The following is a 141,757-nucleotide window of genomic DNA, read 5'->3' as shown; positions in this document are numbered from 1 at the left end:
CAGCTGAACATTCCCTGTAATGTCGGACTGGCTGGTTAATCTACACTGTGCAGCTGAACAAATAATTTCTCTGGAGGAGGGTTTAAGTTTTTAAAGGATCTTTAATAAATTTAGACTTGATTTAATTTAGTTGCATGCAGCCTAATTACTGCATCCCAAATGACCCCTTTAAACTGATTTAGCTCAGCAGAGATATAACCATGAGGCAAAGACTCAGACACTCAATTAGCAAATAATATCAAAGTTCATTGAACATAAGCAAAATAAAGCAACAATACATTTATCAATTAACTAAAGACTTATCAATTAACTTACTTAATGAACAAAAGCTTTTCATCTGATGAATGAAGAAAGGAATCGATCGGATTGTTGCTGTTTTTCCCCATGACTCACACATGGTTCATTGGTGAGATCAGCAAAGGTTTGTTTGGAGACTGACAAGCAGTTGGTGTCACCAATGAAACCTGGTCAGACACAGCTAAATACAACAGTTTGGCAGAGACATTGGTGTAAAAGGTTAATCATTATTAGATAAGTTTAGTAGTCGGGTCGGTGGGGGTGGAGGGAGGGGGTGTGTCGGGGGTGTAGTAGTCGGGTCGGTGGGGGGAAGGGGGGGATGGGGAGTGTGGGGGTTGTAGTAGTCCAGTCGGTGGGGGGAAGGGGAGGGGGAGTGTGGGGGGTGTAGTAGTCCAGTCGGTGGGGGGAAGGGGAGGGGGAGTGTGGGGGGTGTAGTAGTCGGGTCGGTGGGGGGAAGGGGAGGGGGAGTGTGGGGGGTGTAGTAGTCGGGTCGGTGGGGGGAAGGGGAGGGGGAGTGTGGGGGGTGTAGTAGTCGGGTCGGTGGTGGGTGGGGGGAGGGGGAGTGTGGGGGGTTTAGTAGTCCGGTCAGTGGGGGGAAGGGGAGGGGGAGTGTGGGGGGTGTAGTAGTCCAGTCGGTGGGGGGAAGGGGAGGGGGAGTGTGGGGGGTGTAGTAGTCGGGTCGGTGGTGGGTGGGGGGAGGGGGAGTGTGGGGGTTTAGTAGTCCGGTCAGTGGGGGGAAGGGGAGGGGGAGTGTGAGGGGTGTAGTAGTCGGGTTGGTGTGGGGAGGGGGAATGTGGGGGGGGTTTAGTAGTCCGGTCGGTGGGGGGAAGGGGAGGGGGAGTGTGGGGGTGTAGTAGTCAGGTCGGTGGTGGGTGGGGGAGGGGTAGTGTGGGGGGTGTAGTAGTCAGGTCGGTGGGGGGAGGGGGACGGGGAGCGTGGGGGGTGTAGTAGTCGGGTCGGTGGTGGGTGGGGGAGGGGGAGTGTGGGGGGTTTAGTGGTCCGGTCAGTGGGGGGAAGGGGAGGGGGAGTGTGGGGGGTGTAGTAGTCAGGTCGGTGGGGGGAGGGGGACGGGGAGCGTGGGGGGTGTAGTAGTCGGGTCGGTGGTGGGTGGGGGGAGGGGGAGTGTGGGGGGTTTAGTGGTCCCGTCAGTGGGGGGAAGGGGAGGGGGAGTGTGGGGGGTGTAGTAGTCAGGTCGGTGGGGGGAGGGGGACGGGGAGTGTGGGGGGTGTAGTAGTCGGGTCGGTGGTGGGTGGGGGGAGGGGGAGTGTGGGGGGTTTAGTGGTCCGGTCAGTGGGGGGAAGGGGAGGGGGAGTGTGGGGGGTGTAGTAGTCGGGTCGGTGGTGGGTGGGGGAGGGGGAGTGTGGGGGGTGTAGTAGTCAGGTCGGTGGGGGGAGGGGGACGGGGAGCGTGGGGGTGTAGTAGTCGGGTCGGTGGTGGGTGGGGGAGGGGGAGTGTGGGGGGTTTAGTGGTCCGGTCAGTGGGGGGAAGGGGAGGGGGAGTGTAGGGGGTGAAGTAGTCAGGTCGGTGGGGGGAGGGGGACGGGAAGCGTGGGGGGTGTAGTAGTCGGGTCGGTGGTGGGTGGGGGGAGGGGGAGTGTGGGGGGTTTAGTGGTCCGGTCAGTGGGGGGAAGGGGAGGGGGAGTGTGGGGGGTGTAGTAGTCGGGTTGTTGGGGGTTTGACCCGCTTCCCGGGAGTTGGGTGGGGGGTACTCGGGTGTTGTGGGGTGTTGGACACAATCATTATCCTGTTGGGGAATAAGCAGAACCAGGAGGTGTTAACGCTTGAGGTGCTGTCGTGCCCGTCTAAGAACATAACACAGTCACAGTGAATCTTCAAACCCATTCAGGGAGGCAGTATTACTGACACAGAGCAGCAGTGAGCAGGAAGAAGTGGGGACAACTTTGAGGAGATATCTGCCTCTCCCCCAAGGTGACATAAGCAGGAGGCCTCAGCTGAGGATTCCAAGACCCAGATCTCCGAGGCCTCGGCTGGTAAAGATCAAGGATTGATGAACATTGGTCTGACATGCAGGCAGTGGACACAGTCTCTTCACTCATGGTGCTGATGAGGGGACAATTGGAGGAGCCCAGAACCCACATGGAGAACACAGTGAGGGAGGCAGGACATGAAGTGAGGAAGCCCCTGGGCACTGACAGTCCAGGAGATCAATGTAGCTGCCAGTCAGACATTAGGAGGAGGCCAGAAGAGCTCTGGTCACTCCTGAAGTGGGAACAGTTACTGCTTCCATCAATGACATTCTGATAAAGTAGCCTTGACTGCTCAGAAACTGCAGTTTCATCATCATCGCCATAACATGTGGGAAATCTGTGCTCCAGAATCACCCCCTGTGAGCTCACATTGAACCATTTACCTCCCCACCCACCGCCCCATTCATTAGATTCTGGGAGGTTGACAGTCACAAAATGATCCAAGTTACAGAGGGTTCAGGGGAGGGAAATCATGGTGGAAATCCAGGTGGTCACTTCTGGTGTGGAGTGTTACTGAGGGACCCTGTCCCACTTCAGCTGCCAGAGCAGCAGCCAGAAGTGGCTGGTTTTCAGAACCAAAGTCCAGTTGGTTATTTTGCTGAATGGATGCTGTGTTAATCAGACCCGCCTGTTTGAAACTCCGCTTTTCACTCACCATTCTGATGCCCAGAGTTTGAACTTGCCGGGAGACACTAAAACTGACACCGGCAGCTTGAAGACTCCAGAACTGGTTTGAAGCAATTCTCCTGGAGCAGTGTATGTGGGCTCCGCACAGCCACTTCCACTGAAGGTGTGGAGTGTGCTGTCTGACACACAGTGACATGTTCAGGATCACTCAGGGACTGAGTGAGAGGGGGCCCAGGTTCTCCTCCCATCCCTCCTGCAGACACAGCAAGATGTCAATGACCAATCATTCCCTTTCTCCTGGTGACTCCTATAAGGTGTCCAATAAGGTGGAGGAACACTGCACTTACTCTTTATAGGTGAACTCCTCCGAGAATTTCCAGAATAATGCTGAGAGTGTTGGTGAAATCTTGACAAATTCTCTGAGTCTCCCGACGTGTTTCGAAATTCCTCTTCAAATCTCCAGCAGGAATTGAACAGTAAAAGGTGATTTCCCTTTAAATAACTCTCCAAATCCTCAGCAATGGTTTGTTTACTCCTGATCAGTGTTGGGAGAGGGAGTTAGTCCAAGTGTTAGCTCCCAAAATACTGCAGCCAGCAAGATGCTACTGAGTAAACATTTCCTTTCTCCTGGTGACTCCTATAAGGAGGGCTCGACCCAATTCACAATCTCACCCATTTCAGGCAAACGGTAAAATGCAGGAATGTCCGAGGAATTCACCTTCAAAACAGGATTGAAAAGAAAATGGGAATTAATCATCAAATAGTCTGTTTACAAGCTTCCCTGTGGTCACTGTGATGGAAAAATACTTTACCTCCTTCATGTGATGATGGGATCTTCGAAAAAGAAATGGACAAAGTCCTCACTCAGGAGTAAGAATTCTCCTGGTCACTGGCTGCAGAGTTAAAGGTGCCAATGACAGCTTCTCCTGTTGGCGATTTCCATTGCAATCACAGACATGGTTTAATCGAACAAGGAGAGTGTTTACCAACATATATCAGCAGTTTGTAACTGGATGGTGCTTACAGGAAAGGGAGATGGGAACAGCACAGGGACATGGGATTAGGATGACTGCTCATGTGGGGGATAAACACCAGGAATCGATCAGAGAATCCGGACAAACCAACCAGACTCAAAAAGAGAAACTTGTGTTGAATTTGTCAGCCTTGCTTTGTGGAATGTTTCAGTGTTTGGTGAGAATGTTGATGCAGTGAAATGTTTTCCCTGTGGGATGACAGTTGTTGAATAGATATTATAACATTTATTGTAACATGAAGGTACCGTTTGCACTGAGTGTAACAACATTTGCAGCATCCCATCATGTCAGAACTTTGTAAATATAATGGAAAGAAGCATCAAAGAGCTGAAAGACATTAGCAGAAGAAAGTGGATGTGAAAAACTAGGACACTGATGTGAGAGGATGAGATAACTGAAAGCAAAGTGGGCTGCTTTGTCCTGGATGGTGTCAAACTTCTGGAGTGTTGTTGGAGCGGCACTCACCCAGGCAATTGGAGAGTATTCCATCACACTCCTGACTTATACCTTGTAGGTAGTGGACAGACTTTGGGGAGTCAGGAGGTGAGTTACTCGGCACAGGATTTCTGGCCTCTGACCTGCTCTTGCAGCCACAGTATTGATATGGTAGACCAGTTCATTTTCTGGCCAATGGTAACCCTCAGGATGTTGATAGTGGGGGATTCAGCGATGGCAAACCCATTGAGTGTCAAGGGTTGATGGTTAGATTCTCTCTTGTTGTAGATGGGTCATTGCCTGGCACTTGTGTGGCACGAATGTTACTTGCCACTTGTCAGCCCAAGCCTGGATCTTGTCCAGATTTTGCTGCATTTGGACTTGGGCTGCTTCAGTATCCAAGGAGATACAAATAGTGCTGAACATTGTGCAATCATCAGCAAACATCCCCACTTCTAAAATTAAGACAGAAAATGCTGGAAAAGCTCAGCAAATCTAACAGCATCTGTGGAGAGAGAAACAGAGTTAACATTTTGCGTCCATATGAATCTTCTTCAAAGCTAAAGAGAAGTCGAAATTTGGAGGAAGAAGGTGTGGCTATGGGTACTCACATGGTCCCCAGTTATGCCTGTCTCTTTATGGGGTATGTGGAACATTCCTTGTTCCAGTCCTACTCAGGCCCCCTCCCACAACTCTTCTTCCAGTACATCGATGACTGTTTCAATGCCGCTTCATTCACTCGCCTGGGCCTGGAAAAATTTATCAATTTTGCTTCCAATTTCCACCCCTCCATCACTTTCACATGATCCATCTCCGACACTTCCCCTCCTTTCCTTGACCTCTCTGTCTCAATTTCTGGTGATAGACCGTCCACCAATATTTATTACAAGCCCACCGACTCCCACAGCTACCTCGACTACAGCTCCTCACACCCTGACTCCTGTAAGGACTCCTTAGAAAACAGGAGCAGGAGTAGGTCATTCGGCCCTTCAAGCCTGCTCCGTCATTCATTATGATCATGGCTGATCATCCAACTCAATAGCCTGCTCCCGCTTTCTCCCCATATCCTTTGATCGCTTTCACCCTAAGAGCCATATCTAATTCCTTCTTCAAAACTTACAATGTTTTGGCCTCAACTACTTTCTGTGGTAGCGAATTCCACAGACTCACCACTCTCTGGGTGAAGAAATTTCTCCTCACCTCAGTCCTAAATGGTCCACCCCGTATCCTCAGACTGTGACCCCTGGTTCCGGACTCCCCCACAATCGGGAACATCCTTCCTGCATGCGACCTGTCTAGACCTGTTAGAATTTTACAGGTTTCTATGAGGTCCCACCTCATTCTTCTGAACTCCAGCGAATATAATCCTAACCGACTCAATCTCTCCTCATATGTCAGTCCCGCCATCCCAGGAATCGGTCTGGTAAACCTTCGCTGCACTCCCTCTATAGCAAGAACATCCTTCCTCAGATAAGGAGACCAAAACTGCACACAATATTCCAGGTACGGTCTCACCGAGGCCCTGTATAATTGCAGCAAGACATCCCTGCTCCTTGTACTCAAATCCTCTCACTATGAAGGCCAACATACCATTTGCCTTCTTTACCGCCTGCTGCACCTGCATGCTTACCTTCAGCGACTAGTGTATGAGGACACCCAGGTCTCATTGCACATTCCCCTCTCTCAATTTGTAGCCATTCGGGTAATAATCTTCCTTCCTGTTTTTGCTACCAAAGTGGATAACCTCTCATTTATCCACATGATACTGCATCTACCATGCATCTGCCCACTCACTCAGCTTGTCCAAATCACACTGAAGCAACTCTGCATCCTCCTCACAGCTCACCCTCCCACCCAGCTTTGTGTCACCTGCAAATTTGGAGATATTACATTTAATTCCCTCATCTAAATCATTAATATATATAGTGAATAGCTGGGGTCCCAGCACCGATCCCTGCGGTATCCCACTAGTCACTGCCTGCCATTCGGAAAAAGACTCGTTTATTCTTACTCTTTGTTCCCTGTCTGCCAACCAGTTTTCTATCCACCTCAATACACTACCCCCAATCCCACGCGCTTTCATTTTTCATGCTAATCCCTTATGTGGGACTTTGTCGAAAGCCTTCTGAAAGCCCAAATAAACCACATCCACTGGCTTCCCCTCATCAGCTCTGCTAGTTACATCCTCGAAAAATTCCAGTAGATTTGTCAAGCATGATTTCCCTTTCGTAAATCCATGCTGACTCTGTCCGATTCTGCCACTGTTTTCCACGTGCTCAGCTATTAAATCTTTTATAATGGACTTTAGAATTTTCCCCACTACCGACGTCAGGCTGACTGTTCTATAATTCCCTGTTTTCTCTCTACCTCCCTTTTTAGATAGTGGGGTTACATTAACTACCCTCCAATCTGTAGGAACTGTTCCAGAGTCTATAGAATCTCGAAAGGTGAACACCAATGCATCCACTATTTCTAGGGCCACTTCCTTAAGTACTCTGGGATGTAGATTATCAGGCCCTGGGGATTTATCAGCCTTCAGTCCCATCAATTTCCCCAACACCATTTCCTTACTAATACTGATCCCATTCTCTCAGTTCCTTCACCTCCATCGCATCTGTTCTGATGATGCCACTTTCAAAAACAGTTCCTCTGACATGTCTTCCTTCTTCCTTAACCGAGGTTTTCCACCCACAGTGGTTGACAGGGCCCTCAACAGTGTCCGGCCCATCACCCGCGCATCTGCCCTCACACCTTCTCCTTTCTCCCAGAAACATGATAGGGTCCCCCTTGTCCTCACTTATCACCCCACCAGCCTCCGCATTCAAAGGATCATCGTCCGCCATTTCCGCCAACTCCAGCATGATGCCACCACCAAACACATCTTCCCTTCACCCCCCCTGGCGGCATTCCGTAGGAATCGTTCCCTCCGTGACACCCTGGTCCACTCCTCCATCACCCCCTACTCCTCAACCCCCTCCCAAGGTACTTTCCCATGCAATCGCAGAAGATGCAACACCTGCCCCTTCACTTACCCTCTCCTCACCGTCCAAGGGCCCAAACACTCTTTTCAAGTGAAGCAGCATTTCACTTGTACTTCCCTCAATTTAGTCTACTGCATTCGTTGCTCCCAATGCGGTTTCCTCTACATTAGAGAGACCAAACGCAGACTGGGTGATCGCTTTGCAGAACACCTTCGGTCTGTCCGCAAGCATTACCCAGACCTCCCTGTTGCTTGCCATTAACACTCCACCCTGCTCTCTTGCCCATATGTCCGTCCTTGGCTTGCTGCATTGTTCCAGTGAAGCTCAACGCAAACTGAAGGAACAGCACTTCATCTTCCGACTAGGCACTTTACAGCCTTCCGGACCGAATATTGAGTTCAACAATTTTAGAGCATGAACTCTCTCCTCCATCCCCACCCCCTTTCCGTTTTTTCCCCCTCCTTTTTGTTTCTTCCAATAATTTATATAGATTTTTCTATTCCTACCTATTTCCATTATTTTTAAATGTATTTCCATCCGTTGTTTTATCTCTACCTTTTAGCTTTTTAAAAAAAATTCCTGCTCCCACCCCACCCCTACTAGGGCTATCTGTACCTTGCCTGTCCTGCTTTCTACCCTTAATTAGCACATTCCTTTATATAATATCACCACCTTCAACACCTCTTTGTTCTTTTGTCTGTGACATCTTTTGGTTATCTCCACCTATACTGGCCCTCTACCTAGCTCTTCTTGTCCCAACCAACTCCTCCCCCCCTCCTTAAACCAGCTTATATTTCATCCCTTTTCTATTTTTACTTAGTTCTGTTGAAGGGTCATGAGGACTCAAAACGTCAACTGTGCTCTTCTCCACCGATGCTGCCAGACCTGCTGAGTTTTTCGAGGTATTTCTGTTTTTGTTTTCACTAACGACATGTTCATCTTCTCCCTTTTGGGTTCAGCAGCAGGCGCTCGCACTCAGGACCCTGAAGGGCCACCCCTGACCCCGGAATATCACTATGTTCACCACGCACCTGCCTCACACCCGCTCTGTCAAGCAGGCACCAGCGCAGATACCAGCAGCTCGGTGGGCATTAGATGGCCGTCCAGTATCTCAGTGCACATTGGTGAGGGAACTTCACACTCGTTTGAGGTGCAGGCGGAGGCAGAGAGTGCCCAGGGTGCTGGCAGTCGGAGGACTGCTGGAGACCAGGACGATGCTCAGTCGAAGGCTGATGATGAGCCTCTGGAGTCGTCCATTAGGAAGCAGATGCTGGACGTCCAGCGGGGTGTGCGGGAGGATCTAGCGGAGATCCATGAGGGTATGTGCGCCATGGTCTCCGTTATGGAGGAGTCCATGCGGAGCATGACCACTGAGCGCACTGCCTCAGCCAAGGAGAGAGTGGCGACTGTCAGGGAGAGGCTGCCCCAGGGACAGGATCAGGGGTCCCTGGGGATGCACTCGGACCTGCAAGCGCTCACACCGGCAATGACCTCAGGTGGTCAGTGTCCGTGTGTGAGATGGATGGGGTACCCAGTATACCAGCTAGGTGTCCGTCCATCAATGGTGAGCAGGGAGGTCCTGAGTGACCTCACGTTGGCGCACGAGCTGCCTGTTGTCTCTGCGGGCTCCTCTCAGGGCTCTACGGATGATGGCAGCAGCCCCTCTGCCCCTCTGCCAGTGACCGTGGCATCTGATGAGGCTGCGGCGACTGGGGAGATGGCAGCCATGGCACTGGCCGCTCCCTCCCAGGTGGGGACAGCACAGGCTCCACTGGCCAGAGGACGACCGCCAAGGTCACCCAGGCCAACAAGACAGCAGAGTCAGCAGGCTGCCTCCAATGCCAGTGCCAGCGAGGGCGCAGCACCTAGACATAGCACCCACAAATGTAAATTTAAAGCACCTTAAGCACAAGATGGTCTTGTCACGGGTGATGTTTTGTTCCCCCATTTTGCTTTGAGTTTTTTAATGGTGTGACAAACAACACCGGTTAATGTTCAGTTCAGGAATCTGTCACCTGCAACATTAAATGACATTTGATTTTGTGTTATTGGCCTGAGTTTGCTTCATTTGTTCTGCAGGTGCAGCGTAGGCCAATATTTAATGATGCACCGAAATATCGCGAGAGTGCGCGTTGACGTTGGGACGCTCGGCTGATGTCAACATGTTTCATTTCAGGCTCGAGCGAATCGGACACGCGCCCGCCCACCAAGCCAAAAATTCTGCCCATTGAGTTCAGTCTTTAGCCTATTTTGGGCAGTGAAAGAAGTTGTTTTGGACAATGGAGCCCCAAATCCTGGAAAACCGTTCATACAAAAGCACCATTCACTTGCAAATACACCTCTCCACCACTCTCTCTCTCTCTCTCTCACTCCACTGCAGCTTTTACCTCACAACATTTTAAACCAGTTCTCTGCTGCCGCTGCTGATACCGCTCTTAAAAGTACAGCAAGCTCCCAGCTCAAAGCTCATAGACTTTACACAGCTGCTGACAAGCATCTAAATTCACGATCACACAATGGTTACGGTGCATAAGCAGGCCAATCGGCCCATCGTGTCTGTACTGGCTCTCTGAATGAGCATCTCAATACCCAGTGCCATTCTCCTGCCCTCACCCAATAACCCTACAGATTGTTTCTTTTCAACTAATTATCTAATTCCCTCTTGAATGCTTTGATTGAACCACACTCTCAGTCAGTGCATTCCGGACCCTAGCCACTCACGGTGTGAAATCGGTTTCTCTTATGTCACTTCTGCTTCTTTGACCCGTTGCTTTAAATCTGTATCCCCTCATTTTCGATCATTTCACAAGTGGGGACAATTTCTCCCTATCTACTCTCTCCAGACCTCTCATGACTTTCAATACCTCTATCAACTCTCTTCTCAGCCTTCTTTTCTCTCAGGAAAACAGTCTCAACGTCTCCAATCTTACTCCGTAACTGATCTTCCACATCCCTCTTCGGCACTCTCTCCAATGCCTTCACATCCTCCCTAAAATGTGGTGCCCAGAACTGTACGCAGTACTCCAGCTGTGGTCTAACTCGTGTCTTATACAAGCCCCTATTAATAAAGCCTAGGATACTGAACGCTGTGTTAACTGCTCTCTCAACTTGTCCTGCCACCTTTAATGACTTATGCAAATACACACCCAGGTCCATCTGTGTCGACGCCCCCTTTATTTTGTGCTGTCTCTCTATGTTCTTCCTACCAAAATGCATCAGCTCATATTTCTCCACACTGAACTTCATCTGCCACATATCCGCCCATTCGACCAACTAGTCTGTGTCCTTTTCAAGTTCTCCACTGCCCTCTTCACGGTTCACAGTTGCTTCCAAGTTTTGTATCGTCTGCAAATTTTGAAAAATTTTCCTCTACTCTAAGGTCTAAACCATTCATATATATCAGGAAAAGCAAGGGTCCAATACTGACCCCTGGGGAACTCCACTACAAACCCGCCTCCAGCCCTAAAATCATCCATTAACTATTACTCTCTGTTTCTTGTCACTCAGTCAATTTTCTATCCACATTGCTACTGTCTGTTTTATTCCATGAGATATAACTTTTCTCACAAGTCTGTGTGGCACTGTATCAAATGCCTTTTGGAAGTCCATGTACACCACATCAACAGCATCACCTTCACCAACCCTCTCTGTTACCTCTTCAGAAAATTTCAGCAAGTTAGGGAAACGCCATTTTCCCTTAAGAAATCCATGCTGGCTCTTCTTAATTAACCCGCATTTGTCCCTGAATTTTCCGTGCCCGCTGGTGGTGGGCATGATAGGTGGCGCGATCGGTTTCACGATGGTGGGAAGGCAGGTTGTGATTGTCCGCTCAGCCCGCCAACGACAGGCCGCGTTTCCCACCATCGGTCATCGGGAACCTCATTGTAATACACCAGCATATCATTATCAGGCCATCCCGCCAGGCTCTTGCACCCCCGCTGGATCATCCGTCCACGTCAGCGGGAAAGCACGCTGACGTGTTTCACAACAGCACAGAGGTGACGTGCACTTGGCGGCTGCACTTTGGGTAAACTGGAGGTGAGTGAACAGCTCACTGGGGTTGCCTGTTGCTTTCCAGGCTTCAGGGGCACAGGGGGGGTCGGGGGTATGTGCTGCCCTGCCTCGGAGGCGACTTTTGTGGGTGAGGGGGAGTGGGGGGCAAGTGCAGCCTTGCCGTTGAGGTGACTGGTGGCTGAGGGTCATCGTTTGCTGTGCCCTTTACAACCTGGCGCTCCAACAGGGAGACGAGCTGGCTGAGGAGGAGCTGGAGGAGCTGCAGACCTCCTCCGATGAGGAGGACGCCGAAGGGGATGAGGCTGAGGAGGTCCTCGGAGGCGGCGATGACGGGGATGAGGACCTCGCACAGGCTAGACGAGGCAGGCACGCTCGGGAGGCCCTCATAGTTGCTAGATTTGTGGAGGATGATGATGACATGCAGTGAGGAGACACCATAGTCCCTCACATCACATTTGTGAACGTTTGGCTCCCGTCTGGCTTATGGCAGAATGTGAGAATGCTTCTGTCATGGAGACGCAGGGGAGGCCCTAATAGTCACTCAATTGCAGGAAGATGATGATGACCATGCACTGCGCACGCTCCATAAATCTTCACACAGCTTCTGAGAATGTTGCTCCAGCAACTGTGACATGAACGAATCCTTTGCAGCCCCTGCCCTGAGCTTTAGTGCGTCCCTCAGCACATATTCCTAGACCTTGGAATGTGCCAGTCTGCAACAATCCGTCGGGGACAACTCTTTGTGCTGGAAGACCAATAGGTTTCAGGCCAAAGAGCATCCTTCACCGAGTTGATGATCCTCCAGCTGCAGTTGATGTTTGTCTCAGTGTGTGTCCCTGGGAACAGCCCGTAGAGCACAGAGTCCTGTGTCACAGAACTGCTCGGCATGAGCCTCAACAGAAACCACTGCATCTCTCTCCAGACCTTCTTTGCAAAGGCACAATCCACAAGGAGGTGAACAACGGTCTCTTCCCCACCACAGCCACCTCGAGGGCAACGTGCAGAGGGGGTGAGAATGCAGGCGTTTGGGAAGGATGTGACTTGGGGGAGGTTGTGACAAAGCGGTATTGTCACTGGACTAGTTATCCAGCGACTCAGCATAGTGCTCTGGGGAGCCGGGATCAAATCCCATCACGGTAAATGGTGGAATTTGAATTCAATAAAAATCTGGAATTATAATTCTAATGATGACCATGAAACCATTGTTGATTGTTGTAAAAACCCACCTGGTTCACTAATGTCCTTCAGGGAATGAAACCCGCTCTCCTTAGTGCTCTGGCCTACATGTCACGCCAGATCCACAGCAATGTGACTCTTAAATACCCTCTGAAATGGCCCAGCAAGACACTCATTGTATCAAACCGCTAAAATGTCAAAACAGAATGAAACCGGACTGACCACCCGGCATGGACCTAGACACCGGAAATGACAATGGCAATCTCAGCGCTGTCGACCTGGCAAAGTTCCCCTTAGTAACCTGCGGGGGCTGGTGCCAAGATTGGGATAGCTGCCTCACAGACGAGTCAAGCAACAATCTGACATGGTCATACTCTGAATCATAGCTTACAGGTAATGTCCCAGACACCAGCATCACCATCCCTGGTTATGTCCTGTCCCACTGGCAGGATTATACCCAGTAGAGGCAGTAGCACAGTGGTATACAGTCAGGATGGAGTTGGTCTGGGAGTTCTCAACATTGACTCTGGACTCTGAAGTCTTATGGCATCAGGTCAAACATGGACAAGGAAACCTCCTGCTGATTAGCACCTACCACCCCTCTCAGCTGAAGAATCAGTGTTCACCAATGTTCAGCACCACTTGGAAGAAGCACTGAGGGTGGCAAGGGTGCAGAATGTACTCTGGGTAGGAGACGGCAATGTCCATTTCGCCAAGAGTGGCTCGGTAGCACCACTACTGACCGAGCTGGCCGAGTCCTAAAGGACATAGCTGCTAGACTGGGTCTGTGGCAGGTGGTGAGGGAACCAACAAGAGGGGAAAGCATACTTGACCTCATCCTCACCAACCTACCTGCTGCAGAAGCATCTGTCCATGACAGTATCAGTAGGAGTGAGCACCACACGGTCCTTGTTGAGACAAAGTCCCATCTTCACATTGAGGATACCCTCTATTGTGTTGTGTAGCACTACCACTGTGCTAAATGGGATGGATTTCAAACAGACCTAGCAACTCAAGACTGCATCCATGAGGCTCTGTGGGCCATCAGCAGCAGTAGAATTGTACTCGAAACAATCTCTAACCTCATAAACCGGCAAGTTCCCTGCTCTGCCATTACCATCAAGCCAGGGGTTCAACCCAGGTTCATTGAAGAGTGCAGGGGGGCATGTCAGGAGCAGCTCCAGGCATACCTAAAAATGAGGTGTCAACCTGGTGAAGCTACATCACAGGACGACTTGCGAGCCAAACAGCATAAGCAGCAAATGACAGACAGAGTCAAGTGACTGACCTTGATATCAAGACAGCATTTGACCAAGTGTGGAGCGGAGCACATCAGTGTAAAAGATAAGGCTGAAGCACTTGCAATAATCTTCAGCCAGAAATGCCGAGTGGATGATCCATCTCGACCTCCTTCTGAGGTCCTCAGCATCACAGATGCCAGTTTTCAGCCAAAGCGATTCACTCCACTTGATATCAAGAAATGGCTGAAGACACTGGATACTGCAAAGGCTATGGGCCCTGACAATATTGCGGTAATGGTACTGAAACTTGTGCTCCGGAACATGCCGTGCCCCTAGCCAAGCTGTTCTAGTACAGCTACCACACTGGCATCTACCCGTCAATGTGGAAAATTGCCCAGGTATGTCTTGTACAGACAAATCAGGGCAAACGCAACCCAGCCAGTTACCGCCCCATCACTCTACTCTCGTTCATCAGTAAAGTCATGGAAGGGGGTCATCAACTGCGCAATCAAGCGGCCATTGCTTAGCAATAACCTGCTCACTGACAGGTTTGGGTTTGGCCAGGGTCACTCAGCTCCTGGCCTCATTACAGCCTTGGTTCGAGCATGGACAAAAAAGCTGAACTCCTGAGGTGACGTGAGAGTGACTGACCTTGATATCAAGACAGCATTTGACCGAGTGTGGAATCAAGGAGCCCGATCAAATCTGGAGACGATGGGAAATGGGGGGAAGCTCTCCGCTGGTTGGAGTCATACCCAGCACTAGGGAAGATGGTTGTGGTTGTTGGAGGTCAATCATCTCAGTTCCAGGACAACAGTGCAGGAGTTCCTCAGGGTAGTATCCTCAGCTCAACCATCTTCAGCTGCTTCATCAATGACCTTCCGTCCATCAAAAGGTCAGAAGCGGGGACGTTCGCTGATGATTTCACAATGTTCAGGACCGTTCGTGTCTCCTCAGTTACTGAAGCAGCCCATGTCCAAATGCAGCAAGACCTGGACAATATCCAGGCTTGGGCTGACAAGTGGCTAGTAACATTTACGCCACATAAGTGCCAAGAAATTACCACCTCCAACAAGAGAGAATCTAACCATCACCCCTTGACATTCAATGGCATTGCCATCGCTGAATCACCCACTATCAATGTGCTGGGGGTTACCATTGACCAGAAAATGAACTGGACTACCATCTCAATACTGTGGCTGCAAGAGCAGGTCAGAGGCCAGAAATCCTGCGCCGAGTAACTCACCTTCTGACTCCCCAAAGTCTGTCCACTACCTACAAGGCATAAGTCAGGAGTGTGATGGAATACTCTCCAATTGCCTGGGTGAGTGCCGCTCCAACAACACTCCAGAAGTTTGACACCATCCAGGACAAAGCAGACCGCTTAATTGGCACCCCATCCACAAACATTCACTCCCAACACCACCAACGCACAGCGGCACCAGTGTGTACCTTCTGCTAGATGCACAGCAGGAACTCCCCAAAGTTTCTTAGGCAGCACCTTGCAAACCCACGACCACTACCATCTGAAGGACAAGGACAACGGACACATGGGAACACCCCCACCTACAGATTCCCCTCCAATCCACTCACCATCCTGGCTTGGAAATATGTCACCGTTCCTTCACTGTCGCTGGATCCAAATCCTGGAAGCGCTCCCTAACACAATGTGGGTGTATCCACAGCACATGGACTGCAGCGGTTCAAGAAGGCAGCTCAGCACCACCTTCTCAAGGGCAATTAGGAATGGGCAATAAATGCTGGTCTAGCCAGTGATACCCACGTCCTGTGTAAATGAATGAAAAAAGACTGGAAGAGCCTTTCTCACCACCGGCCAAGCCAAGTCTTGCTGGAAGCTGTGTAAAACCCCTCGGGCTGTATGTTTAACATGAAATGAATGCTGTAATGTAACCTGTAACTCTAAGTGTAGTGAGGCACCCTGTATGGAATGAAACTGATGTGTTAAATTTGAACTGTTCTGGAATGTAGCTTTACACATTTTATGAAACAAAATGTACTTTTTCACAAGCTTAGAGATCAACAGCAAATCAAGTACAGTGACTGTTGTTTACTGGGCTGAGGGGAGGAGTCAAGGTGTTGGGCTTCTCTCTGTCCCTGATATCTGATCGATTCAGCAGCCTGGAATGTTTATTCAAATTCAGTGTGAGGAAAAGACCAGACTAGGAGCAGTGAGCGAACAGTGTAGCGGCATTTTAATTTTCGCATGGATGTTACTGATACAAGCCTTGATTGAAACAATCAAAGGTGAGCAGCCACTGCTGAGGACAGAAATACCGAGTGTTGATCTATCACGGAGCACTCACAAGAATTGACCAGCCCAGTGCATTGCCAGGAGGAACCTGAAAACTGTGCTAAGCACAAGAGACCAAGACAAATTCAATTGAAAAGAGGAAAGCTGAGATCTGGGAGAATTGAGCAGCAAAGACACTCAGGTAAGCATGCTAGTTTGAAGATCAAGTTCAAAATGTTGTGCAAGATGTATTTACAGCGCAGATAATTTTCACTTTCCTAGAACAAGCCTTTTCCTTTCTGCAAGTTGCTCAATCTGCACGGTTGTTCTTTTCTGCTGCCCCTTCCCACTCACCTTGCCTGTCGCACAGGGGCTTCATGAAATGATGGGGAGATGATTAAAAGTAAAGTGAGAGGAAATTGGTGCAACCTGGCAGATATTGTTCTGTGCTCACAAGTGATTTTGTTCCCAAGTTTGCCTTGCATTCAAATGCAGGTTGAGGTTGAAAAATTCCTAAAATGTTGTAGAAAATAACCTTGGAGAAGGACGGATAAACATTGTAAAAATGGAATCTCAAGTGATTGTGAAGGAAATAATGGTGTGACGGCAAAAGTTGATAATTTGTCTCATTGTATTGCACGGCCTCAATTGGGCTGAGCTGTGTCATGTTGCAGCTTCTGTAATTTTGAGATTGTTTTCCGAATGTCCGGCAGTAAAGCTTTTTTTAATAGTTTACTGTCGGCCCCACATGAAGCGTCTGGGTCCTGATTTGCACATGTAAGGGAGCCATCCACTCCAACAGGTCTTGTCTCGCTTTAGCTGTTGCCCCCATCCCCCACCAGGTTCCACCTCATGGCTAGGGGAGGGGTGCTGCTGAGGTGGGATTCTTTTGAAGAACCGAAACGTTTTTTGTGAAAAATATACTTTATTCATAAAATATCTGGAAGAACATTCCAAAATATTTCAAATTCACCATCACAAAAAGTACAGTCAGATTCAACTTTTACACATGGATCACCAGGTGCATCAATACGATCAATGAATATTACAATCATTTCAATCTGGTCATTACAGACAGTCAGACAATGGGGTTGGAGTTATCAACATCCATCAAGTTGCTCTCTGAGGTGCTTCAATACAATTATAATACAATTAGCATTCAATGCATTCAATGCATTGTGAGCTGGACAGCCCGAGGGGCTCTGATTTAAAGCAACTGGCAGAAGAAGCAAAAACGATTTGAGAGAAAGCTTTTTCACACAGAGTGGCTAGGGTCCAGAACGCACTGACTGAGAGTGTGGTTCAATCAAAGCATTCAAGAGGGAATTAGATAATTAGTTGAAAAGAAACAATCTGTAGGGTTACTGGGAGAAGGTAGGAGAATGACACTCGGTATTGAGATGCTCATTCAGAGAGCCAGTACAGACACGATGGGCCGATTGGCCTGCTTATGCACCGTAACAATTGTGTGATCGTGAATTTAGACGCTTGTCAGCAGCTGTGTAAAGTCTATGAGCTTTGAGCTGGGAGCTTGCTGTACTTTTAAGAGCGGTATCAGCAGCGGCAGCAGAGAACTGGTTTAAAATGTTGTGAGGTAAAAGCTGCAGTGGAGTGAGGGAGAGAGAGAGAGAGAGAGAGTGTATTTGCAAGTGAATGGTGCTTTTGTTTGAACGGTTTTCCAGTATTTGGGGCTCCATTGTCCAAAACAACTTCTTTCACTGCCCAAATTAGGCTAAAGACTGAACTCAATGGGCAGAATTTTTCGCTTGGCGGGCGGGCGCGTGTCCCATTCACTCGAGCCTGAAATGACACATGTTGACATCAGCCGAGCGTCCCAACGTCAACGCGCACTCTCGCGATATTTCGGTGCATCATTAAACATTGGCCTACGCTGCACCTGCAGAACAAATGAAGCAAACTCAGGCCAATAACACAAAATCAAATGTCATTTAATGTTGCAGGTGACAGATCCCTGAACTGAACATTAATTACCGTTAATTAAATTGCACAATCAGAAAAGTAAAATCTAAAATAAACCAACGCAATCAGGCAGAATAATAGAAAGCAATCTTTTCTTTGTTTTCCATAAGCAGCGTTCCTTGAGCTATTTAATAGAGGCAGCACTGATGTTGATTCTATTGCTACCACTGAAAATACTGTAACTCCTTCCGCTGACTGGAAAGGCGTCAGCAACAGTTGCGCCTGCGCACTCGGGCCTCACTGTTGAATAGAAAAGTAGAGAGCTGATGCTTCAGTTATTCAGGGCATTGGTGTGACCCCATCTGGAGCACTGTGTACACTATTGGTCTCCTTATTTGAGGAAGAATGTCAATGCGTTGGAAGCCATTCAGATACGGTTTACCCAGCTAGTACCTGGATTGGGCGGATTGCCTTATGAGGAAGGATTGGACAGGCTAGGCCTGTATCTGCTGTAGTTCAGAAGAGTAAGGGGCGACTTGATTAAAACATACAAGAAGCTGAGGGGCCTTGAGAGGGTGGATGTGGAGAGGATGTTTCCTCTTGTGGGAGAATCTTGTATTTGGGGCCACTGTTTAAGACAGAGGTGAGGGGAAATTCTTTTCTCTCAGAGAGTCGTGAAACTTTGGAATTCTCTTCCTCAACAGGCGATGGAAGCAGAATCGTTGAATATTTTTAATTATTGAGAAGTAAGTGGGTGAAAGGTTATCGAGGGTAGGGGGTAATGTGGAAATGAGGTTACGATCAGATCAGCCGGGAGCTTATTGAGTGGCGAAGTGGGCTTGAAAGGCTGAGAGGCCGACTCCTGTTGCTAATTCATATGTTCATGTGTTTTTGTTAGTAACATGAAGAGGTTTTCACCCTCAAAGGTATTCAGAAGGCAAGAGAGAGAGGGAGAGGCTGGGGGAACGTTTCCCGTCTCCAGAAAAACCTGAACAAAAACAAAAATACCTGGAAAAACACAGCAGGTCTGACAGCATCTGCGGAGAGGGACACAGTTAATGTTTCGAGTCCGAATGACCCGTCAACAGAACTTCTCTGTTGAAGGGTCATTCGGACTTGAAACGTTAACTGTGTCCCTCTCCGCAGATGCTGCCAGAACTGCTGAGTTTTTCCGGTATTTTTGTTTTAGTTTTGGATATCCAGCGTCCGCAGTTTTTTGCTTTTATCCAGAAAAACCTGCTCCGGCTGCAGTCGATGGGGGTCGATATCAAGGAGGAACTCCAAGAGGTGAAGAGCCAGCAAGCCTCGCTCTTTGCCTCGGAGGCCTCTCAAGATGATCTTCCGGTCCAGAGTCCGCTCCGTGGAGCAGGATGAGACGTGCTCACGTTTCTTCTTCCAAAAGGTACACAGAGAGAGCTCTGTGATCAGCAGCCTGAAGGGAGAAGACAGCTCAGTAAAGTCATCGCAGTCCGACATTTTGAGGATCAGCAAATCCTTTTATGTCGGATTGTATGATGTGATGCCCACAGACAGTACGGAGTCCCAGTCCTTCCTGTCCACCATTACAAAGGGCTTTGATAACAGTACATGGGAGAGTCTGGACAAACATGGTGGATGTGCTCTCCAAAATGGGATTTGGGGAGGGAATCCGCAACACGCCTGGAGTCTCACCCCCTCTGCATGTTGCCCTCGAGGTGGCTGTGGTGGGGACAAGATCGTTGTTCACATCCTTGTGGATTGTGCCTTTGCAAAGAAGGTCTGGAGAGAGATTTTTTTTGCAAAAATATACTTTATTCATAAAATATCTTCAATCACATTCCAAACCATTTCAAAAACAGCATTACAAGGGTACAATCCAGGTTAAACTTTTACAAAATGTATCACCAGGTGCATCAGTACAAACAATATTACAATCATTTACAGCCTTTCATTTTGAGCTGTACAGCCCGAGGGGCTCTAAACAGTTCCCAGTCTCTCGGTGCGCTGTAGCACAAAAGGTCTTAGACAGCGACCCTTCCCCATTGTGCCTTTGCGGCGGCTGCCCCAAGCTTTAGTGCGTCCCTCAGCACGTAGTCCTGGACTTTGGAATGTGCCAGTCTGCAACACTCAGTCGGGGACAACTCTTTGCGCTGGAAGACCAACAAGTTTCGGGCAGACCAAAGCGCGTCTTTCACCGAGTTGATGATCCTCCAGCTGCAGTTGATGTTCCTCTCGGTGTGTGTCCCTGGGAACAGCCAGTAGAGCACAGAGTCCTGTGTCACAGAACTGATCGGGATGAACCTCGACAGAAACCACTGCATCTCTCTCCAGACCTTCTTTGCAAAGGCACAATCCATAAGGAGGTGAACAACGGTCTCGTGCCCAACACAGCCACCTCGAGGGCAACATGCAGAGGGGGTGAGACTCCTGGCGTGTAGGAAGGATCTGACCGGGAGGGCGTTTCTCACCACCAGCCAAGCTACGTCTTGGTGCTTGTTGGAAAGTTCTGGCGATGAGGCATTTTGCCAAATGACTTTCACAGTCTGCTGGGGAACCATCCGACAGGATTCTCCCTTTATTTTTCCCGCAGGGCCTCTAAGACGATATGTGCCGACCACTGCCTGATGGACTTGTGGTCAAAGGTGTTTCTCTGCATACATTTTTCCACCAGGGACGGGTGGTACGGCACGGGCCAACTACTTGGAGCGTTCCGCGGCAGCGTGGCCAGACCCATCCTTTGCAACACTGAGGACAAGTAGAACCTCAACACATAGTTACACTTGGTGTTTGCGTACCAAGGGTCTACGCACAGCGTGATGCAGCCGCACACAGTTTGAGGGCATGTTGGGAATGTATTCTCCCCCTTTATCCAGAGGCTTGTACATCGCGTTCCTGCTGACACGATCCATTTTCGACCTCCAGATAAAGCGGAAGATGGCTCGGGTGATCGCCATCGCGCAAGAGTCTGGAATGGGCCAGACGTGCGCCACGTACAGGAACAGCGAGAGTGCCTCACACCTGATGACCAGGTTCTTACCCGCAAATGAGAGGGAGCGTCGCTCCCACATGCCCACTTTTCTTTCCACTATTGATACTCGCTCTTTCAAGTTTCTAACACATGCCTCGGTCCCTCTGAACCATATCCCCAGCACCTTCAGGCCGACAGCCCTGACGGTGAAGGGGACAAAGGATCGGTCAGCCCAGTTCCCAAAGAACATGGCCTCGCTCTTCCCACGATTTACTTTGGCTCCCGAGGCCAGATCGAACAGGTCGCAGACCTGGATCAGTCTGCGCACCGACAGCGGATCCGAGCAGAAGACAGCGACATCGTCCATGTACAGGGCGGCGTTGACCTGAGTGCCTCCACTGCCTGGGATTGTCACTCCTCATATGCCCGGATCCTTCCTGATGGACACAGCAAAGGGTTCTATGCAACTCACAAACAGGACAGCGGAGAGAGGGAAGCCCTGCCTGACTCCTGATTTAATCGGAAAGCTATCTGATTCCCAGCCATTGATTGAGACTGCGCTGTTAGTGTACAGCAGTCGGATCCAATTGGGTTTTGAAACATGTACATGTTGGAAAGTAAAGAAAGCTTTGCTGTCCTTCACCGTCACCCGAACGGTGTTACGTACCCCATGATATGGGGCTCGACTGGTTATAGCCATTGCTTCACGACTACACTTGATCTTTGCCAAAAGGCCGAGAAGCGATTCCATTTGCCTTCCTTGTTACCTGCTGTACCTGCATACTAGCTTACAGCGATTCATGCGCGAGGACACCCAGATCCCTCTGTGCTGAAGCATTTCTGAAGTTTCTCTCCATTTAAATAATAAGTCACCTTTTTATTCTTCTGACCAAAATGGATAACCTCACACTTATCCACGTTAAACTCCATCTGCCAAATTTTGCCCCATTCACCTAACCTGTCCAAATCCATTTGTAAATTTCTTATTTCTTCATTGCAACTTACTTTCCCACCTATTTTGGTGTCATCTGCAAAGTTAGCTATAGTACCTTCTACCCCTGAATCCAAGTAAATAGTTGGGGCCAAAGGACCGAACCCTGTGGCACCCCACTAGTTACAGCTTGCCATCCACAAAAGACCCATTAATCCTGACTCTCTGCTTTCTGTTGGTTAGCCAATCCTCTAGCCAAGCTAATATATTACCCTTAGCTGCGTGTGATCTTATCTTGTGTATTAATCTTTTGTGCGGCACCTTATCAAATGCCTTCTGGAAGTCCAGACATGCTACATCTACAGGATCCCCATTATCCACTTTGCTTGTCACATCTTCAAAGAACTCCAGCAAATTAGTCAAACACGATTCACTCTTCGTAAAGCCATGCCGACTCTGACGGATTGCAATTTGACTTGCATTTTAGGAAGGTAGTGAAGGCATTGGAGAGAGTGCAGAAGAGGTTTACGAGTTTGGTTCCAGGGGCGAGGAAGTTGAGTTATGAAGTAAGATTGGGGAAGCTGGGAATGTATTCCTTGGGGAAAAGAAGTCCGAGAGGAGACTTGATAGAGGTATTGAAAATCATGAGGGGTCGGGAGAGAGTAGATAGGGAGAAACTGTTTGCACCGGGGAAAGGATCGAGAAGGAGAGGGCACAGGTTTAAAGTAACTGGCAAAAGAAGCAAAAGTGACAGGAGCAGCGAGTGGCCAGGGTCTGGAATGCACCGCCTGATAGCGCGGCGGAGGCAGGTTCAATTGAAGAGGGAATGAGATGATTATTTGAAAAGAAAGCATGTGCCGGGTTACGTGGAGAAGGCAGGAGAAAGGCACGAGGTGAAATGTTCATTGGGAGAACTGGTGCAGGCACGACGGGGGGAATGGGCTCCTTGTGCAATGTAAGGATTGTGTGAATGTGGATGTAGAGGTTTCGGAGTAGCTGTGTAAAGTGTGTGAGGTTTGAGGTGTGAGTTTTGATTGTTGCTGTATCAGCAGCAGCGGCAGCGGCAGCAGAGAGCTGGTTTAAAATGTTGTGAGGCGAAAGGTGCAGCTGAGAGAGTGTTTGAGAGGTGTATTTGCAAGTGAAAGATGTTTTTATATGAGTGAGGTAGAGTGTTTGTGAGATGAGAGTGCTGTCTGTGAGTGTTGGGTGAGCGTGCATGTTTTTTGTGTGTAGCTGCTGCGGGTGAGTGAGTGAGTGAGAGAGAGAGAGAGAGAGAAAGAAAGAAAGTTGGGTTTTGGAACATGTACATGTTGAAAAGTAAAGAAAGCAGATGTTTGTAAGAAAACTATTTTTAGCATTGAAAATCCCCTGGAAAGGGGAGGGTGCACCGTTCCCAGAGATACTGCAATACCGGGTCGATGCGTGGAGTGGACGGAGCAAGCCCCTATTCCATCTCCCTGCTCCAAAAATCAATTTAATATATGGTCCCCAGATAAGGGACGTATCAGATATTAAACTGATAAGAACAGATTTTTTTTTTTGTAAAAATATACTTTATTCATAAAATATCTTCAATCACATTCCAAACCATTTCAAAAACAACATTACAAGGGTACAATCCAGGTTAAACTTTTACAAAATGTATCAGCAGGTGCATCAGTACAAACAATATTACAATCATTTACAGCCTTTCATTTTGATCTGTACAGCCCGAGGGGCTCTAAACAGTTCCCAGTCTCTCGGTGCGCTGTGGTAGAAAGGTCTTAGACAGCGACCCTTCCCCATTGCGCCTTTGCGGCAGCTGCCCCAAGCTTTAGTGCGTCCCTCAGCACGTAGTCCTGGACTTTAGATTGTGCCAGTCCGCAACAATCGGTCGGGGACAACTCTTTGTGCTGGAAGACCAACAAGTTTCGGGCAGACCAAAGCGCCTCTTTCACCGAGTTGATGATCCTCCAGCTGCAGTCGATGTTTGTCTCGGTGTGTGTCCCTGGGAACAGCCCGTAGAGCACAGAGTCCTGTGTCACAGAACTGCTCGGGATGAACCTCGACAGCAACCATTGCATCTCTCTCCAGACTTTCTTTGCAAAGGCACAATCCACAAGGAGGTGGACAACGGTCTCTTCCCCACCACAGCCACCTCGAGGGCAACGTGCAGAGGGGGTGAGCTTCCTGGCGTGTAGGAAGGATCTGACGGGGAGGGCCTTTCTCACCACCAGCCAAGCTACGTCTTGGTGCTTGTTGGAAAGTTCTGGCGATGAGGCATTCTGCCAAATGACTTTGACAGTCTGCTCGGGGAAGCATCCCACAGGGTCCACCCTCTCCTTATCCCTCAGGGCCTCTAGGACGTTACGTGCTGACCACTGCCTGATGGACTTGTGGTCAAAGGTGTTTTTCTGCATAAATTTTTCCACCAGGGACAGGTGGTACGGCACGGTCCAACTACTTGGAGCGTTCCGCGGCAGCGTGGCCAGACCCATCCTTCGCAACACCGGGGACAGGTAGAACCTCAGCACGTAGTGACACTTGGTGTTTGCGTAGTGAGGGTCTACGCACCGCTTGATGCAGCCGCACACAAAGGTGGCCATCAGGATGAGGGCGATGTTGGGCACGTTTTTTCCCCCTTTATCTAGAGGCTTGTACATCGCGTCCCTGCGGACACGATCCATTTTCGACCTCCAGATAAAGCGGAAGATGGCTCGAGTGATCGCCGTCGCGCAGGAGTCTGGAATGGGCCAGACCTGCGCCACGTACAGCAACAGCGAGAGTACCTCACACCTGATGACCAGGTTCTTACCCGCAATGGAGAGGGAGCGTCGCTCCCACATGCCCAGTTTCCTCTTCACCATAGCCACTCGCTCCTTCCAGTTTCTAACGCATGCCCCGGTCCCTCCGAACCATATCCCCAGCACCTTCAGGCCGTCAGCCCTGACAGTGAAGGGGACAAAGGATCGGTCAGCCCAGTTCCCAAAGAACATGGCCTCGCTCTTCCCACGATTTACCTTGGCTCCCGAGGCCAGTTCGAACTGGTCGCAGATGTGCATCAGTCTGCGCACCGACAGCGGATCCGAGCAGAAGACGGCGACGTCGTCCATGTACAGGGAGGCTTTTACCTGAGTGCCTCCACTGCCTGGGATCGTCACTCCTCTTATGCCCGGATCCTTCCTGATGGACTCGGCAAAGGGTTCTATGCAACACACGAAAAGGACAGGCGAGAGAGGACAGCCCTGCCTGACTCCAGATTTGATCGGGAAGCTATCTGTTTCCCACCCGTTGATTGAGACTGCGCTACTGATGTTAGTGTAGAGCAGTTGGATCCAATTTCGAATTCCCTCCCCAAAGCCCATTTTGGAGAGCACATCCCCCATGTAGGTGTGCGATATTCTGTCAAAGGCCTTCTCCTGATCCAAGCTGATGAGGCAGGTATCCACACCCCTGTCCTGTACATAGGCAATCGTATCCCTGAGCAGCGCCAGGCTGTCAGAGATCTTCCTGCCTGGCACAGAGCAGGTCTGGTCAGGGTGAATCACCAATTCCAGAGCGGATTTGACCCGATTGGCGATGACCTTGGACAGAATCTTATAGTCCATATTCAACAGTGAAATGGGTCGCCAATTTCTAATTTCATCCCTTTCCCCCTTGTGCTTGTAGATGAGGGTGATGATGCCTTTCCTCATGGATTCTGACATACTACCGGCCAGGAGCATACTCTCGTACACCCCTAGCAGGTCTGGGCCGATCAAGTCCCACAGAGCCGAATACAACTCCGCCGGCAAGCCGTCGCTTCCGGGGGTTTTATTCTTCTCGAAGGACTCGAGGGCCTTAGTCAGTTCGTCAGGAGTTAGCGGTTTGTCCAGGCTCTCCCGCGTACTGTGGTCTAAGACCTCCGTGATAGAGGACAGGAAGGACTGGGAGGCCGTGCTGTCCGTGGGCTTCACGTCATACAATCCGGCATAAAAGGATTTGCTGATCCTCAGAATGTCGGACCGTGATGACTTTACTGAGCCGTCTTCTTCCTTCAGGCTGCTGATCACAGAGCGCTCTCTGTGTACCTTTTGGAAGAAGAAACGTGAGCACGTCTCATCCTGCTCCACGGAGCGGACCCTGGAACGGAAGATGATCTTGGAGGCCTCCGAGGCAAAGTGCGAGGCTTGCTGGCCCTTCACCTCTTGGAGTTCCTCCTTGACATCGACCCCCATCGACTGCAGCCGGAGCAGATTCTGCATCTTTTTCTGGAGTCGGGACATTTCCCTCTGTTCCTTTCTAGCTTTCTAGGTGCCTTTGCGGATGAAAAACCTCTTGATGCTTCCCTTGATCACTTCCCACCAGTGTGTCAGGGACTCAAAGAGGGGTTTCACGGTTCTCCAACCTTTGTAATCCCTCTTGAGCTCCTCAATGTTCTCTGGGGTCAGCAGTTGCACATTTAGCTTCCATGCCCCCCTGCCCACCCTCAGGTCCTTCTCCAAGTGGCAGTCCGCCAGTAGGAGGCAGTGGTCAGAGAAGAACACCGGCTTGACCTCGGTGGATCTGACTGTGAATGCACGGGACACAAACAGGAAGTCTATCCTGGAACGAATGGACCCGTCTGGCCGCGACCAGGTGTATCTACGCTGCGCTCCGTCTGCAGGGTTGCTGAAGACGTCGTGCAGCTTGGCATCCTTAACTGTTTCCATCAGGGATCTGGACGTAGCGTCCAATCTGCTTCCGGCCCTGCCGGCGAGTGTTGGGTGAGAGTGCGTGTTTTTTGTGTGTAGCTGCTGCGGGTGAGTGAGTGAGAGAGAGAGAGAGAGAGAGAGAGAAAGAAGGAAAGTTGGATTTTGGAACATGTACATGTTGAGAAGTAAAGAAAGCAGATGTTTGTAAGAAAACTATTTTTAGCATTGAAAATCCCCTGGAAAGGGGAGGGTGCACCGTTCCCAGAGATACTGCAATACCGGGTCGATGCGTGGAGTGGACGGAGCAAGCCCCTATTCCATCTCCCTGCTCCAAAAATCAATTTAATATATGGTCCCCAGATAAGGGACGTATCAGATATTAAACTGATAAGAACAGATTTTTTTTTTTTTGTAAAAATATACTTTATTCATAAAATATCTTCAATCACATTCCAAACCATTTCAAAAACAACATTACAAGGGTACAATCCAGGTTAAACTTTTACAAAATGTATCAGCAGGTGCATCAGTACAAACAATATTACAATCATTTACAGCCTTTCATTTTGATCTGTACAGCCCGAGGGGCTCTAAACAGTTCCCAGTCTCTCGGTGCGCTGTGGTAGAAAGGTCTTAGACAGCGACCCTTCCCCATTGCGCCTTTGCGGCAGCTGCCCCAAGCTTTAGTGCGTCCCTCAGCACGTAGTCCTGGACTTTGGATTGTGCCAGTCCGCAACAATCGGTCGGGGACAACTCTTTGTGCTGGAAGACCAACAAGTTTCGGGCAGACCAAAGCGCCTCTTTCACCGAGTTGATGATCCTCCAGCTGCAGTCGATGTTTGTCTCGGTGTGTGTCCCTGGGAACAGCCCGTAGAGCACAGAGTCCTGTGTCACAGAACTGCTCGGGATGAACCTCGACAGAAACCACTGCATCTCTCTCCAGACCTTCTTTGCAAAGACACAATCCACAAGGAGGTGAACAACGGTCTCTTCCCCACCACAGCCACCTCGAGGGCAACGTGCAGAGGGGGTGAGCTTCCTGGCGTGTAGGAAGGATCTGACGGGGACGGCCTTTCTTACCACCACCCATGCCACGTCTTGGTGCTTGTTGGAAAGTTCTGCCGATGAGGAATTCTGCCAAATGACTTTGACAGTCTGCTCGGGGAACCATCCCACAGGGTCCACCCTCTCCTTTTTCCTCAGGGCCTCTAGGACGTTACGTGCTGACCACTGCCTGATGGACTTGTGGTCAAAGGTGTTTTTCTGCATAAATCTTTCCACCAGGGACAGGTGGTACGGCACGGTCCAACTACTTGCAGCGTTCCGCGGCAGCGTGGCCAGACCCATCCTTCGCAACACCGGGGACAGGTAGAACCTCAGCACGTAGTGACACTTGGTGTTTGCGTACTGAGGGTCTACGCACCGCTTGATGCAGCCACACACAAAGGTGGCCATCAGTATGAGGGCGACGTTGGGCACGTTTTTTCCCCCTTTATCTAGAGGCTTGTACATCGCGTCCCTGCGGACACGATCCATTTTCGACCTCCAGATAAAGCGGAAGATGGCTCGAGTGATCGCCATCGCACAGGAGTCTGGAATGGGCCAGACCTGCGCCACGTACAGCAACAGCGAGAGTGCCTCGCACCTGATGACCAGGTTCTTACCCGCAAAGGAGAGGGAGCGTCGCTCCCACATGCCCAGTTTCCTTTTCACCATAGCCACTCGCTCCTTCCAGTTTCTAACGCATGCCCTGGTCCCTCCGAACCATATCCCCAGCACCTTCAGGCCGTCAGCCCTGACAGTGAAGGGGACAAAGGATCGGTCAGCCCAGTTCCCAAAGAACATGGCCTCGCTCTTCCCACGATTTACCTTGGCTCCCGAGGCCAGTTCGAACTGGTCGCAGATGTGGATCAGTCTGCGCACCGACAGCGGATCCGAACAGAAGACGGCGACGTCGTCCATGTACAGGGAGGCTTTTACCTGAGTGCCTCCACTGCCTGGGATCGTCACTCCTCTTATGCCCGGATCCTTCCTGATGGACTCGGCAAAGGGTTCTATGCAACACACGAAAAGAACAGGCGAGAGAGGACAGCCCTGCCTGACTCCAGATTTAATCGGAAAGCTATCTGTTTCCCACCCATTGATTGAGACTGCGCTACTGATGTTAGTGTAGAGCAGTTGGATCCAATTTCGAATTCCCTCCCCAAACCCCATTTTGGAGAGCACATCCCCCATGTAGGTGTGCGATATTCTGTCAAAGGCCTTCTCCTGATCCCAGCTGATGAGGCAGGTATCCACACCCCTGTCCTGTACATAGGCAATCGTATCCCTGAGCAGTGCCAGGCTGTCAGAGATCTTCCTGCCTGGCACAGAGCAGGTCTGGTCAGGGTGAATCACCAATTCCAGAGCGGATTTGACCCGATTGGCGATGACCTTGGACAGAATCTTATAGTCCACATTCAACAGTGAAATGGGTCGCCAATTTCTAATTTCCTCCCTTCCCCCCTTGTGCTTGTAGATGAGGGTGATGATGCCTTTCCTCATGGATTCTGACATACTACCGGCCAGTAGCATACTCTCGTACACTCCTAGCAGGTCTGGGCCGATCAAGTCCCACAGAGCCGAATACAACTCCGCCGGCAAGCCGTCGCTTCCGGGAGTTTTACTCTTCTCCATGGACTCAAGGGCCTTAGTCAGTTCATCAGGAGTTAGCGGTTTGTCCAGGCTCTCCCGCGTACTGTGGTCCAAGACCTCCGTGATAGAGGACAGGAAGGACTGGGAGGCCGTGCTGTCCGTGGGCTTCACGTCATACAATCCGGCATAAAAGGATTTGCTGATCCTCAAAATGTCCGACCGTGATGACTTTGCTGAGCCGTCTTCTTCCTTCAGGCTGCTGATCACAGAGCGCTCTCTGTGTACCTTTTGGAAGAAGAAACGTGAGCACGTCTCATCCTGCTCCACGGAGCGGACTCTGGAACGGAAGATGATCTTGGAGGCCTCCGAGGCAAAGTGCGAGGCTTGCTGGCCCTTCACCTCTTGGAGCTCCTCCTTGACATCGACCCCCATCGACTGCAGCCGGAGCAGATTCTGCATGTTTTTCTGTCACGTCATTTTCGCCCGACCATTTGTTTTGTCGCCACCAAATTACTCGCGCCATTTTTAACCCCACATTTGCCCACTCAAAAATCTCTCTCAAACCCCCATGTAACTCCCAACCCACCATCACAACAGTCCCCCGACTCCCAGCAGCGCCCTCCACCCCCTACCTCTCTGGACTTTTGTGTAAATACAAACTCATATCAGTCAGCTATTAACTCATATGCATTCACCATTTAAAACATGTAGCAGCGACCCCTCACTACTTCAAACATGAACAAGCAGCCTGTCCCCATGTTCATTCTAATTACCCCCCTCCGAAACGAACAGCAGCCTCCCTCCCCCTTGATCAGCCCCCTCTGTCACTCCTACCTTCTGAAACTCCTGCCCCCTCTCCCCATGTGTAAAGTCTTTCCCTGCCCCTTCTGCAGCTCACTTCCCCTGCTGTGGGTCCATCAATTCACCTGTGATTATTCCTTGAAGACTTAAATAGCGCAAAGCGAAGAAATAAACAGCAAGAAAACTGGAGAAAGGCAGATAGAAATCTAAACCCTCAGTAAAATGACCACCGGCAATCCCGTTTAACCGTCAGAATGATCGCACAGCCCAAAATACACGCATTATCCCTGAATTATAACAAGATTTTAGGCAGCTTCACATTAGGACTTTTCATTTCCTCTTGTGGGGCTCCTGTTCCTCACGCACCAGAGGCTAACATGTAAGTTTTAGATTGCAAGGCCGGGCTACTTTAACCCCAGGATTATCTTTTTGAAACTCCAGGCCTGCAGTCCAACAGGAACTGGTTAACCGGAGCCACCGAAAACCAGGGTCCCGGAGAGGAAATGAAATCTCAGGGTAAGAAACCGACACAAACTCACGTGGGCCCATGGGGCGCAGCCTTGGAGAAGGTCTCAGTCCGTCCCCTCTGGAGGAAGCTCCTGAAGAGGAAGAGTCCTTGTCCCGATCTGGATCTTCAGATTGCAAGTTTCAAAATAAAAATTCCTTGAGGGGTGGGGGAGAAAATTAATTTCATTAAAACAGAAAGCAAAGATCATTTTCAAACAAAATAGCACAAGAGCCAATGATTCACTCTCAGTTGCAACTCAGCAACATTCAAATACAAACAAGTCAAAAAGTTATAAAGCAGATTGAGACAGAGGGAACACACACACATTAAGCCAGAGTGGGGACTAGCTCCGCACTCTGGAGGCGGTCTTCGGATTGGGTTCCTAGCCAGGTATACCCTGAACGAGCAGTTTGCAGACTCCACCCCTGGCATGTTGGGAGGTCTTTCAATCTGCTCCCCAGGAGGCCTGTCCGTTGATATGTTCAGACAAGGCCATGTTCTTCGGGAACTGGGCTGACCGATCCTTTGTCCCCTTCACCGTCAGGGCTGATGGCCTGAAGGTGCTGGGGATAGGGTTCGGAGGGACCGGGACATGTGTTAGAAACTGGAAGGAGCGAGTGTCTATGGTGGAAAGAAAAGTGGGCATGTGGGAGCGATGCTCCCTCTCCATTGCGGGTAAGAACCTGGTCATCAGGTGTGAGGCACTCTCGCTGTTGCTGTACGTGGCGCACGTCTGGCCCATTCCAGACTCCTGCGCGATGGCGATCACTCGAACCATCTTCCGCTTTATCTGGAGGTCGAAAGTGGATCGTGTCCGCAGGGACGCGATGTACAAGCCTCTAGATAAAGGGGGGAAAAACATGCCCAACATCGCCCTCACACTGATGGCCACCTTTGTGTGCGGCTGCATCAAGCGGTGCGTAGACCCTCAGTACGCAAACATCAAGTGTCACTACGTGCTGAGGTTCTACCTGTCCCCGGTGTTGCGAAGGATGGGTCTGGCCACGCTGCCGCGGAACGCTCCAAGTAGTTGGACCGTGCCGTACCACCTGTCCCTGGTGGAAAAATTTATGCAGAGAAACACCTCTGACCACAAGTCCACCAGGCAGTGGTCGGCACGTAACGTCTTAGAGGCCCTGCGGGAAAAGGAGAGGGTGGATCCTGTGGGATGGTTCCCCCAGCAGACTGTCAAAGCCATTTGGCAGAATGCCTCATCGCCAGAACTTTCCAACAAGCACCAAAACGTAGCTTGGCTGGTGGTGAGAAAGGCCCTCCCCGTCAGATCCTTCCTACACGCCAGGAGTCTCACCCCCTCGGCACGTTGCCCTCGAGGTGGCTGTGGTAGGGACGAGACCGTTGTTCACCTCCTTGTAGATTGTGCCTTTGCAAAGAAAGTCCGGAGAGAGATGCAGTGGTTTCTGTCGAGGTTCGTCCCGAGCAGTTCTGTGACACAGGACTCTGTGCTCTACGGGCTGTTCCCAGGGACACACACCGAGACAAACATCGACTGCAGCTGGAGGATCATCAACTCGGTGAAAGAGGCGCTTTGGTCTGCCCGAAACTTGTTGGTCTTCCAGCACAAAGAGTTGTCCCCGACCGATTGTTGCGGACTGGCACAATCCAAAGTCCAGGACTACGTGCTGAGGGACGCACTAAAGCTTGGGGCAGCTGCCGCAAAGGCGCAATGGGGAAGGGTCGCTGTCTAAGACCTTTCTACCACAGCGCACCGAGAGACTGGGAACTGTTTAGAGCCCCTCGGGCTGTACAGATCAAAATGAAAGGCTGTAAATGATTGTAATATTGTTTGTACTGATGCACCTGGTGATACATTTTGTAAAAGTTTAACCTGGATTGTACCCTTGTAATGTTGTTTTTGAAATGGTGTGGAATGTGATTGAAGATATTTTATGAATAAAGTATATTTTATCAAAAAAAAAAAAAAAATCTGTTCTTATCAGTTTAATATCTGATACGTCCCTTATCTGGGGACCATATATTAAATTGATTTTTGGAGCAGGGAGATGGAATAGGGGCTTGCTCCGTCCACTCCACGCATCGACCCGGTATTGCAGTATCTCTGGGAACGGTGCACCCTCCCCTTTCCAGGGGATTTTCAATGCTAAAAATAGTTTTCTTACAAACATCTGCTTTCTTTACTTCTCAACATGTACATGTTCCAAAATCCAACTTTCTTTCTCTCTCTCTCTCTCTCTCTCTCTCTCTCTCTCTCTCACTCACTCACCCGCAGCAGCTACACACAAAAAACACGCACTCTCACCCAACACTCGCCGGCAGGGCCGGCAGCAGATCCCTGATGGAAACAGTTAAGGATGCCAAGCTGCACGACGTCTTCAGCAACCCTGCAGACGGAGCGCAGCGTAGATACACCTGGTCGCGGCCAGACGGGTCCATTCGTTCCAGGATAGACTTCCTGTTTGTGTCCCGTGCATTCACAGTCAGATCCACCGAGGTCAAGCCGGTGTTCTTCTCTGACCACTGCCTCCTACTGGCGGACTGCCACTTGGAGGAAGACCTGAGGGTGGGCAGGGGGGCATGGAAGCTAAATGTGCAACTGCTGACCCCAGAGAACATTGAGGAGCTCAAGAGGGATTACAAAGGTTGGAGAACCGTGAAACCCCTCTTTGAGTCCCTGACACACTGGTGGGAAGCGATCAAGGGAAGCATCAAGAGGTTTTTCATCCTCAAAGGCACCCAGAAAGCTAGAAAGGAACAGAGGGAAATGTCCCGACTCCAGAAAAAGATGCAGAATCTGCTGCGGCTGCAGTCGATGGGGGTCGATGTCAAGGAGGAGCTCCAAGAGGTGAAGGGCCAGCAAGCCTCGCACTTTGCCTCGGAGGCCTCCAAGATCATCTTCCGTTCCAGAGTCCGCTCCGTGGAGCAGGATGAGACGTGCTCACGTTTCTTCTTCCAAAAGGTACACAGAGAGCGCTCTGTGATCAGCAGCCTGAAGGAAGAAGACGGCTCAGTAAAGTCATCACGGTCCGACATTCTGAGGATCAGCAAATCCTTTTATGCCGGACTGTATGACGTGAAGCCCACGGACAGCACGGCCTCCCAGTCCTTCCTGTCCTCTATCACGGAGGTCTTAGACCACAGTACGCGAGAGAGCCTGGACAAACCGCTAACTCCTGACGAACTGACTAAGGCCCTCGAGTCCTTGGAGAAGAGTAAAACCCCCGGAAGCGACGGCTTGCCGGCGGAGTTGTATTGGGCTCTGTGGGACTTGATCGGGCCAGACCTGCTAGGAGTGTACGAGAGTATGCTCCTGGCCGGTAGTATGTCAGAATCCATGAGGAAAGGCATCATCACCCTCATCTACAAGCACAAGGGGGAAAGGGAGGAAATTAGAAATTGGCGACCCATTTCACTGTTGAATGCGGACTATAAGATTCTGTCCAAGGTCATCGCCAACCGGGTCAAATCCGCTCTGGAATTGGTGATTCACCCTGACCAGACCTGCTCTGTGCCAGGCAGGAAGATCTCTGACAGCCTGGCGCTGCTCAGGGATACGATTGCCTATGTACAGGACAGGGGTGTGGATACCTGCCTCATCAGCTTGGATCAGGAGAAGGCCTTTGACAGAATATCGCACACCTACATGGGGGATGTGCTCTCCAAAATGGGCTTTGGGGAGGGAATTCGATATTGGATCCAACTGCTCTACATTAACATCAGTAGCGCAGTGTCAATCATTGGGTGGGAAACAGATAGCTTTCCGATTAAATCTGGAGTCAGGCAGGGCTGTCCTCTCTCGCCTGTCCTTTTCGTGTGTTGCATAGAACCCTTTGCCGAGTCCATCAGGAAGGATCCGGGCATAAGAGGAGTGACGATCCCAGGCAGTGGAGGCACTCAGGTAAATGCCTCCCTGTACACGGACGACGTCGCCGTCTTCTGCTCGGATCCGCTGTCGGTGCGCAGACTGATGCACATCTGCGACCAGTTCGAACTGGCCTCGGGAGCCCAGGTAAATCGTGGGAAGAGCGAGGCCATGTTCTTTGGGAACTGGGCTGACCGATCCTTTGTCCCCTTCACTGTCAGGGCTGACGGCCTGAAGGTGCTGGGGATATGGTTCGGAGGGACCGGGGCATGCGTTAGAAACTGGAAGGAGCGAGTGGCTATGGTGAAGAGGAAACTGGGCATGTGGGAGCGACGCTCCCTCTCCATTGCGGGTAAGAACCTGGTCATCAGGTGTGAGGTACTCTCGCTGTTGCTGTACGTGGCGCAGGTCTGGCCCATTCCAGACTCCTGCGCGACGGCGATCACTCGAGCCATCTTCCGCTTTATCTGGAGGTCGAAAATGGATCGTGTCCGCAGGGACGCGATGTACAAGCCTCTAGATAAAGGGGGAAAAAACGTGCCCAACATCGCCCTCATCCTGATGGCCACCTTTGTGTGCGGCTGCATCAAGCGGTGCGTAGACCCTCAGTACGCAAACACCAAGTGTCACTACGTGCTGAGGTTCTACCTGTCCCCGGTGTTGCGAAGGATGGGTCTGGCCACGCTGCCGCGGAACGCTCCAAGTAGTTGGACCGTGCCGTACCACCTGTCCCTGGTGGAAAAATTGATGCAGAAAAACACCTTTGACCACAAGTCCATCAGGCAGTGGTCAGCACGTAACGTCCTAGAGGCCCTGAGGGATAAGGAGAGGGTGGACCCTGTGGGATGGTTCCCCGAGCAGACTGTCAAAGTCATTTAGCAGAATGCCTCATCGCCAGAACATTCCAACAAGCACCAAGACGTAGCTTGGCTGGTGGTGAGAAAGGCCCTCCCCGTCAGATCCTTCCTACACGCCAGGAAGCTCACCTCCTCTGCACGTTGCCCTCGAGGTGGCTGTGGTGGGGAAGAGACCGTTGTTCACCTCCTTGTGGATTGTGCCTTTGCAAAGAAAGTCTGGAGAGAGATGCAGTGGTTGCTGTCGAGGTTCATCCCGAGCAGCTCTGTGAGACAGGACTCTGTGCTCTACGGGCTGTTCCCAGGGACACACACCGAGACAAACATCAACTGCAGCTGGAGGATCATCAACTCAGTGAAAGAGGCGCTTTGGTCTGCCCGAAACTTGTTGGTCTTCCAGCACAAAGAGTTGTCCCCGACCGATTGTTGCGGACTGGCACAATCCAAAGTCCAGGACTACGTGCTGAGGGACGCACTAAAGCTTGGGGCAGCTGCCGCAAAGGCGCAATGGGGAAGGGTCGCTGTCTACGACCTTTCTACCACAGCGCACCGAGAGACTGGGAACTGTTTAGAGCCCCTCGGGCTGTACAGATCAAAATGAAAGGCTGTAAATGGTTGTAATATTGTTTGTACTGATGCACCTGGTGATACATTTTGTAAAAGTTTAACCTGGATTGTACCCTTGTAATGTTGTGTTTGAAATGGTTTTGAATGTGATTGAAGATATTTTATGAATAAAGTATATTTTTACAAAAAAAAAAAAATCTGTTCTTATCAGTTTAATATCTGATACGTCCCTTATCTGGGGACCATATATTAAATTGATTTTTGGAGCAGGGAGATGGAATAGGGGCTTGCTCCGTCCACTCCACGCATCGACCCGGTATTGCAGTATCTCTGGGAACGGTGCACCCTCCCCTTTCCAGGGGATTTTCAATGCTAAAAATAGTTTTCTTACAAACATCTGCTTTCTTTACTTCTCAACATGTACATGTTCCAAAATCCAACTTTCTTTCTTTCTCTCTCTCTCTCTCTCTCTCTCTCACTCACTCACCCGCAGCAGCTACACACAAAAAACACGCACTCTCACCCAACACTCGCCGGCAGGGCCGGCAGCAGATCCCTGATGGAAACAGTTAAGGATGCCAAGCTGCACGACGTCTTCAGCAACCCTGCAGACGGAGCGCAGCGTAGATACACCTGTTCGCGGCCAGACGGGTCCATTCGTTCCAGGATAGACTTCCTGTTTGTGTCCCGTGCATTCACAGTCAGATCCACCGACGTCAAGCCGGTGTTCTTCTCTGACCACTGCCTCCTACTGGCGGACTGCCACTTGGAGGAAGACCTGAGGGTGGGCAGGGGGGCATGGAAGCTAAATGTGCAACTGCTGACCCCAGATAACATTGAGGAGCTCAAGAGGGATTACAAAGGTTGGAGAACTGTGAAACCCCTCTTTGAGTCCCTGACACACTGGTGGGAAGCGATCAAGGGAAGCATCAAGAGGTTTTTCATCCTCAAAGGCACCCAGAAAGCTAGAAAGGAACAGAGGGAAATGTCCCGACTCCAGAAAAAGATGCAGAATCTGCTGCGGCTGCAGTCGATGGGGGTCGATGTCAAGGAGGAGCTCCAAGAGGTGAAGGGCCAGCAAGCCTCGCACTTTGCCTCGGAGGCCTCCAAGATCATCTTCCGTTCCAGAGTCCGCTCCGTGGAGCAGGATGAGACGTGCTCACGTTTCTTCTTCCAAAAGGTACACAGAGAGCGCTCTGTGATCAGCAGCCTGAAGGAAGAAGACGGCTCAGTAAAGTCATCACGGTCCGACATTCTGAGGATCAGCAAATCCTTTTATGCCGGACTGTATGACGTGAAGCCCACGGACAGCACGGCCTCCCAGTCCTTCCTGTCCTCTATCACGGAGGTCTTAGACCACAGTACGCGGGAGAGCCTGGACAAACCGCTAACTCCTGACGAACTGACTAAGGCCCTCGAGTCCTTGGAGAAGAGTAAAACCCCCGGAAGCGACGGCTTGCCGGCGGAGTTGTATTCGGCTCTGTGGGACTTGATCGGGCCAGACCTGCTAGGAGTGTACGAGAGTATGCTCCTGGCCGGTAGTATGTCAGAATCCATGAGGAAAGGCATCATCACCCTCATCTACAAGCACAAGGGGGAAAGGGAGGAAATTAGAAATTGGCGACCCATTTCACTGTTGAATGTGGACTATAAGATTCTGTCCAAGGTCATCGCCAACCGGGTCAAATCCGCTCTGGAATTGGTGATTCACCCTGACCAGACCTGCTCTGTGCCAGGCAGGAAGATCTCTGACAGCCTGGCGCTGCTCAGGGATACGATTGCCTATGTACAGGACAGGGGTGTGGATACCTGCCTCATCAGCTTGGATCAGGAGAAGGCCTTTGACAGAATATCGCACACCTACATGGGGGATGTGCTCTCCAAAATGGGCTTTGGGGAGGGAATTCGAAATTGGATCCAACTGCTCTACACTAACATCAGTAGCGCAGTCTCAATCAATGGGTGGGAAACAGATAGCTTTCCGATTAAATCTGGAGTCAGGCAGGGCTGTCCTCTCTCGCCTGTCCTTTTCGTGTGTTGCATAGAACCCTTTGCCGAGTCCATCAGGAAGGATCCGGGCATAAGAGGAGTGACGATCCCAGGCAGTGGAGGCACTCAGGTAAAAGCCTCCCTGTACATGGACGACGTCGCCGTCTTCTGCTCGGATCCGCTGTCGGTGCGCAGACTGATGCACATCTGCGACCAGTTCGAACTGGCCTCGGGAGCCAAGGTAAATCGTGGGAAGAGCGAGGCCATGTTCTTTGGGAACTGGGCTGACCGATCCTTTGTCCCCTTCACTGTCAGGGCTGACGGCCTGAAGGTGCTGGGGATATGGTTCGGAGGGACCGGGGCATGCGTTAGAAACTGGAAGGAGCGAGTGGCTATGGTGAAGAGGAAACTGGGCATGTGGGATCGACGCTCCCTCTCCATTGCGGGTAAGAACCTGGTCATCAGGTGTGAGGTACTCTCGCTGTTGCTGTACGTGGCGCAGGTCTGGCCCATTCCAGACTCCTGCGCGACGGCGATAACTCGAGCCATCTTCCGCTTTATCTGGAGGTCGAAAATGGATCGGGTCCGCAGGGACGCGATGTACAAGCCTCTAGATAAAGGGGGAAAAAACGTGCCCAACATCGCCCTCATACTGATGGCCACCTTTGTGTGCGGCTGCATCAAGCGGTGCGTAGACCCTCAGTACGCAAACACCAAGTGTCACTACGTGCTGAGGTTCTACCTGTCCCCGGTGTTGCGAAGGATGGGTCTGGCCACGCTGCCGCGGAACGCTCCAAGTAGTTGGACCGTGCCGTACCACCTGTCCCTGGTGGAAAAATTGATGCAGAAAAACACCTTTGACCACAAGTCCATCAGGCAGTGGTCAGCACGTAACGTCCTAGAGGCCCTGAGGGATAAGGAGAGGGTGGACCCTGTGGGATGGTTCCCCGAGCAGACTGTCAAAGTCATTTGGCAGAATGCCTCATCGCCAGAACTTTCCAACAAGCACCAAGACGTAGCTTGGCTGGTGGTGAGAAAGGCCCTCCCCGTCAGATCCTTCCTACACGCCAGGAAGCTCACCCCCTCTGCACGTTGCCCTCGAGGTGGCTGTGGTGGGGAAGAGACCGTTGTCCACCTCCTTGTGGATTGTGCCTTTGCAAAGAAAGTCTGGAGAGAGATGCAGTGGTTGCTGTCGAGGTTCATCCCGAGCAGTTCTGTGACACAGGACTCTGTGCTCTACGGGCTGTTCCCAGGGACACACACCGAGACAAACATCGACTGCAGCTGGAGGATCATCAACTCGGTGAACGAGGCGCTTTGGTCTGCCCGAAACTTGTTGGTCTTCCAGCACAAAGAGTTGTCCCCGACCGATTGTTGCGGACTGGCACAATCCAAAGTCCAGGACTACGTGCTGAGGGACGCACTAAAGCTTGGGGCAGCTGCCGCAAAGGCGCAATGGGGAAGGGTCGCTGTCTAAGACCTTTCTACCACAGCGCACCGAGAGACTGGGAACTGTTTAGAGCCCCTCGGGCTGTACAGATCAAAATGAAAGGCTGTAAATGACTGTAATATTGTTTGTACTGATGCACCTGGTGATACATTTTGTAAAAGTTTAACCTGGATTGTACCCTTGTAATGTTGTTTTTGAAATGGTTTGGAATGTGATTGAAGATATTTTATGAATAAAGTATATTTTTACAAAAAAAAAAAAAAAAAATCTGTTCTTATCAGTTTAATATCTGATACGTCCCTTATCTGGGGACCATATATTAAATTGATTTTTGGAGCAGGGAGATGGAATAGGGGCTTGCTCCGTCCACTCCACACATCGACCCGGTATTGCAGTATCTCTGGGAACGGTGCACCCTCCCCTTTCCAGGGGATTTTCAATGCTAAAAATAGTTTTCTTACAAACATCTGCTTTCTTTACTTCTCAACATGTACATGTTCCAAAATCCAACTTTCTTTCTTTCTCTCTCTCTCTCTCTCTCTCTCTCTCTCACTCACTCACCCGCAGCAGCTACACACAAAAAACACGCACTCTCACCCAACACTCGCCGGCAGGGCCGGCAGCAGATTGGACGCTACGTCCAGATCCCTGATGGAAACAGTTAAGGATGCCAAGCTGCACGACGTCTTCAGCAACCCTGCAGACGGAGCGCAGCGTAGATACACCTGGTCGCGGCCAGACGGGTCCATTCGTTCCAGGATAGACTTCCTGTTTGTGTCCCGTGCATTCACAGTCAGATCCACCGAGGTCAAGCCGGTGTTCTTCTCTGACCACTGCCTCCTACTGGCGGACTGCCACTTGGAGGAAGACCTGAGGGTGGGCAGGGGGGCATGGAAGCTAAATGTGCAACTGCTGACCCCAGAGAACATTGAGGAGCTCAAGAGGGATTACAAAGGTTGGAGAACCGTGAAACCCCTCTTTGAGTCCCTGACACACTGGTGGGAAGCGATCAAGGGAAGCATCAAGAGGTTTTTCATCCTCAAAGGCACCCAGAAAGCTAGAAAGGAACAGAGGGAAATGTCCCGACTCCAGAAAAAGATGCAGAATCTGCTGCGGCTGCAGTCGATGGGGGTCGATGTCAAGGAGGAGCTCCAAGAGGTGAAGGGCCAGCAAGCCTCGCACTTTGCCTCGGAGGCCTCCAAGATCATCTTCCGTTCCAGAGTCCGCTCCGTGGAGCAGGATGAGACGTGCTCACGTTTCTTCTTCCAAAAGGTACACAGAGAGCGCTCTGTGATCAGCAGCCTGAAGGAAGAAGACGGCTCAGTAAAGTCATCACGGTCCGACATTCTGAGGATCAGCAAATCCTTTTATGCCGGACTGTATGACGTGAAGCCCACGGACAGCACGGCCTCCCAGTCCTTCCTGTCCTCTATCACGGAGGTCTTAGACCACAGTACGCGAGAGAGCCTGGACAAACCGCTAACTCCTGACGAACTGACTAAGGCCCTCGAGTCCTTCGAGAAGAGTAAAACCCCCGGAAGCGACGGCTTGCCGGCGGAGTTGTATTGGGCTCTGCGGGACTTGATCGGGCCAGACCTGCTAGGAGTGTACGAGAGTATGCTCCTGGCCGGTAGTATGTCAGAATCCATGAGGAAAGGCATCATCACCCTCATCTACAAGCACAAGGGGGAAAGGGAGGAAATTAGAAATTGGCGACCCATTTCACTGTTGAATGCGGACTATAAGATTCTGTCCAAGGTCATCGCCAACCGGGTCAAATCCGCTCTGGAATTGGTGATTCACCCTGACCAGACCTGCTCTGTGCCAGGCGGGAAGATCTCTGACAGCCTGGCGCTGCTCAGGGATACGATTGCCTATGTACAGGACAGGGGTGTGGATACCTGCCTCATCAGCTTGGATCAGGAGAAGGCCTTTGACAGAATATCGCACACCTACATGGGGGATGTGCTCTCCAAAATGGGCTTTGGGGAGGGAATTCGATATTGGATCCAACTGCTCTACATTAACATCAGTAGCGCAGTGTCAATCATTGGGTGGGAAACAGATAGCTTTCCGATTAAATCTGGAGTCAGGCAGGGCTGTCCTCTCTCGCCTGTCCTTTTCGTGTGTTGCATAGAACCCTTTGCCGAGTCCATCAGGAAGGATCCGGGCATAAGAGGAGTGACGATCCCAGGCAGTGGAGGCACTCAGGTAAATGCCTCCCTGTACATGGACGACGTCGCCGTCTTCTGCTCGGATCCGCTGTCGGTGCGCAGACTGATGCACATCTGCGACCAGTTCGAACTGGCCTCGGGAGCCCAGGTAAATCGTGGGAAGAGCGAGGCCATGTTCTTTGGGAACTGGGCTGACCGATCCTTTGTCCCCTTCACTGTCAGGGCTGACGGCCTGAGGGTGCTGGGGATATGGTTCGGAGGGACCGGGGCATGCGTTAGAAACTGGAAGGAGCGAGTGGCTATGGTGAAGAGGAAACTGGGTATGTGGGAGCGACGCTCCCTCTCCATTGCGGGTAAGAACCTGGTCATCAGGTGTGAGGTACTCTCGCTGTTGCTGTACGTGGCGCAGGTCTGGCCCATTCCAGACTCCTGCGCGACGGCGATAACTCGAGCCATCTTCCGCTTTATCTGGAGGTCGAAAATGGATCGTGTCCGCAGGGACGCGATGTACAAGCCTCTAGATAAAGGGGGAAAAAACGTGCCCAACATCGCCCTCATACTGATGGCCACCTTTGTGTGCGGCTGCATCAAGCGGTGCGTAGACCCTCAGTACGCAAACACCAAGTGTCACTACGTGCTGAGGTTCTACCTGTCCCCGGTGTTGCGAAGGATGGGTCTGGCCACGCTGCCGCGGAACGCTCCAAGTAGTTGGACCGCGCCGTACCACCTGTCCCTGGTGGAAAAATTGATGCAGAAAAACACCTTTGACCACAAGTCCATCAGGCAGTGGTCAGCACGTAACGTCCTAGAGGCCCTGAGGGATAAGGAGAGGGTGGACCCTGTGGGATGGTTCCCCGAGCAGACTGTCAAAGTCATTTGGCAGAATGCCTCATCGCCAGAACTTTCCAACAAGCACCAAGACGTAGCTTGGCTGGTGGTGAGAAAGGCCCTCCCCGTCAGATCCTTCCTACACGCCAGGAAGCTCACCCCCTCTGCACGTTGCCCTCGAGGTGGCTGTGGTGGGGAAGAGACCGTTGTCCACCTCCTTGTGGATTGTGCCTTTGCAAAGAAAGTCTGGAGAGAGATGCAGTGGTTGCTGTCGAGGTTCATCCCGAGCAGTTCTGTGACACAGGACTCTGTGCTCTACGGGCTGTTCCCAGGGACACACACCGAGACAAACATCGACTGCAGCTGGAGGATCATCAACTCGGTGAAAGAGGCGCTTTGGTCTGCCCGAAACTTGTTGGTCTTCCAGCACAAAGAGTTGTCCCCGACCGATTGTTGCGGACTGGCACAATCCAAAGTCCAGGACTACGTGCTGAGGGACGCACTAAAGCTTGGGGCAGCTGCCGCAAAGGCGCAATGGGGAAGGGTCGCTGTCTAAGACCTTTCTACCACAGCGCACCGAGAGACTGGGAACTGTTTAGAGCCCCTCGGGCTGTACAGATCAAAATGAAAGGCTGTAAATGACTGTAATATTGTTTGTACTGATGCACCTGGTGATACATTTTGTAAAAGTTTAACCTGGATTGTACCCTTGTAATGTTGTTTTTGAAATGGTTTGGAATGTGATTGAAGATATTTTATGAATAAAGTATATTTTTACAAAAAAAAAAACAACCTGTTCTTATCAGTTTAATATCTGATACGTCCCTTATCTGGGGACCATATATTAAATTGATTTTTGGAGCAGGGAGATGGAATAGGGGCTTGCTCCGTCCACTCCACGCATCGACCCGGTATTGCAGTATCTCTGGGAACGGTGCACCCTCCCCTTTCCAGGGGATTTTCAATGCTAAAAATAGTTTTCTTACAAACATCTGCTTTCTTTACTTCTTAACATGTACATGTTCCAAAATCCAACTTTCTTTCTTTCTCTCTCTCTCTCTCTCTCTCTCTCTCACTCACTCACCCGCAGCAGCTACACACAAAAAACACGCACTCTCACCCAACACTCGCCGGCAGGGCCGGCAGCAGATTGGACGCTACGTCCAGATCCCTGATGGAAACAGTTAAGGATGCCAAGCTGCACGACGTCTTCAGCAACCCTGCAGACGGAGCGCAGCGTAGATACACCTGGTCGCGGCCAGACGGGTCCATTCGTTCCAGGATAGACTTCCTGTTTGTGTCCCGTGCATTCACAGTCAGATCCACCGAGGTCAAGCCGGTGTTCTTCTCTGACCACTGCCTCCTACTGGCGGACTGCCACTTGGAGAAGGACCTGAGGGTGGGCAGGGGGGCATGGAAGCTAAATGTGCAACTGCTGACCCCAGAGAACATTGAGGAGCTCAAGAGGGATTACAAAGGTTGGAGAACCGTGAAACCCCTCTTTGAGTCCCTGACACACTGGTGGGAAGCGATCAAGGGAAGCATCAAGAGGTTTTTCATCCTCAAAGGCACCCAGAAAGCTAGAAAGGAACAGAGGGAAATGTCCCGACTCCAGAAAAAGATGCAGAATCTGCTGCGGCTGCAGTCGATGGGGGTCGATGTCAAGGAGGAGCTCCAAGAGGTGAAGGGCCAGCAAGCCTCGCACTTTGCCTCGGAGGCCTCCAAGATCATCTTCCGTTCCAGAGTCCGCTCCGTGGAGCAGGATGAGACGTGCTCACGTTTCTTCTTCCAAAAGGTACACAGAGAGCGCTCTGTGATCAGCAGCCTGAAGGAAGAAGACGGCTCAGTAAAGTCATCACGGTCCGACATTCTGAGGATCAGCAAATCCTTTTATGCCTGACTGTATGACGTGAAGCCCACGGACAGCACGGCCTCCCAGTCCTTCCTGTCCTCTATCACGGAGGTCTTAGACCACAGTACGCGGGAGAGCCTGGACAAACCGCTAACTCCTGACGAACTGACTAAGGCCCTCGAGTCCTTGGAGAAGAGTAAAACCCCCGGAAGCGACGGCTTGCCGGCGGAGTTGTATTGGGCTCTGTGGGACTTGATCGGGCCAGACCTGCTAGGAGTGTACGAGAGTATGCTCCTGGCCGGTAGTATGTCAGAATCCATGAGGAAAGGCATCATCACCCTCATCTACAAGCACAAGGGGGAAAGGGAGGAAATTAGAAATTGGCGACCCATTTCACTGTTGAATGTGGACTATAAGATTCTGTCCAAGGTCATCGCCAACCGGGTCAAATCCGCTCTGGAATTGGTGATTCACCCTGACCAGACCTGCTCTGTGCCAGGCAGGAAGATCTCTGACAGCCTGGCGCTGCTCAGGGATACGATTGCCTATGTACAGGACAGGGGTGTGGATACCTGCCTCATCAGCTTGGATCAGGAGAAGGCCTTTGACAGAATATCGCACACCTACATGGGGGATGTGCTCTCCAAAATGGGCTTTGGGGAGGGAATTCGAAATTGGATCCAACTGCTCTACACTAACATCAGTAGCGCAGTCTCAATCAATGGGTGGGAAACAGATAGCTTTCCGATTAAATCTGGAGTCAGGCAGGGCTGTCCTCTCTCGCCTGTCCTTTTCGTGTGTTGCATAGAACCCTTTGCCGAGTCCATCAGGAACGACCCGGGCATAAGAGGAGTGACGATCCCAGGCAGTGGAGGCACTCAGGTAAAAGCCTCCCTGTACATGGACGACGTCGCCGTCTTCTGCTCGGATCCGCTGTCGGTGCACAGACTGATGCACATCTGCGACCAGTTCGAACTGGCCTCGGGAGCCAAGGTAAATCGTGGGAAGAGCGAGGCCATGTTCTTTGGGAACTGGGCTGACCGATCCTTTGTCCCCTTCACTGTCAGGGCTGACGGCCTGAAGGTGCTGGGGATATGGTTCGGAGGGACCGGGGCATGCGTTAGAAACTGGAAGGAGCGAGTGGCTATGGTGAAGAGGAAACTGGGCATGTGGGATCGACGCTCCCTCTCCATTGCGGGTAAGAACCTGGTCATCAGGTGTGAGGTACTCTCGCTGTTGCTGTACGTGGCGCAGGTCTGGCCCATTCCAGACTCCTGCGCGACGGCGATAACTCGAGCCATCTTCCGCTTTATCTGGAGGTCGAAAATGGATCGGGTCCGCAGGGACGCGATGTACAAGCCTCTAGATAAAGGGGGAAAAAACGTGCCCAACATCGCCCTCATACTGATGGCCACCTTTGTGTGCGGCTGCATCAAGCGGTGCGTAGACCCTCAGTACGCAAACACCAAGTGTCACTACGTGCTGAGGTTCTACCTGTCCCCGGTGTTGCGAAGGATGGGTCTGGCCACGCTGCCGCGGAACGCCCCAAGTAGTTGGACCGTGCCGTACCACCTGTCCCTGGTGGAAAAATTTATGCAGAAAAACACCTTTGACCACAAGTCCATCAGGCAGTGGTCAGCACGTAACGTCCTAGAGGCCCTGAGGGATAAGGAGAGGGTGGACCCTGTGGGATGGTTCCCCGAGCAGACTGTCAAAGTCATTTGGCAGAATGCCTCATCGCCAGAACTTTCCAACAAGCACCAAGACGTAGCTTGGCTGGTGGTGAGAAAGGCCCTCCCCGTCAGATCCTTCCTACACGCCAGGAAGCTCACCCCCTCTGCACGTTGCCCTCGAGGTGGCTGTGGTGGGGAAGAGACCGTTGTCCACCTCCTTGTGGATTGTGCCTTTGCAAAGAAAGTCTGGAGAGAGATGCAGTGGTTGCTGTCGAGGTTCATCCCGAGCAGTTCTGTGACACAGGACTCTGTGCTCTACGGGCTGTTCCCAGGGACACACACCGAGACAAACATCAACTGCAGCTGGAGGATCATCAACTCGGTGAACGAGGCGCTTTGGTCTGCCCGAAACTTGTTGGTCTTCCAGCACAAAGAGTTGTCCCCGACCGATTGTTGCGGACTGGCACAATCCAAAGTCCAGGACTACGTGCTGAGGGACGCACTAAAGCTTGGGGCAGCTGCCGCAAAGGCGCAATGGGGAAGGGTCGCTGTCTAAGACCTTTCTACCACAGCGCACCGAGAGACTGGGAACTGTTTAGAGCCCCTCGGGCTGTACAGATCAAAATGAAAGGCTGTAAATGATTGTAATATTGTTTGTACTGATGCACCTGGTGATACATTTTGTAAAAGTTTAACCTGGATTGTACCCTTGTAATGTTGTTTTTGAAATGGTTTGGAATGTGATTGAAGATATTTTATGAATAAAGTATATTTTTACAAAAAAAAAAAAAAATCTGTTCTTATCAGTTTAATATCTGATACGTCCCTTATCTGGGGACCATATATTAAATTGATTTTTGGAGCAGGGAGATGGAATAGGGGCTTGCTCCGTCCACTCCACGCATCGACCCGGTATTGCAGTATCTCTGGGAACGGTGCACCCTCCCCTTTCCAGGGGATTTTCAATGCTAAAAATAGTTTTCTTACAAACATCTGCTTTCTTTACTTCTCAACATGTACATGTTCCAAAATCCAACTTTCTTTCTTTCTCTCTCTCTCTCTCTCTCTCTCTCTCACTCACTCACCCGCAGCAGCTACACACAAAAAACACGCACTCTCACCCAACACTCGCCGGCAGGGCCGGCAGCAGATTGGACGCTACGTCCAGATCCCTGATGGAAACAGTTAAGGATGCCAAGCTGCACGACGTCTTCAGCAACCCTGCAGACGGAGCGCAGCGTAGATACACCTGGTCGCGGCCAGACGGGTCCATTCGTTCCAGGATAGACTTCCTGTTTGTGTCCCGTGCATTCACAGTCAGATCCACCGAGGTCAAGCCGGTGTTCTTCTCTGACCACTGCCTCCTACTGGCGGACTGCCACTTGGAGGAAGACCTGAGGGTGGGCAGGGGGGCATGGAAGCTAAATGTGCAACTGCTGACCCCAGAGAACATTGAGGAGCTCAAGAGGGATTACAAAGGTTGGAGAACCGTGAAACCCCTCTTTGAGTCCCTGACACACTGGTGGGAAGCGATCAAGGGAAGCATCAAGAGGTTTTTCATCCTCAAAGGCACCCAGAAAGCTAGAAAGGAACAGAGGGAAATGTCCCGACTCCAGAAAAAGATGCAGAATCTGCTGCGGCTGCAGTCGATGGGGGTCGATGTCAAGGAGGAGCTCCAAGAGGTGAAGGGCCAGCAAGCCTCGCACTTTGCCTCGGAGGCCTCCAAGATCATCTTCCGTTCCAGAGTCCGCTCCGTGGAGCAGGATGAGACGTGCTCACGTTTCTTCTTCCAAAAGGTACACAGAGAGCGCTCTGTGATCAGCAGCCTGAAGGAAGAAGACGGCTCAGTAAAGTCATCACGGTCCGACATTCTGAGGATCAGCAAATCCTTTTATGCCGGACTGTATGACGTGAAGCCCACGGACAGCACGGCCTCCCAGTCCTTCCTGTCCTCTATCACGGAGGTCTTAGACCACAGTACGCGAGAGAGCCTGGACAAACCGCTAACTCCTGACGAACTGACTAAGGCCCTCGAGTCCTTCGAGAAGAGTAAAACCCCCGGAAGCGACGGCTTGCCGGCGGAGTTGTATTGGGCTCTGCGGGACTTGATCGGGCCAGACCTGCTAGGAGTGTACGAGAGTATGCTCCTGGCCGGTAGTATGTCAGAATCCATGAGGAAAGGCATCATCACCCTCATCTACAAGCACAAGGGGGAAAGGGAGGAAATTAGAAATTGGCGACCCATTTCACTGTTGAATGCGGACTATAAGATTCTGTCCAAGGTCATCGCCAACCGGGTCAAATCCGCTCTGGAATTGGTGATTCACCCTGACCAGACCTGCTCTGTGCCAGGCAGGAAGATCTCTGACAGCCTGGCGCTGCTCAGGGATACGATTGCCTATGTACAGGACAGGGGTGTGGATACCTGCCTCATCAGCTTGGATCAGGAGAAGGCCTTTGACAGAATATCGCACACCTACATGGGGGATGTGCTCTCCAAAATGGGCTTTGGGGAGGGAATTCGATATTGGATCCAACTGCTCTACATTAACATCAGTAGCGCAGTGTCAATCATTGGGTGGGAAACAGATAGCTTTCCGATTAAATCTGGAGTCAGGCAGGGCTGTCCTCTCTCGCCTGTCCTTTTCGTGTGTTGCATAGAACCCTTTGCCGAGTCCATCAGGAAGGATCCGGGCATAAGAGGAGTGACGATCCCAGGCAGTGGAGGCACTCAGGTAAATGCCTCCCTGTACATGGACGACGTCGCCGTTTTCTGCTCGGATCCGCTGTCGGTGCGCAGACTGATGCACATCTGCGACCAGTTCGAACTGGCCTCGGGAGCCCAGGTAAATCGTGGGAAGAGCGAGGCCATGTTCTTTGGGAACTGGGCTGACCGATCCTTTGTCCCCTTCACTGTCAGGGCTGACGGCCTGAGGGTGCTGGGGATATGGTTCGGAGGGACCGGGGCATGCGTTAGAAACTGGAAGGAGCGAGTGGCTATGGTGAAGAGGAAACTGGGCATGTGGGATCGACGCTCCCTCTCCATTGCGGGTAAGAACCTGGTCATCAGGTGTGAGGTACTCTCGCTGTTGCTGTACGTGGCGCAGGTCTGGCCCATTCCAGACTCCTGCGCGACGGCGATCACTCGAGCCATCTTCCGCTTTATCTGGAGGTCGAAAATGGATCGTGTCCGCAGGGACGCGATGTACAAGCCTCTAGATAAAGGGGGAAAAAACGTGCCCAACATCGCCCTCATCCTGATGGCCACCTTTGTGTGCGGCTGCATCAAGCGGTGCGTAGACCCTCAGTACGCAAACACCAAGTGTCACTACGTGCTGAGGTTCTACCTGTCCCCGGTGTTGCGAAGGATGGGTCTGGCCACGCTGCCGCGGAACGCTCCAAGTAGTTGGACCGCGCCGTACCACCTGTCCCTGGTGGAAAAATTGATGCAGAAAAACACCTTTGACCACAAGTCCATCAGGCAGTGGTCAGCACGTAACGTCCTAGAGGCCCTGAGGGATAAGGAGAGGGTGGACCCTGTGGGATGGTTCCCCGAGCAGACTGTCAAAGTCATTTAGCAGAATGCCTCATCGCCAGAACTTTCCAACAAGCACCAAGACGTAGCTTGGCTGGTGGTGAGAAAGGCCCTCCCCGTCAGATCCTTCCTACACGCCAGGAAGCTCACCTCCTCTGCACGTTGCCCTCGAGGTGGCTGTGGTGGGGAAGAGACCGTTGTTCACCTCCTTGTGGATTGTGCCTTTGCAAAGAAAGTCTGGAGAGAGATGCAGTGGTTGCTGTCGAGGTTCATCCCGAGCAGCTCTGTGAGACAGGACTGTGTGCTCTACGGGCTGTTCCCAGGGACACACACCGAGACAAACATCAACTGCAGCTGGAGGATCATCAACTCAGTGAAAGAGGCGCTTTGGTCTGCCCGAAACTTGTTGGTCTTCCAGCACAAAGAGTTGTCCCCGACCGATTGTTGCGGACTGGCACAATCCAAAGTCCAGGACTACGTGCTGAGGGACGCACTAAAGCTTGGGGCAGCTGCCGCAAAGGCGCAATGGGGAAGGGTCGCTGTCTACGACCTTTCTACCACAGCGCACCGAGAGACTGGGAACTGTTTAGAGCCCCTCGGGCTGTACAGATCAAAATGAAAGGCTGTAAATGATTGTAATATTGTTTGTACTGATGCACCTGGTGATACATTTTGTAAAAGTTTAACCTGGATTGTACCCTTGTAATGTTGTTTTTGAAATGGTTTGGAATGTGATTGAAGATATTTTATGAATAAAGTATATTTTTACAAAAAAAAAAAAAAAAATCTGTTCTTATCAGTTTAATATCTGATACGTCCCTTATCTGGGGACCATATATTAAATTGATTTTTGGAGCAGGGAGATGGAATAGGGGCTTGCTCCGTCCACTCCACGCATCGACCCGGTATTGCAGTATCTCTGGGAACGGTGCACCCTCCCCTTTCCAGGGGATTTTCAATGCTAAAAATAGTTTTCTTACAAACATCTGCTTTCTTTACTTCTCAACATGTACATGTTCCAAAATCCAACTTTCTTTCTTTCTCTCTCTCTCTCTCTCTCTCTCTCTCTCTCACTCACTCACCCGCAGCAGCTACACACAAAAAACACGCACTCTCACCCAACACTCGCCGGCAGGGCCGGCAGCAGATTGGACGCTACGTCCAGATCCCTGATGGAAACAGTTAAGGATGCCAAGCTGCACGACGTCTTCAGCAACCCTGCAGACGGAGCGCAGCGTAGATACACCTGGTCGCGGCCAGACGGGTCCATTCGTTCCAGGATAGACTTCCTGTTTGTGTCCCGTGCATTCACAGTCAGATCCACCGAGGTCAAGCCGGTGTTCTTCTCTGACCACTGCCTCCTACTGGCGGACTGCCACTTGGAGGAAGACCTGAGGGTGGGCAGGGGGGCATGGAAGCTAAATGTGCAACTGCTGACCCCAGAGAACATTGAGGAGCTCAAGAGGGATTACAAAGGTTGGAGAACCGTGAAACCCCTCTTTGAGTCCCTGACACACTGGTGGGAAGCGATCAAGGGAAGCATCAAGAGGTTTTTCATCCTCAAAGGCACCCAGAAAGCTAGAAAGGAACAGAGGGAAATGTCCCGACTCCAGAAAAAGATGCAGAATCTGCTGCGGCTGCAGTCGATGGGGGTCGATGTCAAGGAGGAGCTCCAAGAGGTGAAGGGCCAGCAAGCCTCGCACTTTGCCTCGGAGGCCTCCAAGATCATCTTCCGTTCCAGAGTCCGCTCCGTGGAGCAGGATGAGACGTGCTCACGTTTCTTCTTCCAAAAGGTACACAGAGAGCGCTCTGTGATCAGCAGCCTGAAGGAAGAAGACGGCTCAGTAAAGTCATCACGGTCCGACATTCTGAGGATCAGCAAATCCTTTTATGCCGGATTGTATGACGTGAAGCCCACGGACAGCACGGCCTCCCGGTCCTTCCTGTCCTCTATCACGGAGGTCTTAGACCACAGTACGCGGGAGAGCCTGGACAAACCGCTAACTCCTGACGAACTGACTAAGGCCCTCGAGTCCTTCGAGAAGAGTAAAACCCCCGGAAGCGACGGCTTGCCGGCGGAGTTGTATTCGGCTCTGTGGGACTTGATCGGGCCAGACCTGCTAGGAGTGTACGAGAGTATGCTCCTGGCCGGTAGTATGTCAGAATCCATGAGGAAAGGCATCATCACCCTCATCTACAAGCACAAGGGGGAAAGGGAGGAAATTAGAAATTGGCGACCCATTTCACTGTTGAATGTGGACTATAAGATTCTGTCCAAGGTCATCGCCAACCGGGTCAAATCCGCTCTGGAATTGGTGATTCACCCTGACCAGACCTGCTCTGTGCCAGGCAGGAAGATCTCTGACAGCCTGGCGCTGCTCAGGGATACGATTGCCTATGTACAGGACAGGGGTGTGGATACCTGCCTCATCAGCTTGGATCAGGAGAAGGCCTTTGACAGAATATCGCACACCTACATGGGGGATGTGCTCTCCAAAATGGGCCTTGGGGAGGGAATTCGAAAGTGGATCCAACTGCTCTACACTAACATCAGTAGCGCAGTCTCAATCAATGGGTGGGAAACAGATAGCTTTCCGATTAAATCTGGAGTCAGGCAGGGCTGTCCTCTCTCGCCTGTCCTTTTCGTGTGTTGCATAGAACCCTTTGCCGAGTCCATCAGGAACGACCCGGGCATAAGAGGAGTGACGATCCCAGGCAGTGGAGGCACTCAGGTAAAAGCCTCCCTGTACATGGACGACGTCGCCGTCTTCTGCTCGGATCCGCTGTCGGTGCGCAGACTGATGCACATCTGCGACCAGTTCGAACTGGCCTCGGGAGCCAAGGTAAATCGTGGGAAGAGCGAGGCCATGTTCTTTGGGAACTGGGCTGACCGATCCTTTGTCCCCTTCACTGTCAGGGCTGACGGCCTGAAGGTGCTGGGGATATGGTTCGGAGGGACCGGGGCATGCGTTAGAAACTGGAAGGAGCGAGTGGCTATGGTGAAGAGGAAACTGGGCATGTGGGATCGAAGCTCCCTCTCCATTGCGGGTAAGAACCTGGTCATCAGGTGTGAGGTACTCTCGCTGTTGCTGTACGTGGCGCAGGTCTGGCCCATTCCAGACTCCTGCGCGACGGCGATAACTCGAGCCATCTTCCGCTTTATCTGGAGGTCGAAAATGGATCGGGTCCGCAGGGACGCGATGTACAAGCCTCTAGATAAAGGGGGAAAAAACGTGCCCAACATCGCCCTCATACTGATGGCCACCTTTGTGTGCGGCTGCATCAAGCGGTGCGTAGACCCTCAGTACGCAAACACCAAGTGTCACTACGTGCTGAGGTTCTACCTGTCCCCGGTGTTGCGAAGGATGGGTCTGGCCACGCTGCCGCGGAACGCTCCAAGTAGTTGGACCGTGCCGTACCACCTGTCCCTGGTGGAAAAATTGATGCAGAAAAACACCTTTGACCACAAGTCCATCAGGCAGTGGTCAGCACGTAACGTCCTAGAGGCCCTGAGGGATAAGGAGAGGGTGGACCCTGTGGGATGGTTCCCCGAGCAGACTGTCAAAGTCATTTGGCAGAATGCCTCATCGCCAGAACTTTCCAACAAGCACCAAGACGTAGCTTGGCTGGTGGTGAGAAAGGCCCTCCCCGTCAGATCCTTCCTACACGCCAGGAAGCTCACCCCCTCTGCACGTTGCCCTCGAGGTGGCTGTGGTGGGGAAGAGACCGTTGTCCACCTCCTTGTGGATTGTGCCTTTGCAAAGAAAGTCTGGAGAGAGATGCAGTGGTTGCTGTCGAGGTTCATCCCGAGCAGTTCTGTGACACAGGACTCTGTGCTCTACGGGCTGTTCCCAGGGACACACACCGAGACAAACATCAACTGCAGCTGGAGGATCATCAACTCGGTGAACGAGGCGCTTTGGTCTGCCCGAAACTTGTTGGTCTTCCAGCACAAAGAGTTGTCCCCGACCGATTGTTGCGGACTGGCACAATCCAAAGTCCAGGACTACGTGCTGAGGGACGCACTAAAGCTTGGGGCAGCTGCCGCAAAGGCGCAATGGGGAAGGGTCGCTGTCTAAGACCTTTCTACCACAGCGCACCGAGAGACTGGGAACTGTTTAGAGCCCCTCGGGCTGTACAGATCAAAATGAAAGGCTGTAAATGATTGTAATATTGTTTGTACTGATGCACCTGGTGATACATTTTGTAAAAGTTTAACCTGGATTGTACCCTTGTAATGTTGTTTTTGAAATGGTTTGGAATGTGATTGAAGATATTTTATGAATAAAGTATATTTTTACAAAAAAAAAAAAAAAAATCTGTTCTTATCAGTTTAATATCTGATACGTCCCTTATCTGGGGACCATATATTAAATTGATTTTTGGAGCAGGGAGATGGAATAGGGGCTTGCTCCGTCCACTCCACACATCGACCCGGTATTGCAGTATCTCTGGGAACGGTGCACCCTCCCCTTTCCAGGGGATTTTCAATGCTAAAAATAGTTTTCTTACAAACATCTGCTTTCTTTACTTCTCAACATGTACATGTTCCAAAATCCAACTTTCTTTCTTTCTCTCTCTCTCTCTCTCTCTCTCTCTCACTCACTCACCCGCAGCAGCTACACACAAAAAACACGCACTCTCACCCAACACTCGCCGGCAGGGCCGGCAGCAGATTGGACGCTACGTCCAGATCCCTGATGGAAACAGTTAAGGATGCCAAGCTGCACGACGTCTTCAGCAACCCTGCAGACGGAGCGCAGCGTAGATACACCTGGTCGCGGCCAGACGGGTCCATTCGTTCCAGGATAGACTTCCTGTTTGTGTCCCGTGCATTCACAGTCAGATCCACCGAGGTCAAGCCGGTGTTCTTCTCTGACCACTGCCTCCTACTGGCGGACTGCCACTTGGAGGAAGACCTGAGGGTGGGCAGGGGGGCATGGAAGCTAAATGTGCAACTGCTGACCCCAGAGAACATTGAGGAGCTCAAGAGGGATTACAAAGGTTGGAGAACCGTGAAACCCCTCTTTGAGTCCCTGACACACTGGTGGGAAGCGATCAAGGGAAGCATCAAGAGGTTTTTCATCCTCAAAGGCACCCAGAAAGCTAGAAAGGAACAGAGGGAAATGTCCCGACTCCAGAAAAAGATGCAGAATCTGCTGCGGCTGCAGTCGATGGGGGTCGATGTCAAGGAGGAGCTCCAAGAGGTGAAGGGCCAGCAAGCCTCGCACTTTGCCTCGGAGGCCTCCAAGATCATCTTCCGTTCCAGAGTCCGCTCCGTGGAGCAGGATGAGACGTGCTCACGTTTCTTCTTCCAAAAGGTACACAGAGAGCGCTCTGTGATCAGCAGCCTGAAGGAAGAAGACGGCTCAGTAAAGTCATCACGGTCCGACATTCTGAGGATCAGCAAATCCTTTTATGCCGGACTGTATGACGTGAAGCCCACGGACAGCACGGCCTCCCAGTCCTTCCTGTCCTCTATCACGGAGGTCTTAGACCACAGTACGCGAGAGAGCCTGGACAAACCGCTAACTCCTGACGAACTGACTAAGGCCCTCGAGTCCTTCGAGAAGAGTAAAACCCCCGGAAGCGACGGCTTGCCGGCGGAGTTGTATTGGGCTCTGCGGGACTTGATCGGGCCAGACCTGCTAGGAGTGTACGAGAGTATGCTCCTGGCCGGTAGTATGTCAGAATCCATGAGGAAAGGCATCATCACCCTCATCTACAAGCACAAGGGGGAAAGGGAGGAAATTAGAAATTGGCGACCCATTTCACTGTTGAATGCGGACTATAAGATTCTGTCCAAGGTCATCGCCAACCGGGTCAAATCCGCTCTGGAATTGGTGATTCACCCTGACCAGACCTGCTCTGTGCCAGGCAGGAAGATCTCTGACAGCCTGGCGCTGCTCAGGGATACGATTGCCTATGTACAGGACAGGGGTGTGGATACCTGCCTCATCAGCTTGGATCAGGAGAAGGCCTTTGACAGAATATCGCACACCTACATGGGGGATGTGCTCTCCAAAATGGGCTTTGGGGAGGGAATTCGATATTGGATCCAACTGCTCTACATTAACATCAGTAGCGCAGTGTCAATCATTGGGTGGGAAACAGATAGCTTTCCGATTAAATCTGGAGTCAGGCAGGGCTGTCCTCTCTCGCCTGTCCTTTTCGTGTGTTGCATAGAACCCTTTGCCGAGTCCATCAGGAAGGATCCGGGCATAAGAGGAGTGACGATCCCAGGCAGTGGAGGCACTCAGGTAAATGCCTCCCTGTACATGGACGACGTCGCCGTTTTCTGCTCGGATCCGCTGTCGGTGCGCAGACTGATGCACATCTGCGACCAGTTCGAACTGGCCTCGGGAGCCCAGGTAAATCGTGGGAAGAGCGAGGCCATGTTCTTTGGGAACTGGGCTGACCGATCCTTTGTCCCCTTCACTGTCAGGGCTGACGGCCTGAGGGTGCTGGGGATATGGTTCGGAGGGACCGGGGCATGCGTTAGAAACTGGAAGGAGCGAGTGGCTATGGTGAAGAGGAAACTGGGCATGTGGGATCGACGCTCCCTCTCCATTGCGGGTAAGAACCTGGTCATCAGGTGTGAGGTACTCTCGCTGTTGCTGTACGTGGCGCAGGTCTGGCCCATTCCAGACTCCTGCGCGACGGCGATCACTCGAGCCATCTTCCGCTTTATCTGGAGGTCGAAAATGGATCGTGTCCGCAGGGACGCGATGTACAAGCCTCTAGATAAAGGGGGAAAAAACGTGCCCAACATCGCCCTCATCCTGATGGCCACCTTTGTGTGCGGCTGCATCAAGCGGTGCGTAGACCCTCAGTACGCAAACACCAAGTGTCACTACGTGCTGAGGTTCTACCTGTCCCCGGTGTTGCGAAGGATGGGTCTGGCCACGCTGCCGCGGAACGCTCCAAGTAGTTGGACCGCGCCGTACCACCTGTCCCTGGTGGAAAAATTGATGCAGAAAAACACCTTTGACCACAAGTCCATCAGGCAGTGGTCAGCACGTAACGTCCTAGAGGCCCTGAGGGATAAGGAGAGGGTGGACCCTGTGGGATGGTTCCCCGAGCAGACTGTCAAAGTCATTTAGCAGAATGCCTCATCGCCAGAACTTTCCAACAAGCACCAAGACGTAGCTTGGCTGGTGGTGAGAAAGGCCCTCCCCGTCAGATCCTTCCTACACGCCAGGAAGTTCACCTCCTCTGCACGTTGCCCTCGAGGTGGCTGTGGTGGGGAAGAGACCGTTGTTCACCTCCTTGTGGATTGTGCCTTTGCAAAGAAAGTCTGGAGAGAGATGCAGTGGTTGCTGTCGAGGTTCATCCCGAGCAGCTCTGTGAGACAGGACTGTGTGCTCTACGGGCTGTTCCCAGGGACACACACCGAGACAAACATCAACTGCAGCTGGAGGATCATCAACTCAGTGAAAGAGGCGCTTTGGTCTGCCCGAAACTTGTTGGTCTTCCAGCACAAAGAGTTGTCCCCGACCGATTGTTGCGGACTGGCACAATCCAAAGTCCAGGACTACGTGCTGAGGGACGCACTAAAGCTTGGGGCAGCTGCCGCAAAGGCGCAATGGGGAAGGGTCGCTGTCTACGACCTTTCTACCACAGCGCACCGAGAGACTGGGAACTGTTTAGAGCCCCTCGGGCTGTACAGATCAAAATGAAAGGCTGTAAATGATTGTAATATTGTTTGTACTGATGCACCTGGTGATACATTTTGTAAAAGTTTAACCTGGATTGTACCCTTGTAATGTTGTTTTTGAAATGGTTTGGAATGTGATTGAAGATATTTTATGAATAAAGTATATTTTTACAAAAAAAAAAAAAAAATCTGTTCTTATCAGTTTAATATCTGATACGTCCCTTATCTGGGGACCATATATTAAATTGATTTTTGGAGCAAGGAGATGGAATAGGGGCTTGCTCCGTCCACTCCACGCATCGACCCGGTATTGCAGTATCTCTGGGAACGGTGCACCCTCCCCTTTCCAGGGGATTTTCAATGCTAAAAATAGTTTTCTTACAAACATCTGCTTTCTTTACTTCTCAACATGTACATGTTCCAAAATCCAACTTTCTTTCTTTCTCTCTTTCTCTCTCTCTCACTCACTCACTCACCCGCAGCAGCTACACACAAAAAACACACACGCTCACCCAACACTCACAGACAGCACTCTCATCTCACAAACACTCTACCTCACTTATACAAAAACAGCTTTCACTTGCAAATACACCTCTCAAACACTCTCTCAGCTGCACCTTTCGCCTCACAACATTTTAAACCAGCTCTCTGCTGCCGCTGCCGCTGCTGACACAGCAACAATCAAAACTCACACCTCAAAGCTCACACACTTTACACAGCTACTCCGAAACCTCTACATCCACATTCACACAATCCTTACATTGCACAAGGAGCCCATTCCGCCCGTCGTGCCTGCACCAGCTCTCCCGGTGAACATTTCACCTCGTGCCTTTCTCCTGCCTTCTCCACGTAACCCGGCACATGCTTTCTTTTCAAATAATCATCTCATTCCCTCTTCAATTGAACCTGCCTCCGCCGCGCTATCAGGTGGTGCATTCCAGACCCTGACCGCTCGCTGCTCCTATCGCTTTTGCTTCTTTTGCCAGTTACTTTAAACCTGTGCCCTCTCCTTCTCGATCCTTGCCCCGGTGCAAACAGTTTCTCCCTATCTACTCTCTCCAGACCCCTCATGATTTTCAATACCTCTATCAAGTCTCCTCTCAGACTTCTTTTCCCCAAGGAATACAGTCCCAACTTCTCCAATCTTACTTCATAACTCAACTTCCTCGCCCCTGGAACCAAACTCGTAAACCTCTTCTGCACTCTCTCCAATGCCTCCACTACCTTCCTAAAATGCAAGTCAAAATGCAATCCCTCAGAGTCGGCATGGCTTTACGAAGAGTAAATCGTGTTTGACTAATTTGCTAGAGTTCTTTGAAGATGTGACAAGCAAAGTGGATAACGGGGATCCTGTAGATGTAGTATGTCTGGACTTCCAGAAGGCATTTGATAAGGTGCCGCACAAAAGATTAATACACAAGATAAGATCACACGCAGCTAAGGGTAATATATTAGCTTGGATAGAGGATTGGCTAACCAACAGAAAGCAGAGAGTCAAGATAAATGGGTCTTTTGTGGATGGCAAGCTGTAACTAGTGGGGTGCCACAGGGTTCGGTCCTCGGGCCCCAACTATTTACTTGGATTCAGGAGTAGAAGGTACTATAGCTAAATTTGCAGATGACACCAAAATAGGTGGGAAAGTAAGTTGCAATGAAGAAATAAGAAATTTACAAATGGATATGGACAGGTTAGGTGAATGGGCCAAAATTTGGCAGATGGAGTTTAACTAAGTTAAATAAGTTTAATAAGTGTGCGGTTATCCATTTTGGTCAGAAGAATAAAAAGGCGACTTATTATTCAAATGGAGAGAAACTTCAGAAATGCTTCAGCACAGAGGGATCTGGGTGTCCTCGCGCACGAATCGCTGAAAGCTAGTATGCAGGTACAGCAGGTAACAAGGAAGGCGAATGGAATCGCTTCTCGGCCTTTTGGCTAAGATCAAGTGTTGCAGGGGCGACACCATGGTCCTACCAAGGCAAGGTCGGGATGGAAGGGCTATAACCAATCGCAATCGAAATCCATACCGTGGGTTACCTATCACCGTCCGAGTCACGGTGAACCACAGCGAAGGAGGATCACCTATGGATCGGGGCTTCTTCACCAGGAGGATCCTGTTGAAGGCGTGCGGCTTCCAAGCTACGGAGATCTTCACCCTGCACGACTCCCGCAAAGGCGGTTATTTTGACGTGACGTTCAAGCGGGTGGCAGACTGCGTCCGGCTCCTGAGGGTGTTCGAGGAGAAGAGAGACCTGCCGGAGATGAAAATCCTGACGGCGGAGCCGCACTTTTCTCTGCCGTTGCAACGGGAACGTGAGGTGATGGTGCATGTGTACAACCCCTTCGTCCCTGTCGCCGACGTGGTCACCTTCCTCACCAGGTACTTCGATAAGGTGGGGAGCGGCACCGAGATTCGAGACGACTTGGGGATCTGGACAGGCAAACGCCTGTTTAAGGTCACGCTAAAGACCGATGGTAAGGGAGCCATTTTCCACCCTCCTTCCAGTTTCGCTATCGGGGGAAACCGTGGCTACCTGGTCTACGCTGGGCAACCCAAGCATTGTCGCTCATGCGGCAAGGCTGGTCATGTGGCGGCCAACTGCAGCGCCTCCCTCTGCAAGATCTGCAAACAGGAAGGGCACCAGACAAAAGACTGCAAACAGGCCAAGTGCTGCAACCTGTGTGGCGAGGCAAGTCACCTCTACAGGACCTGCCCCAAACGCTGCCGTACTTACGCACAGGCAGCCAAAGCCGACCACGGGGAAGCAGAAGAAATGTTCCGTGTCACTCCAACCACCAAGGCCCCCAGGGAGCTCAACGGGACAAAGGAGGACACAGAGAGAGACAAGGTGGAGAAAGAGATTGAGGCAACAGAGAGCCAATCAACAGCACCACCCCCTGAACCTTCCAGTCCTCAGGACAGCGAATCAATGGAGGAGGAGGCAGCAGTGGAAAAGCAGCAGGGGGAGTGGCGGACGGTGAAGAACAAGAAAAGTAAGAGGGAGCGAAGAAGAAGCAAAGGCGTTTCCCAGAGAAGCGGCAAGAGGCGTCTCCCATCCGACACGGATGACAAGGGCAGCAGCTCTTCGGATGAGGAAGTGCCAGAGCGGCACCGACAGAAGAGGCGGCAAAGCTCCAGGGCGTTGGAGGACGAGACACCCGAGCTCCAGAAAATTGGAGACAACAAGGAGACCAGCGCACCCCAACTTGGCCTGCAACCTGAGGAGGCCAGTGCACCACAGCCCCTGGAATCTGGGAGCAGTGAGGCAATCATCGCACCCCAGCTCCAGGAAGCCGGGAACAGCAACCCCCCAGAGGGGGTGAGTTTTGGAGAAGCTTCTCCAGCAAAGGTCATCTCAAAATCCGCTCACTACGTGAACCTCCAGATGCCACTGGAGCAGAACACGGCCAAGGAGATCTACCTCAGCCCATCCAAAGTGAAGGAATTTGAGCTCACTACGGGTATGAAGGAGCAGACTAAAGGTCTGGGACTCTCAGAGACAGTGGGTTTGGTAGGAGAATAAATGCTTTAATATGGGTTTAAAGATTGTATCCATAAATGTGCGTAGCATTAAATCTACTACGCGATGTGTTGCGACCTTGGACTACCTAGCCAAGGTCAAAGCTGACCTGTTGTTTCTGCAGGAGTGTGCGATACCGCACCTCAGCTCCTACAGGCAATGGTCACGATGGTGGTCCCACGGGCCATCGATCTGGTCGGGCGGAAACGACTCTCGTTCCTCCGGCCTGGGTATTCTGCTGCGGGGAGGCAACTTCACCGTCTCCGAGGTCAAGGAGGTGGTGGGCGGGCGACTCCTGGTAGCAGACGTAATGTACAAGAACGCTCCACTCCGGTTAATTAACGTGTACGGCCCGGCACAAGGGGCTGAGCGGCTGGAGGTTTTTCAGCAGCTCCCACTGCTGCTGGCGACCTCCAGGCCGGTCATTCTGGGCGGGGACTTCAACTGCATCATCGATGCGGCTGGACGATCCGGCAGGGCCGGAAGCAGATTGGACGCTACGTCCAGATCCCTGATGGAAACAGTTAAGGATGCCAAGCTGCACGACGTCTTCAGCAACCCTGCAGACGGAGCGCAGCGTAGATACACCTGGTCGCGGCCAGACGGGTCCATTCGTTCCAGGATAGACTTCCTGTTTGTGTCCCGTGCATTCACAGTCAGATCCACCGAGGTCAAGCCGGTGTTCTTCTCTGACCACTGCCTCCTACTGGCGGACTGCCACTTGGAGGAAGACCTGAGGGTGGGCAGGGGGGCATGGAAGCTAAATGTGCAACTGCTGACCCCAGAGAACATTGAGGAGCTCAAGAGGGATTACAAAGGTTGGAGAACCGTGAAACCCCTCTTTGAGTCCCTGACACACTGGTGGGAAGTGATCAAGGGAAGCATCAAGAGGTTTTTCATCCTCAAAGGCACCCAGAAAGCTAGAAAGGAACAGAGGGAAATGTCCCGACTCCAGGAAAAGATGCAGAATCTGCTCCGGCTGCAGTCGATGGGGGTCGATGTCAAGGAGGAGCTCCAAGAGGTGAAGGGCCAGCAAGCCTCGCACTTTGCCTCGGAGGCCTCCAAGATCATCTTCCGTTCCAGAGTCCGCTCCGTGGAGCAGGATGAGACGTGCTCACGTTTCTTCTTCCAAAAGGTACACAGAGAGCGCTCTGTGATCAGCAGCCTGAAGGAAGAAGACGGCTCAGTAAAGTCATCACGGTCCGACATTCTGAGGATCAGCAAATCCTTTTATGCCGGACTGTATGACGTGAAGCCCACGGACAGCACGGCCTCCCAGTCCTTCCTGTCCTCTATCACGGAGGTCCTAGACCACAGTACGCGGGAGAGCCTAGACAAACCGCTAACTCCTGACGAACTGACTAAGGCCCTCGAGTCCTTCGAGAAGAGTAAAACCCCCGGAAGCGACGGCCTGCCGGCGGAGTTGTATTCGGCTCTGTGGGACTTGATCGGCCCAGACCTGCTAGAAGTGTACGAGGGTATGCTCCTGGCCGGCAGCATGTCAGAATCCATGAGGAAAGGCATCATCACCCTCATCTACAAGCACAAGGGGGAAAGGGAGGAAATTAGAAATTGGCGACCCATTTCACTGTTGAATATGGACTATAAGATTCTGTCCAAGGTCATCGCCAACCGGGTCAAATCCGCTCTGGAATTGGTGATTCACCCTGACCAGACCTGCTCTGTGCCAGGCAGGAAGATCTCTGACAGCCTGGCGCTGCTCAGGGATACGATTGCCTATGTACAGGACAGGGGTGTGGATACCTGCCTCATCAGCTTGGATCAGGAGAAGGCCTTTGACAGAATATCGCACACCTACATGGGGGATGTGCTCTCCAAAATGGGGTTTGGGGAGGGAATTCGAAATTGGATCCAACTGCTCTACACTAACATCAGTAGCGCAGTCTCAATCAATGGGTGGGAAACAGATAGCTTTCCGATTAAATCTGGAGTCAGGCAGGGCTGCCCTCTCTCGCCTGTCCTTTTTGTGTGCTGCATAGAACCCTTTGCCGAGTCCATCAGGAAGGATCCGGGCATAAGAGGAGTGACGATCCCAGGCAGTGGAGGCACTCAGGTAAAAGCCTCCCTGTACATGGACGACGTCGTCGTCTTCTGCTCGGATCCGCTGTCGGTGCGCAGACTGATGCACGTCTGCGACCAGTTCGAACTGGCCTCGGGAGCCAAGGTAAATCGTGGGAAGAGCGAGGCCATGTTCTTTGGGAAGTGGGCTGACCGATCCTTTGTCCCCTTCACTGTCAGGGCTGACGGCCTGAAGGTGCTGGGGATATGGTTCGGAGGGACCGGGGCATGCGTTAGAAACTGGAAGGAGCGAGTGGCTATGGTGAAAAGGAAACTGGGCATGTGGGAGCGACGCTCCCTCTCCATTGCGGGTAAGAACCTGGTCATCAGGTGTGAGGTACTCTCGCTGTTGCTGTACGTGGCGCAGGTCTGGCCCATTCCACACTCCTGCGCGACGGCGATCACTCGAGCCATCTTCCGCTTTATCTGGAGGTCGAAAATGGATCGTGTCTGCAGGGACGCGATGTACAAGCCTCTAGATAAAGGGGGAAAAAACGTGCCCAACATCGCCCTCATACTGATGGCCACCTTTGTGTGCGGCTGCATCAAGCGGTGCGTAGACCCTCAGTACGCAAACACCAAGTGTCACTACGTGCTGAGGTTCTACCTGTCCCCGGTGTTGCGAAGGATGGGTCTGGCCACGCTGCCGCGGAACGCTCCAAGTAGTTGGACCGTGCCGTACCACCTGTCCCTGGTGGAAAAATTTATGCAGAAAAACACCTTTGACCACAAGTCCATCAGGCAGTGGTCAGCACGTAACGTCCTAGAGGCCCTGAGGGATAAGGAGAGGGTGGACCCTGTGGGATGGTTCCCCGAGCAGACTGTCAAAGTCATTTGGCAGAATGCCTCATCGCCAGAACTTTCCAACAAGCACCAAGACGTAGCTTGGCTGGTGGTGAGAAAGGCCCTCCCCGTCAGATCCTTCCTACACGCCAGGAGTCTCACCCCCTCTGCACGATGCCCTCGAGGTGGCTGTGGTGGGGAAGAGACCGTTGTTCACCTCCTTGTGGATTGTGCCTTTGCAAAGAAAGTCTGGAGAGAGATGCAGTGGTTGCTGTCGAGGTTCATCCCGAGCAGTTCTGTGACACAGGACTCTGTGCTCTACGGGCTGTTCCCAGGGACACACACCGAGACAAACATCAACTGCAGCTGGAGGATCATCAACTCGGTGAAAGACGCGCTTTGGTCTGCCCGAAACTTGTTGGTCTTCCAGCACAAAGATTTGTCCCCGACCGATTGTTGCGGACTGGCACAATCCAAAGTCCAGGACTACGTGCTGAGGGACGCACTAAAGCTTGGGGCAGCTGCCGCAAAGGCGCAATGGGGAAGGGTCGCTGTCTAAGACCTTTCTACCACAGCGCACCGAGAGACTGGGAACTGTTTAGAGCCCCTCGGGCTGTACAGATCAAAATGAAAGGCTGTAAATGACTGTAATATTGTTTGTACTGATGCACCTGGTGATACATTTTGTAAAAGTTTAACCTGGATTGTACCCTTGTAATGTTGTTTTTGAAATGGTTTTGAATGTGATTGAAGATTTTTATGAATAAAGTATATTTTTACAAAAAAAAAAAAAAAAAAAAAAATCTGTTCTTATCAGTTTAATATCTGATACGTCCCTTATCTGGGGACCATATATTAAATTGATTTTTGGAGCAGGGAGATGGAATAGGGGCTTGCCAAGATCAAGTGTAGTGTTGCAGGGGCGACACCATGGTCCTGCCATGGCAAGGTCGGGATGGAAGGGCGAAAACCAATCGCAATCCCAATTCATACCGTGGGTTACCTATCACCGTCCGAGTCACGGTGAACCACAGCGACGAAGGAGGATCACCTATGGATCGGGGCTTCTTCACCAGGAGGATCCTGTTGAAGGCGTGCGGCTTCCAAGCTACGGAGATCTTCACCCTGCACGACTCCCGCAAAGGTGGTTATTTTGACGTCACGTTCAAGCAAGTGGCAGACTGCGTCCGGCTCCTGAGGGTGTTCGAGGAGAAGAGAGACCTGCCGGAGATGAAGATCCTGACGGCGGAGCCGCACTTCTCTCTGCCGTTGCAACGGGAACGTGAGGTGATGGTGCATGTGTACAACCCCTTCGTCCCTGTCGCCGACGTGGTCACCTTCCTCACCAGGTACTTCGATAAGGTGGGGAGCGGCACCGAGATTCGAGACGACTTGGGGATCTGGACAGGCAAACGCCTGTTTAAGGTCACGCTAAAGACCGATGGTAAGGGAGCCATTTTCCACCCTCCTTCCAGTTTCGCTATCGGGGGAAACCGTGGCTACCTGGTCTACGCTGGGCAACCCAAGCATTGTCGCTCATGCGGCAAGGCTGGTCATGTGGCGGCCAACTGCAGCGCCTCCCTCTGCAAGATCTGCAAACAGGAAGGGCACCAGACAAAAGACTGCAAACAGGCCAAGTGCTGCAACCTGTGTGGCGAGGCAAGTCACCTCTACAGGACCTGCCCCAAACGCTGCCGTACTTACGCACAGGCAGCCAAAGCCGACCACGGGGAAGCAGAAGAAATGTTCCGTGTCACTCCAACCACCAAGGCCCCCAGGGAGCTCAACGGGACAAAGGAGGACACAGAGAGAGACAAGGTGGAGAAAGAGATTGAGGCAACAGAGAGCCAATCAACAGCACCACCCCCTGAACCTTCCAGTCCTCAGGACAGCGAATCAATGGAGGAGGAGGCAGCAGTGGAAAAGCAGCAGGGGGAGTGGCGGACGGTGAAGAACAAGAAAAGTAAGAGGGAGCGAAGAAGAAGCAAAGGCGTTTCCCAGAGAAGCGGCAAGAGGCGTCTCCCATCCGACACGGATGACAAGGGCAGCAGCTCTTCGGATGAGGAAGTGCCAGAGCGGCACCGACAGAAGAGGCGGCAAAGCTCCAGGGCGTTGGAGGACGAGACACCCGAGCTCCAGAAAATTGGAGACAACAAGGAGACCAACGCACCCCAACTTTGCCTGCAACCTGAGGAGGCCAGTGCACCACAGCCCCTGGAATCTGGGAGCAGTGAGGCAATCATCGCACCCCAGCTCCAGGAAGCCGGGAACAGCAACCCCCCAGAGGGGGTGAGTTTTGGAGAAGCTTCTCCAGCAAAGGTCATCTCAAAATCCGCTCACTACGTGAACCTCCAGATGCCACCGGAGCAGAACACGGCCAAGGAGATCTACCTCAGCCCATCCAAAGTGAAGGAATTTGAGCTCACTACGGGTATGAAGGAGCAGACTAAAGGTCTGGGACTCTCAGAGACAGTGGGTTTGGTAGGAGAATAAATGCTTTAATATGGGTTTAAAGATTGTATCCATAAATGTGCGTAGCATTAAATCTACTACGCGATGTGTTGCGACCTTGGACTACCTAGCCAAGGTCAAAGCTGACCTGTTGTTTCTGCAGGAGTGTGCGATACCGCACCTCAGCTCCTACAGGCAATGGTCACGATGGTGGTCCCACGGGCCATCGATCTGGTCGGGCGGAAACGACTCTCGTTCCTCCGGCCTGGGTATTCTGCTGCGGGGAGGCAACTTCACCGTCTCCGAGGTCAAGGAGGTGGTGGGCGGGCGACTCCTGGTAGCAGACGTAATGTACAAGAACGCTCCACTCCGGTTAATTAACGTGTACGGCCCGGCACAAGGGGCTGAGCGGCTGGAGGTTTTTCAGCAGCTCCCACTGCTGCTGGCGACCTCCAGGCCGGTCATTCTGGGCGGGGACTTCAACTGCATCATCGATGCGGCTGGACGATCCGGCAGGGCCGGAAGCAGATTGGACGCTACGTCCAGATCCCTGATGGAAACAGTTAAGGATGCCAAGCTGCACGACGTCTTCAGCAACCCTGCAGACGGAGCGCAGCGTAGATACACCTGGTCGCGGCCAGACGGGTCCATTCGTTCCAGGATAGACTTCCTGTTTGTGTCCCGCGCATTCACAGTCAGATCCACCGAGGTCAAGCCGGTGTTCTTCTCTGACCACTGCCTCCTACTGGCGGACTGCCACTTGGAGGAAGACCTGAGGGTGGGCAGGGGGGCATGGAAGCTAAATGTGCAACTGCTGACCCCAGAGAACATTGAGGAGCTCAAGAGGGATTACAAAGGTTGGAGAACCGTGAAACCCCTCTTTGAGTCCCTGACACACTGGTGGGAAGCGATCAAGGGAAGCATCAAGAGGTTTTTCATCCTCAAAGGCACCCAGAAAGCTAGAAAGGAACAGAGGGAAATGTCCCGACTCCAGGAAAAGATGCAGAATCTGCTCCGGCTGCGGTCGATGGGGGTCGATGTCAAGGAGGAGCTCCAAGAGGTGAAGGGCCAGCAAGCCTCGCACTTTGCCTCGGAGGCCTCCAAGATCATCTTCCGTTCCAGAGTCCGCTCCGTGGAGCAGGATGAGACGTGCTCACGTTTCTTCTTCCAAAAGGTACACAGAGAGCGCTCTGTGATCAGCAGCCTGAAGGAAGAAGACGGCTCAGTAAAGTCATCACGGTCCGACATTCTGAGGATCAGCAAATCCTTTTATGCCGGACTGTATGACGTGAAGCCCACGGACAGCACGGCCTCCCAGTCCTTCCTGTCCTCTATCACGGAGGTCCTAGACCACAGTACGCGGCAGAGCCTAGACAAACCACTAACTCCTGACGAACTGACTAAGGCCCTCGAGTCCTTCGAGAAGAGTAAAACCCCCGGAAGCGACGGCCTGCCGGCGGAGTTGTATTCGGCTCTGTGGGACTTGATCGGCCCAGACCTGCTAGAAGTGTACGAGAGTATGCTCCTGGCCGGCAGCATGTCAGAATCCATGAGGAAAGGCATCATCACCCTCATCTACAAGCACAAGGGGGAAAGGGAGGAAATTAGAAATTGGCGACCCATTTCACTGTTGAATATGGACTATAAGATTCTGTCCAAGGTCATCGCCAACCGGGTCAAATCCGCTCTGGAATTGGTGATTCACCCTGACCAGACCTGCTCTGTGCCAGGCAGGAAGATCTCTGACAGCCTGGCGCTGCTCAGGGATACGATTGCCTATGTACAGGACAGGGGTGTGGATACCTGCCTCATCAGCTTGGATCAGGAGAAGGCCTTTGACAGAATATCGCACACCTACATGGGGGATGTGCTCTCCAAAATGGGCTTTGGGGAGGGAATTCGAAATTGGATCCAACTGCTCTACACTAACATCAGTAGCGCAGTCTCAATCAATGGGTGGGAAACAGATAGCTTTCCGATTAAATCTGGAGTCAGGCAGGGCTGCCCTCTCTCGCCTGTCCTTTTTGTGTGCTGCATAGAACCCTTTGCCGAGTCCATCAGGAAGGATCCGGGCATAAGAGGAGTGACGATCCCAGGCAGTGGAGGCACTCAGGTAAAAGCCTCCCTGTACATGGACGACGTCGCCGTCTTCTGCTCGGATCCGCTGTCGGTGCGCAGACTGATGCACGTCTGCGACCAGTTCGAACTGGCCTCGGGAGCCAAGGTAAATCGTGGGAAGAGCGAGGCCATGTTCTTTGGGAAGTGGGCTGACCGATCCTTTGTCCCCTTCACTGTCAGGGCTGACGGCCTGAAGGTGCTGGGGATATGGTTCGGAGGGACCGGGGCATGCGTTAGAAACTGGAAGGAGCGAGTGGCTATGGTGAAAAGGAAACTGGGCATGTGGGAGCGACGCTCCCTCTCCATTGCGGGTAAGAACCTGGTCATCAGGTGTGAGGTACTCTCGCTGTTGCTGTACGTGGCGCAGGTCTGGCCCATTCCACACTCCTGCGCGATGGCGATCACTCGAGCCATCTTCCGCTTTATCTGGAGGTCGAAAATGGATCGTGTCTGCAGGGACGCGATGTACAAGCCTCTAGATAAAGGGGGAAAAAACGTGCCCAACATCGCCCTCATACTGATGGCCACCTTTGTGTGCGGCTGCATCAAGCGGTGCGTAGACCCTCAGTACGCAAACACCAAGTGTCACTACGTGCTGAGGTTCTACCTGTCCCCGGTGTTGCGAAGGATGGGTCTGGCCACGCTGCCGCGGAACGCTCCAAGTAGTTGGACCGTGCCGTACCACCTGTCCCTGGTGGAAAAATTTATGCAGAAAAACACCTTTGACCACAAGTCCATCAGGCAGTGGTCAGCACGTAACGTCCTAGAGGCCCTGAGGGATAAGGAGAGGGTGGACCCTGTGGGATGGTTCCCCGAGCAGACTGTCAAAGTCATTTGGCAGAATGCCTCATCGCCAGAACTTTCCAACAAGCACCAAGACGTAGCTTGGCTGGTGGTGAGAAAGGCCCTCCCCGTCAGATCCTTCCTACACGCCAGGAGTCTCACCCCCTCTGCACGATGCCCTCGAGGTGGCTGTGGTGGGGAAGAGACCGTTGTTCACCTCCTGGTGGATTGTGCCTTTGCAAAGAAAGTCTGGAGAGAGATGCAGTGGTTGCTGTCGAGGTTCATCCCGAGCAGTTCTGTGACACAGGACTCTGTGCTCTACGGGCTGTTCCCAGGGACACACACCGAGACAAACATCAACTGCAGCTGGAGGATCATCAACTCGGTGAAAGAGGCGCTTTGGTCTGCCCGAAACTTGTTGGTCTTCCAGCACAAAGAGTTGTCCCCGACCGATTGTTGCGGACTGGCACAATCCAAAGTCCAGGACTACGTGCTGAGGGACGCACTAAAGCTTGGGGCAGCTGCCGCAAAGGCGCAATGGGGAAGGGTCGCTGTCTAAGACCTTTCTACCACAGCGCACCGAGAGACTGGGAACTGTTTAGAGCCCCTCGGGCTGTACAGATCAAAATGAAAGGCTGTAAATGACTGTAATATTGTTTGTACTGATGCACCTGGTGATACATTTTGTAAAAGTTTAACCTGGATTGTACCCTTGTAATGTTGTTTTTGAAATGGTTTTGAATGTGATTGAAGATTTTTATGAATAAAGTATATTTTTACAAAAAAAAAAAAAAAAAAAAAATCTGTTCTTATCAGTTTAATATCTGATACGTCCCTTATCTGGGGACCATATATTAAATTGATTTTTGGAGCAGGGAGATGGAATAGGGGCTTGCTCCGTCCACTCCACGCATCGACCCGGTATTGCAGTATCTCTGGGAACGGTGCACCCTCCCCTTTCCAGGGGATTTTCAATGCTAAAAATAGTTTTCTTACAAACATCTGCTTTCTTTACTTCTCAACATGTACATGTTCCAAAATCCAACTTTCTTTGGAAAAACTCAGCAAGTCTGGCAGCATCGGCGGAGAAGAAATCAGTCAACGTTTCGAGCCCTCATGGCCCTTCAGCAGAACTGAAGCATAGTTTCAACAAGGGAGAAATATAAATTGGTTTAAGGTGGGTGGGGGGGAAGAGACACATTGAGGGTGTGGTGTGAGCAGATAATCAAAAGATGTCAGAGACAAAAGGGTCAAAGAGGTGTTGAAGGTGGTGGTCTTTGTCTGAGAAAAGTGCTAATTAAGAATGCAAGACAGGATATTCAAAGTACAGCTCTAGTGGGGGTGGGGTGGAAAGACTAAAGGTCTTTAGTCATTCTTAATTAGCACTTTTCTCAGACAAAGACCACCACCTTCAACACCTCTTTGACCCTTTTGTCTCTGACATCTTTTGATTATCTGCTCACACTACACCCTCAATGTGTCTCTTCCCCCCCCACCCACCTTAAACCAATTTATATTTCTCCCTTGTTGAAACTATGCTTCAGTTCTGCTGAAGGGCCATGAGGGCTCGAAACGTTGACTGGTTTCTTCTCCGCCGATGCTGCCAGACTTGCTGAGTTTTTCCAGGTAATTCTGTTTTTATTTTGTTTTGGATTTCCAGCATCCGCAGTAGCTTTTAGCTTTTTGTTTTTATCCAACTTTCTTTCTTTCTCTCTCTCTCTCTCTCTCTCTCTCTCACTCACTCACCCGCAGCAGCTACACACAAAAAACACGCACGCTCACCCAACACTCACAGACAGCACTCTCATCTCACAAACACTCTACCTCACTTATACAAAAACAGCTTTCACTTGCAAATACACCTCTCAAACACTCTCTCAGCTGCACCTTTCGCCTCACAACATTTTAAACCAGCTCTCTGCTGCCGCTGCCGCTGCTGACACAGCAACAATCAAAACTCACACCTCAAAGCTCACACACTTTACACAGCTACTCCGAAACCTCTACATCCACATTCACACAATCCTTACATTGCACAAGGAGCCCATTCCGCCCGTCGTGCCTGCACCAGCTCTCCCGGTGAACATTTCACCTCGTGCCTTTCTCCTGCCTTCTCCACGTAACCCGGCACATGCTTTCTTTTCAAATAATCATCTCATTCCCTCTTCAATTGAACCTGCCTCCGCCGCGCTATCAGGTGGTGCATTCCAGACCCTGACCGCTCGCTGCTCCTATCGCTTTTGCTTCTTTTGCCAGTTACTTTAAACCTGTGCCCTCTCCTTCTCGATCCTTGCCCCGGTGCAAACAGTTTCTCCCTATCTACTCTCTCCAGACCCCTCATGATTTTCAATACCTCTATCAAGTCTCCTCTCAGACTTCTTTTCCCCAAGGAATACAGTCCCAACTTCTCCAATCTTACTTCATAACTCAACTTCCTCGCCCCTGGAACCAAACTCGTAAACCTCTTCTGCACTCTCTCCAATGCCTCCACTACCTTCCTAAAATGCAAGTCAAAATGCAATCCCTCAGAGTCGGCATGGCTTTACGAAGAGTAAATCGTGTTTGACTAATTTGCTAGAGTTCTTTGAAGATGTGACAAGCAAAGTGGATAACGGGGATCCTGTAGATGTAGTATGTCTGGACTTCCAGAAGGCATTTGATAAGGTGCCGCACAAAAGATTAATACACAAGATAAGATCACACGCAGCTAAGGGTAATATATTAGCTTGGATAGAGGATTGGCTAACCAACAGAAAGCAGAGAGTCAAGATAAATGGGTCTTTTGTGGATGCCAAGCTGTAACTAGTGGGGTGCCACAGGGTTCGGTCCTCGGGCCCCAACTATTTACTTGGATTCAGGAGTAGAAGGTACTATAGCTAAATTTGCAGATGACACCAAAATAGGTGGGAAAGTAAGTTGCAATGAAGAAATAAGAAATTTACAAATGGATATGGACAGGTTAGGTGAATGGGCCAAAATTTGGCAGATGGAGTTTAACTAAGTTAAATAAGTTTAATAAGTGTGCGGTTATCCATTTTGGTCAGAAGAATAAAAAGGCGACTTATTATTCAAATGGAGAGAAACTTCAGAAATGCTTCAGCACAGAGGGATCTGGGTGTCCTCGCGCACGAATCGCTGAAAGCTAGTATGCAGGTACAGCAGGTAACAAGGAAGGCGAATGGAATCGCTTCTCGGCCTTTTGGCTAAGATCAAGTGTTGCAGGGGCGACACCATGGTCCTACCAAGGCAAGGTCGGGATGGAAGGGCTATAACCAATCGCAATCGAAATCCATACCGTGGGTTACCTATCACCGTCCGAGTCACGGTGAACCACAGCGAAGGAGGATCACCTATGGATCGGGGCTTCTTCACCAGGAGGATCCTGTTGAAGGCGTGCGGCTTCCAAGCTACGGAGATCTTCACCCTGCACGACTCCCGCAAAGGCGGTTATTTTGACGTGACGTTCAAGCGGGTGGCAGACTGCGTCCGGCTCCTGAGGGTGTTCGAGGAGAAGAGAGACCTGCCGGAGATGAAAATCCTGACGGCGGAGCCGCACTTTTCTCTGCCGTTGCAACGGGAACGTGAGGTGATGGTGCATGTGTACAACCCCTTCGTCCCTGTCGCCGACGTGGTCACCTTCCTCACCAGGTACTTCGATAAGGTGGGGAGCGGCACCGAGATTCGAGACGACTTGGGGATCTGGACAGGCAAACGCCTGTTTAAGGTCACGCTAAAGACCGATGGTAAGGGAGCCATTTTCCACCCTCCTTCCAGTTTCGCTATCGGGGGAAACCGTGGCTACCTGGTCTACGCTGGGCAACCCAAGCATTGTCGCTCATGCGGCAAGGCTGGTCATGTGGCGGCCAACTGCAGCGCCTCCCTCTGCAAGATCTGCAAACAGGAAGGGCACCAGACAAAAGACTGCAAACAGGCCAAGTGCTGCAACCTGTGTGGCGAGGCAAGTCACCTCTACAGGACCTGCCCCAAACGCTGCCGTACTTACGCACAGGCAGCCAAAGCCGACCACGGGGAAGCAGAAGAAATGTTCCGTGTCACTCCAACCACCAAGGCCCCCAGGGAGCTCAACGGGACAAAGGAGGACACAGAGAGAGACAAGGTGGAGAAAGAGATTGAGGCAACAGAGAGCCAATCAACAGCACTACCCCCTGAACCTTCCAGTCCTCAGGACAGCGAATCAATGGAGGAGGAGGCAGCAGTGGAAAAGCAGCAGGGGGAGTGGCGGACGGTGAAGAACAAGAAAAGTAAGAGGGAGCGAAGAAGAAGCAAAGGCGTTTCCCAGAGAAGCGGCAAGAGGCGTCTCCCATCCGACACGGATGACAAGGGCAGCAGCTCTTCGGATGAGGAAGTGCCAGAGCGGCACCGACAGAAGAGGCGGCAAAGCTCCAGGGCGTTGGAGGACGAGACACCCGAGCTCCAGAAAATTGGAGACAACAAGGAGACCAGCGCACCCCAACTTGGCCTGCAACCTGAGGAGGCCAGTGCACCACAGCCCCTGGAATCTGGGAGCAGTGAGGCAATCATCGCACCCCAGCTCCAGGAAGCCGGGAACAGCAACCCCCCAGAGGGGGTGAGTTTTGGAGAAGCTTCTCCAGCAAAGGTCATCTCAAAATCCGCTCACTACGTGAACCTCCAGATGCCACCGGAGCAGAACACGGCCAAGGAGATCTACCTCAGCCCATCCAAAGTGAAGGAATTTGAGCTCACTACGGGTATGAAGGAGCAGACTAAAGGTCTGGGACTCTCAGAGACAGTGGGTTTGGTAGGAGAATAAATGCTTTAATATGGGTTTAAAGATTGTATCCATAAATGTGCGTAGCATTAAATCTACTACGCGATGTGTTGCGACCTTGGACTACCTAGCCAAGGTCAAAGCTGACCTGTTGTTTCTGCAGGAGTGTGCGATACCGCACCTCAGCTCCTACAGGCAATGGTCACGATGGTGGTCCCACGGGCCATCGATCTGGTCGGGCGGAAACGACTCTCGTTCCTCCGGCCTGGGTATTCTGCTGCGGGGAGGCAACTTCACCGTCTCCGAGGTCAAGGAGGTGGTGGGCGGGCGACTCCTGGTAGCAGACGTAATGTACAAGAACGCTCCACTCCGGTTAATTAACGTGTACGGCCCGGCACAAGGGGCTGAGCGGCTGGAGGTTTTTCAGCAGCTCCCACTGCTGCTGGCGACCTCCAGGCCGGTCATTCTGGGCGGGGACTTCAACTGCATCATCGATGCGGCTGGACGATCCGGCAGGGCCGGAAGCAGATTGGACGCTACGTCCAGATCCCTGATGGAAACAGTTAAGGATGCCAAGCTGCACGACGTCTTCAGCAACCCTGCAGACGGAGCGCAGCGTAGATACACCTGGTCGCGGCCAGACGGGTCCATTCGTTCCAGGATAGACTTCCTCTTTGTGTCCCGTGCATTCACAGTCAGATCCACCGAGGTCAAGCCGGTGTTCTTCTCTGACCACTGCATCCTACTGGCGGACTGCCACTTGGAGAAGGACCTGAGGGTGGGCAGGGGGGCATGGAAGCTATTCGTGCAACTGCTGACCCCAGAGAACATTGAGGAGCTCAAGAGGGCTTATGAAGGTTGGAGAACCATGAAACCCCTCTTTGAGTCTGACACACTGGTGGGAAGCGATCAAGGGAAACACCAAGAGGTTTTTCATCCTCAAAAGCATCCAGAAAGCTAGAAAGGAAGAGAGGGAAATGTCCCGACTCCAGAAAAACATGCAGAATCTGCTCCGGCTGCAGTCGGTGGGGGTCGATGTCAAGGAAGAACTCCAAGAGGTGAAGAGCCAGCAAGCCTCGCACTTTGCCTCCAAGAACATCTTCCGTTCCAGAGTCCGCTCCGTGGAGCAGGATGAGACGTGCTCACGTTTCTTCTTCCAAAAGGAACAGAGAGAGAGCTCTGTGTTCAGCAGCCTGAATGAAGAAGACAGATCAGTAAAGTCAGCGCAGTCCGACATTTTGAGGATCAGCAAATCCTTTTATGCCGGATTTTATGACGTGAAGCCGACGGACAGCACGGCCTCCCAGTCCTCCTTGTCCTCTATCACGGAGGTCTTAGGCGACAGTACACGGGAGAGGCTGGACAAACCGCGAACTCCTGACGAACTGACTTAGGCCCTTGAGTCCTTCGAGAAGAGTAAATCTCCCCAGAAGCGACGGCTTGCCGGCGGAGTTGTATTGGGCTCTGTGGGACTGGATGGGCCCAGACCTGCTAGGGGTGTACGAGAGTATGCTCCTGGCCGGCAGTATGTCAGAATCCATGAGGAAAGGCATCATCACCCTCATGTACAAGCACAAGGAAGAAAGGGAGGAAATTAGAAATTGGCGACCCATTTCACTGTTGAATGTGGACTATAAGATTCTGTCCAAGGTCATCGCCAATCGGGTCAAATCCGCTCTGGAATTGGTGATACACCCTGACCAGACCTGCACTGTGCCGGGCAGGAAGATCTCTGACAGCCTGGCGCTGCTCAGGGATACGATTGCCTATGTGCAGGACAGGGGTGTGGACACCTGCCTCATCAGCCTGGATTAGGAGAAAGCCTTTGACAGAATATCGCACACCTACATGGTGGATGTGCTCTCAAAATGGGGTTTGGGGAGGGAATTCGCAATTGGATCCAGTTGGATCCTACTCTACACTAACATCAGTAGCGCAGTCTCAATCAATGGGTGGGAATCAGATAGCTTTCCAATTAAATCTGGAGTCAGGCAGGGCTGTCCTCTCTCGCCTGTTCTTTGCTGAGTCCATCAGGAAGGATCCGGGCATTAGAGGAGTGACGATCCCAGGCAGTGGAGGCACTCAGGTAAAAGCCTCCCTGTACATGGACGACGTCGCCGTCTTCTGCTCGGATCCGCTGTCGGTGCGCAGACTGATGCACATCTGCGACCAGTTTGAACTGGCCTCGGGAGCCAAGGTAAATCGTGGGAAGAGCGAGGCCATGTTCTTTGGGAACTGGGCTGACCGATCCTTTGTCCCCTTCACTGTCAGGGCTGACGGCCTGAAGGTGCTGGGGATATGGTTCGGAGGGACCGGGGCATGCGTTAGAAACTGGAAGGAGCGAGTGGCTATGGTGAAGAGGAAACTGGGCATGTGGGAGCGACGCTCCCTCTCCATTGCGGGTAAGAACCTGGTCATCAGGTGTGAGGTACTCTCGCTGTTGCTGTACGTGGCGCAGGTCTGGCCCATTCCAGACTCCTGCGCGACGGCGATCACTCGAGCCATCTTCCGCTTTATCTGGAGGTCGAAAATGGATCGTGTCCGCAGGGACGCGATCTACAAGCCTCTAGATAAAGGGGGAAAAAAGGTGCCCAACATCGCCCTCATACTGATGGCCACCTTTGTGTGCGGCTGCATCAAGCGGTGCGTAGACCCTCAGTACGCAAACACCAAGTGTCACTACGTGCTGAGGTTCTACCTGTCCCCGGTGTTGCGAAGGATGGGTCTGGCCACGCTGCCGCGGAACGCTCCAAGTAGTTGGACCGTGCCGTACCACCTGTCCCTGGTGGAAAAATTGATGCAGAAAAACACCTTTGACCACAAGTCCATCAGGCAGTGGTCAGCACGTAACGTCCTAGAGGCCCTGAGGGATAAGGAGAGGGTGGACCCTGTGGGATGGTTCCCCGAGCAGACTGTCAAAGTCATTTGGCAGAATGCCTCATCGCCAGAACTTTCCAACAAGCACCAAGACGTAGCTTGGCTGGTGGTGAGAAAGGCCCTCCCCGTCAGATCCTTCCTACACGCCAGGAAGCTCACCCCCTCTGCACGTTGCCCTCGAGGTGGCTGTGGTGGGGAAGAGACCGTTGTCCACCTCCTTGTGGATTGTGCCTTTGCAAAGAAAGTCTGGAGAGAGATGCAGTGGTTGCTGTCGAGGTTCATCCCGAGCAGTTCTGTGACACAGGACTCTGTGCTCTACGGGCTGTTCCCAGGGACACACACCGAGACAAACATCGACTGCAGCTGGAGGATCATCAACTCGGTGAAAGAGGCGCTTTGGTCTGCCCGAAACTTGTTGGTCTTCCAGCACAAAGAGTTGTCCCCGACCGATTGTTGCGGACTGGCACAATCCAAAGTCCAGGACTACGTGCTGAGGGACGCACTAAAGCTTGGGGCAGCTGCCGCAAAGGCGCAATGGGGAAGGGTCGCTGTCTAAGACCTTTCTACCACAGCGCACCGAGAGACTGGGAACTGTTTAGAGCCCCTCGGGCTGTACAGATCAAAATGAAAGGCTGTAAATGATTGTAATATTGTTTGTACTAATGCACCTGGTGATACATTTTGTAAAAGTTTAACCCTGGATTGTACCCTTGTAAGGTTGTTTTTGAAATGGTTTGGAATGTGATTGAAGATATTTTATGAATAAAGTATATTTTTACAAAAAAAAAAAAAAAAAAAAATCTGTTCTTATCAGTTTAATATCTGATACGTCCCTTATCTGGGGACCATATATTAAATTGATTTTTGGAGCAGGGAGATGGAATAGGGGCTTGCTCCGTCCACTCCACGCATCGACCCGGTATTGCAGTATCTCTGGGAACGGTGCACCCTCCCCTTTCCAGGGGATTTTCAATGCTAAAAATAGTTTTCTTACAAACATCTGCTTTCTTTACTTCTCAACATGTACATGTTCCAAAATCCAACTTTCTTTCTTTCTCTCTCTCTCTCTCTCTCTCTCTCTCACTCACTCACTCACCCGCAGCAGCTACACACAAAAAACACGCACTCTCACCCAACACTCGCTGGCAGGGCCGGCAGCAGATTGGACGCTACGTCCAGATCCCTGATGGAAACAGTTAAGGATGCCAAGCTGCACGACGTCTTCAGCAACCCTGCAGACGGAGCGCAGCGTAGATACACCTGGTCGCGGCCAGACGGGTCCATTCGTTCCAGGATAGACTTCCTGTTTGTGTCCCGTGCATTCACAGTCAGATCCACCGAGGTCAAGCCGGTGTTCTTCTCTGACCACTGCCTCCTACTGGCGGACTGCCACTTGGAGAAGGACCTGAGGGTGGGCAGGGGGGCATGGAAGCTAAATGTGCAACTGCTGACCCCAGAGAACATTGAGGAGCTCAAGAGGGATTACAAAGGTTGGAGAACCGTGAAACCCCTCTTTGAGTCCCTGACACACTGGTGGGAAGCGATCAAGGGAAACATCAAGAGGTTTTTCATCCTCAAAGGCACCCAGAAAGCTAGAAAGGAACCGAGGGAAATGTCCCGACTCCAGGAAAAGATGCAGAATCTGCTCCGGCTGCAGTCGATGGGGGTCGATGTCAAGGAGGAGCTCCAAGAGGTGAAGGGCCAGCAAGCCTCGCACTTTGCCTCGGAGGCCTCCAAGATCATCTTCCGTTCCAGAGTCCGCTCCGTGGAGCAGGATGAGACGTGCTCACGTTTCTTCTTCCAAAAGGTACACAGAGAGCGCTCTGTGATCAGCAGCCTGAAGGAAGAAGACGGCTCAGTAAAGTCATCACGGTCCGACATTCTGAGGATCAGCAAATCCTTTTATGCCGGATTGTATGACGTGAAGCCCACGGACAGCACGGCCTCCCAGTCCTTCCTGTCCTCTATCACGGAGGTCTTAGACCACAGTACGCGGGAGAGCCTGGACAAACCGCTAACTCCTGATGAACTGACTAAGGCCCTCGAGTCCTTGGAGAAGAGTAAAACCCCCGGAAGCGACGGCTTGCCGACGGAGTTGTATTCGGCTCTGTGGGACTTGATCGGGCCAGACCTGCTAGGAGTGTACGAGAGTATGCTCCTGGCCGGTAGTATGTCAGAATCCATGAGGAAAGGCATCATCACCCTCATCTACAAGCACAAGGGGGAAAGGGAGGAAATTAGAAATTGGCGACCCATTTCACTGTTGAATGTGGACTATAAGATTCTGTCCAAGGTCATCACCAACCGGGTCAAATCCGCTCTGGAATTGGTGATTCACCCTGACCAGACCTGCACTGTGCCGGGCAGGAAGATCTCTGACAGCCTGGCGCTGCTCAGGGATACGATTGCCTATGTGCAGGACAGGGGTGTGGACACCTGCCTCATCAGCCTGGATTAGGAGAAAGCCTTTGACAGAATATCGCACACCTACATGGTGGATGTGCTCTCAAAATGGGGTTTGGGGAGGGAATTCGCAATTGGATCCAGTTGGATCCTACTCTACACTAACATCAGTAGCGCAGTCTCAATCAATGGGTGGGAATCAGATAGCTTTCCAATTAAATCTGGAGTCAGGCAGGGCTGTCCTCTCTCGCCTGTTCTTTGCTGAGTCCATCAGGAAGGATCCGGGCATTAGAGGAGTGACGATCCCAGGCAGTGGAGGCACTCAGGTAAAAGCCTCCCTGTACATGGACGACGTCGCCGTCTTCTGCTCGGATCCGCTGTCGGTGCGCAGACTGATGCACATCTGCGACCAGTTTGAACTGGCCTCGGGAGCCAAGGTAAATCGTGGGAAGAGCGAGGCCATGTTCTTTGGGAACTGGGCTGACCGATCCTTTGTCCCCTTCACTGTCAGGGCTGACGGCCTGAAGGTGCTGGGGATATGGTTCGGAGGGACCGGGGCATGCGTTAGAAACTGGAAGGAGCGAGTGGCTATGGTGAAGAGGAAACTGGGCATGTGGGAGCGACGCTCCCTCTCCATTGCGGGTAAGAACCTGGTCATCAGGTGTGAGGTACTCTCGCTGTTGCTGTACGTGGCGCAGGTCTGGCCCATTCCAGACTCCTGCGCGACGGCGATCACTCGAGCCATCTTCCGCTTTATCTGGAGGTCGAAAATGGATCGTGTCCGCAGGGACGCGATCTACAAGCCTCTAGATAAAGGGGGAAAAAAGGTGCCCAACATCGCCCTCATACTGATGGCCACCTTTGTGTGCGGCTGCATCAAGCGGTGCGTAGACCCTCAGTACGCAAACACCAAGTGTCACTACGTGCTGAGGTTCTACCTGTCCCCGGTGTTGCGAAGGATGGGTCTGGCCACGCTGCCGCGGAACGCTCCAAGTAGTTGGACCGTGCCGTACCACCTGTCCCTGGTGGAAAAATTGATGCAGAAAAACACCTTTGACCACAAGTCCATCAGGCAGTGGTCAGCACGTAACGTCCTAGAGGCCCTGAGGGATAAGGAGAGGGTGGACCCTGTGGGATGGTTCCCCGAGCAGACTGTCAAAGTCATTTGGCAGAATGCCTCATCGCCAGAACTTTCCAACAAGCACCAAGACGTAGCTTGGCTGGTGGTGAGAAAGGCCCTCCCCGTCAGATCCTTCCTACACGCCAGGAAGCTCACCCCCTCTGCACGTTGCCCTCGAGGTGGCTGTGGTGGGGAAGAGACCGTTGTCCACCTCCTTGTGGATTGTGCCTTTGCAAAGAAAGTCTGGAGAGAGATGCAGTGGTTGCTGTCGAGGTTCATCCCGAGCAGTTCTGTGACACAGGACTCTGTGCTCTACGGGCTGTTCCCAGGGACACACACCGAGACAAACATCGACTGCAGCTGGAGGATCATCAACTCGGTGAAAGAGGCGCTTTGGTCTGCCCGAAACTTGTTGGTCTTCCAGCACAAAGAGTTGTCCCCGACCGATTGTTGCGGACTGGCACAATCCAAAGTCCAGGACTACGTGCTGAGGGACGCACTAAAGCTTGGGGCAGCTGCCGCAAAGGCGCAATGGGGAAGGGTCGCTGTCTAAGACCTTTCTACCACAGCGCACCGAGAGACTGGGAACTGTTTAGAGCCCCTCGGGCTGTACAGATCAAAATGAAAGGCTGTAAATGATTGTAATATTGTTTGTACTAATGCACCTGGTGATACATTTTGTAAAAGTTTAACCCTGGATTGTACCCTTGTAAGGTTGTTTTTGAAATGGTTTGGAATGTGATTGAAGATATTTTATGAATAAAGTATATTTTTACAAAAAAAAAAAAAAAAAAAAATCTGTTCTTATCAGTTTAATATCTGATACGTCCCTTATCTGGGGACCATATATTAAATTGATTTTTGGAGCAGGGAGATGGAATAGGGGCTTGCTCCGTCCACTCCACGCATCGACCCGGTATTGCAGTATCTCTGGGAACGGTGCACCCTCCCCTTTCCAGGGGATTTTCAATGCTAAAAATAGTTTTCTTACAAACATCTGCTTTCTTTACTTCTCAACATGTACATGTTCCAAAATCCAACTTTCTTTCTTTCTCTCTCTCTCTCTCTCTCTCTCTCTCACTCACTCACTCACCCGCAGCAGCTACACACAAAAAACACGCACTCTCACCCAACACTCGCTGGCAGGGCCGGCAGCAGATTGGACGCTACGTCCAGATCCCTGATGGAAACAGTTAAGGATGCCAAGCTGCACGACGTCTTCAGCAACCCTGCAGACGGAGCGCAGCGTAGATACACCTGGTCGCGGCCAGACGGGTCCATTCGTTCCAGGATAGACTTCCTGTTTGTGTCCCGTGCATTCACAGTCAGATCCACCGAGGTCAAGCCGGTGTTCTTCTCTGACCACTGCCTCCTACTGGCGGACTGCCACTTGGAGAAGGACCTGAGGGTGGGCAGGGGGGCATGGAAGCTAAATGTGCAACTGCTGACCCCAGAGAACATTGAGGAGCTCAAGAGGGATTACAAAGGTTGGAGAACCGTGAAACCCCTCTTTGAGTCCCTGACACACTGGTGGGAAGCGATCAAGGGAAACATCAAGAGGTTTTTCATCCTCAAAGGCACCCAGAAAGCTAGAAAGGAACCGAGGGAAATGTCCCGACTCCAGGAAAAGATGCAGAATCTGCTCCGGCTGCAGTCGATGGGGGTCGATGTCAAGGAGGAGCTCCAAGAGGTGAAGGGCCAGCAAGCCTCGCACTTTGCCTCGGAGGCCTCCAAGATCATCTTCCGTTCCAGAGTCCGCTCCGTGGAGCAGGATGAGACGTGCTCACGTTTCTTCTTCCAAAAGGTACACAGAGAGCGCTCTGTGATCAGCAGCCTGAAGGAAGAAGACGGCTCAGTAAAGTCATCACGGTCCGACATTCTGAGGATCAGCAAATCCTTTTATGCCGGATTGTATGACGTGAAGCCCACGGACAGCACGGCCTCCCAGTCCTTCCTGTCCTCTATCACGGAGGTCTTAGACCACAGTACGCGGGAGAGCCTGGACAAACCGCTAACTCCTGATGAACTGACTAAGGCCCTCGAGTCCTTGGAGAAGAGTAAAACCCCCGGAAGCGACGGCTTGCCGACGGAGTTGTATTCGGCTCTGTGGGACTTGATCGGGCCAGACCTGCTAGGAGTGTACGAGAGTATGCTCCTGGCCGGTAGTATGTCAGAATCCATGAGGAAAGGCATCATCACCCTCATCTACAAGCACAAGGGGGAAAGGGAGGAAATTAGAAATTGGCGACCCATTTCACTGTTGAATGTGGACTATAAGATTCTGTCCAAGGTCATCACCAACCGGGTCAAATCCGCTCTGGAATTGGTGATTCACCCTGACCAGACCTGCTCTGTGCCAGGCAGGAAGATCTCTGACAGCCTGGCGCTGCTCAGGGATACGATTGCCTATGTACAGGACAGGGGGGTGGATACCTGCCTCATCAGCTTGGATCAGGAGAAAGCCTTTGACAGAATATCGCACACCTACATGGTAGATGTGCGCTCCAAAATGGGGTTTGGGGAGGGAATTCGAAATTGGATCCAACTGCTCTACACTAACATCAGTAGCGCAGTCTCAATCAACGGGTGGGAAACAGATAGCTTTCCGATTAAATCTGGAGTCAGGCAGGGCTGCCCTCTCTCGCCTGTTCTTTTCGTGTGTTGCATAGAACCCTTTGCCGAGTCCATCAGGAAGGATCCGGGCATAAGAGGAGTGACGATCCCAGGCAGTGGAGGCATTCAGGTAAAAGCCTCCCTGTACATGGACGACGTCGCCGTCTTCTGGTCGGATCCGCTGTCGGTGCGCAGACTGATCCACATCTGCGACAAGATAGGATATAAAGCAGTGTAAAGTAAGTTAATAACAAATTGAGAAAGTAAATATGGAACACAAAATATTTTAAAACGAGGGCACAGGTTAAAAACATGATCCTAATTTCTGTTGAACTGAATGAGGCGAGTCATTACAGTGCGTGACCGATTTGTTTAAGTGTGCGGGCCCATTAAATTTTTTGCACAGCCGCGCAAATTTAAAGGGGCTTATGTGGCGGTGTGTCTGTGAGGAAACGTTGACTGTGACCTCTCCTCATATCTTGTATCCCACTGTGAAACCATCTTCAGCTCCCAAATTGCACTCAGACAATGTGCTATATTTGCATATTGTGCAGGAGTCGGGGGAGGGGTCATGGGGCTGCCCCTTGTCTCTGTACTTGAAAACTGTCTCTAATGGCAGCCAGGCAGCAACTGTTGTGCTTACTCAAAGCCAACCTGAAGAAAAGGCAAGACATGTTGGGTGCTGAGAGGGAGAAGCATTGCCACTTTAGGTTCTACTTGGATTTTACTGAGGTAAAAGGTGATTGAAAAAGTCAAGCATTTCTCCCCTAGCAGTTACCACTGAGGACAAATAATAGCGAGCGCTGATCTGTCACTGAGCACTGAGGCCGGCCAAGGGGAGGCATCTGAAAGCTGCAGAGAAAGCAAGAAGCCAGGATGGACGACTGAGAATACAGAAAAATACTGGCTGAGGTAGACAGCAAAAACTGTGACACAAGCTCAGGTAAGCGTGGTGTTTTGCAGTTCAAGTGCATCACTTTGTGACAGTATAGATATTTTTCACTTTCCTAGGATAAGGCTGTTCCCTTTCTAGAAGTTAGAAGCAGCCGTGCAGATGTATTTTCTGCGCTCCTTTGCTTGCCTGCTGAATAGGACTGATTGGAGGTGAAAAGGTGATTAAAAGAGAGCCGACATCATTGCAGGCTGGCAGATACTGTGCTGTGCTGTGCACGCAGGTGGTTTTGTTGTTTGGCTTGTATGTGACTTCTGGTTGAAGCTGAAAGATTTCTAAAATTTTGAAGGAAATAATCTTTGAGAAGGGGAGAAACATTTTCAACATTTTAACAGGATCTAAGGCTGTTCACTGTGTCGTACCTGTACTTATCCTTGCTGCCACCTGTCTTCTCACTGCTGATCATCATCTTGTGTTATTATAATGATATAATGCATTGGACCTATTTACTGTGACTTCATAACATGACACATTTCCCTTCTGGTGATGTCATGCTGACATCCCGTAAAGGAAATAGACCAACAGTCAGCCCAAAAGAAGGCCCAATGCCAAGCAAAGGAAGCCCATAACGAGGATGCTAGACAGCTCGTACAAAAGAAAGCAGGGCATCAGGAAACAACTCAACAGCAGCTGACGTAGTACTCTCCAGGTTCAGTGCAGGAGAAGTACTGGAATCAGTAAAAACTAATGCCCCTACATGTACGAACATACAACTTAGGAGCAGGAGTAGGCCACTGGGCCCCAAGAGCCTGCTCCACTATTCAGAAGATCATGGCTGATCTGATTGCAACCTCAACCCCACATTCCTGCCTACCACCGATAACCTTCCACCCCGCCTTGTTAATCTATCCAGCTCTGTCTTGAAAATATTCAAAGACCCTGTTTCCACCACCTTTTGAGGAAGAGAGTTCCAAAGACTCACTACGCTCTGAGAGAAACGCTCCTGACTTTGCCTTCCCTGTAGATGTGGAAGGAGTTTAGCTGCATGCCAGGTCAGCCGGCAAGCTCCACAGACTGATCGGCGCAGGCTTGGAGGGCCGAAATACATGTTCCTGTGCTGTACGTTTTTTTTGTTCTTTGTTCTTTGACTGCCCAAACTGAAAGCAAAGACAAAAATACAGCAGGCCTCGATCGAAGAACTCCTCTGCGCTGTGAGCTAGTTGCTCACACGGAAACTCAGCTACAAAGACTCGTGGATTGTCTCTCATGCCTGTCACGTGTTCTCCCTTGTGACTGACCGTTTCTCGAAATTTCCCATTACCTGCCAGTTACACGACACATCTAGCGCAACCATTGCAGGAAGGAACATTGCAGACATTTCAAAATGGTCATAACAGACAGTCAGACAGTGCAATGGTATTTAAGTTGCCTACATAGATCATGTTTCACTCTGAGGTGCTTCAAGGCAAAAGTGATACATGTAGTATTCACTGGAAACATTCACCGTGTGTCTTACAGCCCGAGGAGCCTATGCAAATCCCAGCCCCTTGGTGCACTATGGCTGAAAGGTCGTAGACAGCCACCTTTCCCCATTGCGCCTCTGCCCCAAACTTTAGTGCGTCCCTCAGCACGTAGTCCTGGACCTTGGAATGTGCCAACTCTTTGCAATGGAAGACCAAGAAGTTTCAGGCAGCCAAAGAGCGTCTTTCACCGAGTTGATCCTCCGGCTGCAGTTGATGCTTGTCTCGGCGTGTGTCCCTGGGAACAGCCCGTAGAGCACAGTGTCCGGACCTGTGTCACGGAACTGCTCGGGATGAACCTCGACAAGAACCACGGCCACTCTCTTCAGACCTTTTCTGCAAAGGCAGATTCCACAAGGAGGTGGGCAACGGTCTCTTCCCCACCACAGCCACCTCGAGGGCAACGTGCAGAGGGGGTGAGGCTCCTGGCGTGTAGGAAGGACCTGACGGCAAGGTCCTTTCTCACCACCAGCCAAGCTACGTCTTTGTGCTTGTTGGAAGGTTCTGGTGATGAGGCGTTCTGCCAAATGACCCTGACAGTCTGTTCGGCGAACCATCCGACGGGATCCACCATCTCCTTTTCCCGCAGGGCCTCTAGGGTGATACGTGCTAACCACTGCCTGATGGACTTGCGGTTCCTCTGCATAATTTTTCCACACGGGACAGGTGATATGGCACTTGGAGCTTTCCGTGGCAGCGTGACCAGACCCATCCTTCGCAACACCAGGGACAGGTAGAACCTCAGCACGTAGTGACGCTTGGTGTTTGGGTCTACACACAGCTTGATACAGCCATACACAAAGGTGGCCATCAGGATGAGGGTGATGTTGGGCATGTTTTCTCCCCCTTCATCCAGAGGTTTTTTACATCATGTCCCTGCAAACATGGTCCACTTTTGACCTCCAGACAAAGCGGAAGTTGGCTCGCGTGATCGCCACAGCGCAGGAGTGAGGAATGGGCCAGACCTGCGCCATGTACAACACTGAGAGTGCCTCACGCCTGATGAGCAGGTTCTTACCCGCAATGGAGAGGGAGCTTTGCTCCCACAAGCCCAGTTCTTTTCTCACCATGGCTACTCGCTCCTTCCAGTTTCTAACGCATTCCCTGGTCCCTCCGAACCATATCCCCAGCAGCTTCAGGCAGTCTGACCTGCTGGTGAAAGGGACAAAGCTTAGTTCAGTTCCCAAAGGGCACGGCCTCGCTCTTGCCACGGTTTACCCTTGGCACCCGAGGCCGGTTCGAAGTGGTCGCAGGTGTTGATCGGTCTGCGCACCGATGTGTGAAAAGTGGGGAGTTGACCGTACTACCGCATCACCACACTGCCCCAGGTCCAATAGCATGGCGGAATGTATATACTGTAAAGTGCTTACTTATGAAATGTCAGCAAAGTAAACAAGGCTTGTGACGGCCTGTCACAATGCTACACCTTAGAGCGACAGCGCTCAGTGCAACCACTCCTTCACCAGCAGAATTACAGTGCGAACAACCCTTCCCAGTCATCATTGGACAAAAGGTATGACTACAACACCCAACCGATGGAACATGAAATCCGGCAGAAATCAGCAGCATCTGTCCAGAACCATGATCAGATCAAGTACGAGCACCCATTGTGAAGAAACCGATGGCGAATCAGGGAAGTACCAGAACAAGAAACACCAAGTAACCCCATCGCAAGCAGAACGCGATCTAAGACACGATCCCAGCGCAAGACTCCTACAGACAACCAGAATTGTGAGAACGTACGGCAATCTCAAACCAACTTCACAGTATCAACGAACCACCATTCCGTCCCAGGGACTCATAAGGTGATCACTTTGTACAATTGTAGGTTCAAACACAGAAGAGCAATTTGTTGTAATGTAAATAGTTCTTATTATTTAAGGGTACAGCTTGGAGTTGTTGTGGTATACCTTTAAAGAGCGTATCTAAAATTGCTGTGCATCGCCAGGCAGGGTGTGACGTGTATATACTCATGTATAATTCTCGGGCCGATGATAGGAGCTGTCCTAGAGACCTAGATATTGTTGTATATATTTCATCTCTTCAAATCAAAGAATTGAGTTAGCGATCCTCTTTGTGTCGTCGGTGTGTTTGCGTAAGGTGGAAAACACAACATGGAGGACCCCCATTTAAAGTGAATGGCAAAAGAACTAAGGCGACATGAGGAGAAACCTTCTTGCGCAGCGAGTGGTTAGAATCTGCAATGCACTGCCTGAGAGTGTGCTGGGGGCACTTTCAAGAGTGGCTTTCAAAAGAGAATCGGATAATTATCTGAAGAGAAAATATTTGCAGGGCTATGGGGAAAAGGCAGGTGAGTGGCACTAGGGGAGTTGCTCTTGCAAAGAGCTAGCACAGACACGACAGGCCGAATGGCCTCCTTTTCTGCTCTAACCAATCTAGGACTCTATGTGTGCAGCTCTGCACACTTGCTTGCTGCATTGTCACTCACGCCCTGCAAGACACGCAACTGCTTTCAAAAGCTTCTTCCACAGCAGCCTCTGACACTGACGTCCATGTGGATAGGCACAACCCTCTCCCATCTGATTGGTGGAATACTGCCGATCTACATAACTCTGATGCAGTCTCACTGAAAGAGAGAGAACAAAGGCAACTTTTCCAATTAGAAATCCCGGGACAAATATGCCAACAGTGAAACCGTCAGTGCTTAGATATATATATACATAAGTCTTTGAACGCTGTCAGTCTGCTTTAAAGGAGGGAAGGCAGATGGCACTCGGGGAAGTCAAGGGCGGCGCCGGCATCGCTTCTCGGCCTTTTGGCTAAGATCAAGTGTAGTATCTGTTCTTATCACCTGTCCCTGGTGGAAAAATTTATGCAGAAAAACACCTTTGACCACAAGTCCATCAGGCAGTGGTCAGCACGTAACGTCCTAGAGGCCCTGAGGGATAAGGAGAGGGTGGACCCTGTGGGATGGTTCCCCGAGCAGACTGTCAAAGTCATTTGGCAGAATGCCTCATCGCCAGAACTTTCCAACAAGCACCAAGACGTAGCTTGGCTGGTGGTGAGAAAGGCCCTCCCCGTCAGATCCTTCCTACACGCCAGGAGTCTCACCCCCTCTGCACGATGCCCTCGAGGTGGCTGTGGTGGGGAAGAGACCGTTGTTCACCTCCTTGTGGATTGTGCCTTTGCAAAGAAAGTCTGGAGAGAGATGCAGTGGTTGCTGTCGAGGTTCATCCCGAGCAGTTCTGTGACACAGGACTCTGTGCTCTACGGGCTGTTCCCAGGGACACACACCGAGACAAACATCAACTGCAGCTGGAGGATCATCAACTCGGTGAAAGACGCGCTTTGGTCTGCCCGAAACTTGTTGGTCTTCCAGCACAAAGATTTGTCCCCGACCGATTGTTGCGGACTGGCACAATCCAAAGTCCAGGACTACGTGCTGAGGGACGCACTAAAGCTTGGGGCAGCTGCCGCAAAGGCGCAATGGGGAAGGGTCGCTGTCTAAGACCTTTCTACCACAGCGCACCGAGAGACTGGGAACTGTTTAGAGCCCCTCGGGCTGTACAGATCAAAATGAAAGGCTGTAAATGACTGTAATATTGTTTGTACTGATGCACCTGGTGATACATTTTGTGAAAGTTTAACCTGGATTGTACCCTTGTAATGTTGTTTTTGAAATGGTTTTGAATGTGATTGAAGATTTTTATGAATAAAGTATATTTTTACAATAAAAAAAAAAAAATCTGTTCTTATCAGTTTAATATCTGATACGTCCCTTATCTGGGGACCATATATTAAATTGATTTTTGGAGCAGGGAGATGGAATAGGGGCTTGCTCCGTCCACTCCACGCATCGACCCGGTATTGCAGTATCTCTGGGAACGGTGCACCCTCCCCTTTCCAGGGGATTTTCAATGCTAAAAATAGTTTTCTTACAAACATCTGCTTTCTTTACTTCTCAACATGTACATGTTCCAAAATCCAACTTTCTTTGGAAAAACTCAGCAAGTCTGGCAGCATCGGCGGAGAAGAAATCAGTCAACGTTTCGAGCCCTCATGGCCCTTCAGCAGAACTGAAGCATAGTTTCAACAAGGGAGAAATATAAATTGGTTTAAGGTGGGTGGGGGGGAAGAGACACATTGAGGGTGTGGTGTGAGCAGATAATCAAAAGATGTCAGAGACAAAAGGGTCAAAGAGGTGTTGAAGGTGGTGGTCTTTGTCTGAGAAAAGTGCTAATTAAGAATGCAAGACAGGATATTCAAAGTACAGCTCTAGTGGGGGTGGGGTGGAAAGACTAAAGGTCTTTAGTCATTCTTAATTAGCACTTTTCTCAGACAAAGACCACCACCTTCAACACCTCTTTGACCCTTTTGTCTCTGACATCTTTTGATTATCTGCTCACACTACACCCTCAATGTGTCTCTTCCCCCCCCACCCACCTTAAACCAATTTATATTTCTCCCTTGTTGAAACTATGCTTCAGTTCTGCTGAAGGGCCATGAGGGCTCGAAACGTTGACTGGTTTCTTCTCCGCCGATGCTGCCAGACTTGCTGAGTTTTTCCAGGTAATTCTGTTTTTATTTTGTTTTGGATTTCCAGCATCCGCAGTAGCTTTTAGCTTTTTGTTTTTATCCAACTTTCTTTCTTTCTCTCTCTCTCTCTCTCTCTCTCTCTCACTCACTCACCCGCAGCAGCTACACACAAAAAACACGCACGCTCACCCAACACTCACAGACAGCACTCTCATCTCACAAACACTCTACCTCACTTATACAAAAACAGCTTTCACTTGCAAATACACCTCTCAAACACTCTCTCAGCTGCACCTTTCGCCTCACAACATTTTAAACCAGCTCTCTGCTGCCGCTGCCGCTGCTGACACAGCAACAATCAAAACTCACACCTCAAAGCTCACACACTTTACACAGCTACTCCGAAACCTCTACATCCACATTCACACAATCCTTACATTGCACAAGGAGCCCATTCCGCCCGTCGTGCCTGCACCAGCTCTCCCGGTGAACATTTCACCTCGTGCCTTTCTCCTGCCTTCTCCACGTAACCCGGCACATGCTTTCTTTTCAAATAATCATCTCATTCCCTCTTCAATTGAACCTGCCTCCGCCGCGCTATCAGGTGGTGCATTCCAGACCCTGACCGCTCGCTGCTCCTATCGCTTTTGCTTCTTTTGCCAGTTACTTTAAACCTGTGCCCTCTCCTTCTCGATCCTTGCCCCGGTGCAAACAGTTTCTCCCTATCTACTCTCTCCAGACCCCTCATGATTTTCAATACCTCTATCAAGTCTCCTCTCAGACTTCTTTTCCCCAAGGAATACAGTCCCAACTTCTCCAATCTTACTTCATAACTCAACTTCCTCGCCCCTGGAACCAAACTCGTAAACCTCTTCTGCACTCTCTCCAATGCCTCCACTACCTTCCTAAAATGCAAGTCAAAATGCAATCCCTCAGAGTCGGCATGGCTTTACGAAGAGTAAATCGTGTTTGACTAATTTGCTAGAGTTCTTTGAAGATGTGACAAGCAAAGTGGATAACGGGGATCCTGTAGATGTAGTATGTCTGGACTTCCAGAAGGCATTTGATAAGGTGCCGCACAAAAGATTAATACACAAGATAAGATCACACGCAGCTAAGGGTAATATATTAGCTTGGATAGAGGATTGGCTAACCAACAGAAAGCAGAGAGTCAAGATAAATGGGTCTTTTGTGGATGCCAAGCTGTAACTAGTGGGGTGCCACAGGGTTCGGTCCTCGGGCCCCAACTATTTACTTGGATTCAGGAGTAGAAGGTACTATAGCTAAATTTGCAGATGACACCAAAATAGGTGGGAAAGTAAGTTGCAATGAAGAAATAAGAAATTTACAAATGGATATGGACAGGTTAGGTGAATGGGCCAAAATTTGGCAGATGGAGTTTAACTAAGTTAAATAAGTTTAATAAGTGTGCGGTTATCCATTTTGGTCAGAAGAATAAAAAGGCGACTTATTATTCAAATGGAGAGAAACTTCAGAAATGCTTCAGCACAGAGGGATCTGGGTGTCCTCGCGCACGAATCGCTGAAAGCTAGTATGCAGGTACAGCAGGTAACAAGGAAGGCGAATGGAATCGCTTCTCGGCCTTTTGGCTAAGATCAAGTGTTGCAGGGGCGACACCATGGTCCTACCAAGGCAAGGTCGGGATGGAAGGGCTATAACCAATCGCAATCGAAATCCATACCGTGGGTTACCTATCACCGTCCGAGTCACGGTGAACCACAGCGAAGGAGGATCACCTATGGATCGGGGCTTCTTCACCAGGAGGATCCTGTTGAAGGCGTGCGGCTTCCAAGCTACGGAGATCTTCACCCTGCACGACTCCCGCAAAGGCGGTTATTTTGACGTGACGTTCAAGCGGGTGGCAGACTGCGTCCGGCTCCTGAGGGTGTTCGAGGAGAAGAGAGACCTGCCGGAGATGAAAATCCTGACGGCGGAGCCGCACTTTTCTCTGCCGTTGCAACGGGAACGTGAGGTGATGGTGCATGTGTACAACCCCTTCGTCCCTGTCGCCGACGTGGTCACCTTCCTCACCAGGTACTTCGATAAGGTGGGGAGCGGCACCGAGATTCGAGACGACTTGGGGATCTGGACAGGCAAACGCCTGTTTAAGGTCACGCTAAAGACCGATGGTAAGGGAGCCATTTTCCACCCTCCTTCCAGTTTCGCTATCGGGGGAAACCGTGGCTACCTGGTCTACGCTGGGCAACCCAAGCATTGTCGCTCATGCGGCAAGGCTGGTCATGTGGCGGCCAACTGCAGCGCCTCCCTCTGCAAGATCTGCAAACAGGAAGGGCACCAGACAAAAGACTGCAAACAGGCCAAGTGCTGCAACCTGTGTGGCGAGGCAAGTCACCTCTACAGGACCTGCCCCAAACGCTGCCGTACTTACGCACAGGCAGCCAAAGCCGACCACGGGGAAGCAGAAGAAATGTTCCGTGTCACTCCAACCACCAAGGCCCCCAGGGAGCTCAACGGGACAAAGGAGGACACAGAGAGAGACAAGGTGGAGAAAGAGATTGAGGCAACAGAGAGCCAATCAACAGCACTACCCCCTGAACCTTCCAGTCCTCAGGACAGCGAATCAATGGAGGAGGAGGCAGCAGTGGAAAAGCAGCAGGGGGAGTGGCGGACGGTGAAGAACAAGAAAAGTAAGAGGGAGCGAAGAAGAAGCAAAGGCGTTTCCCAGAGAAGCGGCAAGAGGCGTCTCCCATCCGACACGGATGACAAGGGCAGCAGCTCTTCGGATGAGGAAGTGCCAGAGCGGCACCGACAGAAGAGGCGGCAAAGCTCCAGGGCGTTGGAGGACGAGACACCCGAGCTCCAGAAAATTGGAGACAACAAGGAGACCAGCGCACCCCAACTTGGCCTGCAACCTGAGGAGGCCAGTGCACCACAGCCCCTGGAATCTGGGAGCAGTGAGGCAGTCATCGCACCCCAGCTCCAGGAAGCCGGGAACAGCAACCCCCCAGAGGGGGTGAGTTTTGGAGAAGCTTCTCCAGCAAAGGTCATCTCAAAATCCGCTCACTACGTGAACCTCCAGATGCCACCGGAGCAGAACACGGCCAAGGAGATCTACCTCAGCCCATCCAAAGTGAAGGAATTTGAGCTCACTACGGGTATGAAGGAGCAGACTAAAGGTCTGGGACTCTCAGAGACAGTGGGTTTGGTAGGAGAATAAATGCTTTAATATGGGTTTAAAGATTGTATCCATAAATGTGCGTAGCATTAAATCTACTACGCGATGTGTTGCGACCTTGGACTACCTAGCCAAGGTCAAAGCTGACCTGTTGTTTCTGCAGGAGTGTGCGATACCGCACCTCAGCTCCTACAGGCAATGGTCACGATGGTGGTCCCACGGGCCATCGATCTGGTCGGGCGGAAACGACTCTCGTTCCTCCGGCCTGGGTATTCTGCTGCGGGGAGGCAACTTCACCGTCTCCGAGGTCAAGGAGGTGGTGGGCGGGCGACTCCTGGTAGCAGACGTAATGTACAAGAACGCTCCACTCCGGTTAATTAACGTGTACGGCCCGGCACAAGGGGCTGAGCGGCTGGAGGTTTTTCAGCAGCTCCCACTGCTGCTGGCGACCTCCAGGCCGGTCATTCTGGGCGGGGACTTCAACTGCATCATCGATGCGGCTGGACGATCCGGCAGGGCCGGAAGCAGATTGGACGCTACGTCCAGATCCCTGATGGAAACAGTTAAGGATGCCAAGCTGCACGACGTCTTCAGCAACCCTGCAGACGGAGCGCAGCGTAGATACACCTGGTCGCGGCCAGACGGGTCCATTCGTTCCAGGATAGACTTCCTCTTTGTGTCCCGTGCATTCACAGTCAGATCCACCGAGGTCAAGCCGGTGTTCTTCTCTGACCACTGCATCCTACTGGCGGACTGCCACTTGGAGAAGGACCTGAGGGTGGGCAGGGGGGCATGGAAGCTATTCGTGCAACTGCTGACCCCAGAGAACATTGAGGAGCTCAAGAGGGCTTATGAAGGTTGGAGAACCATGAAACCCCTCTTTGAGTCTGACACACTGGTGGGAAGCGATCAAGGGAAACACCAAGAGGTTTTTCATCCTCAAAAGCATCCAGAAAGCTAGAAAGGAAGAGAGGGAAATGTCCCGACTCCAGAAAAACATGCAGAATCTGCTCCGGCTGCAGTCGGTGGGGGTCGATGTCAAGGAAGAACTCCAAGAGGTGAAGAGCCAGCAAGCCTCGCACTTTGCCTCCAAGAACATCTTCCGTTCCAGAGTCCGCTCCGTGGAGCAGGATGAGACGCGCTCACGTTTCTTCTTCCAAAAGGAACAGAGAGAGAGCTCTGTGTTCAGCAGCCTGAATGAAGAAGACAGATCAGTAAAGTCAGCGCAGTCCGACATTTTGAGGATCAGCAAATCCTTTTATGCCGGATTTTATGACGTGAAGCCGACGGACAGCACGGCCTCCCAGTCCTCCTTGTCCTCTATCACGGAGGTCTTAGGCGACAGTACACGGGAGAGGCTGGACAAACCGCGAACTCCTGACGAACTGACTTAGGCCCTTGAGTCCTTCGAGAAGAGTAAATCTCCCCAGAAGCGACGGCTTGCCGGCGGAGTTGTATTGGGCTCTGTGGGACTGGATGGGCCCAGACCTGCTAGGGGTGTACGAGAGTATGCTCCTGGCCGGCAGTATGTCAGAATCCATGAGGAAAGGCATCATCACCCTCATGTACAAGCACAAGGAAGAAAGGGAGGAAATTAGAAATTGGCGACCCATTTCACTGTTGAATGTGGACTATAAGATTCTGTCCAAGGTCATCGCCAATCGGGTCAAATCCGCTCTGGAATTGGTGATACACCCTGACCAGACCTGCACTGTGCCGGGCAGGAAGATCTCTGACAGCCTGGCGCTGCTCAGGGATACGATTGCCTATGTGCAGGACAGGGGTGTGGACACCTGCCTCATCAGCCTGGATTAGGAGAAAGCCTTTGACAGAATATCGCACACCTACATGGTGGATGTGCTCTCAAAATGGGGTTTGGGGAGGGAATTCGCAATTGGATCCAGTTGGATCCTACTCTACACTAACATCAGTAGCGCAGTCTCAATCAATGGGTGGGAATCAGATAGCTTTCCAATTAAATCTGGAGTCAGGCAGGGCTGTCCTCTCTCGCCTGTTCTTTGCTGAGTCCATCAGGAAGGATCCGGGCATTAGAGGAGTTACGATCCCAGGCAGTGGAGGCACTCAGATCAAAGCCTCCCTGTACATGGACGATGTCGCCGTCTTCTGTTCTGATCCGCTGTCGGTGTGCAGACTGATCCACATCTGCGACCAGTTCGAACTGGACTCGGGAGCCAAGGTAAATCGTGGGAAGAGCGAGGCCGTGTTCTTTGGGAACTGGGCTGACCGATCCTTTGTCCCCTTCACCGTCAGTGCTGACGGCCTGAAGGTGCTGGGGATATGGTTCAGAGGGACCGGGGTATGCGTTAGAAACTGGAAGGAGCGAGTGGCTATGGTGAAAAGGAAACTGGGCATGTGGGAGCGACGCTCCCTCTCCATTGCGGGTAAGAACCTGGTCATCAGGTGTGAGGTACTCTCGCTGTTGCTGTACGTGGCGCAGGTCTGGCCCATTCCACACTCCTGCGCGATGGCGATCACTCGAGCCATCTTCCGCTTTATCTGGAGGTCGAAAATGGATCGTGTCTGCAGGGACGCGATGTACAAGCCTCTAGATAAAGGGGGAAAAAACGTGCCCAACATCGCCCTCATACTGATGGCCACCTTTGTGTGTGGCTGCATCAAGCGGTGCGTAGACCCTCAGTACGCAAACACCAAGTGTCACTACGTGCTGAGGTTCTACCTGTCCCCGGTGTTGCGAAGGATGGGTCTGGCCACGCTGCCGCGGAACGCTCCAAGTAGTTGGACCGTGCCGTACCACCTGTCCCTGGTGGAAAAATTGATGCAGAAAAACACCTTTGACCACAAGTCCATCAGGCAGTGGTCAGCACGTAACGTCCTAGAGGCCCTGAGGGATAAGGAGAGGGTGGACCCTGTGGGATGGTTCCCCGAGCAGACTGTCAAAGTCATTTGGCAGAATGCCTCATCGCCAGAACTTTCCAACAAGCACCAAGACGTAGCTTGGCTGGTGGTGAGAAAGGCCCTCCCCGTCAGATCCTTCCTACACGCCAGGAGTCTCACCCCCTCTGCACGATGCCCTCGAGGTGGCTGTGGTGGGGAAGAGACCGTTGTTCACCTCCTTGTGGATTGTGCCTTTGCAAAGAAAGTCTGGAGAGAGATGCAGTGGTTGCTGTCGAGGTTCATCCCGAGCAGTTCTGTGACACAGGACTCTGTGCTCTACGGGCTGTTCCCAGGGACACACACCGAGACAAACATCAACTGCAGCTGGAGGATCATCAACTCGGTGAAAGAGGCGCTTTGGTCTGCCCGAAACTTGTTGGTCTTCCAGCACAAAGAGTTGTCCCCGACCGATTGTTGCGGACTGGCACAATCCAAAGTCCAGGACTACGTGCTGAGGGACGCACTAAAGCTTGGGGCAGCTGCCGCAAAGGCGCAATGGGGAAGGGTCGCTGTCTAAGACCTTTCTACCACAGCGCACCGAGAGACTGGGAACTGTTTAGAGCCCCTCGGGCTGTACAGATCAAAATGAAAGGCTGTAAATGACTGTAATATTGTTTGTACTGATGCACCTGGTGATACATTTTGTAAAAGTTTAACCTGGATTGTACCCTTGTAATGTTGTTTTTGAAATGGTTTTGAATGTGATTGAAGATTTTTATGAATAAAGTATATTTTTACAAAAAAAAAAAAAAAAAAAATCTGTTCTTATCAGTTTAATATCTGATACGTCCCTTATCTGGGGACCATATATTAAATTGATTTTTGGAACAGGGAGATGGAATAGGGGCTTGCTCCGTCCACTCCACGCATCGACCCGGTATTGCAGTATCTCTGGGAACGGTGCACCCTCCCCTTTCCAGGGGATTTTCAATGCTAAAAATAGTTTTCTTACAAACATCTGCTTTCTTTACTTCTCAACATGTACATGTTCCAAAATCCAACTTTCTTTCTTTCTCTCTCTCTCTCTCTCTCTCTCTCACTCACTCACTCACCCGCAGCAGCTACACACAAAAAACACGCACTCTCACCCAACACTCGCCGGCAGGGCCGGCAGCAGATTGGACGCTACGTCCAGATCCCTGATGGAAACAGTTAAGGATGCCAAGCTGCACGACGTCTTCAGCAACCCTGCAGACGGAGCGCAGCGTAGATACACCTGGTCGCGGCCAGACGGGTCCATTCGTTCCAGGATAGACTTCCTGTTTGTGTCCCGTGCATTCACAGTCAGATCCACCGAGGTCAAGCCGGTGTTCTTCTCTGACCACTGCCTCCTACTGGCGGACTGCCACTTGGAGGAAGACCTGAGGGTGGGCAGGGGGGCATGGAAGCTAAATGTGCAACTGCTGACCCCAGAGAACATTGAGGAGCTCAAGAGGGATTACAAAGGTTGGAGAACCGTGAAACCCCTCTTTGAGTCCCTGACACACTGGTGGGAAGTGATCAAGGGAAGCATCAAGAGGTTCTTCATCCTCAAAGGCACCCAGAAAGCTAGAAAGGAACAGAGGGAAATGTCCCGACTCCAGGAAAAGATGCAGAATCTGCTCCGGCTGCAGTCGATGGGGGTCGATGTCAAGGAGGAGCTCCAAGAGGTGAAGGGCCAGCAAGCCTCGCACTTTGCCTCGGAGGCCTCCAAGATCATCTTCCGTTCCAGAGTCCGCTCCGTGGAGCAGGATGAGACGTGCTCACGTTTCTTCTTCCAAAAGGTACACAGAGAGCGCTCTGTGATCAGCAGCCTGAAGGAAGAAGACGGCTCAGTAAAGTCATCACGGTCCGACATTCTGAGGATCAGCAAATCCTTTTATGCCGGACTGTATGACGTGAAGCCCACGGACAGCACGGCCTCCCAGTCCTTCCTGTCCTCTATCACGGAGGTCTTAGACCACAGTACGCGGGAGAGCCTGGACAAACCGCTAACTCCTGAGGAACTGACTAAGGCCCTCGAGTCCTTCGAGAAGAGTAAAACCCCCGGAAGCGACGGCTTGCCGGCGGAGTTGTATTCGGCTCTGTGGGACTTGATCGGCCCAGACCTGCTACGAGTGTACGAGAGTATGCTCCTGACCGGTAGTATGTCAGAATCCATGAGGAAAGGCATCATCACCCTCATCTACAAGCACAAGGGGGAAAGGGAGGAAATTAGAAATTGGCGACCCATTTCACTGTTGAATGTGGACTATAAGATTCTGTCCAAGGTCATCGCCAACCGGGTCAAATCCGCTCTGGAATTGGTGATTCACCCTGACCAGACCTGCTCTGTGCCAGGCAGGAAGATCTCTGACAGCCTGGCGCTGCTCAGGGATACGATTGCCTATGTACAGGACAGGGGTGTGGATACCTGCCTCATCAGCTTGGATCAGGAGAAGGCCTTTGACAGAATATCGCACACCTACATGGGGGATGTGCTCTCCAAAATGGGCTTTGGGGAGGGAATTCGAAATTGGATCCAACTGCTCTACACTAACATCAGTAGCGCAGTCTCAATCAATGGGTGGGAAACGGATAGCTTTCCGATTAAATCTGGAGTCAGGCAGGGCTGTCCTCTCTCGCCTGTCCTTTTCGTGTGTTGCATAGAACCCTTTGCCGAGTCCATCAGGAAGGATCCGGGCATAAGAGGAGTGACGATCCCAGGCAGTGGAGGCACTCAGGTAAAAGCCTCCCTGTACATGGACGACGTCGCCGTCTTCTGCTCGGATCCGCTGTCGGTGCGCAGACTGATGCACATCTGCGACCAGTTCGAACTGGCCTCGGGAGCCAAGGTAAATCGTGGGAAGAGCGAGGCCATGTTCTTTGGGAACTGGGCTGACCGATCCTTTGTCCCCTTCACTGTCAGGGCTGACGGCCTGAAGGTGCTGGGGATATGGTTCGGAGGGACCGGGGCATGCGTTAGAAACTGGAAGGAGCGAGTGGCTATGGTGAAGAGGAAACTGGGCATGTGGGAGCGACGCTCCCTCTCCATTGCGGGTAAGAACCTGGTCATCAGGTGTGAGGTACTCTCGCTGTTGCTGTACGTGGCGCAGGTCTGGCCCATTCCAGACTCCTGCGCGACGGCGATCACTCGAGCCATCTTCCGCTTTATCTGGAGGTCGAAAATGGATCGTGTCCGCAGGGACGCGATCTACAAGCCTCTAGATAAAGGGGGAAAAAACGTGCCCAACATCGCCCTCATACTGATGGCCACCTTTGTGTGCGGCTGCATCAAGCGGTGCGTAGACCCTCAGTACGCAAACACCAAGTGTCACTACGTGCTGAGGTTCTACCTGTCCCCGGTGTTGCGAAGGATGGGTCTGGCCACGCTGCCGCGGAACGCTCCAAGTAGTTGGACCGTGCCGTACCACCTGTCCCTGGTGGAAAAATTGATGCAGAAAAACACCTTTGACCACAAGTCCATCAGGCAGTGGTCAGCACGTAACGTCCTAGAGGCCCTGAGGGATAAGGAGAGGGTGGACCCTGTGGGATGGTTCCCCGAGCAGACTGTCAAAGTCATTTGGCAGAATGCCTCATCGCCAGAACTTTCCAACAAGCACCAAGACGTAGCTTGGCTGGTGGTGAGAAAGGCCCTCCCCGTCAGATCCTTCCTACACGCCAGGAAGCTCACCCCCTCTGCACGTTGCCCTCGAGGTGGCTGTGGTGGGGAAGAGACCGTTGTCCACCTCCTTGTGGATTGTGCCTTTGCAAAGAAAGTCTGGAGAGAGATGCAGTGGTTGCTGTCGAGGTTCATCCCGAGCAGTTCTGTGACACAGGACTCTGTGCTCTACGGGCTGTTCCCAGGGACACACACCGAGACAAACATCGACTGCAGCTGGAGGATCATCAACTCGGTGAAAGAGGCGCTTTGGTCTGCCCGAAACTTGTTGGTCTTCCAGCACAAAGAGTTGTCCCCGACCGATTGTTGCGGACTGGCACAATCCAAAGTCCAGGACTACGTGCTGAGGGACGCACTAAAGCTTGGGGCAGCTGCCGCAAAGGCGCAATGGGGAAGGGTCGCTGTCTAAGACCTTTCTACCACAGCGCACCGAGAGACTGGGAACTGTTTAGAGCCCCTCGGGCTGTACAGATCAAAATGAAAGGCTGTAAATGATTGTAATATTGTTTGTACTAATGCACCTGGTGATACATTTTGTAAAAGTTTAACCCTGGATTGTACCCTTGTAAGGTTGTTTTTGAAATGGTTTGGAATGTGATTGAAGATATTTTATGAATAAAGTATATTTTTACAAAAAAAAAAAAAAAAAAAAATCTGTTCTTATCAGTTTAATATCTGATACGTCCCTTATCTGGGGACCATATATTAAATTGATTTTTGGAGCAGGGAGATGGAATAGGGGCTTGCTCCGTCCACTCCACACATCGACCCGGTATTGCAGTATCTCTGGGAACGGTGCACCCTCCCCTTTCCAGGGGATTTTCAATGCTAAAAATAGTTTTCTTACAAACATCTGCTTTCTTTACTTCTCAACATGTACATGTTCCAAAATCCAACTTTCTTTCTTTCTCTCTCTCTCTCTCTCTCTCTCTCTCACTCACTCACTCACCCGCAGCAGCTACACACAAAAAACACGCACTCTCACCCAACACTCGCTGGCAGGGCCGGCAGCAGATTGGACGCTACGTCCAGATCCCTGATGGAAACAGTTAAGGATGCCAAGCTGCACGACGTCTTCAGCAACCCTGCAGACGGAGCGCAGCGTAGATACACCTGGTCGCGGCCAGACGGGTCCATTCGTTCCAGGATAGACTTCCTGTTTGTGTCCCGTGCATTCACAGTCAGATCCACCGAGGTCAAGCCGGTGTTCTTCTCTGACCACTGCCTCCTACTGGCGGACTGCCACTTGGAGAAGGACCTGAGGGTGGGCAGGGGGGCATGGAAGCTAAATGTGCAACTGCTGACCCCAGAGAACATTGAGGAGCTCAAGAGGGATTACAAAGGTTGGAGAACCGTGAAACCCCTCTTTGAGTCCCTGACACACTGGTGGGAAGCGATCAAGGGAAACATCAAGAGGTTTTTCATCCTCAAAGGCACCCAGAAAGCTAGAAAGGAACCGAGGGAAATGTCCCGACTCCAGAAAAAGATGCAGAATCTGCTCCGGCTGCAGTCGATGGGGGTCGATGTCAAGGAGGAGCTCCAAGAGGTGAAGGGCCAGCAAGCCTCGCACTTTGCCTCGGAGGCCTCCAAGATCATCTTCCGTTCCAGAGTCCGCTCCATGGAGCAGGATGAGACGTGCTCACGTTTCTTCTTCCAAAAGGTACACAGAGAGCGCTCTGTGATCAGCAGCCTGAAGGAAGAAGACGGCTCAGTAAAGTCATCACGGTCCGACATTCTGAGGATCAGCAAATCCTTTTATGCCGGATTGTATGACGTGAAGCCCACGGACAGCACGGCCTCCCAGTCCTTCCTGTCCTCTATCACGGAGGTCTTAGACCACAGTACGCGGGAGAGCCTGGACAAACCGCTAACTCCTGATGAACTGACTAAGGCCCTCGAGTCCTTGGAGAAGAGTAAAACCCCCGGAAGCGACGGCTTGCCGACGGAGTTGTATTCGGCTCTGTGGGACTTGATCGGGCCAGACCTGCTAGGAGTGTACGAGAGTATGCTCCTGGCCGGTAGTATGTCAGAATCCATGAGGAAAGGCATCATCACCCTCATCTACAAGCACAAGGGGGAAAGGGAGGAAATTAGAAATTGGCGACCCATTTCACTGTTGAATGTGGACTATAAGATTCTGTCCAAGGTCATCACCAACCGGGTCAAATCCGCTCTGGAATTGGTGATTCACCCTGACCAGACCTGCTCTGTGCCAGGCAGGAAGATCTCTGACAGCCTGGCGCTGCTCAGGGATACGATTGCCTATGTACAGGACAGGGGTGTGGATACCTGCCTCATCAGCTTGGATCAGGAGAAGGCCTTTGACAGAATATCGCACACCTACATGGTAGATGTGCGCTCCAAAATGGGGTTTGGGGAGGGAATTCGAAATTGGATCCAACTGCTCTACACTAACATCAGTAGCGCAGTCTCAATCAACGGGTGGGAAACAGATAGCTTTCCGATTAAATCTGGAGTCAGGCAGGGCTGTCCTCTCTCGCCTGTTCTTTTCGTGTGTTGCATAGAACCCTTTGCCGAGTCCATCAGGAAGGATCCGGGCATAAGAGGAGTGACGATCCCAGGCAGTGGAGGCATTCAGGTAAAAGCCTCCCTGTACATGGACGACGTCGCCGTCTTCTGGTCGGATCCGCTGTCGGTGCGCAGACTGATCCACATCTGCGACAAGATAGGATATAAAGCAGTGTAAAGTAAGTTAATAACAAATTGAGAAAGTAAATATGGAACACAAAATATTTTAAAACGAGGGCACAGGTTAAAAACATGATCCTAATTTCTGTTGAACTGAATGAGGCGAGTCATTACAGTGCGTGACCGATTTGTTTAAGTGTGCGGGCCCATTAAATTTTTTGCACAGCCGCGCAAATTTAAAGGGGCTTATGTGGCGGTGTGTCTGTGAGGAAACGTTGACTGTGACCTCTCCTCATATCTTGTATCCCACTGTGAAACCATCTTCAGCTCCCAAATTGCACTCAGACAATGTGCTATATTTGCATATTGTGCAGGAGTCGGGGGAGGGGTCATGGGGCTGCCCCTTGTCTCTGTACTTGAAAACTGTCTCTAATGGCAGCCAGGCAGCAACTGTTGTGCTTACTCAAAGCCAACCTGAAGAAAAGGCAAGACATGTTGGGTGCTGAGAGGGAGAAGCATTGCCACTTTAGGTTCTACTTGGATTTTACTGAGGTAAAAGGTGATTGAAAAAGTCAAGCATTTCTCCCCTAGCAGTTACCACTGAGGACAAATAATAGCGAGCGCTGATCTGTCACTGAGCACTGAGGCCGGCCAAGGGGAGGCATCTGAAAGCTGCAGAGAAAGCAAGAAGCCAGGATGGACGACTGAGAATACAGAAAAATACTGGCTGAGGTAGACAGCAAAAACTGTGACACAAGCTCAGGTAAGCGTGGTGTTTTGCAGTTCAAGTGCATCACTTTGTGACAGTATAGATATTTTTCACTTTCCTAGGATAAGGCTGTTCCCTTTCTAGAAGTTAGAAGCAGCCGTGCAGATGTATTTTCTGCGCTCCTTTGCTTGCCTGCTGAATAGGACTGATTGGAGGTGAAAAGGTGATTAAAAGAGAGCCGACATCATTGCAGGCTGGCAGATACTGTGCTGTGCTGTGCACGCAGGTGGTTTTGTTGTTTGGCTTGTATGTGACTTCTGGTTGAAGCTGAAAGATTTCTAAAATTTTGAAGGAAATAATCTTTGAGAAGGGGAGAAACATTTTCAACATTTTAACAGGATCTAAGGCTGTTCACTGTGTCGTACCTGTACTTATCCTTGCTGCCACCTGTCTTCTCACTGCTGATCATCATCTTGTGTTATTATAATGATATAATGCATTGGACCTATTTACTGTGACTTCATAACATGACACATTTCCCTTCTGGTGATGTCATGCTGACATCCCGTAAAGGAAATAGACCAACAGTCAGCCCAAAAGAAGGCCCAATGCCAAGCAAAGGAAGCCCATAACGAGGATGCTAGACAGCTCGTACAAAAGAAAGCAGGGCATCAGGAAACAACTCAACAGCAGCTGACGTAGTACTCTCCAGGTTCAGTGCAGGAGAAGTACTGGAATCAGTAAAAACTAATGCCCCTACATGTACGAACATACAACTTAGGAGCAGGAGTAGGCCACTGGGCCCCAAGAGCCTGCTCCACTATTCAGAAGATCATGGCTGATCTGATTGCAACCTCAACCCCACATTCCTGCCTACCACCGATAACCTTCCACCCCGCCTTGTTAATCTATCCAGCTCTGTCTTGAAAATATTCAAAGACCCTGTTTCCACCACCTTTTGAGGAAGAGAGTTCCAAAGACTCACTACGCTCTGAGAGAAACGCTCCTGACTTTGCCTTCCCTGTAGATGTGGAAGGAGTTTAGCTGCATGCCAGGTCAGCCGGCAAGCTCCACAGACTGATCGGCGCAGGCTTGGAGGGCCGAAATACATGTTCCTGTGCTGTACGTTTTTTTTGTTCTTTGTTCTTTGACTGCCCAAACTGAAAGCAAAGACAAAAATACAGCAGGCCTCGATCGAAGAACTCCTCTGCGCTGTGAGCTAGTTGCTCACACGGAAACTCAGCTACAAAGACTCGTGGATTGTCTCTCATGCCTGTCACGTGTTCTCCCTTGTGACTGACCGTTTCTCGAAATTTCCCATTACCTGCCAGTTACACGACACATCTAGCGCAACCATTGCAGGAAGGAACATTGCAGACATTTCAAAATGGTCATAACAGACAGTCAGACAGTGCAATGGTATTTAAGTTGCCTACATAGATCATGTTTCACTCTGAGGTGCTTCAAGGCAAAAGTGATACATGTAGTATTCACTGGAAACATTCACCGTGTGTCTTACAGCCCGAGGAGCCTATGCAAATCCCAGCCCCTTGGTGCACTATGGCTGAAAGGTCGTAGACAGCCACCTTTCCCCATTGCGCCTCTGCCCCAAACTTTAGTGCGTCCCTCAGCACGTAGTCCTGGACCTTGGAATGTGCCAACTCTTTGCAATGGAAGACCAAGAAGTTTCAGGCAGCCAAAGAGCGTCTTTCACCGAGTTGATCCTCCGGCTGCAGTTGATGCTTGTCTCGGCGTGTGTCCCTGGGAACAGCCCGTAGAGCACAGTGTCCGGACCTGTGTCACGGAACTGCTCGGGATGAACCTCGACAAGAACCACGGCCACTCTCTTCAGACCTTTTCTGCAAAGGCAGATTCCACAAGGAGGTGGGCAACGGTCTCTTCCCCACCACAGCCACCTCGAGGGCAACGTGCAGAGGGGGTGAGGCTCCTGGCGTGTAGGAAGGACCTGACGGCAAGGTCCTTTCTCACCACCAGCCAAGCTACGTCTTTGTGCTTGTTGGAAGGTTCTGGTGATGAGGCGTTCTGCCAAATGACCCTGACAGTCTGTTCGGCGAACCATCCGACGGGATCCACCATCTCCTTTTCCCGCAGGGCCTCTAGGGTGATACGTGCTAACCACTGCCTGATGGACTTGCGGTTCCTCTGCATAATTTTTCCACACGGGACAGGTGATATGGCACTTGGAGCTTTCCGTGGCAGCGTGACCAGACCCATCCTTCGCAACACCAGGGACAGGTAGAACCTCAGCACGTAGTGACGCTTGGTGTTTGGGTCTACACACAGCTTGATACAGCCATACACAAAGGTGGCCATCAGGATGAGGGTGATGTTGGGCATGTTTTCTCCCCCTTCATCCAGAGGTTTTTTACATCATGTCCCTGCAAACATGGTCCACTTTTGACCTCCAGACAAAGCGGAAGTTGGCTCGCGTGATCGCCACAGCGCAGGAGTGAGGAATGGGCCAGACCTGCGCCATGTACAACACTGAGAGTGCCTCACGCCTGATGAGCAGGTTCTTACCCGCAATGGAGAGGGAGCTTTGCTCCCACAAGCCCAGTTCTTTTCTCACCATGGCTACTCGCTCCTTCCAGTTTCTAACGCATTCCCTGGTCCCTCCGAACCATATCCCCAGCAGCTTCAGGCAGTCTGACCTGCTGGTGAAAGGGACAAAGCTTAGTTCAGTTCCCAAAGGGCACGGCCTCGCTCTTGCCACGGTTTACCCTTGGCACCCGAGGCCGGTTCGAAGTGGTCGCAGGTGTTGATCGGTCTGCGCACCGATGTGTGAAAAGTGGGGAGTTGACCGTACTACCGCATCACCACACTGCCCCAGGTCCAATAGCATGGCGGAATGTATATACTGTAAAGTGCTTACTTATGAAATGTCAGCAAAGTAAACAAGGCTTGTGACGGCCTGTCACAATGCTACACCTTAGAGCGACAGCGCTCAGTGCAACCACTCCTTCACCAGCAGAATTACAGTGCGAACAACCCTTCCCAGTCATCATTGGACAAAAGGTATGACTACAACACCCAACCGATGGAACATGAAATCCGGCAGAAATCAGCAGCATCTGTCCAGAACCATGATCAGATCAAGTACGAGCACCCATTGTGAAGAAACCGATGGCGAATCAGGGAAGTACCAGAACAAGAAACACCAAGTAACCCCATCGCAAGCAGAACGCGATCTAAGACACGATCCCAGCGCAAGACTCCTACAGACAACCAGAATTGTGAGAACGTACGGCAATCTCAAACCAACTTCACAGTATCAACGAACCACCATTCCGTCCCAGGGACTCATAAGGTGATCACTTTGTACAATTGTAGGTTCAAACACAGAAGAGCAATTTGTTGTAATGTAAATAGTTCTTATTATTTAAGGGTACAGCTTGGAGTTGTTGTGGTATACCTTTAAAGAGCGTATCTAAAATTGCTGTGCATCGCCAGGCAGGGTGTGACGTGTATATACTCATGTATAATTCTCGGGCCGATGATAGGAGCTGTCCTAGAGACCTAGATATTGTTGTATATATTTCATCTCTTCAAATCAAAGAATTGAGTTAGCGATCCTCTTTGTGTCGTCGGTGTGTTTGCGTAAGGTGGAAAACACAACATGGAGGACCCCCATTTAAAGTGAATGGCAAAAGAACTAAGGCGACATGAGGAGAAACCTTCTTGCGCAGCGAGTGGTTAGAATCTGCAATGCACTGCCTGAGAGTGTGCTGGGGGCACTTTCAAGAGTGGCTTTCAAAAGAGAATCGGATAATTATCTGAAGAGAAAATATTTGCAGGGCTATGGGGAAAAGGCAGGTGAGTGGCACTAGGGGAGTTGCTCTTGCAAAGAGCTAGCACAGACACGACAGGCCGAATGGCCTCCTTTTCTGCTCTAACCAATCTAGGACTCTATGTGTGCAGCTCTGCACACTTGCTTGCTGCATTGTCACTCACGCCCTGCAAGACACGCAACTGCTTTCAAAAGCTTCTTCCACAGCAGCCTCTGACACTGACGTCCATGTGGATAGGCACAACCCTCTCCCATCTGATTGGTGGAATACTGCCGATCTACATAACTCTGATGCAGTCTCACTGAAAGAGAGAGAACAAAGGCAACTTTTCCAATTAGAAATCCCGGGACAAATATGCCAACAGTGAAACCGTCAGTGCTTAGATATATATATACATAAGTCTTTGAACGCTGTCAGTCTGCTTTAAAGGAGGGAAGGCAGATGGCACTCGGGGAAGTCAAGGGCGGCGCCGGCATCGCTTCTCGGCCTTTTGGCTAAGATCAAGTGTAGTATCTGTTCTTATCACCTGTCGGGAACAGCAACCCCCCAGAGGGGGTGAGTTTTGGAGAAGCTTCTCCAGCAAAGGTCATCTCAAAATCCGCTCACTACGTGAACCTCCAGATGCCACTGGAGCAGAACACGGCCAAGGAGATCTACCTCAGCCCATCCAAAGTGAAGGAATTTGAGCTCACTACGGGTATGAAGGAGCAGACTAAAGGTCTGGGACTCTCAGAGACAGTGGTTTTGGTAGGAGAATAAATGCTTTAATATGGGTTTAAAGATTGTATCCATAAATGTGCGTAGCATTAAATCTACTACGCGATGTGTTGCGACCTTGGACTACCTTGCCAAGGTCAAAGCTGACCTGTTGTTTCTGCAGGAGTGTGCGATACCGCACCTCAGCTCCTACAGGCAATGGTCACGATGGTGGTCCCACGGGCCATCGATCTGGTCGGGCGGAAACGACTCTCGTTCCTCCGGCCTGGGTATTCTGCTGCGGGGAGGCAACTTCACCGTCTCCGAGGTCAAGGAGGTGGTGGGCGGGCGACTCCTGGTAGCAGACGTAATGTACAAGAACGCTCCACTCCGGTTAATTAACGTGTACGGCCCGGCACAAGGGGCTGAGCGGCTGGAGGTTTTTCAGCAGCTCCCACTGCTGCTGGCGACCTCCAGGCCGGTCATTCTGGGCGGGGACTTCAACTGCATCATCGATGCGGCTGGACGATCCGGCAGGGCCGGAAGCAGATTGGACGCTACGTCCAGATCCCTGATGGAAACAGTTAAGGATGCCAAGCTGCACGACGTCTTCAGCAACCCTGCAGACGGAGCGCAGCGTAGATACACCTGGTCGCGGCCAGACGGGTCCATTCGTTCCAGGATAGACTTCCTGTTTGTGTCCCGTGCATTCACAGTCAGATCCACCGAGGTCAAGCCGGTGTTCTTCTCTGACCACTGCCTCCTACTGGCGGACTGCCACTTGGAGGAAGACCTGAGGGTGGGCAGGGGGGCATGGAAGCTAAATGTGCAACTGCTGACCCCAGAGAACATTGAGGAGCTCAAGAGGGATTACAAAGGTTGGAGAACCGTGAAACCCCTCTTTGAGTCCCTGACACACTGGTGGGAAGTGATCAAGGGAAGCATCAAGAGGTTTTTCATCCTCAAAGGCACCCAGAAAGCTAGAAAGGAACAGAGGGAAATGTCCCGACTCCAGGAAAAGATGCAGAATCTGCTCCGGCTGCGGTCGATGGGGGTCGATGTCAAGGAGGAGCTCCAAGAGGTGAAGGGCCAGCAAGCCTCGCACTTTGCCTCGGAGGCCTCCAAGATCATCTTCCGTTCCAGAGTCCGCTCCGTGGAGCAGGATGAGACGTGCTCACGTTTCTTCTTCCAAAAGGTACACAGAGAGCGCTCTGTGATCAGCAGCCTGAAGGAAGAAGACGGCTCAGTAAAGTCATCACGGTCCGACATTCTGAGGATCAGCAAATCCTTTTATGCCGGACTGTATGACGTGAAGCCCACGGACAGCACGGCCTCCCAGTCCTTCCTGTCCTCTATCACGGAGGTCCTAGACCACAGTACTCGGGAGAGCCTAGACAAACCGCTAACCCCTGACGAACTGACTAAGGCCCTCGAGTCCTTCGAGAAGAGTAAAACCCCCGGAAGCGACGGCCTGCCGGCGGAGTTGTATTCGGCTCTGTGGGACTTGATCGGCCCAGACCTGCTAGAAGTGTACGAGAGTATGCTCCTGGCCGGCAGCATGTCAGAATCCATGAGGAAAGGCATCATCACCCTCATCTACAAGCACAAGGGGGAAAGGGAGGAAATTAGAAATTGGCGACCCATTTCACTGTTGAATATGGACTATAAGATTCTGTCCAAGGTCATCGCCAACCGGGTCAAATCCGCTCTGGAATTGGTGATTCACCCTGACCAGACCTGCTCTGTGCCAGGCAGGAAGATCTCTGACAGCCTGGCGCTGCTCAGGGATACGATTGCCTACGTACAGGACAGGGGTGTGGATACCTGCCTCATCAGCTTGGATCAGGAGAAGGCCTTTGACAGAATATCGCACACCTACATGGGGGATGTGCTCTCCAAAATGGGCTTTGGGGAGGGAATTCGAAATTGGATCCAACTGCTCTACACTAACATCAGTAGCGCAGTCTCAATCAATGGGTGGGAAACAGATAGCTTTCCGATTAAATCTGGAGTCAGGCAGGGCTGCCCTCTCTCGCCTGTCCTTTTTGTGTGCTGCATAGAACCCTTTGCCGAGTCCATCAGGAAGGATCCGGGCATAAGAGGAGTGACGATCCCAGGCAGTGGAGGCACTCAGGTAAAAGCCTCCCTGTACATGGACGACGTCGCCGTCTTCTGCTCGGATCCGCTGTCGGTGCGCAGACTGATGCACGTCTGCGACCAGTTCGAACTGGCCTCGGGAGCCAAGGTAAATCGTGGGAAGAGCGAGGCCATGTTCTTTGGGAAGTGGGCTGACCGATCCTTTGTCCCCTTCACTGTCAGGGCTGACGGCCTGAAGGTGCTGGGGATATGGTTCGGAGGGACCGGGGCATGCGTTAGAAACTGGAAGGAGCGAGTGGCTATGGTGAAAAGGAAACTGGGCATGTGGGAGCGACGCTCCCTCTCCATTGCGGGTAAGAACCTGGTCATCAGGTGTGAGGTACTCTCGCTGTTGCTGTACGTGGCGCAGGTCTGGCCCATTCCACACTCCTGCGCGATGGCGATCACTCGAGCCATCTTCCGCTTTATCTGGAGGTCGAAAATGGATCGTGTCTGCAGGGACGCGATGTACAAGCCTCTAGATAAAGGGGGAAAAAACGTGCCCAACATCGCCCTCATACTGATGGCCACCTTTGTGTGCGGCTGCATCAAGCGGTGCGTAGACCCTCAGTACGCAAACACCAAGTGTCACTACGTGCTGAGGTTCTACCTGTCCCCGGTGTTGCGAAGGATGGGTCTGGCCACGCTGCCGCGGAACGCTCCAAGTAGTTGGACCGTGCCGTACCACCTGTCCCTGGTGGAAAAATTTATGCAGAAAAACACCTTTGACCACAAGTCCATCAGGCAGTGGTCGGCACGTAACGTCCTAGAGGCCCTGAGGGATAAGGAGAGGGTGGACCCTGTGGGATGGTTCCCCGAGCAGACTGTCAAAGTCATTTGGCAGAATGCCTCATCGCCAGAACTTTCCAACAAGCACCAAGACGTAGCTTGGCTGGTGGTGAGAAAGGCCCTCCCCGTCAGATCCTTCCTACACGCCAGGAGTCTCACCCCCTCTGCACGATGCCCTCGAGGTGGCTGTGGTGGGGAAGAGACCGTTGTTCACCTCCTTGTGGATTGTGCCTTTGCAAAGAAAGTCTGGAGAGAGATGCAGTGGTTGCTGTCGAGGTTCATCCCGAGCAGTTCTGTGACACAGGACTCTGTGCTCTACGGGCTGTTCCCAGGGACACACACCGAGACAAACATCAACTGCAGCTGGAGGATCATCAACTCGGTGAAAGACGCGCTTTGGTCTGCCCGAAACTTGTTGGTCTTCCAGCACAAAGAGTTGTCCCCGACCGATTGTTGCGGACTGGCACAATCCAAAGTCCAGGACTACGTGCTGAGGGACGCACTAAAGCTTGGGGCAGCTGCCGCAAAGGCGCAATGGGGAAGGGTCGCTGTCTAAGACCTTTCTACCACAGCGCACCGAGAGACTGGGAACTGTTTAGAGCCCCTCGGGCTGTACAGATCAAAATGAAAGGCTGTAAATGACTGTAATATTGTTTGTACTGATGCACCTGGTGATACATTTTGTAAAAGTTTAACCTGGATTGTACCCTTGTAATGTTGTTTTTGAAATGGTTTTGAATGTGATTGAAGATTTTTATGAATAAAGTATATTTTTACAAAAAAAAAAAAAAAAAAAAAATCTGTTCTTATCACCTGTCCCTGGTGGAAAAATTTATGCAGAAAAACACCTTTGACCACAAGTCCATCAGGCAGTGGTCAGCACGTAACGTCCTAGAGGCCCTGAGGGATAAGGAGAGGGTGGACCCTGTGGGATGGTTCCCCGAGCAGACTGTCAAAGTCATTTGGCAGAATGCCTCATCGCCAGAACTTTCCAACAAGCACCAAGACGTAGCTTGGCTGGTGGTGAGAAAGGCCCTCCCCGTCAGATCCTTCCTACACGCCAGGAGTCTCACCCCCTCTGCACGATGCCCTCGAGGTGGCTGTGGTGGGGAAGAGACCGTTGTTCACCTCCTTGTGGATTGTGCCTTTGCAAAGAAAGTCTGGAGAGAGATGCAGTGGTTGCTGTCGAGGTTCATCCCGAGCAGTTCTGTGACACAGGACTCTGTGCTCTACGGGCTGTTCCCAGGGACACACACCGAGACAAACATCAACTGCAGCTGGAGGATCATCAACTCGGTGAAAGACGCGCTTTGGTCTGCCCGAAACTTGTTGGTCTTCCAGCACAAAGATTTGTCCCCGACCGATTGTTGCGGACTGGCACAATCCAAAGTCCAGGACTACGTGCTGAGGGACGCACTAAAGCTTGGGGCAGCTGCCGCAAAGGCGCAATGGGGAAGGGTCGCTGTCTAAGACCTTTCTACCACAGCGCACCGAGAGACTGGGAACTGTTTAGAGCCCCTCGGGCTGTACAGATCAAAATGAAAGGCTGTAAATGACTGTAATATTGTTTGTACTGATGCACCTGGTGATACATTTTGTGAAAGTTTAACCTGGATTGTACCCTTGTAATGTTGTTTTTGAAATGGTTTTGAATGTGATTGAAGATTTTTATGAATAAAGTATATTTTTACAATAAAAAAAAAAAAATCTGTTCTTATCAGTTTAATATCTGATACGTCCCTTATCTGGGGACCATATATTAAATTGATTTTTGGAGCAGGGAGATGGAATAGGGGCTTGCTCCGTCCACTCCACGCATCGACCCGGTATTGCAGTATCTCTGGGAACGGTGCACCCTCCCCTTTCCAGGGGATTTTCAATGCTAAAAATAGTTTTCTTACAAACATCTGCTTTCTTTACTTCTCAACATGTACATGTTCCAAAATCCAACTTTCTTTGGAAAAACTCAGCAAGTCTGGCAGCATCGGCGGAGAAGAAATCAGTCAACGTTTCGAGCCCTCATGGCCCTTCAGCAGAACTGAAGCATAGTTTCAACAAGGGAGAAATATAAATTGGTTTAAGGTGGGTGGGGGGGAAGAGACACATTGAGGGTGTGGTGTGAGCAGATAATCAAAAGATGTCAGAGACAAAAGGGTCAAAGAGGTGTTGAAGGTGGTGGTCTTTGTCTGAGAAAAGTGCTAATTAAGAATGCAAGACAGGATATTCAAAGTACAGCTCTAGTGGGGGTGGGGTGGAAAGACTAAAGGTCTTTAGTCATTCTTAATTAGCACTTTTCTCAGACAAAGACCACCACCTTCAACACCTCTTTGACCCTTTTGTCTCTGACATCTTTTGATTATCTGCTCACACTACACCCTCAATGTGTCTCTTCCCCCCCCACCCACCTTAAACCAATTTATATTTCTCCCTTGTTGAAACTATGCTTCAGTTCTGCTGAAGGGCCATGAGGGCTCGAAACGTTGACTGGTTTCTTCTCCGCCGATGCTGCCAGACTTGCTGAGTTTTTCCAGGTAATTCTGTTTTTATTTTGTTTTGGATTTCCAGCATCCGCAGTAGCTTTTAGCTTTTTGTTTTTATCCAACTTTCTTTCTTTCTCTCTCTCTCTCTCTCTCTCTCTCTCACTCACTCACCCGCAGCAGCTACACACAAAAAACACGCACGCTCACCCAACACTCACAGACAGCACTCTCATCTCACAAACACTCTACCTCACTTATACAAAAACAGCTTTCACTTGCAAATACACCTCTCAAACACTCTCTCAGCTGCACCTTTCGCCTCACAACATTTTAAACCAGCTCTCTGCTGCCGCTGCCGCTGCTGACACAGCAACAATCAAAACTCACACCTCAAAGCTCACACACTTTACACAGCTACTCCGAAACCTCTACATCCACATTCACACAATCCTTACATTGCACAAGGAGCCCATTCCGCCCGTCGTGCCTGCACCAGCTCTCCCGGTGAACATTTCACCTCGTGCCTTTCTCCTGCCTTCTCCACGTAACCCGGCACATGCTTTCTTTTCAAATAATCATCTCATTCCCTCTTCAATTGAACCTGCCTCCGCCGCGCTATCAGGTGGTGCATTCCAGACCCTGACCGCTCGCTGCTCCTATCGCTTTTGCTTCTTTTGCCAGTTACTTTAAACCTGTGCCCTCTCCTTCTCGATCCTTGCCCCGGTGCAAACAGTTTCTCCCTATCTACTCTCTCCAGACCCCTCATGATTTTCAATACCTCTATCAAGTCTCCTCTCAGACTTCTTTTCCCCAAGGAATACAGTCCCAACTTCTCCAATCTTACTTCATAACTCAACTTCCTCGCCCCTGGAACCAAACTCGTAAACCTCTTCTGCACTCTCTCCAATGCCTCCACTACCTTCCTAAAATGCAAGTCAAAATGCAATCCCTCAGAGTCGGCATGGCTTTACGAAGAGTAAATCGTGTTTGACTAATTTGCTAGAGTTCTTTGAAGATGTGACAAGCAAAGTGGATAACGGGGATCCTGTAGATGTAGTATGTCTGGACTTCCAGAAGGCATTTGATAAGGTGCCGCACAAAAGATTAATACACAAGATAAGATCACACGCAGCTAAGGGTAATATATTAGCTTGGATAGAGGATTGGCTAACCAACAGAAAGCAGAGAGTCAAGATAAATGGGTCTTTTGTGGATGCCAAGCTGTAACTAGTGGGGTGCCACAGGGTTCGGTCCTCGGGCCCCAACTATTTACTTGGATTCAGGAGTAGAAGGTACTATAGCTAAATTTGCAGATGACACCAAAATAGGTGGGAAAGTAAGTTGCAATGAAGAAATAAGAAATTTACAAATGGATATGGACAGGTTAGGTGAATGGGCCAAAATTTGGCAGATGGAGTTTAACTAAGTTAAATAAGTTTAATAAGTGTGCGGTTATCCATTTTGGTCAGAAGAATAAAAAGGCGACTTATTATTCAAATGGAGAGAAACTTCAGAAATGCTTCAGCACAGAGGGATCTGGGTGTCCTCGCGCACGAATCGCTGAAAGCTAGTATGCAGGTACAGCAGGTAACAAGGAAGGCGAATGGAATCGCTTCTCGGCCTTTTGGCTAAGATCAAGTGTTGCAGGGGCGACACCATGGTCCTACCAAGGCAAGGTCGGGATGGAAGGGCTATAACCAATCGCAATCGAAATCCATACCGTGGGTTACCTATCACCGTCCGAGTCACGGTGAACCACAGCGAAGGAGGATCACCTATGGATCGGGGCTTCTTCACCAGGAGGATCCTGTTGAAGGCGTGCGGCTTCCAAGCTACGGAGATCTTCACCCTGCACGACTCCCGCAAAGGCGGTTATTTTGACGTGACGTTCAAGCGGGTGGCAGACTGCGTCCGGCTCCTGAGGGTGTTCGAGGAGAAGAGAGACCTGCCGGAGATGAAAATCCTGACGGCGGAGCCGCACTTTTCTCTGCCGTTGCAACGGGAACGTGAGGTGATGGTGCATGTGTACAACCCCTTCGTCCCTGTCGCCGACGTGGTCACCTTCCTCACCAGGTACTTCGATAAGGTGGGGAGCGGCACCGAGATTCGAGACGACTTGGGGATCTGGACAGGCAAACGCCTGTTTAAGGTCACGCTAAAGACCGATGGTAAGGGAGCCATTTTCCACCCTCCTTCCAGTTTCGCTATCGGGGGAAACCGTGGCTACCTGGTCTACGCTGGGCAACCCAAGCATTGTCGCTCATGCGGCAAGGCTGGTCATGTGGCGGCCAACTGCAGCGCCTCCCTCTGCAAGATCTGCAAACAGGAAGGGCACCAGACAAAAGACTGCAAACAGGCCAAGTGCTGCAACCTGTGTGGCGAGGCAAGTCACCTCTACAGGACCTGCCCCAAACGCTGCCGTACTTACGCACAGGCAGCCAAAGCCGACCACGGGGAAGCAGAAGAAATGTTCCGTGTCACTCCAACCACCAAGGCCCCCAGGGAGCTCAACGGGACAAAGGAGGACACAGAGAGAGACAAGGTGGAGAAAGAGATTGAGGCAACAGAGAGCCAATCAACAGCACTACCCCCTGAACCTTCCAGTCCTCAGGACAGCGAATCAATGGAGGAGGAGGCAGCAGTGGAAAAGCAGCAGGGGGAGTGGCGGACGGTGAAGAACAAGAAAAGTAAGAGGGAGCGAAGAAGAAGCAAAGGCGTTTCCCAGAGAAGCGGCAAGAGGCGTCTCCCATCCGACACGGATGACAAGGGCAGCAGCTCTTCGGATGAGGAAGTGCCAGAGCGGCACCGACAGAAGAGGCGGCAAAGCTCCAGGGCGTTGGAGGACGAGACACCCGAGCTCCAGAAAATTGGAGACAACAAGGAGACCAGCGCACCCCAACTTGGCCTGCAACCTGAGGAGGCCAGTGCACCACAGCCCCTGGAATCTGGGAGCAGTGAGGCAGTCATCGCACCCCAGCTCCAGGAAGCCGGGAACAGCAACCCCCCAGAGGGGGTGAGTTTTGGAGAAGCTTCTCCAGCAAAGGTCATCTCAAAATCCGCTCACTACGTGAACCTCCAGATGCCACCGGAGCAGAACACGGCCAAGGAGATCTACCTCAGCCCATCCAAAGTGAAGGAATTTGAGCTCACTACGGGTATGAAGGAGCAGACTAAAGGTCTGGGACTCTCAGAGACAGTGGGTTTGGTAGGAGAATAAATGCTTTAATATGGGTTTAAAGATTGTATCCATAAATGTGCGTAGCATTAAATCTACTACGCGATGTGTTGCGACCTTGGACTACCTAGCCAAGGTCAAAGCTGACCTGTTGTTTCTGCAGGAGTGTGCGATACCGCACCTCAGCTCCTACAGGCAATGGTCACGATGGTGGTCCCACGGGCCATCGATCTGGTCGGGCGGAAACGACTCTCGTTCCTCCGGCCTGGGTATTCTGCTGCGGGGAGGCAACTTCACCGTCTCCGAGGTCAAGGAGGTGGTGGGCGGGCGACTCCTGGTAGCAGACGTAATGTACAAGAACGCTCCACTCCGGTTAATTAACGTGTACGGCCCGGCACAAGGGGCTGAGCGGCTGGAGGTTTTTCAGCAGCTCCCACTGCTGCTGGCGACCTCCAGGCCGGTCATTCTGGGCGGGGACTTCAACTGCATCATCGATGCGGCTGGACGATCCGGCAGGGCCGGAAGCAGATTGGACGCTACGTCCAGATCCCTGATGGAAACAGTTAAGGATGCCAAGCTGCACGACGTCTTCAGCAACCCTGCAGACGGAGCGCAGCGTAGATACACCTGGTCGCGGCCAGACGGGTCCATTCGTTCCAGGATAGACTTCCTCTTTGTGTCCCGTGCATTCACAGTCAGATCCACCGAGGTCAAGCCGGTGTTCTTCTCTGACCACTGCATCCTACTGGCGGACTGCCACTTGGAGAAGGACCTGAGGGTGGGCAGGGGGGCATGGAAGCTATTCGTGCAACTGCTGACCCCAGAGAACATTGAGGAGCTCAAGAGGGCTTATGAAGGTTGGAGAACCATGAAACCCCTCTTTGAGTCTGACACACTGGTGGGAAGCGATCAAGGGAAACACCAAGAGGTTTTTCATCCTCAAAAGCATCCAGAAAGCTAGAAAGGAAGAGAGGGAAATGTCCCGACTCCAGAAAAACATGCAGAATCTGCTCCGGCTGCAGTCGGTGGGGGTCGATGTCAAGGAAGAACTCCAAGAGGTGAAGAGCCAGCAAGCCTCGCACTTTGCCTCCAAGAACATCTTCCGTTCCAGAGTCCGCTCCGTGGAGCAGGATGAGACGCGCTCACGTTTCTTCTTCCAAAAGGAACAGAGAGAGAGCTCTGTGTTCAGCAGCCTGAATGAAGAAGACAGATCAGTAAAGTCAGCGCAGTCCGACATTTTGAGGATCAGCAAATCCTTTTATGCCGGATTTTATGACGTGAAGCCGACGGACAGCACGGCCTCCCAGTCCTCCTTGTCCTCTATCACGGAGGTCTTAGGCGACAGTACACGGGAGAGGCTGGACAAACCGCGAACTCCTGACGAACTGACTTAGGCCCTTGAGTCCTTCGAGAAGAGTAAATCTCCCCAGAAGCGACGGCTTGCCGGCGGAGTTGTATTGGGCTCTGTGGGACTGGATGGGCCCAGACCTGCTAGGGGTGTACGAGAGTATGCTCCTGGCCGGCAGTATGTCAGAATCCATGAGGAAAGGCATCATCACCCTCATGTACAAGCACAAGGAAGAAAGGGAGGAAATTAGAAATTGGCGACCCATTTCACTGTTGAATGTGGACTATAAGATTCTGTCCAAGGTCATCGCCAATCGGGTCAAATCCGCTCTGGAATTGGTGATACACCCTGACCAGACCTGCACTGTGCCGGGCAGGAAGATCTCTGACAGCCTGGCGCTGCTCAGGGATACGATTGCCTATGTGCAGGACAGGGGTGTGGACACCTGCCTCATCAGCCTGGATTAGGAGAAAGCCTTTGACAGAATATCGCACACCTACATGGTGGATGTGCTCTCAAAATGGGGTTTGGGGAGGGAATTCGCAATTGGATCCAGTTGGATCCTACTCTACACTAACATCAGTAGCGCAGTCTCAATCAATGGGTGGGAATCAGATAGCTTTCCAATTAAATCTGGAGTCAGGCAGGGCTGTCCTCTCTCGCCTGTTCTTTGCTGAGTCCATCAGGAAGGATCCGGGCATTAGAGGAGTTACGATCCCAGGCAGTGGAGGCACTCAGATCAAAGCCTCCCTGTACATGGACGATGTCGCCGTCTTCTGTTCTGATCCGCTGTCGGTGTGCAGACTGATCCACATCTGCGACCAGTTCGAACTGGACTCGGGAGCCAAGGTAAATCGTGGGAAGAGCGAGGCCGTGTTCTTTGGGAACTGGGCTGACCGATCCTTTGTCCCCTTCACCGTCAGTGCTGACGGCCTGAAGGTGCTGGGGATATGGTTCAGAGGGACCGGGGTATGCGTTAGAAACTGGAAGGAGCGAGTGGCTATGGTGAAAAGGAAACTGGGCATGTGGGAGCGACGCTCCCTCTCCATTGCGGGTAAGAACCTGGTCATCAGGTGTGAGGTACTCTCGCTGTTGCTGTACGTGGCGCAGGTCTGGCCCATTCCACACTCCTGCGCGATGGCGATCACTCGAGCCATCTTCCGCTTTATCTGGAGGTCGAAAATGGATCGTGTCTGCAGGGACGCGATGTACAAGCCTCTAGATAAAGGGGGAAAAAACGTGCCCAACATCGCCCTCATACTGATGGCCACCTTTGTGTGTGGCTGCATCAAGCGGTGCGTAGACCCTCAGTACGCAAACACCAAGTGTCACTACGTGCTGAGGTTCTACCTGTCCCCGGTGTTGCGAAGGATGGGTCTGGCCACGCTGCCGCGGAACGCTCCAAGTAGTTGGACCGTGCCGTACCACCTGTCCCTGGTGGAAAAATTGATGCAGAAAAACACCTTTGACCACAAGTCCATCAGGCAGTGGTCAGCACGTAACGTCCTAGAGGCCCTGAGGGATAAGGAGAGGGTGGACCCTGTGGGATGGTTCCCCGAGCAGACTGTCAAAGTCATTTGGCAGAATGCCTCATCGCCAGAACTTTCCAACAAGCACCAAGACGTAGCTTGGCTGGTGGTGAGAAAGGCCCTCCCCGTCAGATCCTTCCTACACGCCAGGAGTCTCACCCCCTCTGCACGATGCCCTCGAGGTGGCTGTGGTGGGGAAGAGACCGTTGTTCACCTCCTTGTGGATTGTGCCTTTGCAAAGAAAGTCTGGAGAGAGATGCAGTGGTTGCTGTCGAGGTTCATCCCGAGCAGTTCTGTGACACAGGACTCTGTGCTCTACGGGCTGTTCCCAGGGACACACACCGAGACAAACATCAACTGCAGCTGGAGGATCATCAACTCGGTGAAAGAGGCGCTTTGGTCTGCCCGAAACTTGTTGGTCTTCCAGCACAAAGAGTTGTCCCCGACCGATTGTTGCGGACTGGCACAATCCAAAGTCCAGGACTACGTGCTGAGGGACGCACTAAAGCTTGGGGCAGCTGCCGCAAAGGCGCAATGGGGAAGGGTCGCTGTCTAAGACCTTTCTACCACAGCGCACCGAGAGACTGGGAACTGTTTAGAGCCCCTCGGGCTGTACAGATCAAAATGAAAGGCTGTAAATGACTGTAATATTGTTTGTACTGATGCACCTGGTGATACATTTTGTAAAAGTTTAACCTGGATTGTACCCTTGTAATGTTGTTTTTGAAATGGTTTTGAATGTGATTGAAGATTTTTATGAATAAAGTATATTTTTACAAAAAAAAAAAAAAAAAAAATCTGTTCTTATCAGTTTAATATCTGATACGTCCCTTATCTGGGGACCATATATTAAATTGATTTTTGGAACAGGGAGATGGAATAGGGGCTTGCTCCGTCCACTCCACGCATCGACCCGGTATTGCAGTATCTCTGGGAACGGTGCACCCTCCCCTTTCCAGGGGATTTTCAATGCTAAAAATAGTTTTCTTACAAACATCTGCTTTCTTTACTTCTCAACATGTACATGTTCCAAAATCCAACTTTCTTTCTTTCTCTCTCTCTCTCTCTCTCTCTCTCACTCACTCACTCACCCGCAGCAGCTACACACAAAAAACACGCACTCTCACCCAACACTCGCCGGCAGGGCCGGCAGCAGATTGGACGCTACGTCCAGATCCCTGATGGAAACAGTTAAGGATGCCAAGCTGCACGACGTCTTCAGCAACCCTGCAGACGGAGCGCAGCGTAGATACACCTGGTCGCGGCCAGACGGGTCCATTCGTTCCAGGATAGACTTCCTGTTTGTGTCCCGTGCATTCACAGTCAGATCCACCGAGGTCAAGCCGGTGTTCTTCTCTGACCACTGCCTCCTACTGGCGGACTGCCACTTGGAGGAAGACCTGAGGGTGGGCAGGGGGGCATGGAAGCTAAATGTGCAACTGCTGACCCCAGAGAACATTGAGGAGCTCAAGAGGGATTACAAAGGTTGGAGAACCGTGAAACCCCTCTTTGAGTCCCTGACACACTGGTGGGAAGTGATCAAGGGAAGCATCAAGAGGTTCTTCATCCTCAAAGGCACCCAGAAAGCTAGAAAGGAACAGAGGGAAATGTCCCGACTCCAGGAAAAGATGCAGAATCTGCTCCGGCTGCAGTCGATGGGGGTCGATGTCAAGGAGGAGCTCCAAGAGGTGAAGGGCCAGCAAGCCTCGCACTTTGCCTCGGAGGCCTCCAAGATCATCTTCCGTTCCAGAGTCCGCTCCGTGGAGCAGGATGAGACGTGCTCACGTTTCTTCTTCCAAAAGGTACACAGAGAGCGCTCTGTGATCAGCAGCCTGAAGGAAGAAGACGGCTCAGTAAAGTCATCACGGTCCGACATTCTGAGGATCAGCAAATCCTTTTATGCCGGACTGTATGACGTGAAGCCCACGGACAGCACGGCCTCCCAGTCCTTCCTGTCCTCTATCACGGAGGTCCTAGACCACAGTACGCGGGAGAGCCTAGACAAACCGCTAACTCCTGACGAACTGACTAAGGCCCTCGAGTCCTTCGAGAAGAGTAAAACCCCCGGAAGCGACGGCCTGCCGGCGGAGTTGTATTCGGCTCTGTGGGACTTGATCGGCCCAGACCTGCTAGAAGTGTACGAGAGTATGCTCCTGGCCGGCAGCATGTCAGAATCCATGAGGAAAGGCATCATCACCCTCATCTACAAGCACAAGGGGGAAAGGGAGGAAATTAGAAATTGGCGACCCATTTCACTGCTGAATATGGACTATAAGATTCTGTCCAAGGTCATCGCCAACCGGGTCAAATCCGCTCTGGAATTGGTGATTCACCCTGACCAGACCTGCTCTGTGCCAGGCAGGAAGATCTCTGACAGCCTGGCGCTGCTCAGGGATACGATTGCCTATGTACAGGACAGGGGTGTGGATACCTGCCTCATCAGCTTGGATCAGGAGAAGGCCTTTGACAGAATATCGCACACCTACATGGGGGATGTGCTCTCCAAAATGGGCTTTGGGGAGGGAATTCGAAATTGGATCCAACTGCTCTACACTAACATCAGTAGCGCAGTCTCAATCAATGGGTGGGAAACAGATAGCTTTCCGATTAAATCTGGAGTCAGGCAGGGCTGCCCTCTCTCGCCTGTCCTTTTTGTGTGCTGCATAGAACCCTTTGCCGAGTCCATCAGGAAGGATCCGGGCATAAGAGGAGTGACGATCCCAGGCAGTGGAGGCACTCAGGTAAAAGCCTCCCTGTACATGGACGACGTCGCCGTCTTCTGCTCGGATCCGCTGTCGGTGCGCAGACTGATGCACGTCTGCGACCAGTTCGAACTGGCCTCGGGAGCCAAGGTAAATCGTGGGAAGAGCGAGGCCATGTTCTTTGGGAACTGGGCTGACCGATCCTTTGTCCCCTTCACTGTCAGGGCTGACGGCCTGAAGGTGCTGGGGATATGGTTCGGAGGGACCGGGGCATGCGTTAGAAACTGGAAGGAGCGAGTGGCTATGGTGAAAAGGAAACTGGGCATGTGGGAGCGACGCTCCCTCTCCATTGCGGGTAAGAACCTGGTCATCAGGTGTGAGGTACTCTCGCTGTTGCTGTACGTGGCGCAGGTCTGGCCCATTCCACACTCCTGCGCGATGGCGATCACTCGAGCCATCTTCCGCTTTATCTGGAGGTCGAAAATGGATCGTGTCTGCAGGGACGCGATGTACAAGCCTCTAGATAAAGGGGGAAAAAACGTGCCCAACATCGCCCTCATACTGATGGCCACCTTTGTGTGCGGCTGCATCAAGCGGTGCGTAGACCCTCACTACGCAAACACCAAGTGTCACTACGTGCTGAGGTTCTACCTGTCCCCGGTGTTGCGAAGGATGGGTCTGGCCACGCTGCCGCGGAACGCTCCAAGTAGTTGGACCGCGCCGTACCACCTGTCCCTGGTGGAAAAATTTATGCAGAAAAACACCTTTGACCACAAGTCCATCAGGCAGTGGTCAGCACGTAACGTCCTAGAGGCCCTGAGGGATAAGGAGAGGGTGGACCCTGTGGGATGGTTCCCCGAGCAGACTGTCAAAGTCATTTGGCAGAATGCCTCATCGCCAGAACTTTCCAACAAGCACCAAGACGTAGCTTGGCTGGTGGTGAGAAAGGCCCTCCCCGTCAGATCCTTCCTACACGCCAGGAGTCTCACCCCCTCTGCACGATGCCCCCGAGGTGGCTGTGGTGGGGAAGAGACCGTTGTTCACCTCCTTGTGGATTGTGCCTTTGCAAAGAAAGTCTGGAGAGAGATGCAGTGGTTGCTGTCGAGGTTCATCCCGAGCAGTTCTGTGACACAGGACTCTGTGCTCTACGGGCTGTTCCCAGGGACACACACCGAGACAAACATCGACTGCAGCTGGAGGATCATCAACTCGGTGAAAGAGGCGCTTTGGTCTGCCCGAAACTTGTTGGTCTTCCAGCACAAAGAGTTGTCCCCGACCGATTGTTGCGGACTGGCACAATCCAAAGTCCAGGACTACGTGCTGAGGGACGCACTAAAGCTTGGGGCAGCTGCCGCAAAGGCGCAATGGGGAAGGGTCGCTGTCTAAGACCTTTCTACCACAGCGCACCGAGAGACTGGGAACTGTTTAGAGCCCCTCGGGCTGTACAGATCAAAATGATAGGCTGTAAATGACTGTAATATTGTTTGTACTGATGCACCTGGTGATACATTTTGTAAAAGTTTAACCTGGATTGTACCCTTGTAATGTTGTTTTTGAAATGGTTTTGAATGTGATTGAAGATTTTTATGAATAAAGTATATTTTTACAAAAAAAAAAAAAAAAAAAATCTGTTCTTATCAGTTTAATATCTGATACGTCCCTTATCTGGGGACCATATATTAAATTGATTTTTGGAGCAGGGAGATGGAATAGGGGCTTGCTCCGTCCACTCCACGCATCGACCCGGTATTGCAGTATCTCTGGGAACGGTGCACCCTCCCCTTTCCAGGGGATTTTCAATGCTAAAAATAGTTTTCTTACAAACATCTGCTTTCTTTACTTCTCAACATGTACATGTTCCAAAATCCAACTTTCTTTGGAAAAACTCAGCAAGTCTGGCAGCATCGGCGGAGAAGAAATCAGTCAACGTTTCGAGCCCTCATGGCCCTTCAGCAGAACTGAAGCATAGTTTCAACAAGGGAGAAATATAAATTGGTTTAAGGTGGGTGGGGGGGAAGAGACACATTGAGGGTGTGGTGTGAGCAGATAATCAAAAGATGTCAGAGACAAAAGGGTCAAAGAGGTGTTGAAGGTGGTGGTCTTTGTCTGAGAAAAGTGCTAATTAAGAATGCAAGACAGGATATTCAAAGTACAGCTCTAGTGGGGGTGGGGTGGAAAGACTAAAGGTCTTTAGTCATTCTTAATTAGCACTTTTCTCAGACAAAGACCACCACGTTCAACACCTCTTTGACCCTTTTGTCTCTGACATCTTTTGATTATCTGCTCACACTACACCCTCAATGTGTCTCTTCCCCCCCCACCCACCTTAAACCAATTTATATTTCTCCCTTGTTGAAACTATGCTTCAGTTCTGCTGAAGGGCCATGAGGGCTCGAAACGTTGACTGGTTTCTTCTCCGCCGATGCTGCCAGACTTGCTGAGTTTTTCCAGGTAATTCTGTTTTTATTTTGTTTTGGATTTCCAGCATCCGCAGTAGCTTTTAGCTTTTTGTTTTTATCCAACTTTCTTTCTTTCTCTCTCTCTCTCTCTCTCTCTCTCTCACTCACTCACCCGCAGCAGCTACACACAAAAAACACGCACGCTCACCCAACACTCACAGACAGCACTCTCATCTCACAAACACTCTACCTCACTTATACAAAAACAGCTTTCACTTGCAAATACACCTCTCAAACACTCTCTCAGCTGCACCTTTCGCCTCACAACATTTTAAACCAGCTCTCTGCTGCCGCTGCCGCTGCTGACACAGCAACAATCAAAACTCACACCTCAAAGCTCACACACTTTACACAGCTACTCCGAAACCTCTACATCCACATTCACACAATCCTTACATTGCACAAGGAGCCCATTCCGCCCGTCGTGCCTGCACCAGCTCTCCCGGTGAACATTTCACCTCGTGCCTTTCTCCTGCCTTCTCCACGTAACCCGGCACATGCTTTCTTTTCAAATAATCATCTCATTCCCTCTTCAATTGAACCTGCCTCCGCCGCGCTATCAGGTGGTGCATTCCAGACCCTGACCGCTCGCTGCTCCTATCGCTTTTGCTTCTTTTGCCAGTTACTTTAAACCTGTGCCCTCTCCTTCTCGATCCTTGCCCCGGTGCAAACAGTTTCTCCCTATCTACTCTCTCCAGACCCCTCATGATTTTCAATACCTCTATCAAGTCTCCTCTCAGACTTCTTTTCCCCAAGGAATACAGTCCCAACTTCTCCAATCTTACTTCATAACTCAACTTCCTCGCCCCTGGAACCAAACTCGTAAACCTCTTCTGCACTCTCTCCAATGCCTCCACTACCTTCCTAAAATGCAAGTCAAAATGCAATCCCTCAGAGTCGGCATGGCTTTACGAAGAGTAAATCGTGTTTGACTAATTTGCTAGAGTTCTTTGAAGATGTGACAAGCAAAGTGGATAACGGGGATCCTGTAGATGTAGTATGTCTGGACTTCCAGAAGGCATTTGATAAGGTGCCGCACAAAAGATTAATACACAAGATAAGATCACACGCAGCTAAGGGTAATATATTAGCTTGGATAGAGGATTGGCTAACCAACAGAAAGCAGAGAGTCAAGATAAATGGGTCTTTTGTGGATGCCAAGCTGTAACTAGTGGGGTGCCACAGGGTTCGGTCCTCGGGCCCCAACTATTTACTTGGATTCAGGAGTAGAAGGTACTATAGCTAAATTTGCAGATGACACCAAAATAGGTGGGAAAGTAAGTTGCAATGAAGAAATAAGAAATTTACAAATGGATATGGACAGGTTAGGTGAATGGGCCAAAATTTGGCAGATGGAGTTTAACTAAGTTAAATAAGTTTAATAAGTGTGCGGTTATCCATTTTGGTCAGAAGAATAAAAAGGCGACTTATTATTCAAATGGAGAGAAACTTCAGAAATGCTTCAGCACAGAGGGATCTGGGTGTCCTCGCGCACGAATCGCTGAAAGCTAGTATGCAGGTACAGCAGGTAACAAGGAAGGCGAATGGAATCGCTTCTCGGCCTTTTGGCTAAGATCAAGTGTTGCAGGGGCGACACCATGGTCCTACCAAGGCAAGGTCGGGATGGAAGGGCTATAACCAATCGCAATCGAAATCCATACCGTGGGTTACCTATCACCGTCCGAGTCACGGTGAACCACAGCGAAGGAGGATCACCTATGGATCGGGGCTTCTTCACCAGGAGGATCCTGTTGAAGGCGTGCGGCTTCCAAGCTACGGAGATCTTCACCCTGCACGACTCCCGCAAAGGCGGTTATTTTGACGTGACGTTCAAGCGGGTGGCAGACTGCGTCCGGCTCCTGAGGGTGTTCGAGGAGAAGAGAGACCTGCCGGAGATGAAGATCCTGACGGCGGAGCCGCACTTTTCTCTGCCGTTGCAACGGGAACGTGAGGTGATGGTGCATGTGTACAACCCCTTCGTCCCTGTCGCCGACGTGGTCACCTTCCTCACCAGGTACTTCGATAAGGTGGGGAGCGGCACCGAGATTCGAGACGACTTGGGGATCTGGACAGGCAAACGCCTGTTTAAGGTCACGCTAAAGACCGATGGTAAGGGAGCCATTTTCCACCCTCCTTCCAGTTTCGCAATCGGGGGAAACCGTGGCTACCTGGTCTACGCTGGGCAACCCAAGCATTGTCGCTCATGCGGCAAGGCTGGTCATGTGGCGGCCAACTGCAGCGCCTCCCTCTGCAAGATCTGCAAACAGGAAGGGCACCAGACAAAAGACTGCAAACAGGCCAAGTGCTGCAACCTGTGTGGCGAGGCAAGTCACCTCTACAGGACCTGCCCCAAACGCTGCCGTACTTACGCACAGGCAGCCAAAGCCGACCAGGGGGAAGCAGAAGAAATGTTCCGTGTCACTCCAACCACCAAGGCCCCCAGGGAGCTCAACGGGACAAAGGAGGACACAGAGAGAGACAAGGTGGAGAAAGAGATTGAGGCAACAGAGAGCCAATCAACAGCACTACCCCCTGAACCTCCCAGTCCTCAGGACAGCGAATCAATGGAGGAGGAGGCAGCAGTGGAAAAGCAGCAGGGGGAGTGGCGGACGGTGAAGAACAAGAAAAGTAAGAGGGAGCGAAGAAGAAGCAAAGGCGTTTCCCAGAGAAGCGGCAAGAGGCGTCTCCCATCCGACACGGACGACAAGGGCAGCAGCTCTTCGGATGATGAAGTGCCAGAGCGGCACCGACAGAAGAGGCGGCAAAGCTCCAGGGCGTTGGAGGACGAGACACCCGAGCTCCAGAAAATTGGAGACAACAAGGAGACCAGCGCACCCCAACTTTGCCTGCAACCTGAGGAGGCCAGTGCACCACAGCCCCTGGAATCTGGGAGCAGTGAGGCAATCATCGCACCCCAGCTCCAGGAAGCCGGGAACAGCAACACTCCAGAGGGGGTGAGTTTTGGAGAAGCTTCTCCAGCAAAGGTCATCTCAAAACCCGCTCTCTACGTGAACCTCCAGATGCCACTGGAGCAGAACACGGCCAAGGAGATCTACCTCAGCCCATCCAAAGTGAAGGAATTTGAGCTCACTACGGGTATGAAGGAGCAGACTAAAGGTCTGGGACTCTCAGAGACAGTGGGTTTGGTAGGAGAATAAATGCTTTAAAATGGGTTTAAAGATTGTATCCATAAATGTGCGTAGCATTAAATCTACTACGCGATGTGTTGCGACCTTGGACTACCTAGCCAAGGTCAAAGCTGACCTGTTGTTTCTGCAGGAGTGTGCGATACCGCACCTCAGCTCCTACAGGCAATGGTCACGATGGTGGTCCCACGGGCCATCGATCTGGTCGGGCGGAAAGGACTCTCGTTCCTCCGGCCTGGGTATTCTGCTGCGGGGAGGCAACTTCACCGTCTCCGAGGTCAAGGAGGTGGTGGGCGGGCGACTCCTCGTACAAGAACGCTCCACTCCGGTTAATTAACGTGTATGGCCCGGCACAAGGGGCTGAGCGGCTGGAGGTTTTTCAGCAGCTCCCACTGCTGCTGGCGACCTCCAGGCCGGTCATTCTGGGCGGGGACTTCAACTGCATCATCGATGCGGCTGGACGATCCGGCAGGGCCGGAAGCAGATTGGACGCTACGTCCAGATCCCTGATGGAAACAGTTAAGGATGCCAAGCTGCACGACGTCTTCAGCAACCCTGCAGACGGAGCGCAGCGTAGATACACCTGGTCGCGGCCAGACGGGTCCATTCGTTCCAGGATAGACTTCCTGTTTGTGTCCCGTGCATTCACAGTCAGATCCACCGAGGTCAAGCCGGTGTTCTTCTCTGACCACTGCCTCCTACTGGCGGACTGCCACTTGGAGAAGGACCTGAGGGTGGGCAGGGGGGCATGGAAGCTAAATGTGCAACTGCTGACCCCAGAGAACATTGAGGAGCTCAAGAGGGATTACAAAGGTTGGAGAACCGTGAAACCCCTCTTTGAGTCCCTGACACACTGGTGGGAAGTGATCAAGGGAAGCATCAAGAGGTTTTTCATCCTCAAAGGCACCCAGAAAGCTAGAAAGGAACAGAGGGAAATGTCCCGACTCCAGAAAAAGATGCAGAATCTGCTCCGGCTGCAGTCGATGGGGGTCGATGTCAAGGAGGAGCTCCAAGAGGTAAAGGGCCAGCAAGCCTCGCACTTTGCCTCGGAGGCCTCCAAGATCATCTTCCGTTCCAGAGTCCGCTCCGTGGAGCAGGATGAGACGTGCTCACGTTTCTTCTTCCAAAAGGTACACAGAGAGCACTCTGTGATCAGCAGCCTGAAGGAAGAAGACGGCTCAGTGAAGTCATCCCGGTCCGACATTCTGAGGATCAGCAAATCCTTTTATGCCGGACTGTATGACGTGAAGCCCACGGACAGCACGGCCTCCCAGTCCTTCCTGTCCTCTATCACGGAGGTCTTAGACCACAGTACGCGGGAGAGCCTAGACAAACCGCTAACTCCTGAGGAACTGACTAAGGCCCTCGAGTCCTTCGAGAAGAGTAAAACTCCCGGAAGCGACGGCTTGCCGGCGGAGTTGTATTCGGCTCTGTGGGACTTGATCGGCCCAGACCTGCTAGGGGTGTACGAGAGTATGCTCCTGGCCGGTAGTATGTCAGAATCCATGAGGAAGGGCATCATCACCCTCATCTACAAGCACAAGGGGGAAAGGGAGGAAATTAGAAATTGGCGACCCATTTCACTGTTGAATATGGACTATAAGATTCTGTCCAAGGTCATCGCCAATCGGGTCAAATCCGCTCTGGAATTGGTGATTCACCCTGACAAGACCTGCTCTGTGCCAGGCAGGAAGATCTCTGACAGCCTGGCGCTGCTCAGGGATACGATTGCCTATGTACAGGACAGGGGTGTGGATACCTGCCTCATCAGCTTGGATCAGGAGAAGGCCTTTGACAGAATATCGCACACCTACATGGGGGATGTGCTCTCCAAAATGGGCTTTGGGGAGGGAATTCGAAATTGGATCCAACTGCTCTACACTAACATCAGTAGCGCAGTCTCAATCAATGGGTGGGAAACAGATAGCTTTCCGATTAAATCTGGAGTCAGGCAGGGCTGTCCGCTCTCGCCTGTCCTTTTCGTGTGCTGCATAGAACCCTTTGCCGAGTCCATCAGGAAGGATCCGGGCATAAGAGGAGTGACGATCCCAGGCAGTGGAGGCACTCAGGTAAAAGCCTCCCTGTACATGGACGACGTCGCCGTCTTCTGCTCGGATCCGCTGTCGGTGCGCAGACTGATGCACATCTGCGACCAGTTCGAACTGGCCTCGGGAGCCAAGGTAAATCGTGGGAAGAGCGAGGCCATGTTCTTTGGGAACTGGGCTGACCGATCCTTTGTCCCCTTCACTGTCAGGGCTGACGGCCTGAAGGTGCTGGGGATATGGTTCGGAGGGACCGGGGCATGCGTTAGAAACTGGAAGGAGCGAGTGGCTATGGTGAAAAGGAAACTGGGCATGTGGGAGCGACGCTCCCTCTCCATTGCGGGTATGAACCTGGTCATCAGGTGCGAGGTACTCTCGCTGTTGCTGTACGTGGCGCAGGTCTGGCCCATTCCAGACTCCTGCGCGACGGCGATCACTCGAGCCATCTTCCGCTTTATCTGGAGGTCGAAAATGGATCGTGTCCGCAGGGACGCGATGTACAAGCCTCTAGATAAAGGGGGAAAAAACGTGCCCAACATCGCCCTCATACTGATGGCCACCTTTGTGTGCGGCTGCATCAAGCGGTGCGTAGACCCTCAGTACGCAAACACCAAGTGTCACTACGTGCTGAGGTTCTACCTGTCCCCGGTGTTGCGAAGGATGGGTCTGGCCACGCTGCCGCGGAACGCTCCAAGTAGTTGGACCGTGCCGTACCACCTGTCCCTGGTGGAAAAATTTATGCAGAAAAACACCTTTGACCACAAGTCCATCAGGCAGTGGTCAGCACGTAACGTCCTAGAGGCCCTGAGGGATAAGGAGAGGGTGGACCCTGTGGGATGGTTCCCCGAGCAGACTGTCAAAGTCATTTGGCAGAATGCCTCATCGCCAGAACTTTCCAACAAGCACCAAGACGTAGCTTGGCTGGTGGTGAGAAAGGCCCTCCCCGTCAGATCCTTCCTACACGCCAGGAGGCTCACCCCCTCTGCACGTTGCCCTCGAGGTGGCTGTGGTGGGGAAGAGACCGTTGTTCACCTCCTTGTGGATTGTGCCTTTGCAAAGAAAGTCTGGAGAGAGATGCAGTGGTTGCTGTCGAGGTTCATCCCGAGCAGTTCTGTGACACAGGACTCTGTGCTCTACGGGCTGTTCCCAGGGACACACACCGAGACAAACATCGACTGCAGCTGGAGGATCATCAACTCGGTGAAAGAGGCGCTTTGGTCTGCCCGAAACTTGTTGGTCTTCCAGCACAAAGAGTTGTCCCCGACCGATTGTTGCGGACTGGCACAATCCAAAGTCCAGGACTAGGTGCTGAGGGACGCACTAAAGCTTGGGGCAGCTGCCGCAAAGGCGCAATGGGGAAGGGTCGCTGTCTAAGACCTTTCTACCACAGCGCACCGAGAGACTGGGAACTGTTTAGAGCCCCTCGGGCTGTACAGCTCAAAATGAAAGGCTGTAAATGATTGTAATATTGTTTGTACTGATGCACCTGGTGATACATTTTGTAAAAGTTTAACCTGGATTGTACCCTTGTAATGTTGTTTTTGAAATGGTTTTGAATGTGATTGAAGATATTTTATGAATAAAGTATATTTTTACAAAAAAAAAAAAAAATCTGTTCTTATCAGTTTAATATCTGATACGTCCCTTATCTGGGGACCATATATTAAATTGATTTTTGGAGCAGGGAGATGGAATAGGGGCTTGCTCCGTCCACTCCACGCATCGACCCGGTATTGCAGTATCTCTGGGAATGGTGCACCACCCCTTTCCAGGGGATTTTCAATGCTAAAAATAGTTTTCTTACAAACATCTGCTTTCTTTACTTTTCAACATGCACATCTTTCAAAACACAACTTTCTTTCTTTCTCACTCACCCGCACCATCTACACACAAAAAACACGCACGCTCACCCAACGCTCACAGTCACCACTCTCATCTCACAAACACTCTACCTCACTCATACAAAAACATCTTTCACTTGCAAATACACCTCTCAAACACTCTCTCAGCTGCACCTTTCGCCTCACAACATTTTCAACCAGCTCTCTGCTGCCGCTCCCGCCCGCTGCTGCTGCTGCTGCTGATACAGCAACAGTCAAAACTCACACCTCAAAGCTCACACACTTTACACAGCTACTCGGAAACGTCTACATCCACGTTCACACAATCCTTACACTGCACAAGGAGCCCATTCCGCCCGTCGTGACTGCACCAGCTCTCCCAATGAACATTTCACTTCGTGCCATTCTCCTGCCTTCTCCACGTAACCCAGCACATGCTTTCTTTTCAAATAATCATCTCATTCCCTCTTCAATTGAACCTGCCTCCGCCACGCTATCAGGCGGTGCATTCCAGACCCTGACCACTCGCTGCTCCTATCACTTTTGCTTCTTCTGCTAGTTACTTTAAACCTGTGCCCGCTCCTTCTCGATCCTTTCATCGGTGCAAGCAGTTTCTCCCTATCTACTCTCTCCAGATACCTCATGATTTTCAATACCTCTATCAAGTCTCCTCTCAGACTTCTTTTCCCCAAGGAATACAGTCCCAACTTCTCCAATCTTACTTCATAACTCAACTTCCTCGCCCCTGGAACCAAACTCGTAAACCTCTTCTGCACTCTCTCCAATGCCTTCACTACCCTCCTAAAATGCAAGTCAAAATGCAATCCATCAGAGTCAGCATGGCTTTATGAAGACTAAATCGTGTTTGACTAAATCGCTAGAGTTCTTTGAAGATGTGACAAGCAAAGTGGATAATGGCGATCCTGTAGATGTAGTATGTCTGGACTTCCAGAAGGCATTTGATAAGGTGCCGCACAAAAGATTAATACACAAGATAAGATCACACGCAGCTAAGGGTAATATATTTGCTTGGATAGAGCTTTGGCTAACCAACAGAAAGCAGAGAGTCAGGATAAATGGGTCTTTTGTGGATGGCAAGCTGTAACTAGTGGGGTGCCACAGGGTTCGGTCCTTGGGCCCCAACTATTTACTTGGATTCAGGAGTAGAAGGTACCATAGCTAAATTTGCAGATGACACCAAAATAGGTGGGAAAGTAAGTTGCAGTGAAGAAATGAGAAATTTACAAATGGATATGGACAGGTTAGGTGAATGGGCCAAAATTTGGCAGATGGAGTTTAACGTGGATAAGTGAGGTTATCCAGTTCAGCTCCTACAGGCAATGGTCACGGTGGTGGTCCCACGGGCCATCGATCTGGTCGGGCGGAAACGACTCTCGTTCCTCCGGCCTGGGTATTCTGCTGCGGGGAGGCAACTTCACCGTCTCCGAGGTCAAGGAGGTGGTGGGCGGGCGACTCCTCGTAGCAGACGTAATGTACAAGAACGCTCCACTCCGGTTAATTAACGTGTATGGCCCGTCACAAGGAGCTGAGCGGCTGGAGGTTTTTCAGCAGCTCCCACTGCTGCTGGCGACCTCCAGGCCAGTCATTCTGGGCGGGGACTTCAACTGCATCATCGATGCGGCTGGACGATCCGGCAGGGCCGGAAGCAGATTGGACGCTACGTCCAGATCCCTGATGGAAACAGTTAAGGATGCCAAGCTGCACGACGTCTTCAGCAACCCTGCAGACGGAGCGCAGCGTAGATACACCTGGTCGCGGCCAGACGGGTCCATTCGTTCCAGGATAGACTTCCTCTTTGTGTCCCGTGCATTCACAGTCAGATCCACCGAGGTCAAGCCGGTGTTCTTCTCTGACCACTGCATCCTACTGGCGGACTGCCACTTGGAGAAGGACCTGAGGGTGGGCAGGGGGGCATGGAAGCTATTCGTGCAACTGCTGACCCCAGAGAACATTGAGGAGCTCAAGAGGGCTTATGAAGGTTGGAGAACCATGAAACCCCTCTTTGAGTCCCTGACACACTGGTGGGAAGCGATCAAGGGAAACACCAAGAGGTTTTTCATCCTCAAAAGCATCCAGAAAGCTAGAAAGGAAGAGAGGGAAATGTCCCGACTCCAGAAAAACATGCAGAATCTGCTCCGGCTGCAGTCGGTGGGGGTCGATGTCAAGGAAGAACTCCAAGAGGTGAAGAGCCAGCAAGCCTCGCACTTTGCCTCCAAGAACATCTTCCGTTCCAGAGTCCGCTCCGTGGAGCAGGATGAGACGTGCTCACGTTTCTTCTTCCAAAAGGAACAGAGAGAGAGCTCTGTGTTCAGCAGCCTGAATGAAGAAGACAGATCAGTAAAGTCAGCGCAGTCCGACATTTTGAGGATCAGCAAATCCTTTTATGCCGGATTTTATGACGTGAAGCCGACGGACAGCACGGCCTCCCAGTCCTCCTTGTCCTCTATCACGGAGGTCTTAGGCGACAGTACACGGGAGAGGCTGGACAAACCGCGAACTCCTGACGAACTGACTTAGGCCCTTGAGTCCTTCGAGAAGAGTAAATCTCCCCAGAAGCGACGGCTTGCCGGCGGAGTTGTATTGGGCTCTGTGGGACTGGATGGGCCCAGACCTGCTAGGGGTGTACGAGAGTATGCTCCTGGCCGGCAGTATGTCAGAATCCATGAGGAAAGGCATCATCACCCTCATGTACAAGCACAAGGAAGAAAGGGAGGAAATTAGAAATTGGCGACCCATTTCACTGTTGAATGTGGACTATAAGATTCTGTCCAAGGTCATCGCCAATCGGGTCAAATCCGCTCTGGAATTGGTGATACACCCTGACCAGACCTGCACTGTGCCGGGCAGGAAGATCTCTGACAGCCTGGCGCTGCTCAGGGATACGATTGCCTATGCGCAGGACAGGGGTGTGGACACCTGCCTCATCAGCCTGGATTAGGAGAAAGCCTTTGACAGAATATCGCACACCTACATGGTGGATGTGCTCTCAAAATGGGGTTTGGGGAGGGAATTCGCAATTGGATCCAGTTGGATCCTACTCTACACTAACATCAGTAGCGCAGTCTCAATCAATGGGTGGGAATCAGATAGCTTTCCAATTAAATCTGGAGTCAGGCAGGGCTGTCCTCTCTCGCCTGTTCTTTGCTGAGTCCATCAGGAAGGATCCGGGCATTAGAGGAGTTACGATCCCAGGCAGTGGAGGCACTCAGATCAAAGCCTCCCTGTACATGGACGATGTCGCCGTCTTCTGTTCTGATCCGCTGTCGGTGTGCAGACTGATCCACATCTGCGACCAGTTCGAACTGGACTCGGGAGCCAAGGTAAATCGTGGGAAGAGCGAGGCCGTGTTCTTTGGGAACTGGGCTGACCGATCCTTTGTCCCCTTCACCGTCAGTGCTGACGGCCTGAAGGTGCTGGGGATATGGTTCAGAGGGACCGGGGTATGCGTTAGAAACTGGAAGGATCCAGTGTCTATGGTGAAAAGGAAACTGGGAATCTGGGAGCGACGCTTCCTCTCCGTTGCGGGTAAGAACCTGGTCATCAGGTGTGAGGCACTCTCGCTGTTGCTGTACATGGCGCAGGTCTGGCCCATTCCAGACTGCTGCGCGACGGCGATCACCCGAGCCATCTTCCGCTTTATCTGGAGGTCGAAAATGGATCGTGTCCGCAGGGACGCGCTGTATAAGCCTCTAGATAAAGGGGGAATAAACGTGCCCAACATCGCCCTCACACTGATGGCCACCTTTGTGTGCGGCTGTATCAAGCTGTGCGTAGACCCTCGGTACGCAAACACCAGGTGTCACTACGTGCTGAGGTTCTACCTGTCCCCGGTTTAGCGAAGGATGGGTGTGGCCACGCTGCCGCGGAACGCTCCAAGTAGTTGGACCGTGCCGTACCACCTGTCCCTGGTGGAAAACTTTATGCAGAAAAACACCTTTGACCCCAAGTCCATCAGGCAGTGGTCGGCACGTAACGTCCTATAGGCCCTGCGGGGAAAGGAGATGGTGGATCCTGTGCGATGTTTCCCCGAGCAGACTGTCAAAGTCGTTTGGCAGAATGCCTCGTCTCCAGAACTTTCCAACAAGCACCAAGACGTAGCTTGGCTGGTGGTGAGAAATGCCCTCCCCGTCAGATCCTTCCTGAAGTCTCACCCTCTCTGCATGTTGACCTCGAGGTGGCTGTCGTGGGGACGAGACCGTTGTTCACCTCTTTGTGGAATGTGCGTTTGCAAAGAAGGTCTGCAGAGAGTTGCCGTGGTTTTTGTCGCGGTTCATCCCAAGCAGTTCTGTGACACAGGTCTCTGTGCTCTACGTGTTGATCCCAGGGACAGGGACGCACATCGAGACAAGCAGGTGGAGGATCATCTACTCGGTGAAAGATGCTCTTTGGTCTGCCCGAAACTTGTTGGTCTTCCAGTGCAATGAGTTGTCCCCAGCAGAGTGTTGCAGACTGGCTGGCACATTCCAAGGCCGAGGACTACGTGCTGAGGGACGCACTAAAGCTTGGGGCAGCCGCCACAAATGCGCAGTGGGGAACGGTCGCTGTCTAAGACCTTTCAGCCATAGTGCACCGAGGGACTGGGAAAGGTATAGACCCCTCGGCCTGAAAGACTCACATTGAATGTATGCAGTGAATATTACATTTATCACAATTGTATTGAAGCACCTCAGAGTGCAACATGATCTATGTAGATAACTTGAATACTATTGCACTGTCTGACTGCCTGTAATGAGCATGTTGAAATGTCTGTAATGTTCATTGATCGTATTGAAGCGTCGCAGGGTGCGACATGATCTATTTGAAAAACTGGAATATGATTGCACTTTTTGCGATGGCCATTTTGAAATGTTTTGTAATGTTCTTTCAGATATTTTATGGATAAGGTATATTTTTCCACAAAAAAACGACAACAGTTACAAAGAAAACCAACAGCAGCAACAACAGCTCTTCTCCACAGTCTGAATTAGAATTTCAGAGTCAGAAAACAGAGCAAAAAAACACGCAGCGTCCTGAAATGACAAACCTGAAATGAAAGTGTACTTAGTGTATCAAGCCTTTAAACTGCATTGCTGAAAACTCCTTCCTGCCTGCTAGTGCAACAAGATGCTGCAAAGTATATTACACAGCGAATCAGGCCTTCAGTCGTCTTGACTTGTGCAGCTCCAGTGACTTCAGGCCTCCAAAAGCAGGCCAGTATTTGAAAGGGCTCCTCTTGACAAGTGTAAGACCCTGATCAAACTAAATATTTTAATTTTCTTAACCAGTGAGATTGAACGAACCGTGATGCATGTCCAAGACAAAATAGAATATAAAGCAATGTAAAGTAAATTAATAACAAATTGAGAAAGTAAATATGGAACACAAAATATTTTAAAACTAGGGCACAGGTTAAAAACATGATCCTAATTTCTGTTGAACTGAATGAGGCGAGTCATTACAGTGCGTGACCGATTTGTTTAAGTGTGCGGGCCCATTAAACTTTTTGCACAGCCGCGCAAATTTAAAGGGGCTTATGTGGCGGTGTGTCTGTGAGGAAACCTCTCCTCATATCTTGTATCCCACTGTGAAATCGTCTTCAGCTCCCAAATTGCACTCAGACAATGTGCTACATTTGCATATTGTGCAGGAGTCGGGGGAGGGGTCATGGGGCTGCCCCTTGTCTCTGTACTTGAAATGGCAGCCAGGCAGCAACTGTAGTGCTTCCTCAAATCCAACCTGAAGAAAAGGCAAGACATGTTGGGTGCTGAGAGGGAGAAGCATTGCCACTTTAGGTTCTACTTGGATTTTACTGAGGTAAAAGGTGATTGAAAAAGTCAAGCCTTTCTCCCCTAGCAGTTACCACTGAGGACAGAAATAATACCGAGCGCTGATCTATCACCGAGCACTGAGGCCGGCCAAGGGGAGGCATCTGAAAGCTGCAGAGAGAGCAAGAAGCCAGGATGGACGACTGAGAATACTGGCTGAGATAGACAGCAAAAACTGTGACACAAGCTCAGGTAAGCGTGGTGTTTTGCAGTTCAAGTTCATCACTTTGTGACAGTATAGGTATTTTTCACTTTCCTAGGATAAGGCTGTTCCCTTTCTAGAAGTTAGAAACAGCCGTGCAGATGTATTTTCTGCGCTCCTTTGCTTGCCTGCTGAATAGGACTGATGGGAGGGGAAAAGGTGATTAAAAGAGAGCCGACATCATTGCAGGCTGGCAGATGGTGTGCTGTGCTGTGCACGCAGGTGGTTTTGTTGTTTGGCTTGTGTGTGACTTCTGGTTGAAGCTGAAAGATTTCTAAAATTTTGAAGGAAATAATCTTCGAGAAGGGGAGAAACATTTTCAACATTTTAACAGGTTCTAAGGCTGTTCGCTGTGTCGTACCTGTACTTATCCTTGCTGCCACCTGCCTTCTCACTGCTGATCATCATCTTGTGTTATTATAATGATATAATGCATTGGACTTATTTACTGTGACTTCATAACATGACACATTTCCCTTCTGGTGATGTCATGCTGACATCCCGTAAAGGAAATAGACCAACAGTCAGCCCAAAAGAAGGCCCAATGCCAAGCAAAGGAAGCCCATAAACGAGGATGCTAGACAGCTCGTACAAAAGAAAGCAGGGCATCAGGAAACAACTCAACAGCAGCTGACGTAGTACTCTCCAGGTTCAGTGCAGGAGAAGCACTGGAATCAGTAAAAAGTAATGCCCCTACATGTCTGAACATACAACTTAGGAGCAGGAGTAGGCCACTGGGCCCCAAGAGCCTGCTCCACTACTCAGAAGATCATGGCTGATCCGATTGTAACCTCAACCCCACATTCCTGCCTACCAGCGATAACCTTCCAACCCCGCCTTGTTAATCTATCCAGCTCTGTCTTGAAAATATTCAAAGACTCTGTTTCCACCACCTTTCGAGGAAGAGAGTTCCAAGGACTCTCTACACTCTGGGAGAAACGCTGCTGACTTTGCCTTCCCTGTAGATGTGGAAGGACTTTAGCTGCATACCTGGTCAGCTGGCAAGCTCCACAGACCGATCGGCGCAGGCTTGGAGGGCCGAAGGGCCTGTTCCTGTGCTGTACTTTTTTTTCTTCTTTGTTCTTTGACTGCTCAAGCTGAAAGCAAAGACAAAAATACAGCAGGCCTCGATCGAAGAACTCCTCTGCGCTGTGAGCTAGTTGCTCACACGGAAACTCAGCTACAAAGACTCATGGATTGTCTCTCATGCCTGTCACGTGTTCTCCCTTGTGACTGAGTGTTTCTCGAAATTTTCCATTACCTGCCAGTTACACGACACATCTAGCGCAACCGTAGACAGCGACCTTTCTCCATTACGCCTTTGCCCCAAACTTTAGTGCGTCCCTCAGCACGTAGTCCTGGACCTTGGAATGTGCCAACTCTTTGCAATGGAAGACCAACAAGTTTCGGACAGCCAAAGAGTGTCTTTCACCGAGTGGATCCTCCGGCGGTAGTTGATGTTTGTCTCGGCGTGTGTCCCTGGGAACAGCCCCTGGAGCACAGAGTCCATACCTGTGTCACGGAACTGCTCGGGATGCACCTCGACAAGAACCACGGCCACTCTCTTCAGAGTTCTGGTGATGAGGCATTCTGCCAAATGACCCTGACGGTCTGTTCGGCGAACCGTCCGCCGGAATCCACCATCTCCTTTTCCCGCAGGGCCTCTAGGGTGATACGTGCTAACCACTGCCTGATGGACTTGCGGACAAAGGTGTTTCTCTGCATAAGTTTTTCCACACGGGGCAGGTGATACGGCACTTGGAGCGTTCCGCGGCAGGGTGGCCAGACCCATCCTTCGCAACACCAGGGACAGGTAGAACCTCAGCACGTAGTGACGCTTGGTGTTTGGGTCTACACACAGCTTGATACTGCCATACACAAAGGTGGCCATCAGGATGAGGGTGATGTTGGGCATGTTTTTTCCCCCTTCATCCAGAGTTTTTTTACATCATGTCCCTGCAAACAGGATCCACTTTTGACCTCCAGATAAAGCGGAAGATGGCTGGCGTGATCGCCACAGCGCAGGAGTGAGGAATGGGCCAGACCCGCGCCACGTACAGCAACACCGAGAGTGCCTCACACCTGATGAGCAGGTTCTTACCCGCAACGGAGAGGGAGCTTTGCTCCCACATGCCCAGTTCTTTTCTCACCATAGCTACTCGCTCCTTCCGGTTTCTAACGCATGCCCTGGTCCCTCCGAACCATATCCCCAGTAGCTTCAGGCAGTCTGACCTGCTGGAACGTTTCCCTGATGGAAACAGTTAAGGATGCCAAGCTGCACGACGTCTTCAGCAACCCTGCAGACGGAGCGCAGCGTAGATACACCTGGTCGCGGCCAGACGGGTCCATTCGTTCCAGGATAGACTTCCTCTTTGTGTCCCGTGCATTCACAGTCAGATCCACCGACGTCAAGCCGGTGTTCTTCTCTGACCACTGCCTCCTACTGGCGGACTGCCACTTGGAGAAGGACCTGAGGGTGGGCAGGGGGGCATGGAAGCTAAATGTGCAACTGCTGACCCCAGAGAACATTGAGGAGCTCAAGAGGGATTACAAAGGTTGGAGAACCGTGAAACCCCTCTTTGAGTCCCTGACACACTGGTGGGAAGTGATCAAGGGAAGCATCAAGAGGTTTTTCATCCGCAAAGGCACCCAGAAAGCTAGAAAGGAACAGAGGGAAATGTCCCGACTCCAGGAAAAGATGCAGAATCTGCTCCGGCTGCAGTCGATGGGGGTCGATGTCAAGGAGGAGCTCCAAGAGGTGAAGGGCCAGCAAGCCTCGCACTTTGCCTCGGAGGCCTCCAAGATCATCTTCCGTTCCAGAGTCCGCTCCGTGGAGCAGGATGAGACGTGCTCACGTTTCTTCTTCCAAAAGGTACACAGAGAGCACTCTGTGATCAGCAGCCTGAAGGAAGAAGACGGCTCAGTGAAGTCATCCCGGTCCGACATTCTGAGGATCAGCAAATTCTTTTATGCCGGACTGTATGACGTGAAGCCCACGGACAGCACGGCCTCCCAGTCCTTCCTGTCCTCTATCACGGAGGTCTTAGACCACAGTACGCGGGAGAGCCTAGACAAACCGCTAACTCCTGAGGAACTGACTAAGGCCCTCGAGTCCTTCGAGAAGAGTAAAACTCCCGGAAGCGACGGCTTGCCGGCGGAGTTGTATTCGGCTCTGTGGGACTTGATCGGCCCAGACCTGCTAGGGGTGTACGAGAGTATGCTCCTGGCCGGTAGTATGTCAGAATCCATGAGGAAGGGCATCATCACCCTCATCTACAAGCACAAGGGGGAAAGGGAGGAAATTAGAAATTGGCGACCCATTTCACTGTTGAATATGGACTATAAGATTCTGTCCAAGGTCATCGCCAATCGGGTCAAATCCGCTCTGGAATTGGTGATTCACCCTGACAAGACCTGCTCTGTGCCAGGCAGGAAGATCTCTGACAGCCTGGCGCTGCTCAGGGATACGATTGCCTATGTACAGGACAGGGGTGTGGATACCTGCCTCATCAGCTTGGATCAGGAGAAGGCCTTTGACAGAATATCGCACACCTACATGGGGGATGTGCTCTCCAAAATGGGCTTTGGGGAGGGAATTCGAAATTGGATCCAACTGCTCTACACTAACATCAGTAGCGCAGTCTCAATCAATGGGTGGGAAACAGATAGCTTTCCGATTAAATCTGGAGTCAGGCAGGGCTGTCCGCTCTCGCCTGTCCTTTTCGTGTGCTGCATAGAACCCTTTGCCGAGTCCATCAGGAAGGATCCGGGCATAAGAGGAGTGACGATCCCAGGCAGTGGAGGCACTCAGGTAAAAGCCTCCCTGTACATGGACGACGTCGCCGTCTTCTGCTCGGATCCGCTGTCGGTGCGCAGACTGATGCACATCTGCGACCAGTTCGAACTGGCCTCGGGAGCCAAGGTAAATCGTGGGAAGAGCGAGGCCATGTTCTTTGGGAACTGGGCTGACCGATCCTTTGTCCCCTTCACTGTCAGGGCTGACGGCCTGAAGGTGCTGGGGATATGGTTCGGAGGGACCGGGGCATGCGTTAGAAACTGGAAGGAGCGAGTGGCTATGGTGAAAAGGAAACTGGGCATGTGGGAGCGACGCTCCCTCTCCATTGCGGGTAAGAACCTGGTCATCAGGTGCGAGGTACTCTCGCTGTTGCTGTACGTGGCGCAGGTCTGGCCCATTCCAGACTCCTGCGCGACGGCGATCACTCGAGCCATCTTCCGCTTTATCTGGAGGTCGAAAATGGATCGTGTCCGCAGGGACGCGATGTACAAGCCTCTAGATAAAGGGGGAAAAAACGTGCCCAACATCGCCCTCATACTGATGGCCACCTTTGTGTGCGGCTGCATCAAGCGGTGCGTAGACCCTCAGTACGCAAACACCAAGTGTCACTACGTGCTGAGGTTCTACCTGTCCCCGGTGTTGCGAAGGATGGGTCTGGCCACGCTGCCGCGGAACGCTCCAAGTAGTTGGACCGTGCCGTACCACCTGTCCCTGGTGGAAAAATTTATGCAGAAAAACACCTTTGACCACAAGTCCATCAGGCAGTGGTCAGCACGTAACGTCCTAGAGGCCCTGAGGGAAAAGGAGAGGGTGGACCCTGTGGGATGGTTCCCCGAGCAGACTGTCAAAGTCATTTGGCAGAATGCCTCATCGCCAGAACTTTCCAACAAGCACCAAGACGTAGCTTGGCTGGTGGTGAGAAAGGCCCTCCCCGTCAGATCCTTCCTACACGCCAGGAAGCTCACCCCCTCTGCACGTTGCCCTCGAGGTGGCTGTGGTGGGGAAGAGACCGTTGTTCACCTCCTTGTGGATTGTGCCTTTGCAAAGAAAGTCTGGAGAGAGATGCAGTGGTTGCTGTCGAGGTTCATCCCGAGCAGTTCTGTGACACAGGACTCTGTGCTCTACGGGCTGTTCCCAGGGACACACACCGAGACAAACATCGACTGCAGCTGGAGGATCATCAACTCGGTGAAAGAGGCGCTTTGGTCTGCCCGAAACTTGTTGGTCTTCCAGCACAAAGAGTTGTCCCCGACCGATTGTTGCGGACTGGCACAATCCAAAGTCCAGGACTAGGTGCTGAGGGACGCACTAAAGCTTGGGGCAGCTGCCGCAAAGGCGCAATGGGGAAGGGTCGCTGTCTAAGACCTTTCTACCACAGCGCACCGAGAGACTGGGAACTGTTTAGAGCCCCTCGGGCTGTACAGATCAAAATGAAAGGCTGTAAATGATTGTA

At 51.5% G+C, this 141,757-nt stretch overlaps 1 protein-coding gene, 8 non-coding genes and 15 pseudogenes across 9 annotated transcripts; 22 read left to right on the top strand and 2 right to left on the bottom strand.

Moving 5' to 3' along the window:
* Positions 1-23,218: 23,218 nt before the first annotated feature.
* LOC144675099 (U2 spliceosomal RNA) lies at positions 23,219-23,392 on the bottom strand (annotated as a pseudogene).
* Positions 23,393-26,738: 3,346 nt separating this feature from the next.
* LOC144675096 (U2 spliceosomal RNA) lies at positions 26,739-26,914 on the bottom strand (annotated as a pseudogene).
* Positions 26,915-32,354: 5,440 nt separating this feature from the next.
* LOC144675100 (U2 spliceosomal RNA) lies at positions 32,355-32,533 on the top strand (annotated as a pseudogene).
* Positions 32,534-35,869: 3,336 nt separating this feature from the next.
* Positions 35,870-36,045, top strand: LOC144675095 (U2 spliceosomal RNA; annotated as a pseudogene).
* Positions 36,046-39,373: 3,328 nt separating this feature from the next.
* On the top strand, positions 39,374-39,554 carry LOC144675111 (U2 spliceosomal RNA; annotated as a pseudogene).
* A 3,350-nt stretch (positions 39,555-42,904) lies between these two features.
* LOC144675107 (U2 spliceosomal RNA) lies at positions 42,905-43,081 on the top strand (annotated as a pseudogene).
* Positions 43,082-46,429: 3,348 nt separating this feature from the next.
* Positions 46,430-46,607, top strand: LOC144675117 (U2 spliceosomal RNA; annotated as a pseudogene).
* A 2,077-nt stretch (positions 46,608-48,684) lies between these two features.
* On the top strand, positions 48,685-53,497 carry LOC144675093 (uncharacterized). Its single transcript, XM_078536118.1, has 2 exons — positions 48,685-48,731; positions 52,264-53,497. Exon 2 carries the CDS (start codon positions 52,373-52,375, stop codon positions 53,273-53,275), a length of 903 nt encoding a protein of 300 aa, XP_078392244.1. The 5' UTR covers positions 48,685-48,731; positions 52,264-52,372; the 3' UTR covers positions 53,276-53,497.
* On the top strand, positions 49,956-50,135 carry LOC144675118 (U2 spliceosomal RNA; annotated as a pseudogene).
* Positions 53,488-53,667, top strand: LOC144675110 (U2 spliceosomal RNA; annotated as a pseudogene).
* A 3,348-nt stretch (positions 53,668-57,015) lies between these two features.
* Positions 57,016-57,194, top strand: LOC144675094 (U2 spliceosomal RNA; annotated as a pseudogene).
* Positions 57,195-64,004: 6,810 nt separating this feature from the next.
* Positions 64,005-64,188, top strand: LOC144675115 (U2 spliceosomal RNA). Its single transcript, XR_013574769.1, has one exon. It is a non-coding gene; the product is annotated as a U2 spliceosomal RNA (small nuclear RNA).
* A 5,168-nt stretch (positions 64,189-69,356) lies between these two features.
* On the top strand, positions 69,357-69,541 carry LOC144675105 (U2 spliceosomal RNA). The gene has a single exon (XR_013574767.1). It is a non-coding gene; the product is annotated as a U2 spliceosomal RNA (small nuclear RNA).
* Positions 69,542-76,982: 7,441 nt separating this feature from the next.
* LOC144675104 (U2 spliceosomal RNA) lies at positions 76,983-77,166 on the top strand. Its single transcript, XR_013574766.1, has one exon. It is a non-coding gene; the product is annotated as a U2 spliceosomal RNA (small nuclear RNA).
* Positions 77,167-80,502: 3,336 nt separating this feature from the next.
* Positions 80,503-80,686, top strand: LOC144675102 (U2 spliceosomal RNA). Its single transcript, XR_013574765.1, has one exon. It is a non-coding gene; the product is annotated as a U2 spliceosomal RNA (small nuclear RNA).
* A 6,835-nt stretch (positions 80,687-87,521) lies between these two features.
* Positions 87,522-87,611, top strand: LOC144675113 (U2 spliceosomal RNA; annotated as a pseudogene).
* Positions 87,612-88,441: 830 nt separating this feature from the next.
* LOC144675116 (U2 spliceosomal RNA) lies at positions 88,442-88,620 on the top strand (annotated as a pseudogene).
* Positions 88,621-96,059: 7,439 nt separating this feature from the next.
* LOC144675098 (U2 spliceosomal RNA) lies at positions 96,060-96,242 on the top strand. The gene has a single exon (XR_013574763.1). It is a non-coding gene; the product is annotated as a U2 spliceosomal RNA (small nuclear RNA).
* Positions 96,243-99,593: 3,351 nt separating this feature from the next.
* Positions 99,594-99,777, top strand: LOC144675112 (U2 spliceosomal RNA). The gene has a single exon (XR_013574768.1). It is a non-coding gene; the product is annotated as a U2 spliceosomal RNA (small nuclear RNA).
* A 6,835-nt stretch (positions 99,778-106,612) lies between these two features.
* Positions 106,613-106,714, top strand: LOC144675114 (U2 spliceosomal RNA; annotated as a pseudogene).
* A 4,726-nt stretch (positions 106,715-111,440) lies between these two features.
* Positions 111,441-111,619, top strand: LOC144675106 (U2 spliceosomal RNA; annotated as a pseudogene).
* A 7,439-nt stretch (positions 111,620-119,058) lies between these two features.
* On the top strand, positions 119,059-119,241 carry LOC144675097 (U2 spliceosomal RNA). Its single transcript, XR_013574762.1, has one exon. It is a non-coding gene; the product is annotated as a U2 spliceosomal RNA (small nuclear RNA).
* A 3,349-nt stretch (positions 119,242-122,590) lies between these two features.
* On the top strand, positions 122,591-122,773 carry LOC144675101 (U2 spliceosomal RNA). Its single transcript, XR_013574764.1, has one exon. It is a non-coding gene; the product is annotated as a U2 spliceosomal RNA (small nuclear RNA).
* A 7,453-nt stretch (positions 122,774-130,226) lies between these two features.
* Positions 130,227-130,404, top strand: LOC144675108 (U2 spliceosomal RNA; annotated as a pseudogene).
* Positions 130,405-141,757: the final 11,353 nt, after the last annotated feature.

This window comes from Cetorhinus maximus, unplaced genomic scaffold (genome assembly GCF_964194155.1).
Source record: "Cetorhinus maximus unplaced genomic scaffold, sCetMax3.hap1.1 HAP1_SCAFFOLD_915, whole genome shotgun sequence".
Taxonomy (NCBI): Eukaryota; Metazoa; Chordata; class Chondrichthyes; order Lamniformes; family Cetorhinidae; genus Cetorhinus; species Cetorhinus maximus.
This window is presented reverse-complemented; position numbering and strand designations above follow the sequence as displayed.

Bases quoted from the DNA above. Each gene is read 5' to 3' on its own strand.
- LOC144675093 (XM_078536118.1), top strand. From the start codon at position 52,373: ATGGATCGGGTCCGCAGGGACGCGATGTACAAGCCTCTAGATAAAGGG.